Below are 144,179 nucleotides of genomic sequence, written 5' to 3'. Positions count from 1 at the left end.
AATCTGTTCCTTTAGATGTTATGTAAGGTGCAGCCTTATTCCTCTTAGGAATAGAGTTTTCATGTGTTACATTGCATAGTAGGCCCCCCAAAAAGATGCATATCTCTTGCCTGGGGTGAGCAGCTCCTGAGATTTCTGAAGTCAGGCTAGTACATTAACACCTTGGATTTAGGTAGTGCAGGGCTACGAGCAAATGTCTTTGGTTGACAGAAGTAAATCAGACACTGCTTTTGTATGTCACAAGGGATTATTCTGTTTTAGTGCTATGCCCTTTGGCTTTACAAATGCACCTGTAGTGCTCCTGTGGTTAGTGCAAAGGATCTTGGTAGAATTAATTTACTATAGTTGTTTTGTCTTTGTAAATAGCAAATGTTAGAACTGGCTATACACAAACAGCTTTTCAAACCTTGCATGTATTGTTTGCAGTAGTTCACAGACGGGGAAGTCTTTAATGCTAGCACTGAGTGCAGCAAAGCACTTTCCCATTCACAGAAGGTGATCTTTGTGAAGTAGGAGAAATTTATGGCTGTGTCTGGGCACAAGAATGATGTGAGGGAGATTCTAGGAAATCTAGGGCTGTACAACCAGATACATGTTTCAGCTGTGCCTTTGCTGAAAATTAAAAAAACTCATCTGACTTCATGTCATCTGCTGTGTTATTTTTATCTGACCATTATCTGACATTTTGGGAACAGAGATGCTGGTCTATGAAACTCTGTGGCAAATAGTGAGCACTTTGAATCTTCTGAAGATATGGAGGAGATAAATGTTTGTAGTATCAAGAAAGTTTCTACCAATATCCCCTACTTACCTTTTATTAGCTACAGAGAGGATTTAAAGTAAAAATATCTACAAATCTATTTCGAAGACAGTTTTGCAGTCGAGGTGTTTGGTTGGTTTTTATATGAAAACCAATGAAAAAATTTATCTTTTACATAAAGATGTTATCATGTGTCTTGTTATTAGGTGAAGTGTGCTGAGCACTTGCTGTGCTTTTTGTTGTCCAGCTCTGCTTCACAACAACAGCAGAAGACAAACGTGTAAAAGCAAAGAACAAGAAAGAGAGAGGCTATAACTAGAAAGACTAGGTGGCTTTCTAGTTATCTTGCTAATAAATTCAGCATATAAATTTGTTAGATGTTCTGAGACCTGGCCAATTTTAATTGGTATGAACTGCTGAAGTCATAGGTTTTTAGCTGCCTTTTTAATCTGAGTCTGCTAGGACAAGACAGCATAATGAAGCCTTACCGAGGACAGGCTGGTGAGCTGTGGGTTTTTTTGGTAAAGTAGGGTTGGAAAAAGTGGGGCAGAGAGAGAAAAGGAGATACAAGAAAGGCGTTAAGAGCAGGAAAATACTTGGAAATGTTGTGCTGTGAATGTTAGCATTCAGATGAAGGTGTAGTGCCCTAGGCTGAAGGCCTGATGTGGTTTGCTGTCATCTCTCAGGATGTGGTTAGGGGCTGCTGTGTGCCAAGGTGGGCACAGGAACATGGAGGTTATGTGACATTAGGCCAAGAGTCTGCCCTGAGCAGCACCTTGTCCCTAGAGCAGCTCATACAGTGTAAGAGTGAGACACATTATGGATTGATAGCTCTCCTGAGAGCTTCCAGCCACCAGCTTGAAGGATTTCCTGAGCTCTTTCTGGACTATCATGCTTAACACTTCCTTAATGTGGTTTAATCCTGATTCCTCATAGGAGCCCCTTAAATTCTGCAGCCTTACATTGCAATAATTTGGCTGCAGAATTCCCCACTGGAAATCTCAACCCATGTTGCTGAGATTTATTCCTTTCAAACCACTTCTGTTAATCATCAGTGCCAAATGAAAAGCAGTCTAAAAGCACAAGTGGGGTTTTCTTATGCTCTTACTCTTTTATTTACCAGGAATGGCCCCCTTTGTTTTTGATTTTAGGTATTATTTTAACCTTCCAAATTTTCCCACCCAAAAATTAATTTTTTTTTTTTTTTCCTTTTTTTTCTTTTTTTTTTTTTTTTTTTTTTTTTCCCAGAATAGCCTACATGTCCACCCAATGCTTGAGTCAAATCAGAACATAAATACAGTTCCATGTGACAGACTTCTCTTACTTTGTATCTAGAGCTACAAACATTGGGCACTTTGAGGAACTATGATAGGACATAAGTATTTCATCTTTTTGCTATTATTCATTATTATAAATGTTGCTGAATATATTAAGTGGTGAGCCTAAACTTTCCTGATTCTGACAGGTATCTTGTGTTAGTGGTAGGTTGATATTTTGGGGTATATCATGCTTATTACTTGTATCTGAATTAGTGTAAACTCTGAATGCTCTAGTCCTGAAGATAGAACATTTATTTGGAAGCATAAACAGGCCTGAGGACCATTCACTTGAATCTGCCATGAGTTCTTTTCAGATTGTCCCATGAATGAATGTCTAGGTTTCTGTTTGCCAGTATAATCTAAATATTCACATTAAAACAAGCCCAGAAGATTATTTTCTCCACAAGCATAAACTGGGATTTAAAATTATTTTTTAAAGAAGCTTTTGATATTTTCCCTGACTTCAAATCCCTGGGGATGTAGAACTGTAAAATTTTAGAAAAATTTAGAAAACTGTAGAACCAGAACTGTAAAATTTTATTCAAACTTGGAACTGAGAGAATCTCTGCAGGATATATTTTACCCCAGAGTGATACCCTGTACCTGTCTGTTCAAGGTGTACCAGTGCAGCGCCTGAGCACGCAGTGCTGCGGCTGCTGCCAGCCTGGGTGAGAGAAGACGGGGGCTCTTCTTCCCTCTCAGGGAAGAGTGGATTAAAGCCTGGATCTGCCCAGGTGAACAAGGTGCTGGGCTGAGGACCCGTGCCCTGATGTGTGTGGCTACAGTGCCCTCTTGTGCGAGAGAGCGCTGCTGAGCAGCGCCTGACTCCAGAGGTCTCTCCGCAACTCCTGGCTGCCGGAGAAGGAAGGAAACTGAGCACAAAATCCTCTTCTGGCTGTGACCTTTTGCAGCTGTGTTTTGACCAGCCATTTAATTCTTATGTGGTACAATGAGAATAATAGGGTCAGCCCTTGGGCTTTTATGGCTTAAAATGTGCTTTGTATATTCTGGCACCAGCTGGAAAATGAACATTTACTGTTTCTGCTGAGGTGATGCCCACAGGACCTGCTATGGAGAGGAGCTCCCAGATATGCTAGATGCTGTCTCCACATTCATGGGCTGGTCCTTCGAAGTGCTGTGGAACTTCAACCTTATAACCAAAAATAAGTGACTGAACCTGGTTTCCTCCTTTCTCTGCCTCAAACTTTTCAGCTGCTCTTCATCTGCCTCTGAAATTAGGGAGATTGAATTAGCATTTTATAATTGGAAAAAAGAAGAAAACTTTAAGGGAGCTTTTAAGGGAAGAAAGGGCACAGTGATCAGAACTAAGTGAGCAGGACAGACCCAGGAGGGTTTTGACACATTATAATTTGAAAATGGCAAAGCAAAAATCTGCTGCGACTGCAGTGTTTCAAGATTACAAGGCAAGAAAAATACCTGCCTATGCAAATAACTTCAACTCTGACACAGAAAATTTAGGGATGTGTCCCACTCATTTGATAAAATGCCTTTTGATCATTCTAAAAATACAGCTATCCTTTTGGGGGTATAATTCATGACAAAACTCTAGGGAGTGTAAGTGTCAGCTAAGGAAGAAAATTATCATTGTAGTACCAAGAGCTGAATGTGTAAGCAAGAATGTTAACAATAAAAAAAAAAAAAAAAAAAAAAAGAAAAAATTCCAGCCTAGTTCCTCTATAGAGGCCATAGGACTGCACAAATCTAGGAACACACACACACACAAAAAAAAGATTTGGCACAGGTTGAAATGCAAACAGAACTGAGAAAGCAACAAAGAAATGGGAAAGAGGGGAAGGATGTTATCCTGCCTAGAAAATAGAGTGCCACGGCATCTGTATGAAAAGAACTGGGAGCAGAATTCAGCTACTAAACTGCTGTCATCCTGTCTTCCAGTCCTACTGGTGTGTCCCATCATGCTCTCCAGTCTGCCCTCCCTGGGCACTGTGATTGCACCTGCAGGTACCACCACCAACCTTTAAGGTGGGTAATGTGAGCTTTGGCTGGAAATACCATGTCATAAAATTGCATTAAATTCCTGTAGGTTAGGACCCTGTTGCACAAAGGAAGTGAGTAAGCCATAAAACCAGTTAATTCACTCTGGTTTAATAAAGATAGGCTTTGTTTATTACTCAAATGCAAGGCATTAACTCAGTTAATAATTATCTTAAATATCACAAAATTGCATTCAACCTGAGATTCTATTAATTAAATGCCAGTGCTACTCAGCAACATGGAAATGTAAAAATGTATTTGTTATGTTCCATACTTACTGGATTGTGTTTTTCCACCTTAAGTACCCTGATTATATAGACACAAGATACTGGCAAAGCCTCTGCCTGCTGAGGGTTGTCCTGAAGACCAGACTTATTTGTGCAGGGCAAAGGTGTAAGGAGTGACTTGAGCTCTAATTCTCCTGGGATACTGCTTCTAGACTGAAATGCCTTCCTGCAGAGTGCCTAACCAAGAGATTTAACTCTGCAATACATACCTTTTTTTTTTTTTTTTTTTGGCAGGTGAATAAAGTATTTTCTCATATTTCCAGCTGCAGTCTTTTCTTCCAAGAATGTGGCTTACTTATAAGGGTTTTCCAGAAGTTTTAGCATGTCTGGGGTATTTGCTAACTGGCAGGTCAACTTTAGTATTGCTGACAGATTTTCAGATCAGGATCATCAGTGCCTACATGGACATGAGGATTTCTGGTTGAAATCAGAGCAGAGTTAAGTGCAGCAGCCTTTGCCTTTCACAGAAACCAAGTGATCGGCTAGGTTGTCCATTTTGTTCTTCGGGATGGATGCTGGCTATAGCTGGAACAGGAGAGAGCACAGCAGAATCCCAGAGCTCCTGTCCTAGACAGGAATAAAAACCCAGAATTTGTTATTCCCAGCCAGATAATAACTCCATACTTTACTTCTCTGCCAGGGATGCCATAGTCTAAGGTGTCTCTCTGAGCACTTTTCAGGTCTGTGTGAGTACAGCTCGTAGCCAGCTCTGGAGCAGCCCAGCCCTAGCAGTGAATGAGTGGACACCTTTTCCTGTGAAGGAGATTCCTGCCAGGTGATGTAAAAGCATGGCTGAATAATGGCACAGCAGTAGTTACTGCTCAGGGAGGTGAGCTTCAGTCCCCAGAAAGCTGCAGAATCTGAATACAGGCACACGGTGAAACTGTGGAAGTGGCTAAAAGTGTGTTTGATCACCTTAGATCCATGGATGTTTCAAGACCCACCTGCCCCATTGGAGTACTAAAATGGGGGAATCATATCTACAGGAAATCCATGTCATCTTCAGAAATGAATGAACAGTTTTGTAGGTCTTGGGTCATGTGCAGGGATAGTGGCTACAGTCTTTCAAGTAACCCAGTGTTTGTGCAGGAGCACCTGTGCACAGTTATTTACTGGCATAAAGTCCACAAAAAAAAAAAGCAGAGGCTCTAATGTGAGTGGTCCTGAAGTTCATCTCTTGGCACAAGTGTTTTTTTGAGTTCTGGCCATTAATAGTTTCCTTTTGGCAGTGTGCCCAGGTTGGATAAGCTGCAAAGGCAGGGGTAATGAACTGCAGGATTTAAGGGTGAAACACAAGATAGCTTTCAGCTGAGTGAGTGGCTGCTGCAAGAGATAGGGCTTTTCTTTTGCAATAATTGAATGGTACCTACAAACCCTGTATTTACAAGCATTCTACACCTGCAGCTTAGCAGGGAGGTAAGACTGGTCATTCTGATTCATTTGAGTTGGCTGGTTCTATATTTGCAAGGACGCTGAATTTTAACAGGGTTATTCTATTTCAATGAAAAGTGATGTGTTTGTATCAGGCCAAAGGGACTTAAGAGTATATTTAATATGCATTGATCTTTGTGTTTGGAAATGCAGAATGTATGCTGGAGCTGTTAAAGCAGGTTCTTGGCGTTTTTTAAGGCAAAAAATAAATGGTAATATACAGGAATGGGACAAGACAGCAAACGATAGATGTGATTTTCACAGTTTATGAAGAGTGACAATATTAGAAGAGGATTTAATATTCCCAGAGGTGAGATGCAGTTGTGCCTTTTATTGGTGAGTTTCACGAGGAAAGGAAGACATACATATTGTCATCATGTCAGTGCTTCCTCTTCGCTGTACCAGCATTTGCCTTCCTTCATAGACTTAGGTTTATGCAGGATTAGTAATGTTCTCTTGGCAGATGAAGTGTTGTTCTGTAGCATTTAATAAAGTGGATTATTCAGAGTTTGAAAAATCAGTTCATTTTCACTCCAAAAAGATAACATATAATGTGAAGAAGTGCTGTTTGTGTACAAAAAATATAAAAAGCCTCCTTTTGGAAATGTATTTCGATTCTCTTTTGTATTTCCCATTTTCTTGTACTTCCAGCAGAGGGCAGGTTTGTGCCACAAAACCTGTTTGCTCACTTGAGCGACTCCGGTGTGACGTTGGTCAGGTATGTCCAATCCAGGTCAGAAAAAAAAGAAAAAAAAAAAAGAAAAAAAAAAAGTCTTATTCTGTGGTAATTTTCCCTGAAAATTATGTCAGGTTTTTTCTGTTTGGTTTGGTGGATTTTTGTTTGTTTGTTTGTTTTTTAAGAACAAAATGAAAAAAAAAAACAAAAACTAGATGGAATCCTACTAGTAACCTTGCTAAAAATCTAGCCCCCAAATGCATTCCTCTTGTTTTCTAAAGCAGTTGTGAAATTGCCAGTGGTTCATTTCTCTCTGTGCAATTCTTCCCTGGTTCTATCACAGTAGGAATATTTAGGCTGTTTTCAGTATCAGCTTCGTGTGAGGAGAACAATGCAATTCACTTACTGTTGCACAGACATGACATCGTGGTGTTCTGTTACAGTTATACAGCACAAAATGCTGTTGTACCAGCAAAACACAAATATAATTAAGGCCTGGAGGCTAAAAATTGTAAGAAAAAAAAAATAAAAATTGTATAATCCTGGCATGCAAAACACCAAGGGAAAAAAATCAGGTGGTTACATCACAGCAACAAGCCTCAGCAGAGTGAACCACATGCCCATGTTTGTGTAATTCTTCTCAATGCCATTTTGGTTTCAAAGTGACATGTTGTGGCAGTGCCAGAACAGGGTGTTCTGAAACAAAGGAGGTGAATGGTTTTCTAATTTGTGTGTCATCCCTAGGAATCTTGTTCTTTCTGCTGCAACTACTTCAACTTATGTTGCTTGTGTGTGAATCAACAGGACAGTTTGAACTCATCAGTGGATGCACCAGCTTCTGCTCCCTAAGTGTCTCGTTGCTGCTTTTTTTGGCTTCCACGTGATTTTGAGCCTTGGATTTTGCCTTTTCTTTCCATTGTCACTTTGCATGTCCCTAAATGACATTTTGATGAAAATACACATATTTTGCAGGCATTTGTACCCATTACCCAGTGCTGCTGTTCACTTTTCTAATCTGCTATTTTCTAATCTGCTATACAAATTCACACAAAGTGCTCTTAAAACTTTTTTTTTCTTTCTTGCTATGCTTTTCATCTACTGTCCTAGATTTGTGTCATTTTGAAAAGTATGGACTAACATAATATGTTGTCATCATAATCTAATGTTTTGACAATCACAGCGCAAGTGTAGCCTGCTGCCAACAAGCTGTGCACTGCTGAGTTAGAAGCTTTTTTGTCAGTGTTCTCCACGATAATGCCTTCTTCTCACCTTCAAGCTCATTTTGTGGCTTCATGTTCGTTAGAGGGTGGCAGCATTTTCCTCTGTGTTTAGAAACTGGCTCTCACTCCCTCTGAAATTAACATTATTATCTGGATGATTCAGTAGTAGCTAAAGAGAGAGTGAACTTCACCAAGTCAGAAAGCACAGCCTTCAGTTCACTGGTGAAATGTTAGTGAGGACTCTTAGCCTCCAGTGTGTCACTGATGTGGCCAGTATTGAATCCAGGTCTCCGGAGGTGGAAAACTGGCCCAAGGGACAGATACCTCTTCTAACTCCCATCACATCCCTAATAGTTACTAGGGCAGAATAATGTTTCATGACCTTTGGGTTGTACCATTACCATAACATAATCTAGCTGTGCGAGCTCTGCAAAGGTCATTGTAGAAATAAAAATATTGCCTGCTGCGATCCGTACCCTCAGACACCAACGAAAAGAAAAATCTTAATAAATAAATGTAGTGATATTTGCACTATAGGGCACAGTGCAAGGGTCACAAACCATTATTCTGCGCTAGTAATAATGTCACTATTTTATTCTTGCCCAGTGGTTACTGTATGACATTTGTGCTTGCAGGGAAATTCCTGTGAATATCAGTAACTTAAGACACATTGCCTCGAGGGCCTATTGTTCTCCCATTGAAGTCAATGAAGTCAATTTGCCATTTGCTTACCAGTAGCAGCACACAGGACTGACCCAGCATTCCTCATGATCAAAACTGAAATAGTTTTAATGTGGGTTTGGCGTTTTGTTTCCTTTTTCCATTAAAAAGTATTGGTTCATGGGACCCCCGATGGAACATGTTTCTTAAAAGAATATAACAGTTAATTTTATCATATCCATGGGCATTGCCATTACTGTATGTGTACAAGCCAGATTATATGATGAGGGTTTTTATAAAAAAAAGTTCAAGTCCTACTACTCCTAGGTACTTGTGTGATGATTTATGACCTGGGAGAGAAATGTTACCCAATATTTCTTCACTACATTCTTATGTGATATGTAAATGACTGTTTCCTCTATTTCTCCAAAAAAGAAATATATTAATTCATTCATTTTCTGCATGATATGGCTGGAAGGATATAACTGAAATGACAGAATTCTTAATAACATGGCCTGAATTTTGCAGATGTGGAAGTTGCTGGCTTTGTCCGACAGATGTCTGTTCTTATGGTAATGGTACTGGCAACCCTAAAGCTGATTTTTTCTTTTTTAAGCTAAAGTATGTCAGCCTTGGTCCATCCCTATGAGATTATGAATTATGACTGAGCTGTCAAAGGAAGTTGTGGACAGTTTGTGTGCAACTGTGGCCCACAGTGGCATTGGCCTTTGTCTAGAAACACAAAATAGTGATAGCTTATTAAATAAGCTTAATGTACCTCTGCTATTAAGTCTGAAAAGAACTCCACTCCTCATGTGAAGAAGCCTATCTGACAGGAAGGAACTATCTGAGAGCTCAGTCTGTGGCAGGATCATTTAATTAATTGCTTTGGATAAGGTGGTGCCTGTCTGTTGTCTGGCTCCACCATGGACGAGGTGATAAATGTTTCCTTCCCCAGCCCCAGAACGTGTCTGTATCAGAGAAAAACACAACACCAGTTTTGAGAGAAGTGCATTGGCTGTTATTTTTCAAGAGCTTGTGGTAACTAAAACTGTTCCCAGCTGCAAGGGAAGGTTCATGTTTACAATCTGAGGAAGCAGGCAGCATTGTGTCATCCAGGGCGCCATGCCCTGATTGCTTCTCAAACCTGCTGCAGCCAGCCTTGTGACAGAGGATGGTGTTTGGTGCAGGTGAGGGTGAAAGAGGGGCCCTTGTAGATCAGGTGCATCCTTATGGTAGGACTTCGTTGAACATGGAAACGCAGTAAGTGGGGTCTAGCGGGAAAAGGCCCGTCACCTCTTTGTGATCCACTAAGCTCACCTCAGCTGTCACAGCAGCCTGTGAGCCACATGAACATGAACTTGAACATGCCTTGAACATGAAGTTTAACCCTGGCTCCAGACAAAGATGAAGTGGGAACCACTCATGTGAGCCATATCTAGTGTGTGAGACAGAGCAAAGTCAATATGCAGGGCTGACATTCAGGGTGTGCTCCACAGAGCTGCGGAATGACTGGGTCTGCTTCTCCAAGGCCTTGTCCCTGAACGGCACAGACTGGTCCTGTCCTTGTTTTCCTGCTCCTTTTCCAGGCCAGGAGAGCAGACAGATTTGCATAGTCTGTAGGCAGCTGTGTACAATTTTTCCTGTGGGTGGTAGTATTTAGAATGTCCCGCCTTGCCACTTTCAGATTGCTATCACCCTCCCCTGATGGGATTAGGAGCCCGGCTTCACAGGCATTGCCTGATCCAGCTGGCTTTCATAGGGATGAGGTGGGTAGTGGTGAGAAAACAGGATGGGTGATGACTGTGTGGCTGTGCTGGTAAACTTCGCTTGGGGGAGGGGACTGAGGGGAAGACATGGGGACAGAGGAAAAAGTTGTAATTCTCACCCATAGAAGGAATTCCTTTAACATTCGAAGGAAATCATCAGGGACCAGACACCAGTCATGTTTTTCTGACTCATTGTCCTGTTTTCAGACAGCATCCCCTTCCAGTCTCCTCCTGCCTGTTACACTGCTGTCCCGATTTATTTCTGTAAAAAGTTATCACAAGAATTTTCCTCTTTAAAAATATAATTAAAGGATTAATGTTGTAATACATGAAGTTTTGCAATGTGCTGAAATCACTGAGAAAATTAACTTTCCTTTTTTAAAAATAAAAAGCAGCAATACTCATGTAGTCTACAAACTGGATGATTTGAGATGCTCTCATCAGCTCTTCACTTCTTTAGGTAGAGTCTGCCCTTTGCTCCCAGATGATTCTAACACAGGATTCCTTCAGAGGGACATAAAGTAGAGTTTGATCTTACAATGAATGATTAACTGACTTGCTCTTCTCCCTAGCTTTGGAAGGAGGAAGATCTGCAGAAAAGAAATGTTTTCAATGACTGTAGAATCTTAAAAAAAAAAAAAAAAAAAAAAAAAAACCAGGAAGAGTGGTCTGTGAAGCACAAACCTGTATGTGTTTTCTTCTAAGTCTGCTTCCCAATTTTGTTACTAATATGCTATTTGGGAGTACTGAGGGACAGGCAAGTGCGACTTTCCAAGCCTCTTTTATGCAGTAGAGCCCAGAGGTGAAAGGCTGGTGTAACTTTGCAGTATCCTCATGAAAATTGCTGCGAAGACTGATTTGGCCACAGGTACTTTTGAAAACTTGACGTAGCATGTCTTTAGCAGCAGCCACAAACACTTTCACTTCTGGATCCAGAGTTTCAAGGATCAGCTTAGTCAGCAATAGAAACTCAGTCATCTCATTTGATACCCTTTAATTAGACATGCATGCATATAGAAATGCACAGATTATCTAAAACCTCCTACTGCAAGTTTCTCACTGAAATTAATGAGGTTATTCAAAGAGTAAACCGTGAGTAATAATGAATAATATTAGTACTCAGCATGACTAATAGTGGTAAGAGGGAGAGTCTTAATGACTTAGACAAGGAGGGTCTGCTGGAAGCCAGCATAACGATTTGCACAAACAATTCCTTTTCAGAGTGGTGGAGCTTAGCGCTTACTTGGAGCCAGTCATTAAACTACAGACCCCATTTTATCACAGGAGTCTTGGTCTCTGTCTCTGTGCCTTTCTCGAGGCACAGCTTACATGTGTGTCAGAAAATGAGTCATGCCCAGGCAGTTGATCTTCTGATCCCTTTTCTGTTTAGTGTAGTCCGCGTCTTTGCAGCAACTTTTATGGAGAGATCGTGTTTCAAAAACCCTTTGGCAAAGCTCTTCACAGGGTTTCATTTTTTATTTAACTGAGACAGAGAGCATGAGATGAGGAACTGGCTAAGCAGTAAGAAAAAAGCAGAATGAGATTATATTTTGTTACAGTTAGCAGTTCTTGGTACAGTTCCTGGTACAGGGAGTCTATCTGAGGTTAAGCCATATTGTAACATATTAGCGTCTAGGAAGGATCTAGAAGAGTGGAAAAAAATTATGCAAAATTAACAAAAAAACCCCCAACATCCATGAAAGTTTTTAAAATAATTAAACATGAGATTTATTTTCCCTGATACTGGATGCTAGATGGTCAGCTTTGAATAGATGTCAGTGAATATTTGAAGAGATTAGGACAAACTGGTGTGTGTATGTTACTGTAGAGTCATATGCAGTAAAATAAAGTCTGCTGTCATGCTATTCCTCCTTGCTGTAATTGCAAATTTTTGGGGAAAGGCCTGTAGTGTAAATTAGTTTGGGATGGGAAATGAGGAAATTATTATTCCTCCTCAAATACAAAGCAATTGGAATTTCTTCAGAATGAATACTGAAAGGGTGAATCTTTTTTACCAGTGTGAAAACTCCAGTTCCTTTCTAGGTCTTACTTCCAGTTCTTGCCACTACTTCCCCACCTGCGGTGCCTCTGCTTTTCTCATGATTTATTTTTCAGTCGTTTTATGCTACTAATACAAATATCTGTGAAATGTTAACAATTTCAAGAAATCCTTGGTAAGCCTGGATTTAGGAAAATAAGGTCAAGACGTCTGGAAAAAAGGCAAAGCTGTATAATTCCAGGGTTTGTCCTAATCTATCATTCAGATGCCTAATTTTAACAAGTTCCATGACTAGAATAATTAAACCAAATAGATGTATCAGATAATGAGCATTGAAAAAAAGGTGATTTCAGGCTGTCTTAATTGAAAATGTTTTCTTAGGGATTTATGATGCAGGTCTGGACCAGAGTAATATTTAACAGTTTAATCTATTAGATGTCTCCTGTTGTTGAGGAAAAATGTGAGTCAAGGCGTGAAAGGATTAGTTCTAACAGAGAATCTCTCTCAGATACTGTTTATGTATGATTAAAGCTCAGATCAGAGTAGTCTCTGTATTAGGGCCACATAGAGCCAACCTTCCCTCAGCAGTAGTTTTGCAATATAATTAAATCACCAAAGGCATATTCAAAGTTACTCAATTAATTTTAATTCTTCTTTTGTATCATACCCAACTCAAAGTTTTCTGATGCTGTAGGCTAATGAAAAATAAAATCTATTCTGCCTGTCCTAAAGGAGAATTTTACATCCCTTGGATGCTGCTTATGATACAGCTTTTCAAGAACTTACAGTAATTTTAAAATAAGTCTTGCTTATAGTCCTCTCATTACAACATTTGCCTAAAGATGATCAGGCACAGTCTGTTTAAATGCAGTTGTCAGCGGCCTGCTTATCTGATTACTCCAATATTGCCCCTGTTGAGTAGTGGAAGGTGAGAGCTGTAAGGTTCTATGGATCCTGGGGTTCAGCTAGGCACCACAGCATGCCTTTTCCATGATTTTGACCACAACAACTACTCCTCTTCTGTTTGATGGATGAGATGAATAGGCTTCTTCTTTACAGAAGAAGACTCAGCAGATTGCTTGCTGCATGAGGCAAATGAAGGTCAGGCAGAGGGACATTACAAAACTGATGAATGATTCTGATTGATGGAACTTTTATTCCTAGGCATGCAAGAATGGAAATCTCTTTTATGAGAGCTAACAGAAGGCATGCCAGAATAACAAGAATGTTCTTGTTGATTTATCTGCAGCTGGTATTGGGTCTGCGGTAGTGATTAAGTAAATAACAGCAGTTCTATCAAATGTTTGCAAATGTGAGCAAAATCAACAGCACAAAAAAACTGAATTCACATCTCTGGGATATAAGTTTTACATAGACTGTCCATTTTCATGTAGCACAGAGATTCACCATGAACACCCTCTGAATCTCACCATTGCTGTGGTGGATGCAGAGTGCTTTCAAGAGTGCAGTTTACTTGTGGCAAGTTCCAGTTTGCTGTTTCTTCTGGAATCTTCTCTGAGTTTTAAATCGAAGCCTAAAAGTGAGAAACGACTGTGTTACGGTTATTATATACCACCTGTTTGTCACTCAGCAGTAAACTAAGTTATCTTTTAAAGAGTGTTTAAACATTTGAATAAATTACAGGGGGAGATGTTTGAATTTTATCTCGCTTTGTTTACCTCGTTTTATCTTGATAAACTATTGAATGGATTCAGAAACCTCCATTGCAAAAGAATAATGTGCAATGAACTTTTATATGTGTCAGCTGTTAATTACATCCTTCCCCCTTGCAAAGAAGGTTGTTCTGTGTAGTACAGATTTGTTGATATCTCTTAAGTTAGCTCTTTGTCATATCCTCTAAATAACGCAGAAGAGAGCAATAGTGCAAATGGAAGAAACTCTTGATACCTTTGGAATTACTCATCCACTGCATTGGAAACTGTGAAGAAATCTTTCTTATTGTGTATCCTTCTTTGTCTGCTATTTTGAAAGAAAAAAGCTGCCACCAGCCAGCCAGAATCACCACTTAGATCTTCAATGAGCAGCTGCTAGGAGTTTGACTCAGAAATGAGAGAGACAAGAAGCAGAAAAAATCGGCTCCAAGTGGGTGGGAAGGAAAGACAGCTTTTACAAGGTAGAATGTCTGGATTTCCTTCCTTGCAAGAATATTACTAAAAGTTGCCTTTGTTTTTCAGGGGGGAAATACTGATAGTGAAGCAGTTAAGGGTGAACCATGGTGTCAAGGTAGCTTGCTAGGGCCTGGACATGTGTTTCAGATCACTCTCATGTTAGTGCTGATTCTTATGCCAGTGAGGTTTTGCTGTTGGCTTAATTGTGAACAGACAATGTTCTGTCTCCTTAATGGTTTATAAAGCTGCATATGATAGCTAAGATCTTACATTTGGTCTCCAGGGAATGTGCTTTTCATACAAGTCTGCCTGTCTGATCCTGAGGTGTTCAGCTTCATTTTTTTTCTATTTTGTCAATGGAATTAAATGAACATTTTGAAGATTTAGTATTCTGTGGTTCTAGCAGTCTACACAAGCATGGACTAAGTGAGCTTAATAACTGGATAAATACATTTTAGGGAAATGACCATGTTTATTGACAACAGTGTTCTCATCATTCTAGTGCTTGCACAATATTAACTGTTGTACAGCTTTCTTGCACTGACTGTCATCACATTCTTCAAACTAGAAAGAAAATCAAATCATTGCAAATAGGTTTGAACACTTGGCAGTGAAGAAGCTGGAATATGAAAAATAACTCAGGAGAAGACTGTTGAAGTGTTTGTTGACTGCCATTTGTTTGCTGACAATGGACAGATTGGTACAGGCAAAGACATCGTCCAGGATTAAAGCTAGACAAGACCTGGAAACTAACCCATTTTAATTTTGGACTCAAACGTATTTATTCTTTGTCCATTTTCTTTTTCCTTTTTGTTCTCATCTTTGCTTGCTGCCCACCTCTCTATGTGTTTTCAGCAGTTTCTGAGTTCTTGCTTGAGACAGAATAGGAAGTACCAAAAAAATCTGGCAAGATCAATTATTTCAAACATGAATTAGTCCCCCCAGCAAGTTAACGCACCTGGCATGGTACTGGGGATGGCTTTGTGTGCTTGAGAGAGAGACGATGTGAGGGTGGTTACTTAACCCTTACTCCAATGAGAGAACAATTTTCAAAATATGGTTAGTAAGCTTAGACTCGTGGATTTCTTGGAAAGAGGGATTAATGGAGGAGAAGGAGTAAGGCTCAGAATTCAGCAACTCAGACGTGTTAAGTCTTCAAGAATGGGCTTTAAACTAATTGCTTTACTAAGTTACTTATTTTGGCAATGAGGATAGCACGTGTACCTCCTGTTTTCAGGCATTTTCCTGTGTTTGTTCTTTTTTCCACCCTCCCCATGTGCCCCTAGAAGTGGTGCTGTTACAGCAACATGTGGGACAGAGTCGTGGGTAGGGTCAGAAGACTGATTTGTCTGAAAAACAAGCTGGCTGCAGATGGTTATGCATAACTTTTGTCAGGCCCCTGTGTGGTTCCTAGTGCAGCCCTGGTGCAGCTGGCCAGCGCTGGTAAGGGGTGGTGCAGGGTCAGCTGGGAGCAGACAAGGGGCCGTGTGGAAGCAGTGCCAAGTGCTGCTCCCCAGTACCTGTGTTCTTGGAGCCCCGAGGCCATGGCTCCAAGGCAGGTGTTTGGTAGAGGGCTTTGCAACAGCAGCTTGTGTGTGGTGTCAGGAAATGCTCATATCTGTTTGCTGGACAGTGATGGGCACGATGGGTGTCCTGTCTCCTCAGCTCTGATTTCACCTCACAGGAGGAGGAAGCTCTGGAAGTGCCTCATATTTCCAGCTGCTCAGCAAGAGCAAAGGTATTACACCGGAGTTTGTTTTTCTGATGTTCTTACCTTTGACTGTTTGGGGCAGGAAAGGCAACATTTGCCTTCTGAATTGGCATGCACTGAGGTAAATACATGCAGCACTGGAAACTGTGCAGCAGATCTCTGCAGCATCTGTTCTTCAGATGGCTACTGCATTCTTTTTAAGGTAAAATCTTCCTGGACACTTTGACTAGGAAAATTCAAACAGTCATGACTGGCTTGACAGAAATACCTGTCCGGAGGGTTCCTCAGAATCCCCTCATCCTTTACATTTTAATTATTAGTAGAACTCTAATTCCAGAGCACTTTCTTCACTAAGATTAGTCTATTTTCCATATTTTGTAGGATTTCTTTTGCTTCCCATAACTTACAAAAGGAAAACCAATACTTTTTGTTTTAATTTAGGCTTCCCCTCCCTCCTCTAATTAACCTCTTGAATTTCATGAACAGGAATAGTTTTAACAGAGAATTTTAAAAACGTGGATCTATTTTTCATGTATGGAACTTTCTTTGTCATCTTAGGAAACTGAGGAGATTACCTTCATTAACATGGAATGGTATTGATAAATCCAATTGTATATGTAAATTAATTACAAACACATAAATCCACATCTCATTTTGTGGAGAATCTAGATATCAATCTAGATGTGCTATGCATTAAATATGCGTAAGTATTGAACAGCTATTTCCATAGTGGTGAAGAGCTGACTGACATTTGACTTTCCAGAGTGAAATATATGTATTTAGTGATCCTTTATCTAATGTTCTTTGCTTACAGCAAAGTTGACAAGATATGACAAAACTCCCCAGCCCTCTGAAGATACACCACTTTGGCCAATAATATGAGGAAAGATCAAATACTAAGTGATGCCTGAGACATACTCTTAGGCACATTAGCTTTTAGGCAGCAGTGCTGATCTTCTTGGAGGGAGCATTGTTTTAGAAGACTGGCAGTCAGGTGACAGTCATCAGTCTGCTTTCTCCTTTTAGCTTTTGTGGAAACATGCTATTCAGAATCATTATCTGCATTGCAAATATATTTGTAGTAATTATGCTTCTTCAGGCTAGATGAGCCATTATGTTTTTATTGTGGCATAAAAATGGTTTTGAAATCTCTATACTAAAGTAATTAGCAAAGTGAAGGAGGAGATCACAGGGCTGAAATTTTTTATTTTGTTCAAGTAACATGGATTTGCTAAAGCATGTTGGAGAAGGCTGATGTTTCATTCTGACTTCATCGATACTGTAGGTGCAGGAACAGCCATGAATGCTGTGCAACTGACTAATGGATTTACTTGGGTGATTAATGCCTATTATCTACTTTACTTCGGAGTTTGATACTTGCTAAACCAATCTTAATACCTAGAAATATGCTGAAATCACCTCAATTTCTTGCAAAATTACTTCTTGTGAATAGGGTGCTGCTTTTAATGCAAGCTAGAACGTGCAGTTGGTGATACCATTAGGGAATAGGCCTGCAGGGAAGACAAAACCAGCTTTGAGAACTATTGTACGTTTAAGATGCAGCCTGAGTTTGGAGGTAGCAGCTCCCAGATGTGGTGATGGTTTTTTTTCCAACACCTAGCATCCTCTGGACAGAGACTGTCTCAATCAACATGTACTTCAGTGCAGGCTCATGGGGCACGCATGCAGGTGAAATGTTACCAAACCCTAGTCAGGTGCATAATTCCTATTAAAGCTAATGGGAATGACACGCCTACATATTAGTGTGTGCACATGGGCTGATGCTATCCTGTGATGCTATTTGTGATGGTGTAGGGGGTTTGCAATGCCAAATACATGTTATATTAAGTGTTATTATATACCAATGTCCACAGGTTTGTCTGTTATCATGATCTTTTTGAAATGCTGTACTCCTCCTTTCCTTATCTCACCTGCCATGTTTCTCTTCTCAACCATGACTTGTGTTATTTGCACAACCTCTGTTCTCCAAGGATGCCACACTCCTCTTTTTATTCACCCTCTCCTTAACTCCATATGGCAATGATTTTCTCTTTCTCTAGAGAAGTCTCAGAATAGAGTCGCTGTGTTTCCAGTGAGAGAAAGGAAGTTATATTTGCCAGAGGGATCATTCACCAAGAGATTCATGGAGCATTATATGCACCTTGTCCCTGTGCCAGGGACATTTACTTCTCTCAAGGGTCTTGAGATTAGTGGTAGAGAGAAAAAGGTGGCATCCTATAGGACAGACCCTGCATTTTATTGGGGCTAACTGACCTGCGGTACTGTTAATGTGACTGTCTTCCACTCTTAATCTCAAGAGCTAGTTCAGATACTTCAAAGTCCTTCTGGGTTTTACTGTGCATCACCAACCTCAGAGCCAAGCTCTGCAAATCAGTAAAAGGTGTCTTTGGGAGAAAGGCTGCACTGTTTTACTTTATACATCAGTTGTTGAGGCACAGATTGCCTTTCTCTGTCTTCATGTGGAAATTGATTGCTGAGTTGTGAATTGAATTGAATCAGAGTTGCAGTCTCTGCAAGAGTATCCCTCCCAATTGTTTGCAACAGGATAATTTTCATAGAAGTGGGACTTCTATGCTGCAGGTGTCTTCTGGCTCTTCTTTCAAGGTTTGACAGAGGTGGCTTAAGAAATTTAATTTATAAGGAAGGTGAGTGTAAGAACAGCTGGGAAGAGCCAACTATTGCGGGCAGCCTGTCCAGACAGTGCTGTGCAATCCCTTCTTGCCCTTGGGGCTACAGACTTGGATTTCACTCTTTTTCCCATGCCACTTTAGCCCCAGCAGTTTTCCAATATGTGCTCGGAAACCTGGAGAGCTACACTGAATGCTTTTTCTCTGAGCAGAGAAAGGCAAAACTGCAGGCTAGGCTGCTCTGCTCTGGAGGTTTATAGCCAGTGAGATGAATGATCTGAATGTAATAGCTGCTCCTTGTTAGGGGAAGGGGAAGCCCTGTATAGGGAAGAATGCACATGGCAAAGTGCCCTTGATGGCAGGGCCTCAGATGTGCACAGAATATAAGTGTGTGCACTCACATGCTTAACAATTCTCTGTATGAACATGGTGACCTTCAGCCTTGTGGTCTTTGCAAGGAGTCTGAGAGCCAAGTACAGTTCAAGCAACTTGAGGAATACGTCTCTGCAAATTCTGGCATGCCTTGGCCTTTTGTCTTGTGCCAAGCTGAGCCTCCAGTCATCTGCATTATGCTCCCAGCACAAATTCACCTTTTTAACCTCTTAACACACCTCGTATATGTGCGTGCACATCCTCACGCTCTAAGGTGAAAGGCAGCCAGAGATGGCAAACACTTTTGGGGAGGATAAGTAGGTACAAGTTAGATGGATCTCCAGGGCTGGTAGGTCTGTAGTTCATGCAGGCAAATTGAGTAATCAGAGAAAGAGGAATACTTTAATACTCTATGAGCAACCCATACAGGAAGCCTTCCATAACCTGTGAAACAGAAGGTAAAATCAGGTCACAAAACTTTGTCTTTAGCGGGTCTCAAAATTTGTAATCAAATAACTACTGATGTAGTTAAGCATGATATAGCATAGGCAATACTCCTGAAAGAGGGGAAATGGGGAGAACAAACCTTGGGATGGCCCCCAAAATCTCAGGTTTTACTCTGATGTTAACCTGTTATTGTTGTCAGCAAGTTTCTATCTCTTGGTGTTCCCCACCCCCTTCCACGGATTATATTTAGAATAACCCAAATTGCCTCTTGTATTTTTGATCATGGGTCTCGGTCTGATTCATGTGAATGCAATGTTGATGTGATATCTGCTACTGGCTATTTAAGCTTCTGGAACATGATGTTGTTGGGTATATAAGAATTCCACATCTTTAACTATCAATTGACTAAGGCATCTCCTCATATGATATAAAACACATTTATTTATTTATTTATTTGTTACATATCCACTGCAGTCTTGGGTCAGGCTAAAGCCTAGGATTTCTTGTCCTTCTTTCCACCGTCTACCCTGACCCACAGTTAATGTACTTGCTCTGACTGGTCAGTTCTTCATATCAAGATGAACTTGAAAGTTTGATTGGCATAGGCATGTTGCTTTTTTATCTTTTTATCTGCGTTACTCTCCTCACAAAAATACTACTTCAGGTGCAGTTATGCCAGAAAGCCCCCTGCTCTAGCTCTCACCTTCTGCTCTCCCAGCCATAGTTGTAGTTGCATGTGTTTGTAGTAGCACAGCAAAACAAGACCTGGTCTGGGTTTGAGTGGATCTGTGTATGGAGGGCTGCCGGAGCCACTCTCTAAGCCCAGCAGCAGGCTCTCAGCGTGCCCTAAGTTCAGGTCGTGTCACAGTCTGAAGCCTTCCCTGACGCAGAGCTCAGGAGAGTGTTACACTGATCATCACAGCCTTGTGCTGCAGGTTAGCTCTGTGACTTAGGTGCAGCTTACAGAATCTGCCTGGGCGTCTGGAACTGGCAGAATGCTGTTCTTTCGTGTACTCATGCAGGACTAAAAGCAATGAAGTTCTGTCACAAAAGTCTGTCTGCTGCTCCCTGTGATAATTGCTGCCCCTTGAGTAGCAAAGGAAGTGTAACAGGGCTGGGCACGAATAATTTTTAAAAAGCCCACTTAGAATTGGACAATTTCCTTAGAAAACTCTTATCTTTTGGCTTTAGGAGTTCTATAGAATGGGCTATACAATGAAGAGCTTCCTAAAGACTTCCACAAAGGGGGAATTAGCCAAGCGCTATTCATAGAATTCTATGTCTGTGCTGAAAAGGTAGCAAGCGTCCATTCTGCAGGGCGCTCCCCCACAATAGCCAGGAGTTACTAAGCCTTTCAAAGGCAATAATGCTTTCAGGCTTTGTGTGCCTCCAGTCCCCACAAACGACCTTATAGTTTGCTTAGGTACTTAGTAGAAAGTGTTTCAAATAGCCCATTTTCCTGAGCTGCCAGTGTGCTAACAGTTTCCCTGACAACTTGGCTATAGTAATTTCTCCTGCTTTTTTTCTACGCCCATTTCCCAAGAACTGGTAATTTCGGTTAATTCCCTCTTGGGAATGTGGGAGCGAGATATTATGTTTGTTTTCCTGTGATGAATTCTGCATGAATGGTTTCACCCTGCACACAGCATGCAGGGAAGGGAAATTTCAAAAAGCTTATCAAACAAAAGAAGAAGGAAATAAACCTTTTAAATGATGGAGAAGAAAGAAAAGGATATTATTCTTCCTTGCTATTAATAACTGCATTAATTATTATTTATTTCTTTTCTTGACCTTATTTACAATTGTGTGAATTATAACAGAAATAATTATTGAAATATTTGTAGAACTTTACAATCTTGTAGCAGGAAAAATATTAGTGTCTGTAGCCTATATATCAAGAATCTATAGTGCAGACCACACTTTAGAAGGGTTAGTATGACGTGAATTCTCCATTTTTAGTGAAATGGATCCTATTTTCAGTTTTTCTTCACTACAGGAGATCTATATGGGCAACTCTGATAGCAACTTAAAATAGAGAAGATTAACCTTAGAATGTGTTTATCTCAGCTTAATGCTATTTGGTATTGGAATCTATGAGAACTGTATGGGAATTTTACCTTACTAATCCTAGCTGTAGACTACTAGTTGTAGCCTAAAGGCTCTGCTAAAACTATTAGCTCTCCAGAGTGTAAGCATGTATTGAATGCACTGCTGGAAACAGAATGTGTGTGTAGGTGCTGTGTGGTAAGATTCTCCTCGCAGAGTATCCCTGCCATGCCTTTCCATCTGGAGTGTGCTCACAGGTGAGCCTTTCTGAGTATCAAGATAATTTTTGATCAGTTCTGTCAGCTATTAAGCAATTAAAGACAGCACAATACAAAAATGCTGTTAGTGTGGGGCATGCAATAGCACTGAGTTATGGTCTCAGAGGTCATCAGAGTGAAGAACTGAGATTTGGTAAAATATCCATATTTAATGGGCTCTGGGTTTTACTTAAGAGATTTAAGTTCACCATTAAGATCACAGTTTTCCAAACCATTTAATAATCAATATTGCTAAACCAGACATTTTTCAGAGTCCAAGATAAAAGCTTCTGTAAAGCTTCTGTAAAGCACCTTCTGTTGCAAAGACCCCTTTAGTCCTGAGTTCCCAAGAAACTCCTACTGGACTTGCTTAAGTCTGCTTGTCTTCAAAGTATTTCACTTTGGCATCTCACTTAGCATCAAGGCTTTGGGGTTTCAGCTGGACTGTGCCCCGTCCATCATCACCTGATCCATCATGCAAACCTCGTTTGCTTTAGGGTCACAGAGAGAAATTACAAGTGTGTAAAAACTAGAGGACGGGAGTTGACCTGATGAGGGGCTTCCCACCCCGAGTAAAACCTTCCTGCTTGGAAATGAAAGCGTTGCCACGGTTTTAGCCAGTAGAGGGAGATGCTAGACGTGAGTAAATCACACATCTGCATCAGGCAGCCTAGAGGGGAGCGCCAAGCCCAGCCTGGCACTCATGAGAAGGGCTTCCTATCTCCTTGCGTGCTGCGATTGTTTAAATACGCTTTTTAAAGCACCTTTCTTCTAGGAGAAGCTGAAAACAGAAAATTCAGTAAAAGTCAAGTTGTTCTAAGAACACATTGTAAGAAACAAGAGTTTATTACGTTTAATCAAGTAAATAAGTGCTCAGGCAAAGTAGGCGTCAATGAACACCACTTGCAATGGCACACAGATATTTTCAGGTGCCTGTTACATCGCTTTTAAGAGCTGTTCTGATAACACTGTAATTAATATTATGAAGTAATGATGAAAAATGGTAGCAGTGAGATACAGGAAGTATATGGAACAGCTACTAAGTGTTATATTAGTGCTGTATAATAACATCAGAGCTAGGTTGGGACAGTCGGCTTCCCTGCACAGGTGTACCACCTGGGTACATAGAAAAACAAATGCTTTAGTGTAGTTTATTATGGTTTTGTTTGTTTGCTTGCTTGCTTTTAATTATTATTGTATGTAATGTAACTGTACATCATTAGACATGGGAAAAGGAAAGTAATAGAACAGTGGAAAATCACTGCAGACTCAATAGTTCTTGTCTTTATAGTGGGATTGATCTGAAGCAATGTAGAAGGGGAGTTGACATTGATGACAGCTGCATATTTCTCAGATGTCTGTGTATACAGAAACACAAAAGCATTTAGCCTAAACTGTTTGGGGAAGAAGGAGATGCCCCCCATAATGACAATTCTGGGGAAATCTTGTTTCTCTCTGTGTGTTGAGCAACAGGATTCAAGGTCATAAGGGTGAGCTGGATTTTGAAGCTGATACAGTCACAGCCTACATTTCTCTTCTCTATACCAAGCAAGATCTCTTGGGAGGTAGGTGGACAGGGTTGCATCAGAGCATTATCTGTATTAGCTCACTTGTGACCACAAAATTAATTCAAGTTTGGAAGGCCATCTCCTTGAGAATGAGATCAAACCTCCATGAGAATTGCTGTGTTCACTTAAAGCATGACTGATGTAATGGTTGATTAATTAAACTCTCCTTGCTTTGTTTATAGCAAGATTAGCTTATTTTTTATACTATCAGACTATGGACCCAAGAATCTTTTGTATCTTTTACTGATACTCATAAGCTCCTTTGCGAAGGTATTTTGAAACATAGATAATACTCAGTTACAAATGTGTGCTTGAGTTTGGTGTGCCCTATAGTTCTGCTCTTGGGCAGCATCTCGCAACCATCTTATCCAAAGGAAAAAGAAAATTAAAAATTTGAAAAAGGTCAGATACTGCCTCAGGCTTTACTTTAAAAACACACTCCTATTGATGTGCCTGAAAAAAGGCTGCACAATATGACCTTGATATCCTCCACTTTAAATGCCTGTATTGAATATGTGAAGTGATCTTTGTGTATAATTTTTTTCCCTTCTCCCTGTTTTAGAGGCTTTCCTTTTGTTCTTTAGATTACTTTAGATGCTGACTTAGTACTGTAATGTTCTCGTGGCAGGAAATGTCTGTATATGGAAATCTTGCAGCTAGACTTCAGTAATTCCCACACAGACTGTCAGTCCTATGCAGTGACTATGTATACTCTGTCCTCATGTTGGCAAGAGAATTCAATTGTGTTCCTACAATGGGATAGGATTTAAAGCTTTTAGTTGCTTTTGTTTCTTGTGGAAACGATGGCTTCTGGCCATTGGAATGGAGAGTGACATGGCCTCTTACACAGACTTTTACCCATGTTAGGGAACTGATCAGACTTGATTTTAAACAAAAAATTTCAACCTGATACAGAAGAGACTTCAGGGATTGAATTTTTTTCCCTCCCTTCACTCTCAGCAGGTCAAATTTTAATGTCTAGTCACAGAAATTAAGGACTTGGTGAACACTGGGTAAAATGTCAGCACAGCCAGACGGATTTAATTGGTTTCTGACTACCTCCCTGGCAGACAGTGACCAAACACCCATGCAAGCCAACCTCTTGATATCATGATAACACAGTTTCAATAGGGATTATTGATTCTAGTATTTATGATAAAATTCCAGGTCAGTAAGTGGTTGTTCCAGTACTTGGAACAATTGGAGTTCAGACCTTTCTAAGAGGGTAAGTCAATAGTATTGCATATTCCCCCCAAAGTTTGATTTAGAAAAAGGACATAAAGTTAATGATCATCTTTTTGGCTGTGAAATATGAGAGACCCTCTCTGGAATCAGTTCAATACTTTATTTGTGAAAGTCCAGCCTTATCCTAAATTCATTATAATTCCAGCCCAATCTGCCCTTATACTTCATATCTTTTATCCAGTGCTTACATTTTTCAGCCCTTCTTGCTAACTGCCGTCTTTGGCCATATTTGTCCTGTGGTGACAATGGAAAAACTCTTATTAATATCAGTGAAACTGGACTAGACCCTTTCCATTTTTCTCATCTAATCTGTTTCCTTATGCAATATGTCTGTGAGGAACACTGATGGTTCTCATGCCCAAGAGGCACTTCTGTCTTTTTATCTGATTTCACTTGGAAATTTTTTTGGAAGTTTTAGGTTGTTTATTCAGAAAAGCTGCCTATAATTATCTCATCAGCTACAGATGTAAGCAGTGCTTTAAGAAATATTTTTCTGCTTTGGTTGTTTTTGATGGCTAGGTGTGGTTATTAGATTCCTGGAACGGTGACAATGTCTGTTCTTATGACCAATGTAAAACGTATGATAGTCTGGAAATAATGTATCTGAAAAAAAAAAAAACCCAACTCTGAAACCAGCAGAGCAGAAATTTTCTTTGATTACTGCTTGACTCCTAAGATAACAGCACTCAGTATGTGGAAGGACATAATTCTGCTAAATTGCTTAAAAACAAACCAAAACAATCTACCCTGTACTTTGACCATATTTTCGCCTTTAATCTTTCTTTGTTAGGGGGACTGCTTGCACAGATCCAGTTCTAGATAGGCTTGTCCTATTGGCCTTAACAATGCCGTCTAGATACAGATAAACCATTCTACATAGTCTTAAAATATTACAAAGGCATTGAGGAGACAGTTGTCTCTTTCCCAGAACTGTATTGTTTGGACTCTTGGCAACTAACAGAGCCTGGGTATGAATTAGCTAGAAAACAACCCCAATATATAGCATATATTTGCAAACAAAACAACTCTTTCAACCTCAATTCTGGAAGTTTCCAAAATGGTTTGATGCAAAATTATCCCATTTCTTGTGGCCATGTGTAAAGCTTGTTGCTTGTAGCTGTGGACTGTTTCATTGTCCCCTATTCTAAAACGGTAAACTCGAGGACAAGTGACCTCCCCTCTGCAGGTTATTAGGAGGAGCTGGAGCAGAATTTGGGTCTTTCTGCTTTTCCCACTCCATTTGGGAAGAGATAGAGATATTATTCATAAAAGTTGATGAATATTTATTTTTTGAGTGTAACTTGGGAAGCCGCATTTGAGTTGGTCATAGAAAAGCTATTTAGCAACTGGGAGTAATTAATTTCTTTTTTTTTTCTAAGTCATTACGGCATTGAGGGCACTAATGGCCATGCCCAGCTTCCCCAAGGGATTCCTCTCACCCTGTCAATGGCTCATTTCAGCCCAGCCCTGCCCTGGCAATGCTGCTGCAGTTAGTCTCTGGCTCCCTGAAGCCCCTCACTGCCTGGCCATGGACCTGTACAGTACCTTGAGACAAGCATAGGAGTTGATCCATTTGCAGATCTGCTTCAGCATGAAAGTTCCTCTTCACCAGTAGTATAGGATGCTCTAGGGGAAAGCATAGCATGCTTTTAAATTACTGTAAGTGAGGTTCTGGTCCTCAAAGGAGCCTCTTCCTTGTTGCAATGCGATCTCTAAATACTGAGCCTGGGAACATGTAATTAGTCGTCCTTGCCCTTTGAAAAAAATGGTTACCATAAGTCGGTTGTATAAATGTGTAAACCCTGGTAGAGTCTTACCTAACTTGTAGCTTCAGTGACACTGTCTGACTGTAAGGTTTGACTGGAATTCTTATATTACATATATACGTAAAACAACTTTCTTATCAGCTCTGAATTTATTGTCCTGCAGTTTGCTTCAGCATTTTCTTGGCTTTTTTGCTGTGAGGTAACAGAAATGTCTACCTATTTATTTTTCTTTAGATCAGCCAACATTTTACCTAGTTATATCATCTTGCCCAATTTATCTTCCTATAAAACCAACCCTAACAAGGGAGCCAAGATTCTGTCTAACTAAAATCTGGGAAACAAGACAGATGTGAAAGCCTAGATCTAGCAAGGCTAGTGCTCAGTTCTCTGTGGCAGTAGAATTACAGTCTGAAGTATCTATATGAAGCCTGGCTTTGAGCAGACCATTAAAGCTCTTTAGTCCTTACAGTCAGGCACAATACTTAGTTTTCCTGATCTTGTGGCACAGCTGGAAGCCTGTGGGCACCATCAGTCTGGGTTGCTTTGTCATCTGGGATCTCTTGACACAGAGTGGATGCTTTGCTGCAGTTGAAGTAATTGCCAGCTGTTTGTTGAGCTGCAATAACTGTGTCATGCATCTGTCCAAATTTCAAAGAAATCATGTTGGCTTAGACAAATGACTGAATAGATCTTAGCTGTCCAGTGCCCAATCCTTGCTTTTTGTAATAAGCATGTAAATACCCTACGGTTGACTTTTCTGGCCTTTGTTTTAGTGCATTTAAAAACAATGAGCTTGACTTTTCTTTCCACACACATTGTGGAGTCATGAATATACTGTCAAAGGATGTGAGAGGTGCCAAAAGCCATTCTACTGGCAAGCAAAGGGAACTCCAGAGGGTGGATAAGGAAAATTCTTCAAGTAAGAACTGAAGAACTAAGAAAGCTGAAACTCTTCACTGGTAGTTTCAGGTGTGCTGTTATTACTCCCTAACAGTAATATCGCCTTCTATTGAATTGCTCTGGATCCCCTCTATTAACGTATACAAAAGTAAATGGCCACACACTACACCTTTCTATTCTCACAGCTGGAACTATTCTTCTAATAGCTTTGAAGGTAGCTCACTGTTCTGTTCTTTAGATCTTTGTTTTTCAGTTTCCTTTTTCAGTCCTATCTGCTTGTTTGCTCCATTAGCTGCATTTTTTTTATGTCTGTTTCTTGGGCCAGTATTCTAAGAGATCAAGACAAACATTTGAGGGGATGTCTATCTGGGCAAGGCAAAACTTTTGTGGCCAGGAAAAACACTTCAGCTGTATGAAACTATTGTGGCTGAAACCATAGAACTAACAGGTGACACGGCAGTGAACAAAACATAGATATTCCACACAAACATTAAATACCAGGAAATGTAAATTGAATATCTTTGTTGCAAGGTTAACTCCAATTCTTGCTTATGTGGCAGCTCTGCTCTGCCTTGAGAGCAGAGAGACTTCTCAACAGCTCCAGAATTTTGGACAGCCTTCAGTGGGTATTCTGGGGTTCCTGTATGTTACCCTAGGCTTTGCTGGCATTGCAGTCTCTGCTATTTTGTACTTGGTGTCCTGTTCAAAGTCAACTCAGGGGTGTTTCACACCTGTCAAAACTCAGGAGCTGCCTTCCATGTATCGTATCTTGCTTAAATAGGCCCATCCCTATCTTTTCTCTGACAAACGTCCACCCATGAGATAGAAGTCCAAACTGCTGGAACACATTCTCTGTTCAAAAGAAGCCTGTGATACAAAGAGACCTGTTGTCATATGGCAGCATAATCTCTTGAAAGAGTGCACTTACAGGATATCATAAGGATGTGTACATGTCTGTTCACACAAGAACTTTTTTTACAATATTTTTTATTATGAAAGGAGTGTGATCAAATTTAAAACTGCTTTTTAATTCAGAATAGTTCTGATGAATGAGTATTTATTGATCATCCTTTCTCAAAAATACATTTTCAGGCAACTTTGAAATAAAAGACAAACAGTGAAGACTTTCTAATATTTTTATCTGAGTAAAAAATAAAAAATACTCTAAATTTGAAGGCATCAGGAATTATTACTGACAAAATCACTGGTGAGAATAATTCACGATGTCTGTGCTGACTAACAGCTCTGATTTTGTTCAGGTGGAGAAAGCAGAAGGAAGTGATAACCAAGTTGCCTGAGAACAGCCTCTGCACACAGTTTCTGTCTCTCTGGAGGAGGTGCTACTCAGTTTACTGTGCCATTAAAACTCACAACGGTTCCCCATTGTGGCCACAGTTTATGACAGCAAAGATGTGTTTCGTTTTGGACAGCTTATTCCAGCCCACCTCAGCAGACCTAGCTCTAGAGGCAACACTGAACTTCTGCCACTGGCGTCTGAACAGCATCTGGCTGTGCCAGGAGGGACTCACTGTAACTGCACAGACCAGTCTTGGGTCCTCCTCTGCTGCACCACTTCCTTGCAGTCTGTTCTGCATCGGTGCCCTGTGCCTTTCAAAGGAGGAGATGGGGCACTGCTGCCGTCTCAGTGTCCTGCTCTGGTGTCCTGCTGCCTTGCAGAGCAGGGTGGATAGTAAACCTCTATAAAAGCTCTTTGGCTCCTGCTTCGTGCTCTGCTGTGTGTCCACTTTAGAGGAACAAGTGTGATAGATGAGTACAGTGAGTGCTGTATGTACCACTTCCTTTAACACGAGGCAGAACTATCAACCTAAAAGAGGTTGTTGGTATTATTGTCCCATGCTGAAGTCAAAGGTAGTCTGCTGTAAAGCACTTTCCTTGTGGGGTTATTTTGGTTTTAATCCTGCCACAACTACAACAGCTTCAGGTTGACCTTACAGGGCCAAACATGGGTTTTGGGGCAAGCAGACATGAGAGAGAAAAATGTAAGATATAACACATTGTGTCCAGAACACTTTCCTGTCAGATGTTTTCATTAATTAATTAAGCCTTAGGATTTGAAATCCAATCCCAGTTGACAACCTGAGTGCTCTGATTTCTGAACTAATTTCTCCCACCTCACTATCACTTCTTTGAAAATGTCAGTTATGGGGTAGGCAGCATACGAGGCGTTGTAAGGGAAATCTAGATTTCCAGAATGAAGAGTGTAAGGTGTTGAAGTATCCAGCTCCAAGATTCTGGTCGTATGTGATGGATCACTGTTGGAAACTTAGCCAAAGGATTTGAATAATATGCTTAGAATCACAGAGGGTATTTCTAATAGTCAGTGGTAAAGCCCCTGTCTCTTAAGTGACAATCTTATGGCTTGACTGTGGCATCATCCCTTCTCCGTTCCAGTGACTAAATCCTAAAGCATTACAGAAAAGAGAGTATAGGTCTATTTTAAATCCTCCATAGAGAATTTATTTTTGTATTGCGACTTAAGTACCTTTTAGGATCCAGTTAATTGTCTTTACTCCCTAAATTAAAAAAAAAAAAAAAAAAAAAAAGCATTTAAAACTATTAAGCAAACCAAAGTCAAATCTAAATTGAAACAGAGATAGTAAAGAGGATATGCATTGCAGTATGAGTATGGAGCCTGGCCCTTCAAAGCCCAGGGACATGTGTATTCATTTGGCTGGGAGTTTGGAAAATACCAGTGTGGTGGGGTGAGGGCAGCACGTAAAAGCCTGTGTGGTCTTATTCTTGGCTTGTATTTCACTGTGAATGAACATACAGTATGTGATTCAGTTTCTCTGAACTGAGTGAAACAGCCACAGGTGCCAAATTTGAGAGTGCCTTTTATTGCCACCTTAGATCCAGAAGCACCACGGGTACTGTGAAGGTGTTTGGGTAGGTACTGCAGTGCCTCTGATACATGGGAACTCCACCCCACCTGCTTGCTTGGAAGACTCCACAGCAGGTGTTTACAGAAAGTTCCAGCCTTTCGGGACCGGGGTGTGAGCAGATCTGCTGGTCTGAAACTTTCCTGCAGCACAGGAGATATCTGGTTTCTTCCTTTTGTTTTTCTGATGCCCTGTGCTAATTCTCAAATCTGCAAGTGCTTATGCACAGACTTTACTACTGTAAGTAATTCCATTCAACTCAATAGGGTTATTCATAGTCAAGCTGAGCATGTGTGTTCAATGTTTGCAAGATCAGACACTGCAGAAGCTGGCTGCTGTGCCATTTAGGGCTGGCAATTCCATCCCTTTAGGCTCCGGTGTCCTTGTATGGAATGATTTCATTTTATAGAGACTTCACTTTGCTTTCCACATGTCAGCCCTCAGTACGTGCACTATTAGTACACACCAGAGCTGAATACTTCTTCCTTAGATATTGTATGAAAAAAAAGCAAATTAAAAGTGCATGCAAATTTAAATTCAGTTCCTGCCCAGTGTGCTGTCCTGTGCAAAACATTCAGAATACTTTAATGCTGAAAAAAACAATCATCACTTTTGACAAAGAAGAGGCCTTCTGGTTTATATTGGATTTTTTTTTCTTTTCTTTTAACTGATTTGTAAAATGTAAATTGCTAGAAACCGCAGCAAAGTTTCGGGATGTGCAAATACAGTGAAGAGCAGCTCTGCTCAACAGGAACTTGCAGTCAAGCATCAAGTTGTGACAAGCCTGAGAGGAGACACAAAATTGTCTGGATTTGGCCAAAAAGTAGTGAATGAAAGAACCAAATGGGTAAGGGGGAGCCTTAGGATGTGTCAAGCTAGGGGATTGAAGTTTGTCTTTTGCATAAGGTTTAGATACAAAGGAAAATACAATCAGAGAAAACAGGGCTAGAGACTCAGATACTCATTGCTGTCCCAGTTGCTTTCAGTTGTCATCTTCCAGAGTGCTCACAGCTCCCTCCATTTTGACATTGTTTGCAGATGTAGTCCCTACCAGCTTTCAGATCACAGATACATACATTGACTAGCTGAGGCTCTAGAGCAGTGTTCTGCAAAACGCAGCTTGATAAACTTTCCAGTTGGACACTTTCTCATTGAAAAGTCATCAATCTGAATATTTTGTCCATATTTTGTACCTCTATTAAGATGTTGATGTAGCTTGTCTATGAGACTGCTATGTGATAGAGCATGAAAGCCTTAACAAGCCAACAATCCAATAATTGCTCATATCTCCACTGGATTTTAGGCTTGCTATTTGCCTTAAAGAAAATTAACTTGGACTGAAGTGATTTGTACTGACAAATCCCTGCTGATGTGTCCTTCTTATCTATGAGGTGCTTACATAGGATCTGAATGGTTTGTTCTGATATCTGTCCAAGAACTTAAGTGTTAGGCTAAGTGCTCTGTCATTTCTAGGGTCTTCCTATCTCTCTATTTTTACAGATAAGCACTGTATTCATCCTTTATCAAAAGCCTCATCCTTCCTCCACAAGTTCTCAATGATAACTGCTGATGGCTCTGAAATAGCTTCAGGCAGTTCCTAAAAATATTTCAGGTCAAACTTCACCAGGCTCCAGTCAAACACGGCTCTGTTCTCTTTCCTTCCTTGCTCGAATTATGCCTGCTTTGTTAGTTATTTTCTGTCTAATCCCAAATGATTAAAAGTGTCTGCTAAACAGATTAGTGCCCTATAGTGTCACTGTGAAGGGTTTATGTTGTTTCTGAGTATAGATAGTAAGTCAACTTAGTGAACTAATAGAGAAGCCAAGAAATTTTGGTAATCTTAGAAGCCAGAGCAGAGTACTGGGCAGAAAAGTGCCAACTGGAAGAATTCAGAGGTTGGGGATGTCGTGAAGGAAGGGTTTTGCCAACGTTATTCTGACAGTGGAGTTTATCTACACCTGAGGACCACAGAAGGGAAAATTACAGAGTCTGCAGCAGTGCATGGTTAAACATCGATGTCTCTGAATGCAGTGGTGTCTTAGAGCTGGTCTTTTTGTTTGTTTGTTTTGTTTTTTTTAAAAAAAACCTGAAGACTTCAGTGTAGCTTGGATCCAAAGCTCCATAAAGAAGGCTGGGTCACTTATGCCTCTAGTGGGCTTGAGGTGCTGGGGCCTGTTCACAGAGCGGCCTCATCTGTGCTTCATGTGATGTAAGTTAGCTCTGACCAGCTCAGGTATTTTGAAAGCAGTTAAGCTCTGGCTATGCTGAAATTTTAATATATTTTTGTTGAAATGTACTGACTGTCACTCAGAGTGGAAATGGAAAGAAACAAACATAAAAGGGAATGCTACATGACAGTGTATAAAATTATGTTTGGAATTGTACTTGTTTCATTCTTCAACTTCTGCTTAGCATGGAGAGAAGCATAAAGATCAGTGCCATAGCTTTTCTTATGAATGTTTTTTACCTGAGAGTGAATCATTTAGAGACAAAGTATTGATGGATCAGGTCTCCAACTCAAGACCACTTGCTCTTGAACATTTTAGTTAGTTACAGAAACTGCTTAGTTACATGAAGCCTCGTTCTTTCTTTTCTTCTCTTTGTTAAGATAGTGCTTGAGTGTGGTGTTTTTCTCTTCCCTTTGCTCTTTGTTTCTAAAGACTTTTAGTTACAGCTGGATGAAAATGTCTATTTCTAACTCACTAAAAAGAAAATTTATCCTGTTTTCTGTTCTTGTGAAGGGGGCTTGGAAAGTTAACACCCTTCCACAAAAACATACTCAGACATCACACCCTGGTTTCAGTTAACTTGGATGAATTACACTATTAGCTTTCTAACAGTTAATTACAGTGCCTGATCTTGTTACCAAGGATGATGAAACTGATTCATCTGCTAAACAAAGAGCTTTGTGGTTTTTTTTTTTTCCACTTGCTTTGTTCCAGCATTGCTTTATACCGTCAGTGTATAATTTGTTCTGATTTATTTAGCTATTAATTGTCCATGCAGGCCACATTGTAGTGGTGATTTTTAAGTATGAACACCTGAAGTATTTCACACTTAACTTTTTATGAAAGGATACAAAAGTCTAAACATCACAGGTACCAAGTAATTTGCCAAGCAGACACACCTCCATTTTTTCTATTGAAAAGCCAGAAATTACTTTCTGGTTGGAGACAGTGATAATGATTGCAGTAATTTTCTTGTCTGTGCACACTTCCTGACCAGATGTGGTTTTCCATTTTGACTGTGGTAGTTTATCAGTTGTTGGTATGGAGAAAGCATATAGGTAAACTATCTAATAAAAAAAACCCTGATAAACACCAGATACTGGAAAATTGAATAATGTGTTTGTGAAAAGGGAGGGGAAATAATCTTCTATTTTTAAATTTTGCTACTAGTCAAATTATCTTGACTATGGCTGTTGTCAGCAGGTGAAAGGGTAGCTGACTAGGGGAGTAGCATATTCTTCTCATGTATTACAGAAAAAACTTACGGTATCCACTAGTTTGCTGTAGTCAGATGAGCTGCAGAATTAAATAAAAGTTCTGTGCGCTTACAAATAATTTATTTTCATGGCACAGCAAAATAATACAATTCAGTGGTAAATGAAATTAATGCATTTATCAGTGAAGAGACAAAATGTCTATTGGTATGTCATAACAACTTTTGAAATCCCAGACAATTAAATAGATTTTTAAAGATAAAGATCTTCAGGCACACAAATAAATTGTCACTATGGCAATCAATGAAATGTGGTGCTGTCCTCCTGCTGGCAACTTTTGCTAACAGTTAAGATCAACAAGACAAGACAGAAAAAGTGCCCTGGTCTAGGAAACAGTAGTCAGAAGAAAGATATCAAAGGCATCAAATATAGACTAGATAACTGCAAAATGGAAAGGAATGAATGATGCCCTGTGTTATCTGTGCATGGTGCTTGAGTTGCAGCAAGTGATGTTTAGACTGGATGCCGGCAGGGCCTCATTAATAGTTGAAGCAGTTATCCTTTCTGCAGCTTTTAGGAGGAAAAACTCCACCATCACTGTGTCTAGGTACTGCTGATTCAGTCTCAGGGCTGGGAGAGAGACTTCCATATGAGGTTTCTTCTGGTCCTGTATTGTGTGATTTCCTTTAAACGGGGCCCAAAGCAGAGCGCCTTCAGGCAATGAAAACAACAGGGGTTTGCTGAAAGGCAGCACCCTGCTGTGTCACTGAGCAAGGCTTACATGTCTAGGGAATCTCCTAGTTAGGTGGTTAAGACTCCTCTGGTCATCTTGAATACACATAATGAGGCTGTATCACGTACTTGTTCATGAGGATATAGACATTTTACAAGAATCTCCTTGAAACTTGGGGGGAAAACTCCCAAACAGCAACCAACAAACAAACAAAAAATTTTAATAGCTGTTTTACAGATTGGCATATTTTTAGGACTCCTGATGAAATGTGTTGGGGCACTTTGATTCTACTTCAAGGAAGGAGCTAAGAGGATGGGCTGGAATCAGCTAATCTTATGTATGTGGGTGTTGTGAAAGGTGATGCCTACATTCTTCCTCACTAACTGGTTTGAGTCTTTCTCCTCCGCTAACAAGTCTCTTTCAGGCAAGAAAATTGACAGTTGAACTTCATGATGTCTGAACTTGTTTCCTGAGGCCCGAGCTCACAACTTGAGTGCTTTTGTTTGTGAAATCCGTAAGGCGACGTATCTCATCTCCTTGTGTTTGGCTCCAGCAGATGGAGGTGTGGAACCTGAAAACAATCACAGAAAAAGAAATGTACATGCTAGACAACAGACCTATACATGTCCAAATATATATTTCTTACCTTTTAACATTTGAGATTCAAATGTATTAAAGAACAGTGACATTTACATCATAAAACCATTAAAGGCATTTTCTGGTGGCCAGTGGTGGTCTGCCTGATTTAGAGTATTCTCTGAAATCAGCATTTGTGACTTTGAAGAGAAATATTCTGTCTTCTCCCTGTGATAGATCTTGTACATTAGACTAATCTGTGAAGCTTTCAAATTGATTTCATTTAAACTAGGAGGAATAAAAGATTTAAATTATATCAATAGCAGCTGATACACAGTGCTCAGTGTGCAAGATGCTGCTTTGATGAGCTAGAGTAAGTCTAGTAATTCTTCTCATCTCTTCTACTTTGTAAGTTCTTTGGTTGCAGCTGGGCGTCTAAGGATCAATCTAAGGTTCTATCAATCTAACAATCATTTAATTTGGAAAAGACCCTTATGACCACCCAGTCCAACCATAAACCTAACAGCTAAGTCCACTGTGTCCCTTAGCACCACACCTACCATACCTGCAGGGATGGTGACTCAACCACCACCCCGGGCGGCCTGTTCCAGTGCTTGGTAGCACTTGCAGAAGGTGAAAGATTGTAATGGGCAAAACATTTCCTCCTCAGAGGAAAAACTTCACCCTTAGCGAAGTCCCAGACATTTCTTACCAGTTTGACTGCTCTCCAGTAAGGAGCCACTTCAGGTATGAATTACCACAGGCAATCAGAAGTGCCAGCTTTTTGGAAGTGTGAGCATTTTAGTTATTTGCTGCAGGGAATTGTGTGATGTGGATGGCAGAGAGCAAAGCGAATAATCCAAATCTAGAGTAGGGATTTGGGTAAGGATACGTTCCCAATAGGGTAGGTTTTTTTAAAATACATAATTAATGATTCAGGTTGAATTATTTGAAGTTTGGATTTGGATTCTCAAAGACACACAAGTGCCCAGATTAGGAATTATGCACCTGAAAATAGAGAGGGGTAAAATATTACTGACAAGTACTGTTAAGTGATTTTCTGTGCTGCTCTAGTGGCTGATAGGCATGCTGGTGAAAGTTCACTGGGAGGCTGGAATAGGAGTGAATGTATTTTTTGCATGTCTTTGAATGAGCTGTTCTTGGCACAGCTCTAAGCAGAGCATGTTTGTACCTGCTCTCATTTTAAAGGTGTAACTGGACTTGCCACTTTTTTTTTTCTTTTCTTTTCTTCTTTTTCTTTAGTTTTATTTTCCACTAGGATCATAAATACATGACACAGTGAAATTATGATAATTTATCATAATTTCTGGCATGTCTGCTCTGAATGCAGCCATCTCCAGAGAGATACAGTTTAAGTTATGCCCATCTGAGGTAGTTCTGTTTATGGCAAAAATTACACTTTGTGCTACAGTTTTAATCCAGAATTGCATCTTTTTTTTCCTTCTTAGACCAAAGAAGACATTTTAAGTGGGATGTAACATTGTGACAGCCCCTCTGTGTGTGTTGTAGGAAAGAAGGGGTTTTTTAAGGCTTATCAAATATGTTTGAAAGGAAAGACCAAATAATTCTTTTTGCAAGTACGACTCACTGTGAGAAAATTTTGCTGAGTGTGGTTCCAAGTTCTGATTTTGCTTATTTGTGCTTATTTAAATGTAACATATTTGCATTGGAGTCATTGGAGCTGCATGGAATTAAACAATTGCAGAATTTACATCAAATGGTCCCCAGAGCTGTTTGTGCTGCTGTAAGCAGTTACCATTCATAACAGTAAATGAGCTAATATGTGTATGGGAGATTCTTTTTGGATAGTGTGAGATACAGAGACTGACAATCCAATCCTCATGAACGGAATTTTCTACAGTAACACTGAAAAAAAAATCACATTTCCTCTTAGTGGAACTCAGAAAACATAGAGATACAGGATATTCACTTGAATCTTAAAAAATAATATCCTTCATTGGTATTTGGGTGATATTCTGTGATCTTTTTACAGTCCTCAATAGAGGCATAAAGCTGACAATATTTCAAGTAATTTCTGTTAGACAAAATAGGCCTAATGTAAGGAGTGCCTGTTACTGCAAAACTAGCATTTTCTGTTTCTGGTCCAAGGAGCAGAAACAATGTTTTATTTGGATTGTCCTATCTGTAGGGAAATAATAACTTGTGCACACAACCTTTGAACTAGTTAGGGATTTGATGCATCGTTTTGGTAAACTAACAGCATTCCACGCAAAGAATTAGATTAGCTCTGTCTGACATTAGATGTGATGTGTTCGATCACAGAGTTTTCCTTAGGCAACAGCAAAACACAAAGCTAAAGGAAATCAAAGCAAGAATCGAAACATTTTATGGAAAGCCATCAGTCTCTTTTCTGCCTTGCAGCCTCTCCCCCTTTCTCTGATTAATAGATTTTATTCATTTTTTATTGTGAATATTTAGTTACCTTCACCTGAAAAGAGCATCATCACACTGCCAAATACACATTTCTAGGAAAAAATATACTTCTTGAATCCAAGTCTGCTCTCTTTCTCCTTCGTTAGAATCTAATACAAGGTTCTTCAAGAGTATTGAGCTTATTATAAAGACTGTTGTAGTCACTTGCACTTATGAGATTCAAAATATATACCTAGCATACCCAACATGTATAGCATTTAGTGTGTGAAGATGCCACATAAATCATACATTGCATGAAAAACAATGAACTGATATTTAACCATGAGATAGGATGCATATCCATGTACAAACATATCTACTGGCCAAGTTAGAAAATAGTTAAACTTGTCTGACTACACATAGGAAAAGAAATAAAGTATAAGTGCTTTCATGGGCATAGAAACAAACAGAAAGAAGTCCACGTCAGTCAGATTACTTTTCACAAACAATATCTTTTGCAAGAGGAGCAGAAAGATAAAACCCAGCTTGAAGCTTGGATAAGGAGTTATTAAATGACTTCTGTTTCTGCGAACCCGTTCCAATAAGATAACATAAGAAGCAAACATTATAGGCACAATAGTCAATATACAGAAGGTTGGTTTCAACCTAGCAGCAGTGGTTTGTGTGGCACATGCTCAGTCTGCCAGAGTGAAGCCATGTCCTTTGGTACAGTGTAGAACACTGGATGCAGATCAATCCCTGCTCTCAGAGGTAAAGAGAGAGGCTATAGTGCAAATTCCATATAGATGAACTCAGGCCAACTGTTCAATTTCTTTATGCCTGTCACTAGTCTTGGCCCACGTGACTAAAGCCAGATCTGACACTAAAAGCTAGAGTGGATAATGGCCTTTGGCTGCTTGGCAGTTATGCTTGTGCTCAGGATCTTTATCACTATGAGTGGCTACAGACACTAAATCCACAGGCACTGTGAACAGCATCCTGCCAGCATCAAAGTCCTGTTCTGTTGGACCTTTGCTGTGCTCCATGCCCAAGGAAAATCTAATCTTCCAGTCTGCAAGATGCATGAATGCCATCCCGTGAGTACCTTGTCAAAATTCCTTGACCGACAAACAGATTTGGATGTGGGCATTTGCAATGCTGTGTTAGTATGTACTCATCAGCTGCACTGCAGGACCTGGCCTTGGGCATGGCCTTTGCTTGCTGCAGCCATGGGGCAAAGAGAGTAATTTTAAACTGCTCACTCTGATGCTGCAGTGGGGATGCACATAGCTGCATAACAGAGGGCAAATGGGCTGTCACGTGCTACCTTCCAGAGTCAGGCCACCAGGACCACTTTCAGTGCTCTCCTGGCCTCCTGGTGCGCTCCTCAGTGGAAATTCTCAGTCCTTTCCTTCAGTCTGCTTCCTTAGGACACATACCTTCAATAAGTTAGTCTTAAAAAAGTGAAATTTTTTTATTCTCTAGCTACCTGCATTCATCTCATATGTTGCAAAGGAGGGGAAATGTAGATTACAGACTTCCTGTGTGAGAAAAATATGTGCCAGAGTAGTTTGACCTGGCTCCCATTGCTCTTACTGTGTCTCTTTCATAGATTTAACCTGACTTGGGACAGAGCTATTCCTTCTGTAAATGAAGTCCCTTCCCCAGTGTATATCTGCCATCAGGGATAGATAATACCTCAAATCCATTCTCAGTGGGCACTGCCAACTATTCTCCTTCTGGGTCTTAGGAGATATGAGTGACAAGTGACAACATGAGTGACAACACTGGAGTGGCATCATTGCCAGGTTTATCAAGAACCTGTCTATTCTGGAGGAGAGCAGCCTGGATTATATGTCTTCTTCACTTTCTCAGTAAGGCTTTTGCTGTGCCTTTATCTAATATGCTTTTTGCTTTCCAGGCTTCAGCAACCATGTATATGTGTCCTGCAGTGGGATCCAAGAGGCACTACAAACCTAAGGGATCCAAGAATCCTTTCCCAGGCAGCAGTACAGTTTTGAGATGGAGATTTTGTCCGGCAAGGTGGGCTAGGAAATGAGCTTCTCAGAAAAGAGTGATGGTGTCTGGGTTCCTGGGAGGAGGAGTGATAAAAAGCCACTGCAGTTTCTACTGCCTGAAGAACAAAGTCACTGTGGGATAGTTGCTGGAGGATTGCTCTTATCAGGACCAGTCATATCGAACCTGTGCTGGCAATCTATCGGCAAAGTAAGTCCAAAGAGTATTCTAGTTTTTACTGTCGTACTTCAGTAACACAGTCTGGACTTTGTTACCAAGAATCACATTTGGGGCTCTTAATAAAGGTACTTTGAAGTGCCCCAGATTTATGGTGTGCAGCTTGCTTTAGGACTTTAGCAAGGACAGAGGGAATGGCCTTTTATTTGTCCCTACCTTTTTGCCTGATAAAAACATGCTACTAGTGCTGAGTGACATTTTCATCCCACAAACCTGGTGTTTGTGAGGAATCTCTACCTTCAAAGAAGCACGTGAAGCAGTGAGGCATCCTGTGGCAGCAGCGTGCATGTGACATTCAGGGCTCTTTCACCAAAGCCAAATAACTTTGCTACAATTGGGCTGAAAATGTGCTCAGGGTTCACACGTGTCTGAGGAGAGGGTGAAAGAGCCGCTGTCTGTGGGGTTTAGTCAGTATGATGATAGGTTAAACACAATCCTTCCTCTCTTTTGTAGTAAGTCCTGCTGGTTTGGGTCACTCTGCTGCTCCTGAGGGTAGCTGCAGCTGGGGGCGGTTTTCATCACAGACCCCTATTTCTCTCTGCTGAACCTCACAAGCACAGGCACAGCAAGCATGCATAATAGGCAGCTTATTTTGTAATGTGCAGCCGAAGTAACACAAATGCACCTTACCTCACAACTCTTTTTTTCAAATTTAGTTTATTTTTTTTCTGTGTATGGGTGATAGTAATGGCAATAGCAACAGGTACCAGCACTGGAAGTACTGGTACTAAAACATGCATCATATGTTCCTTGAGCAACTGCTCTACTGGATGTAGGACATGGAACTTTTATTGCCTTGTGTCTCCAGCTGAAATTTTTGTTCTGTATTTGAGCAGTATATAGCACAGACGTAGCCAGTACTTCAAAGACTGTCTCATAAACAAGTCTCGCAGATAGGCAGGGTAAGTAAACAAGGGGGATATTTTTGATCTCTGTTAATAACAAGTTGTCACTGCATGTCAGCATTTTCACTGATGTCAAGTGCAAGGGATTGGAAGTGGAAGAGTAAGGTAGCTCAGGGGGTGCTTATGAAGAGCTTCAGCTAACTGAGAATCTGCAAGAAGAAAGCGCAGGGCTCCAGTTAGAAAATCTGGTGGAGGAGATGGAAGAGTCTGATGTTATGGGCAAGCTGGAAATGCAAATAAAGAGGCAGTGTTGCAGCAATTGTAGCTGAATTACTGGGGGCTGCCATGGTCCTCTCTCCTTTGAGGGCTGAGCCAGACAAAAATGAATCCTTTTTCTTTAGGATTGGTCTTCAGCTGGCTCACCTCACCAAAGAATTGCAGAAGAAGCAGTGCTAGCGCAGGAGAGGTGAATGGTAACATGCAGAGGAGAGCAAGACTGCAGCAGCCCAGGTGCAGATCAAACCACATAGCGATGGGATCACACACCAGCCTTCTGACTCTGAGTCAGAAATAATAGGTGCAAGGGAAGCAGTCTCACAAGTTAGGAGTTGATTTTTGTTCATTGCCATGAGCTCTGCGAAGAAATAATATGGTCTTGCTCTCAGGGACTAGATTTAAAGAGAGAATTTCAGTGGTAGAAATAGACAGTGGTATAAAACCCTTTGCATGGAACAATGTGCATAGCTTGAAACTTGGTAGTAGCAATAAGCCCTAGAATTGTAACTTGTCTCTGGCTTAGACATCTTGAGAGAACAGTGATATACTTGAGTTATTTGGGGTGTAGCCTCTCACAGGGGAAAGTTCTTTAAATTTTCCCCTCACAGGGGAAAATTCTCTCTGTAGCCAGAGAGAACATAAAGTAGCCAAAAATATCTGATTACTGCTTCTGCTCTGAAACATAATGGAATTTATCATCTCTGTTGAAAACTGTCCTAATTTAATGGAACTATTTTTCCCGGTCTGGGTCTTCTCCAAAAAGACTAGTGTCAAAAGGATTTTATATTAACTAAAAACTAAGAAGAAGGAAAGCCAGCTATGCTCTTGAAAGCAAATCATTCTGTCTGTGGAAGAAACTGTTTTCTAAATAATACAAGTCCTTGCAATCTCCTAGTGCCAGAGTTCTTTGGGGAATTATTCTAAACTCTAGTCCTCAGCAAAGTAAGCTTTCCTGCAGCCAAGTATTAAACTCCAAGCTTTATTTTTATCTACAGTTTTCTTGGCAAATTGTGAAGCTTATGTTTGGCATTTTATTTCCCTTTACAATCTTCTATCTTTGGTTTGTATTACACTTTGCAGAGCTTAGGGTTTAGGCAGGGTTTTGGGTGGGTGATATAAATTCTAATACGCTTTTATATAATGTAATTTAGAAGCTTAAACAAAGAAAGCCATATTCTGTACTGGAAGATTTGTGCAGAGCTTTGCTGAACTTATGCTAATGTTGAATTAACGACTATTTTCAGTAGTGTTTTGTTTCTCTTTAAAATGGAACTGTAATGGAGAAGAAGGTGGAGAGCAAATTTCTTACTGAAATGCAATACAGCAGTAACACTTCAATATCTTGGCTGATCTGAGAATAGAGACCAAAGTTGGGGCCCTAGCATTGTCATTATTACATATATTTACTTTAAGAAACCAAATCCTAGAAACTTTTTTTTTTTTTTCAGACAATTTTGGTGTGCTGATTTTCTGGGATATATTTCTCTGTAGCTGTCATAGTAATTTTTATTAAATAGAAAATAAAATAAATGTGTATAATGATTGCAAGACTTCATGTTCTTATTCTACCTTGCAATTAGGGATCAAAAAGTGTGTTACAATTATTGGTTGTACTAAGTTAGAACTGAATGTGTAAACATGATTTCTGTATCTCCTGATGTAAATGAATGTTTTACTCACAGCTTAAGCAGGTCTGATTATAAATGACATTGCCAAAATCACTCCAAACCACACCACAGAGCTGAAAATAAAAGGATTGTCTCTGTATGTTTTCACTTGTGACAGAACAATATAAATAAAAGCTTAAGACAAATGCTGATGGGAAGATAAGATGGAAAGCCAAACCACAGTGTGTATCACCTTCAAACTTCAGCAGGCTGGTGGTGGCAGAGTTAAACTGGGAAGTCTCACGTGGGTTTGTTGAGCAGACTTCTAGTACTGGTTTAGATCCAGAAACTGGGAAGGAATAAAATAAGAACCATCTCTTGGCTATAAATGGCAACTCCCATAAAGGGCAAAGGAGGGTCATAAAATGTCAGCAATTATCTGGGGGTACATCTCTATGGACGCTTTCTCACCAGAGGGATCAGCACCAGCAGAGTTCCATGTTGATGTGTCAGCTTGGTTCTCAGTTCAGAATAGTCTCATGCCTGGTCAGCTTCTTCCCTTCCATCTCTCCCTGCACTCTCCTGACATGATATACTGCTATTGCTTAGGCTGTACGTGGACGGCTTGACATAGATGCAGTCAAGCCAGGGTAGCCAAGATGATTTACACAAGCTGCAAATCTTTAGTAAGGGTCTTGCTCAGAGTATGTTCAGGAAAGAATGAAACAACAGAGACTGTATTTAGCTTTTTCTACCCCTTCTACATCTAGGCCAAGATGATTTTCTGCTAGATCTAGTTAGTATAGGTCTTTATAATCAAATGTTTTTGGAATATTAGAACTACAAATATGGAAGAAAAATAATTTCTAAGCTGAAATAAAACAGGCTTCAGGAGAGCTATGTGCTGTAAATGGGATCTTGAAAGTGAGTATATAATAATTTTAAGTGCAAATATGCCTTTAGGTCACTTGCAGCCATCATCAAAGTTGGCATCTTAAAAATCAGCTTAGTCTAGGTTGCTTTAAGTAATATTGCTGTTGTCCTATGATATTTTGTACTTGTGGCAGCACGCTTCCTTTGCTGTCATAGGAACTTCCACTGTCCTGGAGGTGATGATAACATTAGTTTCCAAAAATTCTCTTATATACATTGACAAAAATCCTTAAATCAAGATTGTTGGAGAAGATGAAAATTTACACAAGCTAGTGAACATTATGTGTTGCTGGGTTGTGTGGGGTTTTTTTGTTTGGTTGGTTGGTTGGTTTTTTGTTTTTGTTTGCTTTTTTAATACGAGAGAATCTGAAAATCTGTATCAAAATTAGAGATGAATAGAAATTCTCTGCAACCCTGTACAAAGCACTACTGAATCTGCTGATGTGACTCAGAGCCACTGCTTTCAGTTAATATTCCTACCATGGAATTAATACTCATGTCACTTTCAAGAATCACAGAGTCATAGAACTGGACAGGACTCTGAGCTACTCCATGGGCTGATGTCGCTGCCAATTGCAGAGGTGTGGAGAACCTTTAAAGGTTCCCTCCAACCCAAACTGCTCTATGATTCTGTGATGCCACACTTAAAGAAGTAACAGAGTGATAATTGTTTTGCTTTTACTTTAGACTGAGACTACTTCAGCAACTGTCACCAAAGTAAGCAAGGGTTTTGTAACTGGGAGCTGACTTGAAATGAGAGTTATGAGTTAGGTTCAAAATTTATGCCTATTTTCTTGGGCTTTTGTTCCAGGTTTGGCTATTTGAAATTTCAATTGCTACAAACACACTAAGTAAAGAACCTAGATTTTCTCAAATTTTGGAGTATCTGCTGTAACCCATTTGGGGCATGGTGGCAATCTCGTCACTAATAAAGACATCTGGTTACAGACATAAAGCATTTAATATTAAGTAGCCCAGTTTAAAGATGCAAATAATCGTGTCTTGTAAAATTTTTTCCTCAAAATTGACTTCCATATCCTGTTTCCCACAATTTTCTCTTTCCTTGTTATTTAATTTAAATTAATTTATTTAGATATTCCTTCCTCTTTAATATATTTCATGTATGATCTAATATCTGATTTTACTAAAGTCCTATGGATGAATTTCTGAGCAAATATTGTGTATGAAACCTTCTGCTATGCTAGGTGACCTGCTTGATCACAAAAAGGAAAGTTTTTCCTTCCAAGAGATTTGACTTAAATTTGAGAATTTGAGATTGTTCAACTATGTTGCACCTTTAAAACAGGTCATACTAAAGAAGTGGTATTGTGAAGAGTATAAAGGACACTTTAACAGCATGAAGAAAGTAGTGCTGCCACAAGTACAAAATATCATAGGACAACAGCAGTATTACATAAAACAAGCAGTTCTACTTGTCCACCTGTAGAGAAAACCCTTTTTGCAATACGAAATACACAAGACATGAACTCATAATACAAAGGAATTTTGAAGGCACCTGAGTGGAAGCTGAATGTGTCAGTATAGCCAGATGATTTTTGAAGACAGGATAAAATTTTAATGTTGCAAATTCAAAGGAACAAAATCCAAGAAGCTCTTTTCTGTCTAAATTTTGGTATCGACTCCAACTTGCTTTCTCACCTCATCCCCCATAATACCAATCAGTTGAAAAAAAGCCAATTTGAGATAAAATAATTGTGTTTTACCTCAAACTGGAGATCCATGTGCCCTGGCTATTGGCATTTTAATCCTTTCTAGACAAATGCAAGTGCACTAGCAAACTTTTTCTGAACTTCTAGGGCTTTTTTTTTGCCCAGATTGGCCTGCAACTTCACAGGCGAATTGTTTTTGCAATAGCTGTGGAATTAAGGTGAAGTCCATATTTCAGATCTGAAACTATTAAGTGCAACTTCCTCCATAATGGAAATTCAGTGACTAGATGTCTGACAGGGCCACAGCTATTTGTATCTTGCCAAAACAACTTGGTGGTTCGCAATCACAAGGGAAAACTAAGCTTCCCAGCTGGCTGATGGGATGTAATCTGACTCCTACTCAGTTACCAGAGTGCTGCAGAAACATGTGTTCCATTTGTTGACTGAACAATTGTCCTGGGTAGCATTTACTTACAATTCAGTGCTTCCATAAATATTCTAAAAACTTACGTGGGACAGCACAGAGAGTGCAGGTAGCAGTTTCCATTTGCACTGTGATGGCCTAGAGCCATCACTTCTAAGCTCACTGCCAGCTCACTCAGCAAACCCTCTAGACTGGAGTATAGGCTATTTAGGAATTGAGACAGGTCGTGCTGTACCTGGCTTTCCTTAGCTGGTCATTCTCAGTTTTGGCTGCTTTCTTCTAGCTTTAAGCCTCACAGCTTCTTTGCCCAAAATTGTCTAATGGCCGGGATTTGCCCATGGTGATTTCCAAACTGGAAGCAAAGTCCTTAGAATTGAAATCAGGCATGTGGAAGAGTCCTGAATGACAAGAATCAGAGTGCACTTTGATAATGGCTCAGGAAAATTTTCAACTCTGATCTGTTTTTTTTCTAGACTTTCTTGTGGACATCCTACCTCTTAATACAATCTGGTGAACACCTCTTCATTAAGAAAAAGATACAAGGATAGATTAGATTACAAGGACTTGGAAAGCATTATTTTGTTTCACATTACCCATTGGTGATGAATTGCTTTTGCTAAGAAGAATATTCTGAGGGACAGTAATCTCTGAATTTATGCTGTAATGACTTTCTCTCCTGAATAATGCACCTACATTTGCCATTGATGATTCTTCCTTTCAGTTGAGACTCTCTAATGTGATATGTTGAAATGGTAATTGCTCTCTAGAAGTCCCAGATAGGAGATCTGAACTTTCTAGAAGTCACATTTACACAAGTGGTTTGGACAACATATCCCTCCCATGGGAGGTTATAATCTCCGTAATTCCTAATCTGATTTGCATTAGGGAATACATTCAGCTCATTAGCAGCACTGTCATCTTAATTACCACATAACTAAATGTGAGACATGCATTTGACTTGTAAATAAATGTTCTGTATATCCATGGTCCTCTAAGAGTGCCAGAAAACTGGAAATAGTGAGGATGATGATCTACGCAGTATTTCTCTTTAAGTGAGGGGTAAGCAAAGTAGGCCACCACTTCCTCCCCCAAAAATATCACAAAGCTGTGCCTAGTGGGACGTGTAACCTCATTTGCATCAGCCGTGTCCTTCATCCACAAACACATTTTTCACTGTACTGACCATGCTCTGGTAGGAACAATATTCAAATCTGTTCTCTCCCAGGAGGCCAGGAGTGAAAGAATTACCTTCCTGTTTTACTGGTACCTTCTTGCTTAATTCCTCTTTTAAAGTAAATATTTCCTATCTCTTGTGGAGAAAATAGAAATATATAGTGTCATGCTTTAATGTAAGAGAAAAAAGGCAATGTTTAATAAATTTGATAATATTCAGTAAAACACATTGCAATCTATAATTAAATAATATTGTATTTTGATTAATTATAACTGTTTATTTAAATATTATAAGACTATGAATTTGTTATGCCATTGTTTTCTGCCTCTAAGTATCTTACTTCTCAAGAGCTGCTGAAACTTCTTAAATACGGAAGAAAAGCATCTGAATTTAGGCATGCTTTTTGGCTATGTTCTTGGCCAGAAAACAAAGACCACAACAGCAACTTGAAAACTTTTATGTCATAAAGATCCTTCATTTGAAAGAAATTTATTGTCTATGTTTTTTTTTTTTTTTCCCCAACTGATTATTGGAAAAAAAGGAAAATCATGTTAATGCAGATGATCTTACAGCTGTTTGTAAAGGTATAGTCACCAGATCCTGGGTGAAGACCTTGTGATATGTCATTTTGAAACAGAAATGCCAACTCTGAAGGCATTTCATATGTAGATAATTAGCATGTGGTGTATTGGGCGTTTTGGAACTGAGTCTAGAGGGTGTCCAAACTCATTTAGAACTTGGCTTTTCATCACAACAGGTATGATTAAACTCCCTGGAGTGATGGAAGAGAAATTGTGTGGGAAGAATAAGATCATCTGGAGAGCCTTATGGGAAAAGAGATTTGGTGTCCCATATTGCACAATTTACCTCATCTGCCTGGAACCCTGGATATATGAATATCTTTGGTGTTTGTTTACTGTCTTCCTTCTGTGCATGTGAAAAATTTTTATAGAAGTTGACTAATATTCTTCCTTGGCTGAGGAACAGGTTAAAGGTTAAACTCATGACTTTAGGCTAAGTAGGGCTGTAATAAAGGGTACTGATTGTTTTGGTGATGTGAAGACCTGCTTGGGTGAGGTTAAAATATTACACTGTATAGAAAACAAGGAACAAGTGCAGCTGTGAAATGTGTGAGACCACATGATTGGAAAGAACTTCTTGGAATCCTTTTCTTGGAAGAGTCTTGTCCTACTGCAGGCATTTACATGCTGAAGTCCTTAATTACTACTTCAAGGTCTATCTTAAACTGAGTAGTTTCTAGCTTTCTCAAGGTTGCCCTAAACTTGTCCTAAAAGGGTTCCCTAGATTTCATTCTTCTGATATCTAGAAACCTTTTCCAGCCTAAATTGTGCCAATGTAGTCTTTTATTAGTTAAAATAGTTAAACAACTATTCTTTTCTTTGTCCTGGGAAAAAAGTAAATAATATGGCTACCATAGGGCTAAATCATGTGAAGGTGGAATGTCAGAGATTTGTCTCCTTCTCCTAAGCTGGCCATGGTGATGCTAAGTTAGCACTGAAGTGCAGTGAGTATTAAACATATGGTCAAGTCTGAGGATGGATTTCATTGCTTTCCTACACAATGGTACATTTTAGATACTGCACATGAGCTGGCTGGGGTAAGAAATACAAATTGGTGTTAAAAATGAGCTGCATATAATTGTGACTTCTGTGGAAATTAAAATGAATTTTTTTGGTGTCTCCTACTGCTACTGTTGATGATCAAATATATTATTTGTGTTAGTGTATTTGGACAAGGTAAGTATCATGTATGATTAAGGATAGTACTAACGAGAGATAAATAGCAATAGATGGCCACACAGTCAAGACACTTGGTAGTGTGGAGACCTTTCATACTATCTGACCATGCCTTCTAAAATGGCCAGTTCTTCTAACTGAAGTTAATAAATATTTTCTTTCTGTCAGAGATCTGTACCAGAAAACCATTCAGCAGCAAATGTTTCTTTCTTTTTTTTAAAGACAGGTGAAATAAATTTCCCTAGACTAAAAGTTCTATTTGAACTATGTAACAGCTCAAACACGTCTGATTTAAAATGTGCATTCTTTCCTCTTTGCATGAAGAAAAAAAGAAACGATAGGACAATTGATCTTTTAAAAAGGAGAATTAAGGAGAGAAAATGAAGTGGAAGTGATTTTCTTCATTAAGTAGCCTGTCTTGACTTGCTATATACCTTTCAAATCTACTTGACTCATCTGAACCTATACTCATTGAAGCTAGTGACTGTAATGATGGTGACATCATAATTTTGTTTATACTGAAATCTCTTTTGAGTGCAATCACAAAAGAGATAGTTTTAGGAGATTCATTACTCCTCAGCTTTGGAATTTGGTAATTTTGGTATACCTCAAATATGCTGCACTTGTCCTCAAGTCTGCTTTTCTTAGCTTTAGATTATGAACCCATCAGGCCTGTGATTATTTCTTCATATGCATTTAGAAACCACATAGTACACTACATCTCCTGGAAAGAAACAAGAATAACTTTGATCCTTGACCATATGAATTTACAATAAATATTTAGTCACAATTTTGCATTTTATATTACACCCACAAGCTGTGCAGAGATGAGCACTCAACATTTGTAAATCTTAGTTAAGGATCTGCTAGAATGTGCAGTTTGTTCTTAGTTTTGATTTGACCCTGTTGTTCGTGTGCCTTATGAGATGGTTTTCATTTACACAATTGCTTCAGGTTTTTTGGGTTTTATTATTTTTTTTCCCACAAGATCACTCATACTGTATTCGTGACAGAAAATATGACAGCATTTGCTTAATGAACAACTTCTAGGTGTTTTATTTTCATTGTGCAGACTTAGGACATATTTATTTATTATTCACTGCACTGGAGTGATATTATTGTTTTCTTTTTTGCTTTTTACTAATATTCAAGTTTATTTATTACTAATATTCAAGTTTATTCAAGCCTATCTTTCATAGCATTGACTTTCATGATAGCTTTCACAAGCATGGGAAGGGAGATTTATTTTTTTGCAGATAGCTAACCAAACAACATCAAGTTTCCAATGATCTTCAGTATCCAATTTTAGATACCTCAACTGTAATTTTTTATGTGCTAAATATTCTATGACACTTGTCCTCAAATGCAACATCATCTGGCTTTCTTTGTAAATGTCTTTGGCTTTTTCAGTCTGAACCTGGCAACAGGCACTCAGAGCGTAAAGAATGCACTATTAAGTTGAGCACCTAGGAAGAAGTTTCATTTTAAAAATGTGATCTAGAAATTACATTGGCAGGGATCCTGAGACTCTTCAGTTGTCTCCTATACTCCTCCTAGCAGAGAATTTTCCTTCCCTAGACCCTTTTCTTAGGAGCATTCAGTCAGACATCTCTTTCTCCTCTTACAGCTCTAATTTGTGTGGTTGTTTCTTCACCTCTTCTTTCCCTTATATCCCTTACCTTTCTGATCCCAAGAATCAGTTTTACTTTCTCCCCCAGGTTTACTCCACTTCTTTGCTTGGAGCCAGTCTTCTCAACCTGCCCAGGTGCTTCTCTTGCCTTTCTCCTTCTGTACATGCGATTGTTTGCACTAGTATTTGTCTCTTTTCGCCTTTACTCCTTTGTTTGACTTTTGTTCTTCCTATTTGTCCTAGTGTAGCTATAGGAACTGGTTGTTTGCATACTACTTCCCTCTCCCCCTCACACTACTTCTTTAATTTTGTTTGCTTCTGCCAGCATCAGATGCTCTAATAAGAAAGAGAGGGCAGGTCCCTTATCTTCTTCTCCCCTCAGCTCTTCCTTTTATTTTTGTATTGATGGCTTCCTCAGTACAAAACTCTGTCCTAGCCATGGAAATGATGTCTGCTTTGTCTTGAAAGAAAAGGTAACAAGGACCATGGAATCTGACCTCTGGCATTTCCCCCCTTGCCATTCTTAGGGGTGCTACTGCTGCTACAATAACCTCCTCTTGTGATTACCTGTACTAGGTACTCAGCTCCACTAAAGTTGACAATGTTTTCGTTAGTAATATTGTGTCGGCCTGTAGAACAGCCAGTATTAATAGATAAAAGCCTGGAGAAAGAATCTACTTTGGTAGAAGTAATGGCTGTTCCAGTTATCCCATAAAACATCATCTTTTCATCCTGTTTGTGAAGTCTGTGGTAACTTCCTATCAGAGGTCCTACTTGCCAGAGCAGCTGATGACTGGAGTGGATCTGATGCTGGTGTCAAGCTGGGTGGAAGGTGCTCTTATCAGCCTCTAACTTCCTTTCTTTGAGCCCTTTTAAGCGCCTGGTAGTTGGCAAGAAATTAGACAGCAGGAGAATAAAGTGCAAAGCCGACTCTAATGGCACTGCCCTAAGGACACAGGATACAGGCAATTTCCTAATCAGAGATCTAGCTTATCCAACAGTTTCTGCCACTTCCATCTATGTCAAGAACGTGTTGGTGGCAAGGGGGTGTAGGGAGTTGGGAAGGAAACGGAGGAGAGGAGTGGAGGAGAAGCACCATCAGGCCACTCTTAGTGGAACAGGTACAGTATCTTATTAAGATACTGATGGTCCATCTCCTCAGCGCCACACAAGCCCTACCCATCTCCTTCCATTTGTCACCTAGTGTGTCAGTGACAGTTGCATTCATATTCATATGCACAAAGTTGGCCTGCTTCTATTTTGATAATGACTTCTGGGAGGTTTGGTAAGTTTCAAATGTTTTGAAGTTCTGGTCAACTTCTTGTGAACAGTGGCATCACTTCCTTTTCACTCAGGCAGCATGGCATGGGGAAGCTAGGTTGGCCTTTTCTGCTATAGTTATACATATGGTGACCAGACGGAATGCAATGAACAAACAAATTTTTCAGCTCAGCAAATGACCGTGTGTTCACCCAGAGATGTTGTTCTCAGCAGAGAACCAAATGAAGTAGGATGAATCAATGCTGGACCCTACTGCCCTACTGAACCTTGTTTGGTGCATTGGGCATTCTCTGATGGCAGTGAAAAAAAGTGCTAGAGCATCTTGTCAGAGATCCCTTCTCAGAGATCAAGGAGAAAGGAACATCCTTTTATGCCAAAACCTAACTGCATTCATGTCAGTAGGCTCCTTTTTGATGGACCAAACATTTTTCTCACTCTAACCCTTCATTTGCTGTCCCCTGAGAAAACTCACTAAATACTGTACTTCACATTATGGGAAGTCCTGTTTTAGATATTACTGTTCTCTGGGCTGAATCCCCAGAGAATGGAGAAGTTCAGTGCTTGTGAAGATGGGTTGTGTTCATCCCAATATCGATGGAAGACTGCTGCAATCGGCCTCCCAAGACATATTAGGCACCAATTTATTGGGACCTGAAGTCACAATACATCCTTATTACACTCATGCTCTTTGTACAAGACCATTTTCAATGGTTATCTGGGCTGAAACTCTGCCAGTACTGTTCTTGGAAGAGGAAATGATGGAATAAGTCACAGGTAAAATCAAGTTTATACAGTTATACTGCGGTAAATCAAGGCCCTTTATATCAAGGTTAGTATTTTTGTAGTGGTTGTGCACAGTGCTTTATTATCCGTTCAAAACTCATCTGAGACCTGACCAGGTCATAATCTTGATTGAAAAATGGTGTAAGACTGCTAACACAGTTCCACAGTTCAATCAGTTCCACACAGCTTGCCTGACGTCATCTCCTCAGCACAACCAGAAGGTGTAGTTTACACTAATGATGCATTCTTCAAAGTGCAGATTTTAGTGACCTGGTGTAGGCCTATGCCAAATCTTCCATTTAAAAGCTCCCTCCAGGTTGTACGGGTCAGGAGCTCTGGCGAGACTGCAAGGATTGCATCTGTGCCCAGTGCCATCCAATGGTTGTGCACCTGCTATTCCTCCAGAGCATTTGCTCTGTTCAGAGAAATGGTGAACTAGTTTTGTTTGTAGACTGCTCTGGCTCTGCCAGCACCATTCCTGAAAAGCATAGAGAGGGTTACTGGTCACCAGTTGGCTCTTCCTTCCCAGGCTCAGGCGAATGTCGGGAGCCTTTCGCTCTCCTGTGGCCAGCCTCCAAAGCAAGCCAGTGTTTGAGGGCTGTGCTAAGCCTCCTGCTGGTAGGCAGTGCCAGAGGCCTGCTTTGCCTCCACAGCCAGGTTTATATTTTTGTCCGCAGGCTCTGCGGAGCCTCCTTTTATAGTGTTCTTAGTTCAGCACGGTATTTGTTGATGCACGCATTCCTTTCACTTGCTGCTTCCAAAACTGCTGATAAGACCAGAAGCTCTTCTGTCTCCATTTGAGGAGGGCTTGTTTGAGACCCAGTCCAACTGAGATGCCCTTGCCTTGCTTTGTCTTGACCGCACTGTATCTGCATCAGTCAGCCTGCCTTCACTTTTACACTGCATCTCCTGTCATCCCGCCTGATCCTGAAACCTCTGTGCCTCTCATCAAGTGACTTCAGACTTTTTGCTTCCTTCAGAAGTCAAGCTGGGACTGGCCCTGTTGCAGTGAAGTCACTGCTATTTTCTTCCTGACACTTCCCAGCCATTCAGAGTTCTGACACTGTATGTAACAAACGCTAAGCCCAAAGCATCCCGAAAGTGATCCAGGAACTGGCTGTATTGCACGTTGTGGAGCTTTGTGGCCTCTCTGCTCTGCTGGTGCCCATCAAATCCCCGTGTTTGTGTTAGAGCTCCAGTGACAGCTCAGTCCAGAAGCCATGGGCAAATAAAGGCCTCCTCAGGCCAGGCAGAGTGTCAGGATGGAAAAAGGAGCCACAGTATGCAATCTGTATATAAAGTGTACTGGGAGTAGGTGGAAGGAGGAGCCCCCACGGCAACGTGAGCATGCAGCCAAGAACCAGAAGCACGAAGAAATGGTTCACCTGCTGCATGTGGATGATCAGCCCCATCAGCTCAAGGTGTTTCACAACTGAATGAGCCTAAGGAGGTTGTAATTTTTACGGAGGCAGACAAGGCAAAGTTATCTCTACTAGACAAGTGTTAACAAGCTGTTTCTAAAAAACTTTCACTGGAGCCAAGCTTTACAGGGGCAGCCAGAAGTACAACACTGACACTGCTCCCTCCCACCCCCCAGCCCTTTGAATCAAGGATTGTTGGACTATTTATGCAAGGGCAAACAACAGTATTTTGGAAACGACTGAATTATTTTCGTTACTTTTTTCCGAAAGAAAAAAAAAAAAAAATCAGCCCGAGGCAGGCACCTGGCATGGAAAATTTCAGCTTGCGTGGTAAAAGTCTGGCAGAAGTTACCGGCAAGTGCGAAGGGTGTAAAAAAAAAGAAAAAAAAATAATAAAGGAAAGGAAAGGAAGGAAAGGAAAGGAAAGGAAAGGAAAGGAAAGGAAAGGAAAGGAAAGGAAAGGAAAGGAAAGGAAAGGAAAGGAAAGGAAAGGAAAGAAAAGAAAGGAAGGAAAGGAAAGGAAAGGAAAGGAAAGGAAAGGAAAGGAAAGGAAAGGAAAGGAAAGGAAAGGAAAGAAGGAAAGGAAAGGAAAGGAAAGGAAAGGAAAGGAAGGAAAGGAAAGGAAAGGAAAGGAAAGGAAGGAAAGGAAGGAAGGAAAGGAAGGAAAGGAAAGGAAAGGAAAGGAAAGGAAAAAGGAAAGGAAAGGAAAGGAAAGGAAAGAAAGGAAGGAAAGGAAAGAAAAGGAAGAAAGAAAGAAGGAAAGGAAAAAAAAAAAAAAAAAAAAAAGAAGAAAGAAAGGAAAAGAAAGAAAGAAGGAAAGAAGGAAGGAAAGGCAGGCAAGCATCAAGCAGCCGTAGTTACGGGCAGCCGGGAGCTGATCCCTTGTGTCCGGCGGCGCTCCCGGCGGCGCGCGGAGCCGGGCCCGCCACGCGGCTCCGCGTGGGACCGAGCGCGCCGCCCCCGCGCCCCGCGCCGCCGGCAGCCCGGCTGCGGGCGGGGCGGGGCCGTGCCGCGCTGCGCCGCCTGCCATTGGCCCGGCGGGCGGCGCGAGGCGGGGGCAGCGGGCGCGCCGCCGAGGCGGTCCGGGCTCAGCCCCCGGCGCGGCGGAGCAGTCGCGGCCGCCCCGTCCCGAGGGCACCGGCGCCGCCCGCCTCCGCCAGGCAGCGCAGCCCACCGCGTCCGCTTCCAGCTCGCCGTTCGTCCGCCGCTCCGCGTCCTTTCTCTCGCTCTGTCCTCCCGGGCGATCTCGGCGGCCGCCGCGATGGAAGAGGAGCGGGCGGGCGAGCAGATGAGACCGTTGCTCACCACGGTAACGGGGGGTGCGGTGCGGTGGGGGGGGGTCGCACAAAGGGGCCGGCACGGGGCAGCGCCGCCCCGCGTCCTGCCCGGGGGTCGTCCCGCTGCCCTCCCGCCGGGGCACGGGGGACGCGGCGGGGCCCTGCCGCGGCTCCCCGGCCGTCGGCGGCGGGACCCCTCGGCACCGGGGGTCCCTCGGCACCGGGGGCCCCGGCCCCTCCCGCCCGGTGTGCCCGCGTGCCGGCCGCGTGCCCGAGGCCGTGTCCCCCCGCCCCGCCCATCCCCGGGGGCGGCGGCGGGGCCGGAGCCTTTTGTTCGGCCGCGGGCTCCGTGCGCTCGGCGGCCGCGGCTGCCCCGTCCACCCCCCCGTTCCTTTGTGAGAGCCCCGCGGGGCTTGTGCCGGCGGCGGTGGGCGGCGCGGCCGCCCCTGGCCTCGCCTTTCTCCCTGCCCCGCTGGCTGACGAGTTCCTGGGCGAGGGAGAAGTGCGCACACATGCAAGCGGCGAGCTTCCCCTTGTCCTCGTGTTGCGCGGCGGCGGGGTCGGCTCGGGTGGTGGGCACGCTTCCCCGGCCGGTGTCTGGTCCCGGGGAGTGGAAGTGTTGGTGAGGGGGAGATGGGTAAAAACTACGGAACTTGGGTTCATTTCCCTCTCGGGCCGGGTGGCTCAGTGAAGCAGGCATGTGTTGCCTTCCTGTGCGCTGAAAAATACATGTGGTCCACGCTTGTAATTTCCCCTCCCTTCAGATGACTCAAGGTCTGGATTTTGTTAATGAGCCTCTGAGCTCTTACTCTGATGTTCTCCTTCAGGGCCTTTCCAAAAAGGTGTCGCACAGGGTTTGGTCTTCAGTGCCCGAGGAGGAGGGATGTGTAGTTTGTAACACAAAGACTGCTGTGACAGACAGAGAAATAACACTGAAAACACATGAGTTTTCAATCATCTTCCGTTACTCTTCAAGGAGAGACTTGAGTCACGTTTGATAAAATTGGCAGTCTAATGAAGTGCTCGCTTCCTGTGACATCAGTCTGTTCAGTATGTTTTTTCCTTTGTTATAACAGGACCGTGATAACTTAGTGGGTCAAAGGGCAGGATTTTGCAAATGTTACAGTCTTGTTGACATTCACAAGTTAATGCTTGTGCTCACATCAAAAGGTTTTGCAGATGTGTTTTAGACTGTTTCTCCATCTTGTCACTGCTGTAGAAAAGGTGTAGTCTCAATTCATGTTTACTTGTTCACGTTAGGTTCTGTGTAAGAGTAGACGGCTTCATAGGTTTAATACCTGTTCTAGCTGTCTTCCTCCTCTGTATGAGGTATCTCTTAGCTGGCAGGACAAATAGTAAAGAGATGCTAAGCTGTGTGGAGGGAGTTGAAAAACTTCGAGCTCCAAGTATGGGGTTGCAGTGGAAGATGCAACCTAAGGTAATGGTTACCTTAGGTAACCAAATGAAAAGAGTCTTACAGATGTCATAAAAGTCAGTGTGCCCTGAGCACATTTTTTGGCCTGGCAGCAGTAATTTAGGTTCTGTTGTAACAGAAATCAACTTTTTTGAGACAACTCTGCTGTGTTATGGCAATGGTCATTTTGATGCAGGTGTTTTCGAACAGAGGTGTTCATTGGAGTGGTCCAGATTGGCTTACTTTCAACAGCAATACCTGACCTTGGTGCCAAAGTGTATTTGGGACGTAATTCCAGTGGAATTGAAATGGTTAGAAAAGTGAGAGGCCAGAAGAGTTGGTAAGAACTGAAAAAAAACCAATTTCTAGGGAAAACACGTGAAGTAAATGCCTTACAGAAAGACAGGATGTGCTGGGTTTTGGGCGATTGCATAGTATAGCAGTATTGGATTTGTTGTGGGTTTCATGTGCAAGAGGTGTAATTTTATAGGCAGGGGAGCTACTTAATCCAAAAAGATTGAGTATTTTTGACTACGCTTGACTTAATTTTTCTGATTCTGTGTTTCTTGACAATACAGGCTACCTTCCTGCTAGCAAAGCTTACTGGAGCTGCTTACATGTATGTAACTTTTTCAGAAATAAGCATCTCAATAAGATGAAGCACTTTGTAAAAAAGTCTCAGATCAAGTCTAAGAGCTTCATTGCTGTGGCTTAAAAGTACAGAAGTTTAATCAAAGAGAGGAGTCTCTAAAAATTCCTTTCTTCCTTTCTCCAGTGTTGTTTCTGTGTTTATAGAGTATTAGATATGTAATGAGTTAAGGTCTGATGGCTCTTATGGGGGAGCACTTCTGTCAGTCACATGCTGCCCCCTCCCCCTCGCATTTAGTTAATCAAAAATACAAAAAAAATCCTGAGAATGAATAAATGTTTAGAACTTTGGGTTTTGAGGAACCTGAGTAGTGGTAATATGCACTTGAAAGTTGGAAGGCAAGGTGAAACAAATGCCTGCGAGTTAAAACAACCAGAGAGCAACTGATGATCAGAGCATCTGGGATGACTAGAAAATGCAATAGGAAAAAGATACATAGCTGCATAACTCCATGGTTCTTTCATAGCTTACACACTCTAAGATGTTCTGCCCCTCATCTTAGAAAGGATGCATTATTATTGGAAACATTCACTGGATAACAAGAAGGCGTTAATTAGTTCAAAGATGCTAAAGGATTTCAACCGTAGGACTTGCCAGCCTAGCAGAAATGATGGAACAGTGATAGGTCAAGCTCTATAAAACTCCTATGGAGAAAGTAGGTGAACATGGAAGAGGAGGCACACTGTCAAATCAGACTTAGGTGCTAAGTTCAGAACAAACAAAGAAACTCAGTGCAGGGATTCACAGGTGTATTTGCTATACTATGTATACATGTGAACTGAAGGGGAGGTTGGACAAGGGTTGGAAGACAGATACATTGAGGTTAGTAAGTGGATGAGCAACAGCCGCAGGAAATCTGATTTGGAAACAGCTGGAGGCTGTGAGTGTAAGGAGGAGTTGTATGCTTGTCTTGTTTTCCTCTTCCCTCAACAGCTATTTACGGTAATTCTTGTTGGGTTTGTAAAATAGGGGTGGGACGTGGTAGGTTGTTTTCTATACAGAGTGGTGAGTTTGGACAGTTACAGTTATGATATTGAAAATGCTTGATACTGCATATGAGTGATGTTAGTTGTAGCTTCTAGTTTTTTTGTCATTATGGTGTTCATTACCACTTAGTTTCGTGGGCTTCTTTCAAGGATCGTGCAGTGCAGGTCTGCCTTTAGATGTTTGCAGGTAATATTTTCAAAATACTTTGTATCTTAAAGTAGATGGAAACTTTTTTTCTGTTAGTATTTGATACTACTTCATGTATTTCAAAGTGTTCACAAGGTTGTAGACCGTGCAGTATAGTTAAGTGAAGGGTTTGTTTGTGTCTTCTTTCAATGAAACACATCTGTTTTTATCATTAATTCTACTGTAGATGATGACAGAACTGCAATGACTCTGTTGGAGAAGGGCATGTTTCCAGGGATCTCCTTCTGGCTTTCCTAATCAAACCAGTGAGTACTGTGGTCTGCCTTATCTCACTGAAGAGGGCATTAGTGTCACAGTGCTTTTTCTCAAGTGGTGGTTGGACTACACCTTTTCAAATTTTCTTTAACAGCTGTGCATGCACATTATCAGGTGGGTTACAGGTCACGTCCTCTGCTGTCTTATTTAACGTGGGCTTCTGTGATGTTAAGCCAAGCACAGGTCTCTGAAGAGTATTATGCTGGTGCATACAAATTTCTTTCCCTGCTAGCATAGTAAGCTGAAACTGATGTTTTCCCCTTTATGGCTGGACAAGGGTAACCGAGGGTATGTTTGTACTGCATAATTGAGGACTGTTCAGGAACTCTCCTCCCCCACAAGTTTGTGGCATCTGGCTGAACAAATGCTCTGCACAAGTTAAAGCCATACAGTTACAGCTGTGTGGCAGTGCCCTAGCTAAATAGCCCTGATCAGAGAGGGCTGTGTGGCTTGCCAGCCTTGCAGACTTGAAGCTATAACTTTGGAGAGACAAGCTGCTTTTCTGGGTTGTGCTGTTTGGGTACAGAGCGTACCTCGTACAGCTTGCACTGTGTTGTGGGCCTCTGTAAGCTTTTAAGTGTATGTCTGGCAGTCTTCTGAGTTCTTGAAAAGTACCCATGGCTGTCAGAACTTGTTGTGTTAATTGAGAGCTTTCATTATGCTTCATTGTAGTAGGTCTATTTTTCTGTCAAGAATAAGCGGGGGTGTAACCATGTTGAGTAATTTTTGGTTTATATCCATATCATTTATCTGCTTCTGCAGGTGACTTTTGACATGTCACCAAATTCATTGTGCTTGGAATGGTGATGCCCCTCATGCAAGGGTATCTGTTGCACAGGACCTTTTAGTGGCCCTGAAGCAGTAGTAATACTTAGTAAATAGAACTGCTCTATAACTAGTGTTAGATAAAAAAACCAGAGTTTGACTTTGAGCATACTCAAACTTAGCTAGAGAAGATCTCCCACGAATATTGTCTTGTTTTTGGTAGCACATTCAGAAATGATGAAGTTTAGGGACACATCAGAATTTTTGCAAAACATGAAGATAGATGTCCATCTAATGTTTTGAAATAGTGATTATGAAATAATAAAGTTCAACTGAGTGTTTTGTAAATACGGACACAGAGATGAGCACCAAGTACCACTTAATTGCGGTTAAATGGTAAAAATGAGAATTTTGATTCTTTACAGGATCTTACAGTATTCTTAAATTTTTGCATTTCTAAATTTATATTTGCAAAATTACCAGTAGAGGAAAATATTACATTATTTTAAAAAAGACCATCATGTGTTTGAAATGTCCCAAATCTCAAAATCTACCTTGCTGGCAATGTCTCAACAGTTATTAGAAGGGATTATTGTGTCTAAGAGTCTGTGTTTGTATGTGGCACCCTCAGAGTTCCTTGTTTCAGGGAATTAAATTCTCTGCACTGGACAGTGTGTAAAACAACTTACAAACTTATAAAATGTACATTTTAACCACTAGATGGAGCCATTTCAGTTATGTATCTGTGTGTCTCATTACCTAAGTTTGGAAACTTTGTTTCTTAAAGTGTTTTCAGTCATTTTTGTCTTTGGAGGATGGCGTACAATTTTTTATCATTTCTTACCTACAGAGAAGACTTTAATGTTTTATTCTTCCAATAACAGTGCCAGGACTGTACAGCAGGAAGGGTGTTCTGTTTTAAATAAATGTGGAGAAAAAAAACAAAACTGTAATTTCCACAAAAGAAAGCAGTCTCTGTAAATGGTCCTGTGTCACATAAGTAGAGCTGTGTAGCCTTTGTGAAGAGGTGAAGCCTTGTGTTGCCTGAAGTAGCTTTTTGAATGGAAAGTTATGGAATATTGATCCATAGTGGTGTATCTGAGTCTGGATGCTCTTGTGACTTCTGCCCAGGGAAGGCTGTTAGCTCAAAGTTTTTTGATCTTTTGAGATAGTTTAAGGGACTGGAGGAGGAAAACCCAAGATGATTCAAAGCTGTGCAATGGAATGGTTGTCTTTTTGGATATACTGGCATCAGTTGTCTTATTTCAGTAATGCTGGAGTGCTTCATGACCTTGAAATACCACTGGCTTATTAATTCTAGCAAGTCCCATTTTAGCAGAAGCATTCCCAGTGCTGTACTCATATTACCTTGTATCTTCTTCCTTCAGTATCCTCTTTTCTAAAAGTTTGAGTTTGACTCTGCCTCTGCGTTATATCCTTAGTAATGTACCACCTAGACCTTCCCTTTCCCCCACTCTTCTGTCTTGTGCTTTGAAGATGATTTTGGATTAACACAATGCCAGCTTGAAGAGTAGAACCTTATTCAAATCTTCATTTGAACTCTGAATATATATTTATACTTTGTGAGGTATAGGTCATCTTTCCCAGAATCCTAGTGTGAGAGATTTTGAGATGTCTTGTGGCTCAGAGTTGTTGTTGTTGTTGGTTGGACTTTTGTTATTCAAACTAATTGGAATTTTAAATTTTCTACGATTTATACAGAATGAGTACTGATATTTTCATAAGATATAGTTGTGCTGTAAGGCATCTAGACTTACTTTCTTGGCAATAGTGCTAAGATAGTATCCTGAAATACCAGAATATTTTAAAACTGAAAACAGATTGAAGGAGTTTTTTTTTTAACTTAAGTAGATGCTTCTGGGTTGGGCACCTGTTGTCAAACTGTTGCCCCAGTTTAACAGAATGTCTGGAGTCTGCCTCCAAACAAACTGGAGCTTCCTGTGAATGAGACATGTGGGTGGAAACTGTGGAGAGGAAGTGGGAATTACAGAGAAGCATCCCTTGTATGTTGGAATTGTGCTGTTTGACCTACTCTGCCCTCTGCTACTGTTGCTTTTACAGTGCAGCTATAGTGCTGAGATCTGCTTGCATGTGGGGTGAACTGAGGACTTGTATGAAAACCTGGCTGGTTTTTTCAGTTAATATGTTTTTACTATGGGGGCATGGATTTAGAGTGTGTATGTGGAAATACTGTCTTAAAAAACTATGCTTCCCTCAAATATAAAGTGAAGATTTATTTTTTCCCTTACTCATTTTTGCACTATGCTGATTCCTTTTCATTTTCCATGAGTAATGTCTACTAAATATATGCTGGCTGTGGCTTGACTGGGATCTATTTTGGGATGAAGAAAAAGGCAGCTAAGTTATTGTGAATACCTATTTTATGGCTGGGGTAATGACACCAGTAATTCCTTGCTAGAAAAAGTTAAGAATTTGCTTTCATAAAAAGTGCTGCTCTGAACATCTGTGAACACACTGATTGTGTCACTAACATATTATAATCAGAAGAGTAGAGAATCTCTAATCAGCCTGCTTTGCGTGTATGTCTTTGTTACTAAAGAACAGAAAGAGGTTGAAGCAAATCTGTTCACTGAGCTGTTGTAATAGAATCTTGGTTTGTGTCCATTTCTCAACTGTGACTGCTTCTCTGTGCAAAAACTGTGTTGCTATGTCAGGAGATTCTATGCTGAGATGCTGTGTTGTGGATCTCAAAAATCAAGCTAAGTGGAAACATGTGTGATTCTTTCTTTTAGATAGGGTTGTAAGCTAATACAGCTAGTAAATCACATTTATTGCTAACTGATCAGATTTCCAGTTTGCATTTAGAAGCCCTAATCTTCAGATCTTCTCTTACATTTTTAAGTAAAGGATGGCTAGATTTTTAAGTACAGGATAGCTAGCAGATGCTGTGTGAATAACACCTTATGTACAACGATTTATTTTCTCTTTCCGCTGTATAACTTCACTTTTAATGAAAAAAAAAAGTGTGTTTTCTTCCCTTCATAGTGCCCTTTGCATCCATTTTTACTTTCAACCACCACAGAACTCTGTCTTATCTAACTCCACCCCTGCACAGTTAGATAATGATATATTCCTCCCACTCCTGCTTCCACCTTTCATGTATTTTGTTTGCATTTGAGCTCAGTCACAGGTTCCCTTTCTTTCACACTGGTCCATTGTCAGGCCTGCTTGAACTCTTGTGCTTTGAGGATGTTATCCGTAAAGGTCAGCCAGTACTCACCGGCTTTGCCTTCACCCTCTATTGTGGTCTTCTGGAGATTCTGCCAAGCAGATCCCTGGACAAGATGAAATCTGCTCTCTTGAAGTGCCATGTTATAACAATGTGCTGGATTGTGCACTGTATGCTCTAATATTTGTTTTCTCCCTCACTCAGGACTTTAAACTCCATTATTTCATCTCTGTCTGCTTCTTCCTTGCTTGTGAACAAGTCCAGCAGAGCATATTCACTAGTTGAGTCATTGATGACTTGGACCAAGAAGTAATTTTCAACAAATTCAAGAAAATGCCTGGAGTGCTTGCGTTTGGTTCTACCCTACCAGCAGATACTAGTCATTTTAGGTCCTGGAGCGTCTGCAATCATGAAGTTTCCTTCAGCTTTCAAATGAAGGCTTTTTCTATGGCCCCTTCTTAATCAGGAGGTCTGTACAGGCACCTAGTACAAAGTTGCCCATGTTGGACTGTTCTCTGACCCTTGCCTATAGGGTCTTCAGTGTCTTGTTGCTTATTCCAAGCAGAGTGTGTTGCAGCCATCCCTTTGCATAGATTGAAATCCATGTTCCTTACCTTTTCAGGCTGTTTTTCCTAAAGAGCCTCTGACCTTCCATTGTAGCACCTCAGCCATGTGAGCTGTCCCACCATCATTTTAACCCCTGTGAGGTTGTAGCTCAGCAGTGGTGCATGGACTAAGTCCTGTTACTTCCCGTGCTGTGTAGATGGACTTGCAGACAGGCCACTTCCACAAGGGAAGTGTGTGAGCCTCCTGGCTCTGCATCTTCACTTCTCCTCAGTGTGACAACCTTTCTCCACTCCATCTGGTTTAAAGCCATACTCACAGACTTATTGTGCCTGGTGACAAATATACTCTCACCACACTTTGTCAGATGGATCTTCTTCCAGGAAGAGGTTTCTGTGGTCATAGCATAAAAGCTCTGCTAACAACCATATACTGAGCCTCTGGGTGCATCTAATCTGCCCTAAGCCTTTTGCTTCTCACTGGAGAGACTGAAAAACAGCAGATGGGCTTCCTTGCCCACAGTGCTCAGTAGTCATCCTTGATTTGGTCGTTAGCTCTATTTTGGAAGTGTCACTGGTGTCCGTATAGATAAGCAGGGAAGTCCAGTATTTTGAAGATTGGATGAGCCTCAGTTATTCCAAAGTGTTGTTTGGCAAACAGCAGACTCCCAGGACCTCCTACTTATCTTATCTTCTTTATTGTGCCATGTGTTTATCTCCTCCTGCAGCTCTTTCACCTGGGCTGCTCAGCATCTCGAAGATAGCACACCTCCCATGGGGTGAGGGAGGCCGCTGCAGTTGACAGCAGTGAGCCAGGGAGGAGCAGCAGGGACTTCCTGCAGGACAGCATTTGGATGGTGGCATCCTCCGTGTGCAGTTCTTGGAACTGGGGTGTCCGATGTACCTGTTCCTTTGGCTGGTGCTGGAGACTTTGCCTTGTAGCGTTGCACAAACTTGAAAGGTATTTCAGGGCCCTTTGTAGCTTTGGCTGTGAACTGCCGTGACATCTGTTGGCTGAGCCCTGACAGATCTATTGCTGCGCCCAGGTTTTTGTTGTGAAACTATATTACCATCCAGTTCTGTTCACAATATGGATTTAAAACACATCTGTTCGTGTGAATGCTTTGGTCTACCTGCAGCTGGTTTTTGGTGGGCATGTCATGTCAGTATTAATTTAACAACTTCAGTTCTGTAAACTTGTAATGACTGCTATTTCTTCAAGGCAAATACTCAGTAACAATAATCATTAACGTTTTCAGTTGGCTGGTGCTGTTGTATTGGCCGATGTTGCATTACTTCTTGGTTTCTCGGCTTGGAGGGACCAAACACAACAGATTTGCATGTCCGTGTTTTGCCAGATCATGTGCCTGTAATAATAGGTATCTCTTTCCCTTACCTGGAAATATTAACAGCATTTAATAAATACCTCATTATGTAGAGCAGAGACAATTATACCATACTGTAGATGCTTCAGTTTTTGAAAAACCTAATTTTTTTTTCTTTTGTTTGTGATATCTGTACATTTAGTTTGTTATGGGTGGAAATGCTGTGGCTTCAGTCTTTGTTCTAGGACTTTGTTCATCTCTGTCTCTTTTATAGAGGGATTTTGACTGAATAATGCTACTGGTGTAGCAAGGGTGAGTACAAAACTAGACAGTCATCTTTTCTGGTTGCTCACCAGAAAGAATGTTTAAAAGAAGGGATGCTGTTAGATTCTCTAGCTAAATCGTGAAGTCAAAGGACTGATTGCAAACTCTTTATTTAGCATTCTAAGCAGCAAGGTAGGATTATTTAGACCACTACCAGATTTATAGCTTCTTTGTTTCTATTAAAAAAAAAAAAAAAAAAAAAAAAGCTATTGGAAAGATTGTGTTTAAACTTACTTCTTGTTTTAGGCTACTGATTTTTGGAATTTTTTTCCTTTGGCTTGTATAGCACTATTATGAGGATATACTATTATGTAAGCACATGCATTTCTTTAACGTGTCAAACATATTTCCAGACAGACTTTGTGTACGAAAAAGGAAATGAGAAACTTCTTACTGAATAGCCACAGTTGGTGTTCCTGTTAGTGGTAAAGTCTTCATTTTGTTTGTCAATGACTACACCCTACCAGCCATGAATTTTAAAACTGTTTATATAAAAACAAACAGATAGCATCTGATGATGTTATGACTCATTTAAGGAAGTGATAAAACCCAAGAGTAGCAGGGATCCTTTCCTTTTTCAGCTTGTTTACTTTTTATTAACTTTGCTGTGTTTGCATGCAATTGAGAGATATCAAAAAGGAAATTAATAAAGCAGATACACTGATAAATAATATTTGGTTGAATTGCAGATAGATAATGATTCAGCTTATAAATTAAGTTTACAAAACCATCCTTAATTTGGATTGCAATTACAAGCTATTTGATTAAAGCTATGCTAACTGATTTTTGTGGAAATCCTTGAGTTTTTCAAACTGCTGATACATGGCAGTTAGAAAAAGAATAACCTTTTCTTTTGCTTACTGGCATCAGTGTTGCCATCCTTTACCTGCCTTAACTGCTGTTCCTATATGAAATGCTTGCAATTGCTTTACATGATTTTAGAAGCATAATGAGAGGGCTTTTTTAGGCATACTGTGTAGTGTATTTTGCTAGATCAACTTTGACTGCTTTTACTGAAGTATGTAAATGTACGTGGTTCTGTGTGTTGTAAGAATCAATATTTTTGGGCCTTGTTTTTATACACGTGCTTTAGGTAGAGCAATAGCTGAAGAAGATCAGTTTATTGAGAAGTTGAGAGTATTTTTCCTGAAAGTCAATGGAATGAAGATTTACTTTTAATCTAAGTAAAATTATAGATTTAAGCCTTTAGAGCAGGTCACACAAAAAAAGGTTAAAAGGTTAAAAATCACCAAGAAAGAGAAAAAAATTAAATAGAGGTAGTATGCTAACTTTTTTTTAATGGAACACCTGTCCACCAATCGACATGATAGAAATGTATTTGCCAAACTGTGTTTTGTTTGATGTGATTAAATGTACTTAAGTTTATGGACACTATAATATAATAAATTCCAATAATTTAATAAATAATAAAATAAATTCCAGTTCTTTGTAATTTTTGCGTACTGCAGATGGCCTTGGTAGGTAGTGTGTTGGCTTATCGTTCAGGAAGAAGATGGCCATATTCTGTTGAGTGAAGCCAAATAATATTAGTCTGAGGCTTTAATTCTTGAGCATGGTAAGTTGCCTTTCTATAAAGACCTAAATGAAGGGCAAAAATAAATAGGGATCTGAGGAAATTTGATATGCTCAGGTCAAAGAATATACCTACTGCTTCTGAGCTTTGCATTGACAGAAGGCTTTGAAAAGCCAGACAAACAAGAAAGTTCAGTGTGCTTTTCTCATTGGCGACGGATCCAACTTACTGTGAGCTGTTTGGTATATGTGATTTTAGCTAGTCCTAATACAGAAATAGCTTGAAATGTGCTGCTTTGTTAAATAAGATAATGAATTTTTCTCTGTCACACTCAGTGACTTTATGGTAGCCCAGGCTTTGTGCCTGATGATAAACATCCGGATCCTGGGGCAATGCAAAGGTGAGCATTTGCATGTGAAAACAGTAGTCTTCAAACATGGCCTGCTTCCTAGTCCACATGTATCATCACTATAGCTGGGTTTCTCTGGGGGAGAGGTGAAAGAGTAGGTCTCACTTTGAAAACTATTGGGGGTTGATGTATTAACAAATAATGAACTTCACCTTTCTGAAAAAAAGACGCATTTTGTCTTGGCTGTTCTTGGAAGAAATGTGTAATGCTTGATGACCATTGTTTAGATGATAACTCTTCAAACAGCTTTTTTTTTTTTTTTCGAAGTTGTAGTCTTGTTACCCAAAGAGATTGCTGCAGAACACTCTTGAATTGAAATTCCCACTGGTGCATATTCTGAGTAAAGTCACACTTCCAGGTGCTGGAGGAGGTTGTAGCCAGAAGACGAATATGGTGGCACTGAAAGTTGCAGGAACCCAGGAAAATGTGTATCTGTTTTCAGAAATGGCTTCTAGGAATGGTGTCAGTATTTCCAAACAGAGGTTTAAGTTTTAGAGGCTGCAGAGGGGGCAGGAGCAGGGGATAGGCATGGGCAGTGGCAGTGGCAGTACAGGTGTCAGGTGCTATAGAAGCTGTTGAGAGCCCAAGGGGGTTGCTGGGGAGCTGAGTACTTTTGGAAAAAGGGACAGATAGGGAATCTGTATTTGCATGCATACATGTTTCTGAAAATAAAAGTGTACATACAACATGCTTGAATTTCTAGTGAAAAGTAAAGAAATACCTCCAAGATGCCATGTTCACTTCTGTCTTGTGGCTTGTGTTACTGCTATAGTCAAGCTCAAAGAATCAATTTAAGTAAGGCTGTAGAGAGTTTTATGCATTATGGTCACTTTATGATATGGAGAACCTGTTTCCAGCTTCAGTTGTACTGTGGTATAAAACAGGCTCTTGGGTGAAGACAGAAAAAAATTCCTTCCGGTCTTGAGGGTTGCTAAAAAAATCCAAGTACCATGAATGTATACAATATACTGTACATTTAATGAAAGCTGAACAATAGCTCTTTGGTGGTGAACAGATTTTTTATGTGTATATGTATTTATCTTAAAGCTGTACTAAATTTAAGTGGAAGAAGTATGTATTGTTATAGAAAAGAATGGACATGACCTTCATTTGGAGAACTTGTCTCCTGTAGAGCTCTACAACAAAACGCTTTTGTACAAATCTAACAAATCACTAACAGATCCTTAATAAACATTTTTAAGTCCAGTAGTATTCCTGAAGTCAAGTACCAGATGGAAAAGAGAATAATCTGGGAACTGCTTTCAATGTCTTCTTGCTTACATAGGAATCATTAAGATAAGGTAATGATCAAGAAAGTGGCTTATTGTGAGAGGTGAAATGGGGCAAAGCAGAGCTTGGTTGTGTCCTTCTGTAGGTTCTGTGGTCAAGGTAATTTTTGAGAATTCAGTGGAAAATTAATGTGTAACAGCAAGCAGGAGAGACAAATTCTAAGTGTTTTGACAAGGCTGTATTTCTTTCCTCCTTTTTTGTGGTTTATTATTTGATATCCAGTGCTTTTCATTATCAGAGTGAGGTTTGCCTGGCTTCTATCATTAACCTCATGTATATGGTTGGTCAAAGGTTGGTCTCTATAATGTTGGAAGCTTTTTCCAACTTAATTGATACTGTGTGGACAGATGGCCTCCAAGGAGCTGGATTGTCACTGAGTGCCCTGTTCTGTGTGAGCAATGAGTCTGTGATGTCAAAGGATTCCTACAGGATGTTTTCTATTAAAGAATGTGCTTTGTGACTGAAAAATTGATATGCTTACTCCACATACCTGCAAGATTGACAGTGACTTACACTGCAGCATGGAGAGAAGTTTTGTTGGTGGCTGTAGACCAGTGCTTCTTGCTTAAAGTGAGAAGGAGGCATTTGCAAGCAGTATTTCTTTCATATACTGCTTCACATGTAACTGAAACCTGACTTTCTTTTAAGTAGTATAACATTGCCCTTCCTCATATTACTGTGCTACTATCTCTCAACTATGGCATGAGTTGCTAAGCTCCAAGTGAAGTGTGTTCTAGGCAGAGACCCACAGCAGCTTTCCAGTGTATTAATTCTAGGCAGATAGTAATAAAAGCTGAAATGTAAATACACCCTGTATGTGGCTATATTCTTTTGTTGGTTCTCTCTGCCATGTGCTGTTCATATTACTGAGGAAAGTGCTTCTAAACCCTCTAGGCTCTGAGGAGGGAGCTTTGTTAGAAGTACCAGAAATTGAACAACCTATAAATATAATCCTTTTTTCCTTTGGTATACACAGTGATCATGCGCTGGGACAGTCATGAGCAATGATCTCCTAATTTTATACCACCGGTGGGGCCAGAAAGTTTCAAAACAAGTTGTGTTTTATATTCTGTATGATAAAAGATCAGTAATCCTATATCAATCCAAATCATAGAAAATCCAAACCTGAAAACTATTGGTTAGCAGTGAAGCAACAAGAGCCCAAATGAGCCCATGTAAAAGAAGCAAAGCTCTTGGTACAATTGATCAGTGATGAGGAAGCTGATCTTTGTTAAGTGAATTCTACTAATATGTAAGCTAATGTGTTAAACTTACTTGTAGCAGGTAGTTTGACAGAAGTCTCATTAATGAGAACAGTGGTTTATAGCAAAGTTATTCAGAGACTAGATGTAATTAAACAGCTGGAATTACTTGGTTTAAATTGGATAATTGGATGTGGTCCTATCATGGTATTCTTAGACCCTCACCTGAGAGCAATCAAGTCGTCTTTTCATCCTAGAAAGTGCTATAGCATACACCTACAGCACAACAAAGAAGCTGAGGATTGAGCAATTTGTCTTCCTTGGCAGCTGAGGGCTAAGTGAGGTTTCTGGTTTTCAATACTTACTGGTGACTTTAACTGTGTGTCTCTGTTGTTGTAATAGGAAATGCCTGTAATTCAAGGCCTGCTCTCTTTACAAAGAAGTGGTGCCTGATTGTTAAGGCAGTGCAGTGTGGGTGAGTTATGTTCGGCTCTTAGATGATACATTAGTAATATTCTTTTTTGAATGGCCCTTTCAGTGGCGTCCTAATTTACATAGTTAAAATTTTCCTCTGTGGTTTTGCAAATTTCCAATAAAAGCAACTTAAGCAGAGGATTTTTTTGTGTGTTGTGACTTTATTGCTGTTTGTTCAGAAAACCTTGTTGAAGAGGTTAGTGATAGAAAGATGGTGTTTCAGTTGATGCTCCAGAATTAATACAAAATATTAAGGATGTTCCACTTCAGTAGTGTAAGCACTGATGTCTCTCCTTTAGCATATAAGTCATAGACTCATTTAGGTTGGAAAACACCTTTAAGATCTTCAAGTCCAAGTGTAAATGTTTGTGCTTTCTTAATACGCATTGACAGTTCAATTGGTAACATCAGTAAAAAAGAGTCAAGTTAGTTTGCAACACCTGGAAGATACATGAATGACTGAAAGAATATGGAGTTTTTAGGAAAGCTTGTTATGGAATGTAATACTGCTTTAAAGTATTAATAAAATACATTGAAGTAAGAAAATCATTATTTAAAGAAAAGTAAAATAGATAATCTGAAGAAATCCTTAGTGAATGCTCTTCCATCACCCTTTTCCTCCATCCTCTTTATAAAGTGTTAGGCTGTGAATGTGGCTGATGACATCTCTCAAAACTTCGTGCTTATCTTTATCTCCTAATGCTTCTAAAAGGACTTACAGAAATGTGGGACTATCTTGCATATTCAAATTAATACCCAGAGTAGAAGTGAAACCTGCTGACACAGTGGTTCCAAAAGTGAATTGTGCTGTAGTTTCCTGTTGTGCAATGTGCCCAGGGTGATTCTGTTTAGGAGAGCAGGCATGTTTATGAATGTAAGTTGCTAATAACATTTTGCCATGTGTTACCAAAAATCAAAAGTTACATCCATTATGGAATGAGTCAAAAGTGGAAACAAGCTTCAAATACATAGAGCAAACCTTTCTTCAGGCTGCTTTGTTTCGTTTCTTAAACAGTAAGGGTAAAGAAGCATTGCAGCTTTTTCAACTGCTTTTCGTTTAACATAATTTTCTTGGTATTTATGCAGCTTCATAATTTTCTTCAATAAAGAAGTCTAGAAGAACTGTAAGAAAGGAGAGAATGATGGATGTTCTCTGTACTACTGTACAATAGCTTCCTGTCTGAGGCTGTCAGAATGCCGTGTGTTTTCCCAATGTATGACTACATTCAAATATTTAGGTATTAAGACCTCAGTTGTTGGCAAAAAGTTCTCTTCCCTTGTATATCTAAATCACTTGTTCATGAATGAAAATTCAGAGTTAATGGCAGGATTAAAGTGCAAGAGATTTTTGAAGCACACTACTTTCAGGTTCCCCCTAGTTTCCTGGGTGGATGTTGTAATTCTAGAGTGGACTACAGGTCAGTTTTCCTTTAATGGGAGAGCTTCCTTTTGGAACAGTTGTTCTGTCCCAGAGAGAAAAGGGCATCTTACCCTTTCTTTGAGTTCCTGTCAATGCTCAGGGACCTCAGACATAAAAGCATAAAAAGCTTTTAGTAGACAGTTGGCCTGGCTACAAATATTTTAAAATAGCCATTTATTTGTCTCATTGTGCTTGCATGATTTACTTTACATGCTTTAAAAAACCCACCAAAACCCCACAAAACAATGCGTCTGCTATGTTGATTTTGATAACCAACATGAAAGTGTTTTAAATTGAAAAGACGGGTCCTTTTGGAAACTGCAGGTTTTTAAGTCTGTAAAAGTTTGTTAAAATCAGATCTGAAATTGTTACTTCTATTTAAATGAAGTACATCTAGATAGGAGATTCGAAATTTACGTTAAGATAACCAAAAGCTATGATGTTGTGCTGCCCCAAATATCAAAGTGTATTCAAATGTCAATTGAAAGGTACCATTTTCTGTCCAAGTTAAATGTCTTATTGTCGTTCAGATACAATCTCATTTGATTAAGGTTAGAGTGTAGTAGAAGCCAGTTTGATTATGTTTGTTTTGTACAGGGAAAATTTTAACAACTTGCTGTTGGTGATACTTTTCCAACCTGGTTTACAGGTGGTTGATTTTCTTCTGTAGAGTCAGTCCTGTGAAGAAATGTGAGGAGAAATTCAAATGATTGGTGGATAGGTTGATTTCTTTGTGTATGCCTAGACTTAGGTGAAGTAACACTGTAAAAAGGAACTTTATCATTAGAAACATTGGCAGTTCCTAGAGGACATGTTCAAAATTTTCAATATTTTATTTAAATATTACTTTACATGTTACTTTTGGGAGGAGGTGAGAACGTTTCAGTAAAGCTGCTCAACTGTTGTTCTCTTGTATCTCATTCATTTTTTTAAATTCTCTTCTGTTTGAGGTGAAACAGTCTTTTGGAATAATGAAAGCTGTGTGCTTTTGATTGCCAAAAGCCACCATGTAAAGATGTTCTTCCCTCCCAGAAAAACCCAGCTGAACATTTAAAGTTGTCTAAATACATATGCAATTAAGATATCTGATTGCAGAAATTTATTTGATATCATAACACATCCCCAGGGCTGTAAGCTCTGTTGTTCATATTTTATATTCCACAGTAAAAGGAAGTATTGGATCCTGTGTAGGTGGCTTCTCTACTAATTTCAGAGTATTGGAAAGAAATACTTGTTCTGGAGGCTTGGTTTCTAAATAATGAGAAAAATAATGCAATTTTCTTTACTTTCTCTTTTTCTTCTTATCTGATATGTGTAGAAAATTCTGGTTTCCAGATACAATTGCCATTGACTAGAATAACTCTTGCATTCTTTTCAACGTTTAAAAATTCCCTACTAGCTGTGAAAACCTAAATTAAAAATGTTAAGATGAAGTTCTTTTAGCCAGGGTGTAGTGTATTGATTCATATTACTGGAAGCTCTTTTGCTTAGATCTCCAGTCTGGATGATGTATTTTATGTATTTGTCTTAATGTTGGGTTTACTGTGGATTTGGCATGGTATTTTTTTTTATCTGTTAATGGTATCAATTATGTTTGTAAGGACATTTTAAGGCTGTTTCAAGTTCAGGCAGAGAGTGCAAGAGGAGCCTTTGTGTCTAGGGCAATGGTTTTGATTTATTGATGCCAGCTTTAGAGTTCTAGGCTGGTCAGAATTGCTATGATTGCATTGCAAGGAGCATGGCTGGTGTAAGTCTACTCTGCATGTTCAAATTTGCCTGACAAGAAAAAGATTTTATGGGTAGACTTTATGCAAGGCTAGGTAATTGTCTGTCTTCCAGAAGTCAGTGTGAAATCCAAATGCCTAAGTTATTTGTTGTACATGCTCCAATTTCACTTAAAATTATTGTCTCAAATGGTCTTTCCTTGAACATGCATTTGTGCTGCTGGATGGTAGTGTACAGATTAAGGTGCATGAAAATGGTCTATGGCTTTATTAGAAAGAAGGTAACTTCTGTTGTTCATTTTAAAATAATGAAAAATGCCTTTTCAGTGAGCACCCTTTTTGATAGTTCTTGGCTAGTTAGAACTCCCATGCAAACCATGCTAATGCTCTCTGAAGTAGGAATTCTGAAGTGTTAAGCAAATGAAGAGCAGCTGATGCCTGCCGTGTGTTGGATGCTGTCAACTTTTCTTACTAAGTAGCCCCTCAAGTCATAAATTTACAGTAAGAGTCGTACAGCATTATTTTTCTCTTTGCAAGAGTAATGTGTGTCTTCTTGAAAGTACTGTCTTGTAGATTATCTTTTACATGGTCATTCACAGAACAAAAACTAACGAAATACTAAAACCAGTATCAGTAGTTGTCCTCTAGACAAAGAATGAAACGGCTACAAAAGAGGTAGGCTTTTTTTTTTTTTTTTTTTTTTGGTGGGTTGGTTGGTTTTTTTGTGGTGTGGGTTTTTTGGTTTTGTTTTTGTTTTTTTTTTTGGCTAATTTTAGATCTCTATCTTGGTTTCCCTTTGCGTTTCGTCAGCTGATCTTTCTCGTAAATTAAGCACCATGTACAGTGTCATGCATGAGTCAGTTGTGTCAAAATCAACACCTTACTTTTAAACTGATTTCTCTCGAAACCTGCTAGTTGGACATACATCAGAAAATCAGCTGCTTGCTTTTTTTAAAACAGAAACTAAAAGAGCTCGTTTATATAGCTTTACATGATATTAGGCAAGAAAAATAAGAAGCAGAAGTGGATCTCCTTTTAAATGTCCCTTCAGTGGCCCTTTTGAAGGACCTTGGAATGACTCCTAGAAATTTCAGGTTTGACAGTTTTTGTCTAGCAATGTCTTTATTTTAGGCTTTTCAGACTGCTAAGACTGTTGTGCTTTAGAAATGCAAGGGGAAAATGGAGGAATTTTGGCAAGAAAGTATTTGTCTTAAAATATGGCTTCATGGTTAGAGTGAGCTGGACTAACTAGTTCCTGATTTCTGAAAGAGAAAAATGTCAGATGTCGTCCATAAGCTGATTTAACTTCTGAAGCCACTGAAAAACTCAAAACCTTAACCCGCCCCCCTACAAGCTCAAAAATGACTTGTCAGTTTTAGTTTCCTGAAATGAATGTTAATTGAGTTACATGTTCATTTGTAATCAGAATGATTGAATCAAAAAATTATCTGGGTTGCAAGGCACAGTCTTCTAGTTCCAGCACCCCTAGCATGGAAAGGGGGACACCTTCCACTAGACCAGGTTGCTCAGAACTCCATCCAACCTGGCCTTAAACACTCTTGGGTGGGCAGCCATGACTTCTCTGGCGACTTGTTCCAGTGCCTCACCACCCAACAGTAAAGAATTTCTTCCTGATATCCAATGTGAGTCTATTTTCTTTCCATTTGAAGTGCAAGAGACTTTTCTCTCAGCCTTTTCTCAGGGAAAAGTGCCTCCATCCCTGTAATTATCTTGGTGGCTCTCCTCTGGACTGTCTCCAGCAAGTCCATGTCCTTCCTGTGCTGGGGTCCACTGTAAAACCAGACCAGGTGGGGTCTTCGCTGGAGTGGAGTCATGGAATCACCTCCCTAAAAGTACTGACTGCATTGTCTGGGAATCAAACCCTGGCCTCCTGCATGGCAGGTGAGAATTCTACCACTGAACCAGCAATGCTGGTGATTTTTTTCTTGGCTCATTTTACACATTGTCTTTATTAGAAAAAATTGAATAAACTAAAAACTTCTATTCCAAACACATAGGCACCACCAACTTCTTTGATCTTTTTACCGCTCTACACTTCTACTGAAGAACTTTACTTTCACATTTGAGAGTTGCTTGGGCAGCTTTCCCTTGCTCAGCACTTTGTAGGAGCCTGAGTGCATAATATCAGCGACTGTGGCCAGTCTGACCTCATTTTTCATGTAATGGAACCTTTTCTATTCACCTATAGGTGTGTCTACAGTTTCCAAATTGACAGTAGCACAGAATTTTTGCTTTCTTTCTTTTCAAGTGACAGTGTGTCATGCCTGCCTTTCAGAGGTAACCAGAACAATGCTTGTCAAAGTTCATCCTGTGATATTGCATACCACCAACGTGGCCATGTCCACTGGGATGTTTCCAGTGTGTGTGCATGTGGCTGTGGCTGTGGCTGATGTGCCCCCTCAGCTTCTGGGTGTCCCTTAGTCCGGAAAGCATCTTGTCAGTGTCTGCAAGGGCAGGAAAAGAGCCTGGTGCTTGTGAGAGTGAGGGAAGGCAAAGGGGTCAGAAGTGGGAAAGCAGCAGATCCAAGGTAAGGCAAAGATGTTGCATTGTCAGAATATTATGAGAAGGGTGTAAGGTGATGTGACTGGTACCTCACCATTTCTCTAAGCTAAGCTGTGAAGCTACAGCAGTGGTGGAAGTGTGTGGCTCCACTACAGTCCGAGTCAGACTTTGCTAGACATGCCCATTTGCATAGACATAGCCCTGTGGTCCTATGCTCTACCTCCCCTGGGCTCAGCAGTCTCCCCAGCCTGTGCCTCAGTGGTACTGAGTGGCATCCAAATTGAATGGCAAATATCAGTGGTGCAGTTCACTGCTGGATCAGTTCCCTGATCTGGTATGTTGCGGGTCGTGTTGGGCCAGCAGTAGCCAAAAACAGGAATTGTAGCTTTCTGGTACTGTCTGTCTTATTAATAAAAATATATGGATTGCTAAACCTTTTTTTTTTTTTTTTTTTTTTTTTTTTTTTTTTTTTTTTTTTTTTTTGTAGCTGTGAGTTTGTTGTAGTAGAGGCTTGCTAGTAGACTGATGGCGGTTAATATTCAGAATGTGTAGAAGTGGTAATAATCTGACTGGCATTCATGCTGCAAGGATTTCAAATACTTTAAAGTTCTTCAGCAAATCTTTGGAGATGTGACTTGTGGACTTTTTATTTTGTTTGGTTTTGTCTTGTCTTTGGGTTTTTTTGCATTTTTAAAAAAATAATTTATTAAAATATTGGCAGGACAGCCCCTGAATCCTGTACATTACGGCACTTAGCTAAAAATTTATGGTGAAATGCTGCTGTAGCTCAGATTGCATGAGCGGACCTGTATTTCCATTCTGCCTGCCTTCTTATTAAAAAGAAACGTCTGGGCCAGTGGAGTGCTGATTCTTCCTCCTGTGTCAGTTACCTATAGATATTGGAAACATTGCCTTACCCTCCTGCTGTAACTTAGTGAGTTTGATTTGTAGGTAGTAATTTTTGTTCGCTGTAAATATATGTTGTCAGTAAGTTATACAGATACTCGATTTGACTGGGATGCAGTTATATGAACATAGAATTTGAGACACAGAGAAAGCTGAAGGTGGAGAATTAAGCCTTGAATTCATGGTGAATTGGTGAGATTCAGTCTTTCGCTTTTCTGTGGGATATAGGTGAATAATTATTAAAAATTGCATCATTCATGGAAGAATTCTTTTATTTATTAGCTGCTGATGGTTGATTGTCTTGTCAAGGAACTGTTCTGTTTGGGTGTAGTTCGGTTGCTTGTACTTGAGCAATTTGTCCTAACTCAATAATTGGATGATTTGACTTCTTAAATTTATTTTTTTTGTTTTTTTTTTCTCTTGCTATTCCCTTCTGAGGATCTGCTGTCAGGGAAAGACCTTCTTGTGCAAGCATTTTAAATAATGTCAACAAAACCAAGATAAAATTATTTAATGTCAATAAAAGTAATATAAATTATCTGTCTCTTACATGCTGCTTTGTATCTGGAATCATCAACTGTTCACAACAGTGCCATCTATTGTGGGGAATTAATCTAGGGATAAGTGTTTAATACTTGGACACTGACCTGTTGGAGTGAATCCAGAGGAGAACCACCAAGCTGATCAGAGGGATGGAGCACATCTATGAGGAAAGGCTAAGAGACTTGGGATTGTTCAGCCCAGAAAAAGGAAGACTTTGGGAGTGATCTTACTGTGCCCTTCCAGTACCTGAAAGGAGCCTACAGGAAAGATGAGACAAGACTATTTATGAGAGGATGTAGTGACAGGGCAAGGGGGAATAGGATCAAATGCAAAGAGAGTAAGTTTAAATGGATGTGCAGGAAGACTCTTTACTGTGAGAGTGGTGAGGCACCGGAACAGGGTTCCCGGAGAAGTTGTGGATGCCCCATTCCTTGAAGTGTTCAAGGCCAGGTGGAGCTCTGAGCAACTCTGAGAAAGGTGTTCCTGCCCACAGCAAGGAGATTGAACTTGATGTCTCCAAGGTCCCCTTCCAGTGCAAACCACTGCATAATTTAGAATAGTTGTACAAGTGGTTGTAGAGCAATTAAACATATGGCTTTGCTTAGGTGGTTCTTAACAGTGTTGAAACAGCCCTGATCATCTACAGTTCTTGTGAACTCGCACAGTGATCTAAGACTATTTTAGGATAAAGAAAAACTAGAATATCTCTCAAAAACTGCTGCCAAAATGCCTGGAGATTAATTTAGCTAAGGGCAGTATGTACAGTTGTAAAGTGAGCAACTTTGACTTCCTCTGTGTCTCCCTCAATCCACTCCTCAACACCTCACCACCCCCCGCAACAACAAAAACCAAACCAACAAACCCGGAAAATCTCCCAGAAAAGTTTAAAACTCAACACCTGAAAACCCCCAACAAATCAAGTCACCCAACCCTCCCGAGCCTAGCACAGGGACATTTGCATGCTGCCACATGCTCATACATGCTGCTGCAAGATCTTGGTGGAGGTTTCCATTGGAACATGGTGAATTTCACCATCTACTACTTTGAGACGGTTTTGAGTCCATGGAACATGTCCTGGAAAATATTACACACATCTTTTGTTTTTCTACATCATCATTGTATTCAGATCAGAATGTGGTGTGATTAATCAAGTAGTATGTAGTACACTAGAGAACATAGTAATCTTGCTGTTAATGAGGATTCAAGTATAAATTTCAGTGGGATCTCTAGAGATAATACTCAGCTGTCCAAATCATGTGCAATTGTGTGATGTCAGGCGGGCTTAAACTAGGGATCTGCCTCATGTTTGCTCTCAGCATCCTAGTGGCTTCTGACAGCTGTCCTACAATGTGCTGAGAAACTCAAGAATCCACTACTGGGGCAACACACTAGAGATATCTGTACAGAATGCATCTATCTTTTTTTTTTCCTTTCTTTTTTTGGAAAAACTCGGTTCCATGTGTACGTGCCGAGGCAAGTTGAAGCATGCTGTGCAGATGTATGTCTTGGGAACTAGCTGTTATATAGAAATTGTTTTCTGAAAAATACTTGTAAACAGTAAGACTTTTGGATTTGATTTTTAATCATTAAATAAAGAGCACTGCTGGCAAAGGTTTCTGGTTCCCTTGCTAAGGCAGTAATGTTCTTTAGAGGAATACCCTGTATGTAATTTCTTTGTAATAAGAAACCCCTAGGAAGTTTTATTAATATGAGTTAGTAGGTTCCCGTTTCATAAGAAGCTGAACAAAACCATCTGTAGGGGTGTTTGATATATGAACTTTACACTACATCATACAATTTGCCCCTTCATCATCTTAATCCCCTAGCACCTTGCTTCTCTTCCTGACTCCCCCCCCCCCCCCCCCCCCGCATGGCACAGCACCCTCAACCCCTCCAAAATAAAGCCTCATTACAGTATTGTCATGCTGGCTCTTAATTATTTCTTGCTTTTAAAAAATCTTTCCTAAAAGAGAGTTCTTTGAGCTTGTTAGATTGCTGTCCTTCCACGCTGCATGCAGAAGGGTGTCCCGTGGACGGGGTGGTTTTTTGGGGCTGCAGTGTTAGAAAGATAGTCACAAGTATCATAGACTAATTTGAGTTGGAAGGAGAATAGGGATCATCAACTTCAACTCCTTGAAGTAATTTGCTCCTCTAAGGAAGGGTTGATTTTGGACTGTGGATGCAACTTTAGCGCCTCCCTACCCTCTGACCCAGGATTTTAAGTATCAATAGATTCGGAGTTTACAGGGCTGCATGTGTGGGTATGTCAGTATGGTCTCTCTGCAAGCACTCAGTTTCCTTGTGCTCATATCTGTGTCCGATGGCAGCTGGGCTGGGCTCATGTGGTAAATCCTGCTGAGAGCTCAGTCTGCTTACTGCAGGCTACTTTAAATGTCCTGCCATTTCGGAATGACAGACTAAGCACAGCTCTGCCTGCTAGACACTCTGCAGACCCTGCAGTAAGGCAGTTCACTGCCACTTCATAATGGACTGGGATCAGAATTGCATATCACTTGGGAAAGATGAAAAGTTCTCAAAGACGTTAGAACTCACATAAAATACTTTTTTTTTTTTTTTTTGTCTAGATAAAGTGTACACCCTCTTTTGGACCCATCTTTCAAAAATGTGGCTTTTATAGAGTGAGATAAGCTCAAAGAAGTGGAACTTAAAGGGGTATAAAAGTGAAAATTAAGAAGGAAAAAGTATGTTTCATGAACGTTTCTTTATTTAAAAAATGCCCTTATATAGTTCATAGAGATTTTTTTGCAACATGAAACATACAGTTAAAATATTGCTCCAGCACGAATAGTTCTGCTCTGAGTTCTCACAGTGTTGTTCATTGAACATGTTCAAGGATGTGATAATTTTGAATATATTTGCCTACAGTTTGTTTTAGAATACTTCTGTAGTTAAACATGTTGAGACAATTGCTGTTCCATTTGATGGGAAGCTTTTTCCTCGTATTTACTCTAAGGGAAGAGCAGACGTTTATCCACAAAGTGTTTGGTATTGGACTTAAAAGACAAAGCTTCATCTGTTTGAAAAAAAAGTGCTTGTGTGCTTCTGAGTGTGGGTTTTTTTGTTGTTTTGTCGAAAGACTGAGTGTCTGTTAACAAGGAATTGTTGACTACAGACTAAAGAAATTTCAATAAGCTGCTTCAGAGAGGTCTTTTTCTTTTTTTTTTTTAAGTTTCAAACCAAGCAAGTGCTTTTCCACCAAACTTACAAAAACTTTAAAAAAAAAAAATCAAATTGTGTCATTCCCACCCCTCTTATTCTATCCCTAAGGAATAGACAGCCTCTTTTTTTCCCTTCACACATTCGCTCCTAACCTGAACAAACATCTTTTTTCCTTGTAGCGATTGAATTACTTCTAGTATGGATTTATGCTAGGAGCAGTTAATTGAAGTATGGGAGAGCCACCAGGACACAGTCCAGCATAAGCTGTTTCAGTATTCATCTGAGCAGCTGAAGAACTGCATGAATCTGTACTCTGTGTTAGGGAACAGAATAGGTGTGATATAGGATGTCCAGTTTAGAAGAGATCACTAAGAGTTCGGGTATCTGTAATTTATGTTTAACTTTTGTGCTTCTGTGTGAATCATTTAGTTTATAGCCATTATGTATGGCAGCAGGGAGTCTTCAATAGCTTGGAAGTTGAAAGATGCATATGTGTGTCAGAGTGAACTTCTATTTACAGAGTGGAAACAAACCACTTTTAAACTCTCTTGTCAGCATTATCTGAGAATACTTTCATTAGCCTATGGTTAGAGAATTTTCTGTACCGAGGCAGAGGAACTGAGATGAGAGGAACTGAATGTGGCCTTTTGATTTCTCTACAGCTAGGTGATAAATACCATCTTCATAGTTGCACAATGTATTTGCACCAAGTTCATGGACAGTATGTTACTTGTTCTATTTTGTCCAAGTTGGGTTGAGGTGGCACCAGTCCAGCTTCATTGCTAGAGTTCTCATCAAACAAGACATAGGAATAAAAGAAAAAAAAAGGACAAGCAAGGCAGTGGCATGTCTTAAAGGTTAAGTTATAGATAACTCCTTAAAGAGACAGTTTTCCCATGCATTTTGTGATGGGACAAGGAGATTAGGGCATGTCAGTGATGAAGAGGGAAAGAGTAAAATGAAGCTCTGAATTTGATCTGCTGGAGTAGAGGTTGCATTTTTCCAAGGCTGGCTTAAGGAGGTCAAAAATACAACTACTCATGTAGTACCTGATACAGAGACACCTAACTCTGGGAGGACACGCGAGATTAATTGCAGCTAACATCAGTGCTTTTTACCTTTTCAACAGGAGGGGAAGAAAAAAAAAAAAAGAGGATTTTTCTTTTAGGAGCTTTGTTGAACAAGAATATATAGCTTAGTAAAAAAAAAAAAAACCAACAAACACCTGCATTGGAATGAGTATTCGGTGAGAGGTTGATAATACAGCTATAAATACACTTAGCAGATGTTTGACTTCTGGGTTGTTCTGTTCTGGGACCCGAGGTACAAATGCGTTTTGTAGTGCTAATGAAGTCTTGAATCAGAGCAAAAAAATTACCTTGGAGCTGTTCTTAGCAGCTGTTGATGCAGAAAATTGGAAGTGTGGAACTCTTGTTTCAGTTCCTTTTTTGGTATTCCCTGAGCTGGAATCGAAGGCATGCCGTCTTGCCCATTCTGCTGCTGTGTGACCCTGCGGTAGCCGTAATCAGTGGCCTGGGAGATGAGCGGCTGGAGCGGGAGCGATTGGCTGGGGAGCAATTTCCCGGAGTACATCTGTGTCAGGCACAGCGAGCTAAGCAGTCATGTGTGCGCAGGCTCTGATCTCTGGGGAGGTTCATTACAGGGTCTCCTACAAGGGCATTCTCTGCTTCTGCACATCAGCATGGAAGAAGCTCGTCAAGGGAAGAAAATGCAACGTGTATGTAAATAGCAGCTGTGTAATGTAGTAGTGGCTCGAATGTGATTTGGTGCAAGTGATATTTAGCAGCTGTAGCTCAGAATGTGTGCTACCTTAGACTCAGTAGTTGTGGAAGAAATTTATGAAAGATCTGGTGATAGACATAGTAGTTTGAGATTTCTGTGTTAGGGAAGATATTTGCTGTGTTGTTAGAATTGCTTAATCATAGTACCCAGCTTAATTCGAACAGAAAATGTGCTCTTACAATTGTGACAGTATACTACCAGACTTTGAGAGTGTTTTGGATTGGGTTATTTTTCTTATGCACTATTTTGAGTCAGCCTTTTTTAATTTGAAAGTTATCAACTGTGGCTTGACTTGATTCTGTGCAATACAGCGAGGATGTTTTTGGTAGAGAACCTTGAAATAGCCCATTAATTGTTCCTTTTTGAAAAAAAAAGGAAGGTGAACTTAATGAGCTGTGTAACGTGGTAAAGTGTTCATGGAGATAACATTCTCTTCAGACCTCAGTGGCACAGCTAAAAAATCTCCATTTGTGGGGATTTGTACAATGAATTCTAGTATTAGTGTTCTAGTATTAGTATCGTACAGTGAATTCTAGTATTGCTTAGCCTCTATATGGATTGTCACTACCACTGCCATGTAACTGCAATGCAGTGTGTAACGGGGATTACTACTTTAAAAGTTTCCTGGAAACTAAAATCTATGGGGTGGAGTTTCCTAAGGTGTAAAACTCTATAGGTTCCTGAATTATTTTATATATGACAACTAAATTTTCTGTTCCCCTGCATAAGCAGGAGAAAGAGTTTGATTTAGATGTGTTAGAGTGCATCAGATTGCAGTTGGCCTTTTGTTTTGTCAAGGTCTCTGTAGTACAGTGCTCAATTTTTGGTTTTCATTGTGGTGCTGCTTTCAGCCCTGGGCACAAAACTCTATCAAGCATGCATATGCCTAGAAGACTAGGCAAAGGTGTGAGGTGACTAGTTGTAAACTTCTGCTTTTTTTGTCTGTAATTTCAGGAATTCACTGAATTACATTTAAGTGAATGGAGATGCAGATTTTTTTTTGAATGAATTAGTACTGTGAGGCAGTGATAAAATGCAACTTTGTAAAATAGCTACTATAATAATAGATATGCAATTTGATATCTTGTGTTGGATTGGTGACAGTGTTTGCTAAGTTTATGTATGGTGGTGAATTTTCTGGCTTGCAGAATACTCAGGCTGAATTCAAATGGGATTCTAATTTTAACCAAATACTCACCTGTACCTTAGTCATACTTCGCTTGGAAGGAATCAAGCTTGGAAGGAACAAGACATCCCCCTTGTTTTTTTGGGCTTATTCTAACTCAGTTTTTTTGATGAATTGCTGTGGTGTGCCGTGGTTGATAGCCATTCACAATTGTGACCAGTCTCTTGTTGGCATTATGTTTCCTTTTCTTTCTGACTTTTCTCACAATTGAATTTTCTATTGTGATTAACATGAACACTTGGTTCACTGTCCAAAGACCTGTTTAGTTTTTCTGGGATGGGACACGGCTTCTCTTGCATGTTGTGGTGCTCAGTGTAACCCTGTCATGGAGTAAGGCCTGCTAGAACTGAGATAAAACTACTTATAAACATTAGATATCAATAGTGCAAGAATCAAAACATTAGCGTGTTTTGCAACTGCTTTTTTTTTTTTTCCTGAAAGGGCTTGGGTTTTGTGGTGTTTAAGCACACATACACATCTTTAGTGCTCTTCACATACATTTCTGGAAAATCTAAAAGTACAATGAAACTTCTGCAGAGTCTGGCTGAAGTCTGTTGATATCTTTTGGACATACTTGTCCAAACAAGGTTTGTAGAGCTGCTATGTTTATTGTAAGTCTTCTAGAAGCAGATTGGTCAGATGTATTTAGTAAGGTAAGCTGAGCAGTTAATTAGAGGATTAGTAGGCTAGAAAAACGTCTAAGTATCCCACAGTATCTCTTCCGTTATAGTTATGGTCTTACTGAAATAAATCTAAGTGTCACACCTTCCTGCAAGGCTCTGAGTGTAGCTTTAATTAGGAGGGGCAGTCATTTACCTGTGAGGATTGTTGTGTAAAATAGGAATTGTATAAGCACAGGTAAAATTCACAGGAAAACGGGGGTGTGTGATGACACCAAAGCCATTGAGCTGAACTGGAGTCATTCCTGTAGTGCTTGAGCAATACCCTCTGCTAAGATAGTAGGGAAAAAACTCTGGAAAGCAGCTATTCCTGTGCAAAGGAGAGCATAGAAAATGCTAAGGGGGGACCCATCAACAGTATGCTTCCTTTTTTAAACCTGGCAAGTGTTCTGTTTGTGAATTATTATTAATTGTGCTCTCATCTGTATATATTTAGAGAGAAAGGCCAGCTAAAAAATTGTACGATGACAAAATGAGACAGGGCTCGTTTATACTTGGTGCATTTTTCCTAGGCTGTTAGGTTGACGTGCTTGATTTAGGACTGGTAGTGTTTCATCACTCTGGCAGCTTCTCATGATACAGTATTGCTGCATAGAGACTCTGCCCAAAGAACTTAGCTCAAATGCATCTATACGACCACTTGTACAGTTCAACTAAAGTTGAACAGTTGGATAGCTTGCCTAATACCTTCAGTTACTGTTATTTAGAAATAACTTTGATTATTTTGTATCCTGGTTGTCCTTGAAGAAGGCAACAACTGCCCTCCTGCCCACTGTGGGCTCATCTTACTTCTGGTTTAAAAGCAGAATCAGTCTGAAAGAGAAGTAAAACAATATATTTAGAATTTATCAAGTGCTGCTGTTAGTTGTTCCTGCAGGTAAACCACATCAACAAGCCCTTCCTATTTACTCACTTTTTACTAAGGCTGCTTGGTGTTGTGTATGTAGCAGTGGGGTATGGGGTAGACCTGATGTTTACCTGGTGTAGAGTGATTGTCATTCAACTCTGCATACAGTGTACAGAGATGGCCTAAAAAAAATACTGGTTTTCTGGTTTCTTAAACCGTCCAGGGTTGCTGTCCCTGGTAGACTTAATCTCCTGATTTGGGAGTCTACGACATCGGCCTTATCTTTTTTTCACTCCCCAAAGTATTAGTTTCTTATTAACTTGCAGCTCTGGAGGCTGAATGGATAGAGGGGGTTGTATGTGCATTCTGTAAATTGATATTTCCTGACTGCATGGAGTATTATGTCTGCTTAGAACAGAAATGCAGACTTCTAGACCACTTGGGAAATGTGGCTATGAAAACGCATAATGAATTCTGCAGGTTCTAAATTACCCTGAACAATGTATTTCAATACCTATGTAACAAAAAAAGTGAATTTGTTTATCTATTTTGAAAAAGGTCAGTTTAAAATACTTGTCGGTGTACACATACCTGGGTACATTTGCAAAGTGAGGTTTTGTAGTTCCCTCTTTGGTTATCTTTGAAATATATGGTCAAAATGAAGGTTTTCATTCCTTTTATAGCTAAACCATAATTTTTGAAGTAGAGCAATATCAACAATCTTACGTTAATTAATTTTTTGTTTGTTTTTGTCACTGGAGCTTTTTTTTTGATGGATGTCATACCTGTCTCCTGAATGCAGATCCCACAAAGGAGGGCTGAGTCCTGCTTTGGCTTTGGTGCCTAAGGTCAAGCCACCACTGACAACTGATTCAATTTGCACTGTTGCTGTGGGCCTCTGCTGTTGTGTTCTCTTGCAGACAGCACATGGATGGGTGGTTTGATCCAGCTGAACTGCTCCTGTGTGTTACTGGTGGTGGAAGAAGGGAGAACAAAGCATGAAAGGCAAAATGCACTGCGCACAAGTTCTCATATGCTGTTGATCTTGGTAAATCTACAGCAGTGTGCTACAAAAGTTTGCCAGCTGAGTCTGTAAGCAGGGTGTGCTCCTGTTTTGAGAGGAATGATTTCTTGGTGCCACATTCCAGCCTTAAGACCTAAATCCTGTCTGCCAGATCTCTTGTGCCTACAAAAGTGGAGATGTATCCATGGATACTTGTGGGAAGGAGGGGGGAACTGCTTGCTTTCTCTTCAAGCTGGTGAGATTGGAATACAGTTACACTCACAAAGCAATATGTAGGACCACTGGGATGGTGTAGGCAGTTGTATTAGAATATTATAAAATGAGAAGTGTTAAACCATTGGACAGGGACAGATGTATAAAGGAAAGAAGCTGATATGAGTATCAGCTCTCCATTCTGAGCCGGGGTTATTTATTTATTTGTTTGTCTGTTTATTTGTTTCCCCCCTTTTTTTGCACCTACTTCAACAAATGCTGCAGTGAAGCTTCTTTGTAGCATGAAAGTTGTAATGTAATTTTTGGGGGGCACAGTAATGGTTTCTGTGGAGGTTTATTCTTCGTTTGTGCCCTCTCTTAAGCCCTACTTACATCCATGAGCACTAATACAGTCCCTTCTGGTGCTGCAAGTCATTTCCTGGTTCTGCTGGGGCAGAACTTTGGTCTGAGGAAATGTAAATGGAGCACATAAACATTGACTTAGCTAAGTAATGGTCTTAAATGTTGAGCTCAAATTATTCTTACTATGGTTACTGTATTGCTCATAGATTTCAAAGGTTTAGTTAGTGATATCAGCCATTTATGTCACTGTCTATCACCAGAATGATTTGATTGAACTGTATTTCAAGTACCTTAAAAATGTGCTTCTAGTAAGTTGTCTGTCTTGGAAGTGGCTGTTCAGTAACGCACTTTGGCAGCGTGCCCGTCCAAAATCTGTCGTGTGTGTGACTGCACAAGGTTAAGTGAGTCGCATGGTGAGAAGTGCTTGCAGGGATGACAGTGGAAACTTGCCTTTGGATTTACTACTCTGTGCGTCATATTCATGCTAGTCCTTGAGACTGGCTACCATATACTGCTGCAGGTTGTCAGTTCTTCCAAACTCAGTGCTTTCTTAAAAATTCATGCAATTTAGGATTGATTCTTCTTTCAGTACTGGTTTTAAAAAACACATAGTATTAATATGGTGGATACCAAAAGTGTACTGGACTAAATGATTACAAACACTTAAGAAGGTAAATAAGTGGTGTTAACAATTTCTGATGCTTGTTTTTCTGCAAGGGGGAATTACTCTCTTCTCATGGGCTGAAAAAAGATATTTGGAAACCAGAGGTGGCGGGAAGAATCCTACTGGGAGTCTGCTGGAGCACTGAGTATTTGAAAGTCTTGTCTGATCTATAGCAGTTAAAAAAGAATTTCTTTTTCATGCTGAGGAGAGTTTAGAAGGCTGAGAAGACACATTCTAGTGTATGCAGGCAGCTCTGGCTGAATATGAAGGTTTTACTGGAGGTTGTTTCTGCAGTATGTTTATGAGTATCCAGAAATCTTAGGATACTCATAGGTGTTAGGAAAAAGTATACTTAGTGTATCTTAATACAATGTGCTAGGCTTGCTTTTTTTTCCCCTCCCTTGAAGTACTCTGGTTTTGTTCTGTTTTTATAAATTACCTTCTTGTTTAAAAAAAGTGAAAACCAAAGGTGAAAGCTTAATCTCTCCCTAGGGCACCTTGGTTGCTGCTTATGTTGGGTTTTTTTCTCCTTCTCAATTGTTCTGTCTTTTGACTGAAAATGAAAGTTATGTACATTTTAAATTAATCTTGAATTTTATTTTGGCTTGTCTACATCAGCTGTATTTGAGCATCTGTGGGATTGGCTTATGTAAAGTTTCACATGCAGTGAATAATAAACTGCCCAGGAATACTTGCTTTAAGCTCCAATCATTCTCTGCCTAAAAAGGGGAAGTGGACAAGTTTTCCACAATCCCACTGTTCTTTGTTTACATAAAAAGTTCAGAAAGTAGATGAGAGAACTAAAATGGCAACTGTAAAAATTTCCCTCCCTTCAGTGCCTTCAACTGACATAATAGATCATCTATAATTACTGGAAATGCATGCCCTACAGACTTTATTTTTAACCAGGAAATGTTGCAGTTTGGAATTACTTTATAATGTATTTGAATATTTTTGATTTTTTTGCCTGACCTAAGGCAAAAGTATCTCATACTGGGATTTGCTCTTGGCATGACAAAACAGATATGTTAAAATGATATGCTTTGTGTTTTTCTGAACAAAGGCTGTAAATGATATGCTTCCTTCATGTATGATATCTGTGGTTGTTAATGGTTTATTCTTGGAAGAGTCTTTGCATATGTTGAGTACTTTGAGATAGTGATAGAATGGTTTGCAAGGGCACGCATGCCTTCCTGTAATCTAATCTTAAAAGACATGTTACTTTCACATGATGTGGTCTTTGAAGGCTGCTTCTATATGTATGAGTTTGGGAGACAATCTCTTTTGCTAAAGCAAAGGGTGATAAAAATTAATAACCTGATATGGGGCGCACAGCAAATCCAGTTTCAAAACGTTATTGAGAGATAAGAATCTTTTCTTATATGTATATTTTTCAGTGTGTATGGAGTTTTCTACTGGTATGCAGTTGTTTGTATCATCTGGAGAAAAACTTTCTTCCTTTGTTGCTCAAAACCCGTGTTTGGCAAGCTTCCAAGTGTCCTAAAAGGACTGCTGGGGATGGATGTGTTTAGGTACAGGATTTTTCAGCAGTCTGGGGCTGTAACCATGAAGCTAATTGTGGATCAGGTTTTGATAGCAGTTTTCCCATTACTATATTTTTTTCTATTCACATTTAAAAAACACTTAAGGTAGTTTAGAGGATTTGTGATTCTTTCGTCTGTTTCCATCTCTCCTTGGAGTTTTATGGTAACGTGCATACTGTATGTGTGTGTTTCTGTGAACAGGAGTGTGTATTACACTACACTCAATTTTGGTGTGTAGGAGACAGGAATATACTCTTTCCCCCTATATTCCCCTCCCATCTTATTACCATGACACTTGAAAAATTTCTACCACTTCTTTATTAACAGGTCCTTGTAACATTTTCACAGTCTTGCCCAGCAGATATCACCTCAAAATTTTTAATTGTAGCTCTGTGGAGTGTACAGAGTTTTCATTTTTCAAACCTGTATGCAAAACTGTACTGTCACTACAGTGCAGTGGTAGTGACAAAGTTAGGTTACTGTGTAATGCCTTTCTTCAGCAATGCCTATGAAAATGCCTATTTTCAGGGACACAGCTGAGAATTGACTTGTATTCAGTTTTCAGAGGTTTATTCTGCCATGTGCTACTCTCTTTTCTTATGTTTTTTACTTTTTGTTTACACAGTGCCAGCTGTTCGTGGTTTCTTGTGGTCTAGCTGCATCTAACCTTTTTTTAAACCTCATCAGAATTTTTTCCCAGCATGTTGTGCTTGTCTTCTTCATATTCTTTAATCTTCTTTCCTCAGTAGTTACATATTGAGATTTATTTTAATGTATATGCACACAATATACCAGAAAAATAGATATTTTTTAAGATCAAGGAGTTCTGTGTTAAAAAATATTTTGGGAGTTGATGCAGTATGTTTTAGCTTGTACCTGTTACACACAGGTATGTTGTTTTTCATCCTTGCCACTTTCCTGTGAGGTGACAAACTTGTTCTATATATAAAGCAATTGCATAATTCTGAGGCCAAAGTTTAGTTGAATGTCAACACTGGTAGGGTTCTCAGTTCCTGTAAGACTCCTGATTTAGGCTTCTGTTTTTCCCTCATGAAACCATTATCACAGATCCTCTGTAGATTGATGTAGATGCATCAGATCAATGTAAATGCTGCTAGAAGTAGTGATCAAAAAGTTGAACTTGTGAATCTAGTTCAACTTATGGCCACAAGAGAAGTCACTTTGATCAGCTAATCCAATGGAAAATCAATCAAGTTGATATAAAAAAACTAACACCCACCGCAAACAAACAAAAAAACCCCACCTCATGTCTTAAGTGCTTTCTATCTGATTTTGTGATGGTTAGGTCTGACTTAAGGAAAAAGGTGTGTGCCCAAGGGAGCTGAAAGATCAGGGGACAGTAATCTTTAGCAGTTAGCCTTGCCCTTATATTTAGATGTAAAAACATTACCCTTAGCCAGTTGTTCTTTTGGAGAAGCTCCATCAGGAGGCAGTAATTTGTGAGCTGTGAAAAGTGGACTTGATTCTAAAGAATGCAAACACGTGGAGAAAGGCAACTTCTAATGTTGTTTTGTTGTCAAGTTTGAGATGAGCTTGAGATGTCTACAAGTCAGTTACTTCATTTTTGTCAAGACTGAGCAAATGGCAGTTTTAAGTTCTGCTTTAGTGATGTGCTAACTATGATTAGAGGACATGTTCAGAGATAAGCCTGTATCTATTTCAAATATTGGACGTTACGCATGAGTGGTGTGGTTTCAGTAGTAATGGAAGCTGAAAAGATCTGCTGGAAACTGCTGCTTTTTAACTCTGTGGGTATTAAAAAAAGTGAATTTGGTTAACAGACTGGCTGCTGAAACCTGAATGAAGTACTTATTTTGATATTTCCAGAGCTGTTGGAAAGACCTTAGGCTGGATAACCTAACCTTTTTGCTCACCCTTTGTTCAAGAAAGCTTCTTTCTTGTACAGGAAAATCTCACACAAGAGTTGCCCCCTAAAGAGAAGAGCTTGAGATCTCTCAGTATTAACTAATGTATCTTTTTATAAATTTACCAGATATTTTACTGAAGTAGATTGATTGCTGTTGAATAAAAAACTAAAATAATACTACCCTTTTGAAATGTGTTTCCTGATTGCTGGTATGATGAAGTCAAGAGCATTGCAGGAGGAAATTTTATGGTATTTAGCCTATCTGTTGATTTACTCTTTTCCTTCAATACAGGGTAATGTTTTCTTGAAAAATTGGATGGATAGGTTTTCAGTGATGACATACTACTTCAGAACGTATTTAGGAATTTAGGGGGAAAAAAGTTCTATTTAGTTTTAACTTAAACTTGTGTCTTGTTTCTTCAGGGTCATGATGAAGAAGCTGTTGTGGATATGGGCAAAATCAGCTCTACTATCAATACAAATTTTGAGAAAGAAGAACTAGAGAGTAAGTTTGTGGTGATTTTCTGTTTGCTTAACATGCATTTTTTCCCTGGGGATAAAAGATGAATTTTCTTTGCTGAAAGGAATCAAAATTTTATGGCTATCATGAAATTCTTAGAGTAAAACTGGTGAGAAGTAGAGGTGACCCGCTCTGTTTTTTGTCTCTGCATGCTGGTAAATATCCACTGTTCTAATCTGTCACCAAAAGAAAAAAAAAAAAAAAAAAAAACTATTGAAGCTTTCCAAGGAAAGCTTGCTTCTAGACTTAGGTTTGAAAAAATTATTCCTGTTGGTAAGTAATTTTCCAGCATAAATGATGTCATGTTCTACAGAATTAAAAGTCGGGAAACAGGGGTCATGAGGGAGATGTTTGTTTTCTTTTCTGAAAGTTAAGTACCCTTGTGATTGTGGTCATGCACTTCAAATACTGAGAGTCTGAACAGACGTTACTGTCCTGGTTCCCTAGTAAACTGTATGTTCCACAATCTGTTGTCAGTAAAGCATTATGGTAGTCTTCATTATTTGACTCGGGATCTCACATTTAGCAATAAAAATGGCAGTGATTTAGTTTCATGTAAAAGAATGTAAAATTAGATGTTTAATCTAAGACATTACTTTTGTTCTTCATAACAAATTAGTTTGGGATGAGGATTAATGGATACCGTTTAATGAATGAGAGCAAGACTAGAGAATCCAGTGTTAAAATCTTCTTTATTTGCCTTTTACATGGAATGCTCTCAAGCTTAATTGACATTTACAGAATTCTAGAAAGCAGTAGATTCACTGAGTTGTACTGACTCTTACTGCTTCAGCACACTGGAAAACCATAACGGCAGCAGTTTCTGGCTGAGAAAACTTGTTTTAGGTTGCTGTCACATTTTTCTGTCACGTTTTTTACACTGTATTATAAAAGGAGACAGTTTAACATGACTGAAGTTGTTTGCTGCTGTTGCAGTCATACTCCTCTTGCTCTGTTCCCTTCATTCTGTCTGTTTTCTGTCTTGTGCTGACACTCCCATTGGCCTGACCAGACCAGAAGCCCAGCTAAGCGTGTTAAGCCATTGGAAAATTTAACATTCTGACAAAGGAAGATGGTCGAGATCTCAGCTGTTGGGCACCTGAAATGCCACACAGAGGGATGTGTGCCAGAGGAAGGAAGCATGGATGTGAGGCTGAGAGATGCAGCTGTGGAGGCAGTGACAATGCTGGTTTGGATGGGATTCTGCTGTAGGGAAACCACTGCTTTGGCTGTTCCTGCAGTTGAATCTTCAGTGTAGATTTAAGCTGTCTCCTCCTTAATTTCTTTCTCTTGCTTTTCTCGGGAGATGAGCCTGAAAAAGCATGTGCATGTTTTGCAGAGAGACAAAGGGGTTAAGGGGAAGCAGCATCCAGCTGGAGTAGTGTTCGAGGCAGCAGCCTTAGCAGCTGTAATACCTCGACCACAAAGAATGACATGAGAATGTGTAGCCAGGTCACTTCCCGAGTCTCTTTCAGGGCACATTCTTGTAGGAATGCTTCAACTGGTACAGCGAAGCAGTTAATCAAGATACTGGGTAGGAAGGCAGGGGGCTCAGGCCACTTGAGGTAATTTAAGCACTTGGATGACTGCTATGGAAAATACTCTTGTCTTAACCCGTAGCCAAACAGTAAATTAAGGTGATGTGTAGACTGCTGTCCAGTGAACAATTGAGTCAATATAAGTACTTTTAAAAGGAGGAGTTGAGATCTCACTGTCCTCACCTTGCTCTTAGCCATGCAGCCTTATCTTTTCTTTCCCTCTCTCACTCATTTTGGAGTGGTCCAGTGTTTGTGTCTCAGGGCAGGGAGGGGCTGGCAGAGGGGCCAGAGGGGCAGAGGTTTAACAAATAACTAATAAGAAGTATCTGACAAGAAACATGTTTTCCAGTAGGATTATCACATATGTGAAGCTGTATATAGGCACACATTTTCTCACATATATGGGAATTATTCTTGGTGCTCACATACATTTTTTAGTATCTTGTGTATTTGCAATAATTAAATTCTTTATAGGTAGAATGGGGCAAGGGAGGGGCAGTGTATCGTTTGCCTTTTATCGAAGGGAAAACTGTTCCAAAGTAAGAACAAAACATTTTTTCTTTTCTTTACGAAAAGTGAGTGTGATTGTTCAACTCATATAGTTACCTTCTCAGAGATTCTTCAGATTTGGAGTGTTTTAGAGGATAAATTTATGCAAGTTTACAGCTCTGTTTAAGAGTTCATTATTTATAAGCCATTTTGATAAGAGTAGGTATGCGGGATTTTTAAGTTTTGGTTTTAATTCTGGTGTTAAAATCCTACAAGGGGAGAAATGATATTGTTGACTACAAGCAATATAACAATTAAAAAAATTGCAACTAGTATTATTTTTCTTTTCTGACACGAACATTTTCTTGTAGGCTTGGGAACCCCTGTACTAAAGCATTGGACATTGGAAGTGTTTTAAGACTTTAAACTATTTCAGTCTAGTCTTTCAGTATGTGTTTCTGGTGACTTGAAAAGGAGTTCTAGGAAATTTAAGCCTTTACAGAAGTTGTGCATTGATGTATTTGCAAGGAGAGTCAGCAAGCAGTGAATTGAGTTCAGTCTGGTGGGAAGAAGCACCGCACCTTTTAAAGCCCACATGGACAGGTGATACTTAACCCCTTTAAAGCATGTGCAAACCCATATTGATAGTTTTGATACAGTAGAAGGCATAATTTTGCTATTAGTACTAAAGGGAAGGTTTCTTGATGTTGTCAGTATTGGATACTTGTGTTTTCTGGAAACTTTGTGATGAAATATTAATGGAAAGAGAAACAAATGGTGCAGGGGGAAACGGATCTTGGACTTGGAGCATCTCAAGCTCTGCATTCTATTTATGGTTGCTGCTGAGTGTGGTACCTGTCTGGAGTGACAGTGTTTAGGTTAGAAAGGTTAGACACAGGCTGCTTATTTTGTAACACTCTTCCCATAAAAGAGGAATGGTTAGAGATGGTAAACTGCAATTGTGGGCAGACTGTGTGTGTACTAAATAAAGGTACTGCACTTTACTGAAGCTGTTAGACCTTATTTTGAATTAACAAATGTCAGTTTACAGAAGAGCTAGAAAGGGGAATAACATCTTAAAATAACCCTTTTAAGAGCACCTAATGTTCTTAACTTGATGCCAAGGTCTTTGAGCTGCAGTGAATGAGAGTAATAACAAAGTAAGCCAGGAGTTGCAAGTAAGGCAGGAGTATTAATGGCAGAGGTATTTCATGTGATCTTGTAAAAGGTATTTTCTATTAAATGATGGTTAAGGAAAACTTTCTTAAACTTGTATTAAGATGTCTGGCTGGATACTACCAGGATGCATATTTTAAAATGTGTTGGTATTTTTCAACCTTGATTTTAGGAAACATTTACTAGATACAGTTTAAGGGAAGATAGATACATACTGTTACTCTTAGCAGGCATAGCAAAGATTAGGAGTTTACACATAACAGAGGTTTCATTCCAGAAACAATCTTGAGGTCGGGAATGTGTGGCTAGGTAGACTAGTTTTCTGTGGCATAAATCCAAGGACCAGCTTTCAAGAGTTAAGATGGCTTAATAGCTATCTACTCTCACATTATCCCGTGGCAGGTGTAAGTCATGTTTACATTTTAAGTGACCCTATTATCTCGTATACCTTGATGAGCCTTAATTTTTATTTAAGAATTGTGATTTTTCACTTAATCTCAGTTGAGAAGGACAGATAATCAAATAATCCTGGTTTTTTTCTCCCCTTAGGTGAATATTGTGTATCTAAGTAGAAAATTTGCTATACAAATGTTTTGTGATTTGAAGCCTTTTAATAGTGTTTGGCATAAAACTGTGTCCTAATTTTTTCCCCCCAAACTTCTTTTATTTGAAAGAACAATATATAATGTTTTTGTTCCAACTGCATCAGAAATTTTATAAAAAGATAGCTACTGCTAACTATAATAGTTTCATAATCTGAAACATATAAAATTATTATTAAAGTAATATTGTCATAAAACTGAAGTTCTGCCAAACAGCATGAACCAAAACTTAAAACTTGAAGTAAACTTGATGGTTCCAGATCACTCAAATATAAAATTTTTGAGATAAGGCAGAAGACACTATTTGATTCTACAGCCTATTACTTCTCAGTGACTTTTCATAACCTTTACCTTTTTTAGTCCCTTAAAAATTAGTTTTTCCAAAAATTGACTGAACTTGTGGCTTGTTGGATATTAGAACAATGAATGAATGATTTCTCTATTTGCATTTCAGTGAAAGCTAGTGTTTCATAGCAGTTAAAGCTTTTAAAGTGTGAGATTTACCCTTTTTTAATTTATTTATAAAATAAGAAAAAAGGAAAGAGTTTCAGTTTTTCTCAGGAATAGGTAACTCTTCTATGAAGCAAGATTCTTTCTGTAATGTTTTACATATCTTAAAATATCAATAGGTGCATTTGGCAAACCAATCTATTTAAACACTTGTACAACAGAGGGGTGTGATCAAATTTGTGATGACTGTGTTTGTGACACATTGTTGAAGTCAGAATTTTTTTATTTCAGAAGTTTCTTAGGAAACACTTTACAAGAACAATGTTATGAATGTGGAAGGGACACCAGGGAGATGGTGTCTTTACCAGGGAGATGGGAACTGATAATCTTTAAATTCTGTTGCAACCCACACCATTCTGTGGGTCTGTGTTGTGTTTAGTGGACAAAGGGCTGGTCTTGAATGTTGGTGGGACTTCCACTTGAATTGCTTGCTTCTAGGTTTTCTCTCCTCCAACAGAAACAACTGTTTGAAATTACCTTGTATGTCTATCTTTTTTTCTGAGCTCTGCTGCAGAGAGGCTGGAGCAAGGATGCTCAGCTCAGATAAAGCGTGGGGCCCAGCTCTGGTCTGGCTTGGCTGTGCAGTGCAGGCACAGCTCATCCCCCTGCCATGGGTACCAAGGGCTGGCTCCTGTCCCAGGCGAGGAAGGTTGGTGCTGGCAGTGAGCCACAGGGGGAAGTCTGTGCCAGAATCCCTGTGTGACACTGCCACCCAGCACTAAGCTTTTCCTGTTACTATTCCTACCTGAACATCTAATGTAATTGCTGATAATGCCTTCTTGAATATTGTCGTGTCTAATAAGAAGTATTCAGTGCATTTTTCTCTATGACTACCCCTATGAACTCATTTGGTTTGAAGTCACAAAAAAGAATCACTTCTTTGTGTAATGAGAAATCTGGCATTTACTGTTTTTGTCAGCATAATATGCCAATTTTTGTTATGTAGTGAGAAAACACTCTTCCTGAACTGCTTTACCCTATGCTATGCTAACTACAGTTCATGATTGTTCTTCTCAGTTTTATCAGTTCAAGTATAAAGAGTGTATTCTCAGATAGACCTAGTTGCTAGGAGCAGCAGCAGATTTCAGAGTACAGCCCAAGATATGTAATGGATTCTAAAATAAGCTGTACTGTGGAGAACCTTTGGGTTCCAGTCATGGCATGCAGCTAGCCTGAGAAAGAATTTTCCTTATTTCTTTCTACAAGTTTGGTTAGAAGATTTTATCTCATATGTTTAATTCTGAGAGCAAGAGATAGGTTTTGTTAAAGGAATTCCTTTAACGAGAAGAATACTTGGTAATTAAAGGACTTCTTAGTAGTCAATTCATGCATTAAGACCAAGATTATATTAAATTATTTTATATTCACTTCTGATACATAAATTCTGTAGAAAATAATTTTACTCTTTCTTGGGAATGTGCATGAGAAGTTAATAAAATAGGTGAAAAATGCTGTTTGTTCTGAAATACTTTGTTTCTTTCTTATGCCAGGAACTTCACTATGAATACTAATTAATGCATTTAGTTGCATCCTTCAGAAATAGGGCATTATTTTAAATTAGAAATTAGCATAGCAGAAGTATTTTTTGTGAATTAGTGACTTGAGTGATTTTTCATTATAGATAAACAATGGGGTGGGAGGGATGTGTATGTAGAGGCATTGTTCTTGTTCCTTAAGTTTTACCAGAACCAAGAATATTTGGAGAAGTCCTGTGGGCTTGTGAAATTTTTAAGGGCAAGAAAAGATACTTCTGTTCTCACTCTTACTTCTTCCATCCACCTACTTTTCCCCATTTGTGTGCTTCTGCCTTCAGAGCAGCTTTGTGGAAAGGTCACAAGAAGTTGTGCTCGTAGATTGTGTTGAGCTTATTTTCGTGCATACAAGTCCTCTCTGTGATGTAAGGGAAATTAATACCAAGGAATGAGATGCTGTGTTCCAGATCTTTCCTACTAGGGTAATGCACTTGGAGATGTGAGTTAAGACATCAAACAGCTGGATTTCTTCCCCGTTTTATGATCTTAAGGAATGGCTTAGGATCTCTTCTGCAGATACTCCAGTTTTTCCATAGTGGAACGCTCCATGCTAGGATGAGATAGATTGTGACATTATTCACTTAAAAAAGGCTTCTGTATAAAATTATTTGAAGATTTTCATTCAAAATAGTAATTCTTGTCACAAAGTTTTAGTCTTCAGCAGACTTGAGAGCTTATTGAGAAGATGGGGTCACACTGATGCGTTGTGAAAGGGTGAGGAGGATCACACATAAGATGCTATATTTGAAGTAACAGTTGGATATTAGGATTGTTTTTTTTCAGGTAGTGTGTTGCTGTAGGTTGGTAAAGGTTGCCTGGATAGGCTGTAGAGCATATGTCCTTAATACTGGAAGGATGACTGTCATCCTTACTAAACTGATCAAAACTATGGCTTCAGCCAATGAAGCAAGATTGGACCAGGTGGCTCACCTCCAGATTGTCCTTACACCCATCACTAGTATATAGATTGCTCTTAGTTCAAATTTCTAAGTAAGAGGATTTATGTGAGAATCCACATAGATATAAACTTGATTTTCTTTGCTTTACTTTGTTAAGATGGAAAACAGTGTCCTTCTTTCTATGAAGGTTAAAAGGCATCTAGCCAAAGAAAAGAGGTTTGGTGTGGAATTATATTTAAAGCCTAGTGACATCAGGGCATTTTTGTTGATCTCTCTCAGACTTCAGAAGTCTTCTATTACCATTTTCTCGGGAGCTCTGGGGAGAAATCAAGAAACACAGAGCATTTTCTTTACCCAAACTGAGTTTTGGAGTGAGAGCAACCATGTGATTGGAGATCAACCATGTGATGGACACACGTTTTAAGTTCCTAACATTTAAGTTTGTTTCATATCGATAAAGGCCTTAAGTAGTAAATACTCTCAGTGGATTTGAAGAGCTAAGCTTGGATAAAGTCATGTTGGATTAAAATGAGCAATCATCTCTTGAGCTTTGTATTACTAAATTTAGTATTGGGCAGTCTATTGATTATTGGTTTATAGTAATTCTGTAAGAAGCTTTCTTTGAAAGTGGTACTGTGCTACAGACATTTACGTGAATAAAGCTTTGAAGGTCGTATAATGTACCTTTTGAACTTTCAAACACAATATTCAAGTAAAGGTTGTACCCTTTTAAAAATAACATGTGATGCTAGAAACTTGAATCCCAGCCTTTTTAGAGTTAAATTTCTTTCAGTTCTTTCTGCTGATGATATATTAATTTTATATTAATTGCCTTTCTTGAAGGTCAGTTTTATAATTTTGTTTAGGTTAGTTTTTTTGGCTGAAGGATATCATAAGTTGTTTCACCCAATTCATTGGGAATGAAGGAAAAAATGGCTATACTTTTGTTTCATTTTGCTTTTCCTCGTAAATTGTATTTATAAGTAAATCTTTATCTGTCCATCTGCAAACGTTATTACTCTTATCTGAATAATGAAACTTAAGGAAACACAGACCTACTCAGTGCAGTGATCTTATTTTTAGAAGGCTTCTCAATGCTTTGCTTTGTTGAGTTAGAATCCAAATTAAGCTTGTCCAATATTTATTATGTAGCTTTGTCCCACATTTGGAGTTGAATAGGCCTGTAACATGTTTTTGGGTAATCATGGCAGTATACTCAACATCAGTAGTTTCAGATTTTCTAGACAGTAGTTGAAATGTCTTTATTTATGACTGTTTGTGATACCAGAATGAAGGTCCCTTTTCCTAAGGAGCAGTCAGGTGCACTCATAAGCTTCTGTTTGCTGTAGGTAAATTTTTCTTGTTTAATCTATTGTACTGCCACCCCCTACTGCTTGCTCTGAAAAATATTTCAGAGGCTCTTTGTCAACATCAGTTTTTTTTCTTAAAGTTATTCTGATAGGATTACATTGGATTGTGATCCGTTTTACTTTATAAATGTTGAACATCATTTGCTCATTGACATTTCGTGTTGGTCCCAAAATACCATTGCAGATGTCTGAACACTTTGCCTATACAGATGTGTTTGGGGAAGGTGTTCTTGGTGTACATTAGCCTGCAAGACTGTGTCTACTTGTGGAAATAGTCTCACAGTAGTCACTTCTGGGCAGTGTGTGCTGAAGGGCAGGATAATAACTCATGGCTAGACTGTTCCCTGTCTCTGTGAGACCCTCGTTTGTTCAGGTAGCAAGAAGGGGCTTCCTTTAAATCTTCCTTTTGGAGTTGAACAGCAATGTCAAATGTAGCTTGTGGACTGACCATCAGGGTTATTACTAACTTAGCAGAGCTTACTTGGTGTGCTTGAGGCAGCTGTGAGGCACCTGGACACAATTCTGTGGTTCTGTGATAGTAAAAGCCATTTGCTATGGACACAGGTTGTTTAAAAACACCTGTTTGTTGCTTATTTCAGCTCAGTTTTCCATAGCTTTTACCTGTATCTTTGCAGCATGTCTGCTCTCCTCCAAACTTTCCTACTGGAAAAAAATATTCTATCTCAGTGCAATTAGGTAAAAGGAGATAGTTTGCTTCTTCCATCTCTCCTCCATGCAGCAACATGGTCATTGACTGTGGAAATGTGGTCACACTTTTACAAATACCAGTTTTTGCAATAGCAAGGTACGTAGTTTAACATCCTTGGAAAATCTGTGAGGGATTTTTGTCACTTATTTGTGAGAACAGCAAAGGCCAAAGTGTTGAAGTCCTCATTTCACGGGGAGTAAAATCCTGAGCAGTTTCATATTCCTTCAAGGTTGTTTCTTGGGTTTTGGGTTTTTGGTTTGTTTAATTTTAGTGCAGTGATCGAAACACATGCTTAAAACAGTGTTATCAACAAAATGAAAACAAGCAATTATATAAAATGCTTCTGTTACTAGAAGTATGCTAGAGTTTCTCTTAGGAAGAAATAGTTCTTGCAAAAAATCCAACACTTTGTCAACAAGTAGAACTGTTCAAGTGTATATATAAACTGTAGTTTGATACTTGCTAATTGAATATATGAAATAGAACAGAAACCCTAACAGGCATGGTAACAGCACTTGCAGTGAGCAGTGGATCAAATCAAAGTTGCGGCTTTGAGTGGGATGTGGTGAGTAATGCAGTTATTTTTGAACCTCGTACTTTTGCTTTCCCTATGCATAAGATTATTGTATCATGATGGCATCAGGAACACGACCATTATTAATGATGCCCCCTGACCGTATTATATACCAAGCACAGTGATTTATAGGTGTCACATTGGCGTTGATTTCTCTGGGAGTTGCATTGTGCATAGCAGTCATGGAGGGCAGAGGTCAGGTTGCTGGGCAGGGGCTGGGTATTGTTGGAAGAAACTCACAAAAGACAAGTCTCTCTCTATAAATAGGACTGGTGAGTGCTTCAAGAAATTAATCTCTTTTCCACTCTAACATGGAAACAAATAGCTTTTAATATGCTTAATTTCAGATTTGGTCATAGTGCCAGCAGTCAACTCTAATTAAACTACTGTTGGAAGTGTGTCAAGAATTGGATCTTGTTATGTGAAAAGGAATCTTTGATCAAATTAATTAAATGTTGAACTTACTTGTGTTAATAATGATTTTTGCTTGTGTTTTTAGTCATGTAGCACTGTAAAGATACATGAAACTTCTATAAAACAGTATCTTTTTGGGGCTTAGGGATTCTTTTTTTGGGAAATACGCTTGACATCTTACCACGATTTTTCTTTAAAGCTCTATAATCACCAGTAGTTTTCAATATCTTTAATCTAGCCTATGTGTGCTAGGCACACACATATATATGCATGTATATGTAGTCACAATTTCTAGGGCTTGCCTGCATAATGTAAATTTGCTGAATTTACATCTGTCTAAGAGCTGGAAGACCACTTCCTTTTCCCTTGGTTAATGTCAGTCTTCCGTAATAACACTTCAACGCCATGAAACAGAGTATTTAGTGTTATAGTTAATTTTTCTCTTCCTGTGATTGTTTGTTTAAATAGGAATTGAAAAGCCTATTGTACATGCTATCTTCACTTCAGGAGACGTGGTAGTAACATGTTCATAACAGTCAGGTGATTGATATCTTTTGCTAAGATGTTAATGTTAGTATTGTCTTGATGTGAAAAATCAAAGGAAAAGCAAAATGTTGAAAGTACATGTCTTAAAGAGCAGTATGCATTAATTGGAGGATGTGCTCCTAAATTTATTAAAACATTCTAGAATAGGAAAAAGCCCCACCCCAACATCTCTGGAAATTATTTGACATACACTTCAAAATAGAAGTTCCTCTTATGTTCCTGGTACTGGATTAATGGTGTAGTTGAAGATCAGTTTCACCTTCATGTGTTATGTGCTACTTGGGGAAATATTGGCAGCTGTTTCAAGGTACAGAAAACTACTTTCAGACTCTAAATGAAGGGTAATTTCTCGATGAAGTTAATAAGCTGAACCAGGAGATTATTTTCCCATTCTTACAACTGTCCTGATGTGAATCCCTGCAAAAAAAAGAGGACTATCATGTAATTTCTCTGCCTTGGCCTCATGTTTATCTAGTAGCTTCTTTCAGTGTTACAGGTCAAGCTTGTACTTCTGTATTATTTGTTTCACATCTGAATTCTTAAACTGAATAAGAATATGACCTATTTATCAGAGAAATGAGTCTAGCACTAGTTCTTTAATACCTTGTAAGGACAGAAAGGAAATGGTCATGTTAGTTCACCAAAGGTAATTTTGTCAAGTGCCTTTGGGTTTCTATTTCTTAAACCCCTTGTCTATGGATACTAAATTTGGGCAGTAGGTCATTTTTTGTTTACTTGTGTCCTTTTAAACTTTCTTGAAAAGGCCACAGAGCTGTGTATATTGGAGTTCACGTCCCACTTGGAAAGCCAGGCCGTCGACGGCATAGACATCGTGGGCACAGGCACCACAGAAGAAAAAAAGAAAAAGACAATGATAGAGAGGATGGCCGAGAATCCCCATCATATGGTAAGAATTTGTTGTGCGTGTTCTTCATGTCTCCTGAAAATAAAAGTTAGTAGCTACTTGGTCCTTAAATGTTGTTTGTTTTATGCTATTTCTTTTATTCTCACTGTAATTAATGTCTTTTTGTGTACAATCAGACAAGGATTTTGTGGTTGTGTTTTATCTAAGTCAGAAGCTGTTGGACTTGGTCCAGCTGTCTGCATGAATGTTCAGCAGTCTGCACTGAATAGGTTAGACTAGAGCTTTGTAATGCTCTCCTGTAGCATGAAAATCTGTGTTATTTAAATTAGACACCTTTTTTCAGATTGTGTAGTCGTGTATGCTTCTTCCTCTAATTTTTGAAACTAAGCATGTAGCTGTGAAAAGCAGCATTTGCCATGGTAATTTAATCAATGATCTTGTTTTATTTAAATATTTACTTCAGCCTTCTTGCTGTCTGTTAGTAAAACAATTGTATTGCTTTGTAAGTTTTTGGTTTGGATCACGAACTGTACCCCTCTGGCCTGTTATCCTCAAGAGATGACAGTTTTGTCATATCATTCTCTGAAATGAAATTATTTGGCAGTTTTTCTTTTAAGACCCTAGGTCCACTTTTATTCCTAGACTGCCATAAATGGACAAATGATGGTGCAATGTTTGAATTGAAGTGTGAACACCATGCTGTTCACTATCACCTTTCAAAGACTAGCAGCATGTTCTACATGGGGCCAGTACCTGAAACAAAGGAGTTTTCAAATGGAAATGCTGCAACAAATCTGCTTTTACCATTCTCCTGTGGTTCTTGGTTTCAACCATCTTCAAGGCTTCCCCTCTGAAATACAAATTATTATGATTGATGTTACCTTTGTAGAGTCTTGCTGTATATTTTTTGAAGAAACAAATGATATTAAGTTGATAGAAGTTCATTTCTCTGTTCTGGTTGCTTCTGTATACTGTATGCACAGGGTTTGGCGGGGTTCTGGGGTGTGTTGGTTTTGGGATGGAACAATCTTAACTGATAATGAAAGTTGTTTACATTCAAGAGCACATTTCAGAATTATGCTGCTGAATGATGGCATATTCCAGAACTAAACTGTTAAATCAAAACTCAATTTGGAATGAACTTTGTTAGTAATTCAGATCTTATGTTTAAATCTAAAAGGCTATTTTCTACAGTAGAAGCCTACGGTTGTATATTCATATCTAACAGCTGTGAGAGTGATGTTTCAATGAACAAAGTTAATATTTGTAAAATTTAGAAAATTAAAAAAATTAAATTGAGATTTACCTGGATTTTCTGTCTCTGACCTTCCTTGAGATAACATTGCAAATAGTACATTACTGAGACCTTGTAATATGAAAATTCACTTGAGGTGAAAAAAAAAAAAAATTTTGTAAGTATTGAAAGAATCTCTAAAATCATGTGGTTTAATGTTTTTTTTTTAAAGTTTTGCTCATATTAATTGAAATCCAGTACCTACTTGATCAATAAGGATAGTTTAATTTTCTAGCAATTTATTGAACCTATTCCACTAGACATTATAGTTTGAGAAGTTAAAATATTTTCTGGACACTTCAGCTACATAGTTTTCTACTATGCTAATTTATACAGAGTATTCCAATCATGCAATGAAAAATTTCTTTTCCTACGTAAATAGCAACAGACCACAGAAAAATCTGCTGCTCTAACAGTGAGTGCCTGGCTACTCACTGATGACTGTCTTGAACTATTACTTGGGCATTTGATTTGTAAGTAATTTCCATCAGCCTGTTTTGTTTTAACTTTTTTCTTCTTTATTGTGTTTCGTCATGATTGTATTTATTGTTTTGTTCTCAAAATGAAAACAAGGTTTCTAGTGTTTTGGTGTATTAATTTCTACTTTTTTAAAAATGAAATTTGTTAATTTTCATATTGGCAATCTTTAGACGAGCCAAAAGTAGTTGATTAATTTTCATTAACATGGATTTCGAGATGTTTTGTTTTCAGAAACAGTGCAAAATTTTCAGAGAGCCTTCTTTAAAAGACAAATAAATGTTTCTTTTGTTCCTCTTCACTCTTCAAGTGGATGTTGTCCTGCATATTTCTAGCTGAGATGATTTTACTGTCATGTAGTGCTCCATGTTTCACAGAAGTATGAATTCTTCTAATTATTTAGTTTCTCATTTTCTTCAAGATACACCATCCCAAAGAGTGCAATTTATCTTGGGTACTGAAGATGATGATGAACACATTCCTCACGATCTCTTCACTGAAATGGATGAACTTTGCTTCAGGGATGGAGAGGAATATGAATGGAGAGAAACTGCTAGGTATGTTTGGAGTAGATTGTTTCAAGATAGAGTAATTTTATTTCAAAGAATTGCAAAGGTTTAGCTTAGAATCTTCACCGTCTATAGGAGCTATTTACTCAATTCATGCTCACCAAACCAAAACTTCAGTTCTTCTCGACCCTTGCCTGTTTAGTTGCTTCCTTCTACGTATGCATTGTGATGAATATTCCTCTGCATTCATTACTTCCAGCAACCTTGTTGCATGTTAACTTTTGTAGAAACTCTATTTACATAATGCCTATGAGTGGGAATTAAGGTCAATATATAATTTCATGTGTTACTATTGCCTAGTTCTTAAATGTCTGCCTTAGGAGTCTTGAACATGCTGTATGGTATGTTTGAGACAGCTTTCTGATCCTAAAATACTAATGAAATGCAAATTAGGTAATAAGGCAGACTGCCATATTCTTCACAAGAACATGTGAATAGACAGACGTTGGTCAAGCCAAAAGAACCAAACCTGGTAAAAACTAAAACAGCTGAGTGTGGTTATTAAGGCCTGAAAAAATGTTAATCAGTTGGGCTGTCTTCTGAGAAAATGAAAGCTGGTACAATTTTACGGGATTTTCTGTTCTGTGTCATGCCTAAGCCACATGGAAGAGTGGGACTGCTTGCCAAATTTTCATTCCACGAGAAATATAAATGTGTATATGTGGATGCATTTCAGGTGGCTGAAGTTTGAAGAGGATGTTGAAGATGGCGGTGACCGATGGAGCAAGCCTTATGTAGCAACTCTGTCCCTGCACAGTCTCTTTGAGCTGCGGAGCTGTATTCTTAACGGGACCGTCATGTTGGACATGAGAGCGAACACGCTTGATGAGATAGCAGGTTGCAGCAACATTTTAAAAAAATATTTTATCCCTAATTTTTGATCTATAACTTGAGGTGCTTTTGATGGTGCCTATGTTCTTGAAAATACTTTGTTGAAGAAACAGGTATGTGCGTGCTTGCTGCACTTCTCTTGGCCTGGTTGAGAAGAACTAGTCCTACAAACTTCGCTTACAAAAAGCAACGCTTGATGAGTAGGAGCTCCTTAGTATGTATTTTAGGATGAGGCCTAGAACTTGCCTTTATATTCTAATCCCTTAATGTGTTCTCTGTCTTTGTTTCTACAGATGAATTATAAATATCTGCCAGAACATTGTAGGAGTTATTTGTGCACTTTAGTACCATAATTATTAATCATATTTTGGCTGATGTTAACTTGATGCCATTAGTGCAGTTGATTGTTGCCCATCTGGTATTTTTTTACCTTTATAAGAAGTGAGCAGAAATAAATTTTGTGCATGTTGAGTGTCCTCACTAATCACATGGTCATTTTGGATATTATACAGGCAGCTTTGCAGGCTTTCATATATATATATATATATATATATATATATATATATATGAAACATATAGTTACAAGCACATATACATTATGTGTCTGCTTGCTCTAAATGCCTTTGAATTAGTTCTACATAATTTTCCTGGTATCTCTTGCTACAGGTACCACACAGTGGAATGCCTTCTCAGGAATCATATTAGACTTAGGGTTGACCAACATATGCATGAGGGACAAGGTGTTTTGGCCTTAAATACTTTGGCAGTATTTGAAATTCACTCAGGAAATTGGTAATCCCTTCCTATTTTTGTGACTTACTGAGCAAGAGTGCTCAATACATTGTTTGTAAATGTAATGTTTTGGTTTATAATTTTAGTAATTCAATTTAGCCATAATTTTAAGACATAATGAAAGTAGTTGCTTAATTCCATGTAACCAGCACTCTGAGTAGTGGGTATTTTAGTTGGAAATGGGATGCCTTAAGAGATTGTGTGAATTCGTTTCAAGTTAATTTTAGGTGCCATTGTGAAGCATGTGGGTTAGCAGTGCTTGGTATACAAATGTGTTGTCTTGTTTCCAGGAGCCAGGAATACCTAGCAGGTAATATTGTCTCTTAGTCATAGCAGGAGAGAGAGGGTGGCAAGTTTCCTTTTGAGAACCTGTAACAAGTGGCTGTGTGTTACCAGTGATCTAAGAAATAAGTTCCACTGTACTGACAGACACTTTACTGTATGTTGTTCTGTTAGTAAGGACAGAGCCCTACCCTGGAGCCCTTACATTTTTCATTGTGAGAAGTTCTATGCAATGTCAACTTAACAATGCATTTAAGTCTCAACACATTAATTAAAACTGGGGAAATATATTTAAAAATTTGTCACATAAGTTTGTATTGCTTTGTGCAGGTTGAGATCTTTTATGAATTTAGGTTTGGTTTTTTTTTTAATTTTTTTAAAAAATGGTTTTCCCTAAGAAACCACAGTAGATATTTTCCCTGATATGTAGGCTTTCTTTCCTGGTGTGAGCATACTGGTGAGATGCAGTTTTAAAACTTGATGTTGTTTGACAGATGAGTAGTTTTAGATTATATACCTAGATTTTGTTAAATACTTCCTCTTCTAGAATGTGTGAATCACATGGAGTTTGGTAGAGAGTCTCAGGAGTTTAGAGTATCTGAAGATGACAAGAGTTGTATAATTCATCTCATTCTATAGCAACTTTCACTTTTATACAGTTGTATATACTTTTAAAAGTAGGGAACACCAGTTTAAGACTGTCATGTCTGTTTTCCATTGTGTTTGTATTTATGTACTCACTCCTAGTGTAGGTTTGTTGAATACAATAAATACTTTTTTGAAAGTGAGTTTCTATTGAAAGCTGAAGTAAATGGCTATAAATTATAAGGTACTGCATAATTAATTTCTTGAAATGATGCTAGTAATAAGTACTCTCTCTTGGATCTGCATGTTGTGCTTTTCTTACCACATTTGCTTGTTTAGTGATGTCTTTGAAAATTTCCTGTGGGTTCTTGAAGATGGTTTTGCTAAAAAGAGGACTTTTCTTTTACATAGATTTTGATTTTCTTTTATTATTTGATGCAGCTACAGTGCTTGCGTGAGATGAAAGAGATTTGATAGCTATCTGTATAATCTTTCTTCATTCTTCTTTTGTTATTATTATGTAGATATGGTTTTGGACAACATGATTGCTTCTGGCCAGCTGGATGAATCCATAAGAGAGAATGTGAGAGAGGCTCTTCTGAAGAGGCACCATCATCAGAATGAGAAAAAATTCAGCAGTCGGATTCCTCTAGTTCGGTCTTTCGCAGATATAGGCAAGAAACATTCTGACCCTCACTTGCTTGAACGAAATGGTGAGATAAGTTGTAGCATCCAGTCTGTACTAACCTGGTAAATGGTGTTCTCACTGGGAGATGAAGGAAAGGTCAGCTGGTAATAACAGATAAGTGTTTCCTTCTTGATGAGCAAAGAACTAACAATAAGAGTGTGTGTGATGTGTAGCTGTGGATGATATTTTTTAATTTACTCAAATATTCTAGTCCTGCCTGTATACCATAGCATGCATTATTATTTTGAAGTATAGCAGTAGACCTACATTGATCCTAATGTTTTTTTAGTATATGCTTAAATAAAATGTGCAATGTTCAAGGAGTTTCAGCATTGTGGCATAACTTATACATGTGTCAGATGGATCCTACTTGCTTTTAAAATCTTTGCACAAGAGATTTAGTGATCATGAGTTCAGTGATGCAGACAATTACCGTGTTTAACCCAGCGTTATTATGTTCATTTGACAAGAAGTTTACTATGCCAATGGTAAACGTAGTACTGTTAGCTAAGACACTTTTTAAATTTTTATCTTGTTTCGTAGAGAAGGGTCTAATGGAAACAAAAATCCCAAACACAAGAAAGGTATTAGCAATATTGTTAGAAGCTGCACCATATCTTTTTTGAAGCATTTCCTGAAAATTTATTCTAGACATCCAGTCTCAAATCCCAAACAGCAATATATGCTACAGAGCAGCTTACTTGTGTTCTTGTGTTGTTATGGGGCCTCTGTTTTCATCTCTGATCTTTGTTTTCTTTTGCCTTGCATCAGATAAGACACAAAGAATTTCAAGTGCAATTTTTTGCTGTGGTTAAAACTTAATTCTGATTTCATTCATGGATCAGTCCTTGACATGAACTTCCTTTTCTGTCTCAAAAGATGCCTCATTGCTTAGAATATGTTTCACTTAGTTAAGTGCTTGTTTGGAGCTGCATACACTGGAGTATTCTCCAGTGAATGCCTGAGCTTGCTGATAGTTTCTGTTAGCCAGTGAATAGATGATATATGCTTAAATATTTCTCTAATAGTTTCAGATTTATTTTTTCAAGAATGAAAATGCAGCTAATTTATCTAAGAGCATAATGCCTGCTATAAGTCCTGATTTTTATGTTTTGTTCAGCAAACATGAAAATTTAACACACACAGACTTGGTTTTGCCCATCCTTAAGCACCATTATCCCCAGGTGTAATTCTGTGAATTTGAGACCTCTTTCTTGTCAGTTACCTTTCTTGTATCACTTCCATTTTTAGGGCATTTTATACTTCATACTCTTTCTACAAGAGATTATGGGATATATGCTGGAACGAGAAACCAGTGTAATATGATGAACTCCTTGTCAGCTTACACTGATTTACTTTTCTGTTTATTATCCTTTGGTAACCCTCTAATAAGCTGGTAAACCACACATGCATATGTGCATATTAGTTCTTAGGCTCCTTGGGGGGGTATGTGTGTTTTAGGACATCTCATGTTCATAATTTCTCACAGGTACAGTCATGGAAGTTAGTTATTACTGTAGTGATTAATATAGGCAAAATCAACCAAGTCTGCTCTCTTGGTCCTATTTTCTTTACTGCTCTGCAGTTTTGATGTTTTTCTAGATGAATTTTGAGGCTTTTGTTCTTACATCAGGTTTGTATCTGTAGGATCCACTTGTTCATTGTTTGAAGGGAGGGGAATATATGTGACCTTTACCTGGGCATGCTTTCTGCACCTCTTTCTTGTCAGTTATTCTGGGGTTGTTCAACTTACTTGTCTCTGTAGTGCTTGCTATAAATATGAGAGTAGATGTGTCTAGTTTGCTGTTTCCTTGCTTGATGGCATGGTACATGAAACTGGCATGTTTTGGGTTTCAGGGATTATAGGAGAAGTCATGTTTTCAAGGAGACTGGTCGTCCCAGGAAAAGTGTTTGTGGCAAATGGGAGAAATGGTATCACTAAACCTTTTAATGGAAGCACTGATATGAGCGTAAACAGTCTCTCTTCCTGCTTAAGAGAGAACTGAAGTCCATTACAAACTCCCGTCTGAAGGAACCATCACAAGACTGTGTTCTCTTCATATGAAATTAGTGGGACATGGAAACTAGAGCAACAAAAGTAACAAGGGATTTTGGAGAAATGTTTGGTTTTAGGCATATGGGGCTACTGGTAAGTCACAGCAAGAGGGCATGGAGAAGGGGCTGTGTATCTCATTTTTGTGCCCTCTTCAAAAATATACGTTAGACTACAGCTGCCTGAGAAAATTCTCAGTAAAACAAGACTTTTATTGGAAGACAGTCGCATTTAACACATTTAGATATGTTTGGTCGTGATCACTTTTTAAAAATTAATAATTCTTTGTCTGTAATGGATAGAGTTAACTGAAATCTTATAATGTTTTGGTTGGTAATGATGTTTTAATTTATTTTTTGGATAGATTAACAGTAGCAGCTGTACAATTTGGAATAAGGAATTCTAGAAAAATCGAAGAGTCAGTTTCAAGGGATAAAGTTTTGTTAACAAATCTTACTCTGACATAAGATAATATCTTCTCCCTCAGATCTTCACCATTCTAATTAGTGCTCCTTAGTAATTTCTGACTTTCCTAATGTCTGATACCAGATTTGCTCTTACCCTTTATCCTACTTGCATGAATATGACACTTTGGCCCGTAAAGCTTGCGATTTACTGTGTGAATTGTTAATGCGTATTTGTATCTGTGTGGGTTTGTTTTGTTTTAATTTAATATAATATATCCCTTTTGTAAGCCTCATGGTGTTCCATTTGTTTTATCTCAGGGGAAGGCCTTTCAGCCTCCCGCCACTCTTTGCGAACAGGTCTCTCTGCCTCAAATCTTTCCCTGAGAGGAGACAGCCGTTTGTCGGTTCTTCTCAGTTACCTTCTTCCTTCTTCAAGAGCTGGGACCCCGGCAGCCTCAAGGTGTACAACCCCCGTAACCACCCCTCAAAACACACCACCCTCCAGCCCTATCTGCAGGCTCCCGCCAACCACAAGTGCCCAGCCAAGCCCACTTCAGGGCAAGGAATTGCTGGTGTCACCTGCCAGTGATGATATTCCTTCAGTAGTAATCCACCCACCCGAGGAGGACTTAGAAGTGCAGGAAAGCCAGGAAAAGAAGACAGAGGAAAATATTGCCAAAACACCAGGCAACTATTGAAATTTAAGCTGTCCATGTGTGATGCTCTTTGCATCTGGATCACTTGCATTGCAATGTTTTTTGCACAAAGAAATACGATAACTATTACCTCTGCCTGCATGTTTCTTCTCAGTTGTGACTGTCTTCTTGTTTGGCATTTTTAACTTTTTAGCTTTTAACTAAAGCAAGCAAAAAAATTCTTTAATTAACATTCATTTGTGTAATTTAAAAGGAATATGGTTTAAAAATCTAATATATAAGCAAAATGTCAAAAATGGTGGCCTTTTCCTTTCACTCACCTACAGTCCATAGCAGATTTTGCTTTGGTTTTGTCAATGGTTGAGTTAATGTTTCAAACCAGTGTTTGTTATCCTGAGATAGGTACAGCTGAAATCATGGTGAAGTATTAGAGGAGAATATGAAAAGAATTAGGAAGGATACAATTAGCAGTGGCATTCATAGTTTAGTTGTACCATGAAGCCTTCAAGCAGTTTTATTTTTGCTTTTGTGTTTTTTAAAACCAGGACTGTTAAAACCAGGAGTAGTTAATTGTTGAAATTGTCAGGTTTAGTTCATCTGCAGCTGTTTCCGAATAGTTATCCATTAATACACTGCTTTAGCATCAGACACTCCATTAGTGTTTTGTTGTGTTTGGTGTGCAAAATTAAAGACAGTAGTTAGGAGCTTGTAATTGTAGGCCACAGCTCAGCAATTTATTGTTTTGTTATCTGCAAAGCTATTCTTCTTTATATGTAAAAAGGTACGTAGGCATATAGATAGGTTGAAAGAAACTGTTAGAACTTTTCATCCTTTCTTGAAATGTTTTTAGTAAAAATTTCTTATCTGCAAAGTTTCATTCTGCATACATACTATTATACTTGCTTTACTTTTGCAAAATTATCACCTATTTAGAAACTTCACAATTCTTCATGGCAGATTGTGCTTTTAGTCGAGAATTGTCTTTCTTTTTGGTCTTCAGGCTCTTCCTCCTCTTCCTAGAAATTTGTTTTGCCAAAACTAGCTTGAAGGTTTGACCACATTGTGCCTATGTGTGTTGGGAGTGGGGTTACTGATCTCCCTCGGTTCTTCCATCAGTTGAGGCTTTGCTCGGTTTCTTCCTCACTTGTTTGATAAATAAGAGCACACTGTTTCATACAGCAGTGAAAATATGCTGACAGAAAAGAGGCTGTGGTTATCTGCCTTTTCACATTGGCTGCCAAGTCACTGAAAAGGAAAGAAACTATGTCATAGTTTCTTATCTTCAGTTGAAGTATAGAGGCCTCATCATTATTTGAACGCGGAAAAGCAAACACAAATCTCTTTTTTCTGACTTCCACATGGGAAATCAAGAGAATTCACATGACGATAATTCTGTCACAGGTCATATTCCAAATGTGCTTAGAAATCAGAAGTAAAATAATAGCTGTAATTGTTTTTCCAGTTCTCATTTTTCTGACAGGAATGACAGCATGCCAGACACAAGATCTTTAGAATCCAGGAGAAGGCAAATGAATGAAGTTCAAATACACAATGCTGTTACTGTTATCACTAATAAGACTTTCTACTAGAATCTCCAAGTCATGTTGATATCACTTTTGTTCCTCATGCGGATGTTTCTCATAAAGAAAAAAATCTGAAAGGGGTGATTTCCCAGTTAATCCATAAGTCTTTCCAGAGAATGATAAACACTAACAAGGAAGATATTTTTTGTTTTCTGCAGTTACCCCTCTTTTTTAGTTCAAGGAATCATCTGACCACAGAAAGACACATTTTTTCCTTAGAGTTGCTTTTGAAGACATTCTCAGACTATGACTTCAGGGCAGCAACTGGACCAATCTGTGTCTTGGGAGACAAGAGTCAAAAGAAAACCTGGACATGGAAGTCAACTTCCTGGTATTAATTAAGGGGAAAAAAAAAATCTTCCTGGTCCATTCCACTATAGTTTATGGTCTGTATTACCTCTCTGGTAATTCAGAATGTTGCAGTCTGAATACATTTTACACATCTGTATGATTGCGTTTTGTTTGCCTCCTGTGAGCGTGAGGAACTGTGCTAATTTTTTAATAGGTGGCTTTTTTTTCTGTTTACATTCCTCTGTCATTTGCCTTGTGTTATTCAGACTTTTATTTTTTAGTTTTCATAAATAGCTGGAAGGTTATTGAACTTAATGTGAGTTACTGTAAAAGGAGGGAAAAGAGACACACCTTTGGTCTACCACTTTATTTTAATCAGCCAGTCATCAGTTCATAGTAAGTCAACCAGACAAAGGCATCTCTTAATAATGTTTTTTAATTTTGTCATCAGTTGAAGAGCAGTGTTTGTTTTCCCATCTTTGAACTGTTGAATAATGAATTCCATAGGAAGGGCTGGGAAGTGAGCTGTGTCACAGCTAAAAATTAACACTGTTAATTTACCAGCATTGCTGAAGTTTCATAATGTCTGTGAAAACCAGAAAACAAGTCTGTTTTAAGAGGTATTTTGGTCCACTGATAAATGTATTTTAAAACTGAGCAAAACAACATTTACAACAGTTTTCCTCTTACAGTGAATGCTTCATGGAAGTAGTAATTCAGAAAAATGTGCATATTTGCTCTCCAGTAGTATTTTTTTTTTTAATTAGAACTGAATTGGAATCTAGTTTTAAAAATTGTTTTAAATTTCCTTAAATACAAATATGGTGAACTTCATATTTAGGTTTGTATTACATAATTTTTGCCTTTCTAAATACAATTATATTGGAATAGTCATGCTTAGGTGTTGAGCTCATCTATTAATCATCTTTTATATGAAACAGATGTGAGACAAATGTATGTATTCTTCTTGCTTTTTTTTTCTGTGGATAATGTTGGTTAGATTTTTGTGATCACAGTGTTAAGTGTAGTTGGCTAGAAAAAGCACATGATCTTTAGTGAAGGTGTAGTTATAAGAACCTTGAGTTATGAGGTTTTGCTCCAAATTACCCAAGACTCACTCCACTGTAGTCTTTCAGAGGAGACAAGTGGTCCAGCTGCCTAACTGACATCAGGAAGAGTGCTGTGTTTTTAAGGATCCCCTCGGTAGCTTGGTTTCTCTGTTCAACGAGTTTCAACGAGTTTCTCTGTCTTACAATCTGAAAAGTACTACTGGGTAGTTGTCCTCGAGTTTGTATCTATTGAACTGGAGAAGAGAGGGAAATAAGTTCTTCTATTGGAGATTGGAATAGAAGCATTTCATTATTAAAGAAGATAATTCTTTTGTTCAGTTTCTCTTTAAATATCAGATTGATGAATGAAGTGCAGTCTCATATGGAAATACTTGCTCAGGTCTGAAAACCTGTGAGCAGTTTTGTCTTGTGAGGGCAGCAGTCTGTCCAACTGCAAGGCCAACAGAAAGGAAAACTATTTGCACATGGTTTAGGATCAGACAAATGTTCCTTTGTCAGTGCCAAAACTTGTGAGTCTTAACTGTGACTGAAAGGAGGAATTTTTGTAAGGCAAACATTTTAGAAGAATCAGTATCACTTTAGTACTGAAATAATAAATATTTCTGCTAATATGTAGAATCTTTGTTCTCTGTCATTCCCCTTGATTGTCTCTGCTCTTACAGTGCTTTTCCAGAAAGTGCAAAATGATGCATTATGGCTCATCTTTCATCAGTTAAAAACATTTTAAGTTACCTGTATTGCTGCAGAGAAGGGGAAAAAGTGAGGAAGCTTGTATGTCTAAACTTTTATATTATGCTGCTCTTCTGCAACAACTGTTTAATATTTCTTTCTAGTTCTACAAACATCAACTCCTATGCAGTTAAATACTTTGATCAGCTGATTTTGTAAGTGGTTGATGGTGTGATTCTTGTGAATAACACATAAGTCTTGGAGCAGAAGAGTAGAATGTATTTTTTGTTGTTGGGGGGTTTTTTGTTGCTATTGTTGTGGTAGCTCATTACTCGTGCATGTTAGGATTTATGAAGGAAATCACAGCCTATTAAATTGATTTGATTTTTGCTTCAGGAGAAACTACCCACACCACTTACATCCCTTATGAATTGTCATGATTAAAATTAGTGGTAAAGGCTTGGGCCTGCATGTTTTTATTGATATGATGACTTTTTGACAGAGTTTTTTGGAAATAAATATGGGGATGACATAAACTGAATTCAGTCATCATTTGAAATGCTAAAAATGTCAAAATTGATAAGTTACAAACAAGGGGGTACGCAACTAGTTATGTAGCAGTAGTTCTGATAGAACAGTAGCCCAAAGATAGCCAGAGAGGATTTCCTTTATATCTTGACTAGAGAGATGCTTGGCCTAAATACAAACCTTCCCCATGTAATAAAGTGTTGAGGCTTCAGTCTTTATCTAGATGTATTTTTGAAGGCATGTGAAATCATGTTCTGTCATCATAGCTGAAAGGTCTAGTGTAGACAGGCAAAAAGGCCAAATGTACTTCTAGTGCACCTTAAACTGAACATGTAAAAGCTCTGTAATTCAAAAGTGGGATTTGGGCTTGGTTATGCATGCCTAGACCAGCTTGTAAATGTTAATTGGTTAGAGAGAAACATGATGCAACATGGAATTCTGTGTGTGTAAACGCTTGGGTTACTTGCCTTTTGCACCCTTTACTGAACCTGCTATTCAGTGCTGCTGGCAGTGTAGCCAGATACGTAACACAGTTTTGTTTTGGTGCAAGTGTTAGATGGAAGCTGTATGTTGTGAAAAACTTTGTGTGTGCCTCTTCAGCTCAAGCCTATATTCCATATAGTAACATGTGGCTGGATGAGTAGTGGGAGCTTTGGTCTATTGATTGAAAGCATGGTTTGCAAGCTGTCCTTCACGTAGTACACCACTTACTTTTACAGCTTAGTTAACTTGGTTGACTACACTCCTCATAGTTGTAGGCTTGCTGATGCTTTTTACAATTGTAGTAACTGCTACACAGCAGACTAGAAGTGTTTGCATTTGGGTTTCTTAGTATGGTGAAGATGCTATATACTAACTACTGAATCAGTTAGGATTAAAATGCTAGCAGTTACTATTTCTGTGATTAAAGCAGCTGATGTTTTCTGGTGACTGTTCTGCAAATGGCCATCATTTGGGGCAATACCTAATTTTTAAAATTATGTCATTTTTTTTGACAACTCAGTGACTTGTTAATGTTGCATTTATGATACTAATGTAGGGCACTTACTGAATAACGTGCACTTCTGTGTTAAGCAAGTTGCCACATTGAGTCTTGATAGTGTTGCACACTCACTTCATTTCCTGCACCTTTTTGAACTTATCTCTTTTGTTTTAATTTAGGGCTGTTGGCATCTCCACAGTCAGCACCTGGAAATTTAGACACTGGGAAAAGTGGAGATGTTAAAGCTACTGGGTCAGGAGGAAGTAGAGAAAACAGCACTGTTGATTTTAGTAAGGTAAGTAACATTAAATACCTTAGTGTTTAGCCTCAATTAACTATGTAACAACAACTGTGCTGGTTGTAACTTCCCCCTTAGTTACAACTAAGAGTGGTACCAGTGTACACATGAAATGGGTACTGAGAGATAACTTGTGTCACAATATCATCTAGGCTAAATGTGTCACAGGGTTTGAAATTCTTGGGAAATGTTTGATGATCTTCTCAGTATTTTGGTAACATAGGAGTGCAGCTGCTGTACTTTCTCATGCAGATGGAGATACTTTCACATCTGCTATTAAGGCTCTTATGAAAGCAGTTTTGTACATCGTGTTGTAACTTCTTTTTCTAGAACTTTTTGTTGGTTCGTTTTATTTTTTTTGTTAAGAGAGCTTTTAAGAAGGATTTGCTTTATATGTATAATGAGTTTCCTCTACAAAAGTTGTTGTACATCTTAATAATTAGAAATATGTACTACCGTTTTCTGAAAGAAACCTTGTAAAAAAATCTACTGTAAATCTCTTGCATTTCTTTCATAATCTAAATTTGCTGGGCAAGTTATACTGTGGCTGTTACTGTAAAGTTCAGTCAGAAGCATCATCTGTACTGTGAAACACTGTAAGAAAACTGTTTTGCCATTTAAATAATTTTGTTTACAGAAAGCTAAATTACACTAGTTCTGATCTAAGCATGGCAGGTGCCATATATTGCTGCTTCTCTGTCACATTTTTTATATTTTTGCTTGGCCTGTCCTTGTGTACACCTGCCTTGTCTCCTGTTGGGCAGGAGTCAGCCTCCTGGCACTGTAGTTGTGGCACACTTGGTGTGGGACTCAAGAGGCCATCTGTAAGTTCTCTAGCTAGCTATGTCACTGGTGCTTTTGTGTGTGTGTGTATGTGAACACAGAGTTCATGTGCTGTACCATTTTCTAATGCACTGCTGTAATTATCTACAGAAAAGAAGGTGAAGATTTTCAGCCATCATATTCTTTTTGAATGAAAAGATAAATATACAAATTATTTTCAAAATTATGGCATACTTGAAATACACAGCTGTGAAATGACTTACTGCATTCTAGAAACCATGTGTAATTACATGAACTCTCTTTACTTAATTGTGCGTAGATTTTGTTAATTTATGTCCTATCATGGAATGTTTGTCATGATAATATTAGAAAGGTGATCATGCAGTTTGGAGTCTTCTAGAATATACTAGGTGTTAGTGATTCTAACTTATAGAAAATAATTTATTATTATTTGGCTGGCTGGCTGACATTTTCTAAATGTGTTTGTCTTTTCTGTAGTGTGGGATATTTAATTTGCTTTTTAATTTTTCTTTGTAGCATAAATGTCTAGTGAATTCTGATAAACATGATTATGTTATGGAATTTCTGCTAAGAATTGTAAGGGAATAAACACTTGTTTCATCTTTGTATGAATAGGTTGATATGAACTTCATGAGGAAAATTCCTTCAGGAGCAGAAGCATCAAATGTGTTAGTGGGAGAAGTAGATTTTTTAGAAAGACCTATTATTGCTTTTGTGAGGCTCTCCCCTGCTGTGCTTCTCTCGGGTCTCACAGAGGTTCCAGTTCCTACACGGTAAATAAATGCCTGGAAAGTCTGGCTTTACTTGTGCAATAAGATAATATATTTAAGATCTCAAATAGCTGTAAATTTTTATATATACTGTATTAAGCTCAGAAAATGTAGATTTTGTTTAACATTATGTCAGTCATTTGCTGCAAAATTTGAAGGAATGAGATCTGTCACAAAATTCTCTGAATGCCTTATAAACATATCTGTATACACACACATATATACATCCATATACACATAAAGCTGCTATCTTAAGTAAGTGGAGGAGTTGAAACTGATAGCTGATTTGGAGTAAAAGCAATGATTCTTCCAAGTTTGCATTGTCATTTTAAAGATGAGCATGAAGATAGTTATAGTTCTCTTAGGTGTGACACAACTTGTCAGTGGGGGAGAGCACACTAAGTCTGAAAGTCTGTGTGATCTGAACATCTGCTCTTTCTATACAAATTCTCTGCATATGAATCACTTATTTGGTGGAAAAACAATTTTTTTATTGTATGCCTAAATTTACATGATTGACATTGAAGTAGGCAATCTGCAGCTAATACATGGAAGCTGTTTTCAGTCTGCATTATGCTATCCAACCTGGTGCAGTCACCCCTGCTCCCCCAAACCCAAGGATCTTGTCAATATACAGTGGGTATGTTTGCCACAGACATTCAAAATATCAAAATACGGGTCTCATGACGAAGGTAGACGATAATTTCATGAATCATCATGGATGACACTTCATTTTCTGTGTACATTGGTGTATTGGGCTGTTCTGTGGTGTTTAACATACATTTGTACATTTACGTTTTGGTGGGTTTTTAATGTTTTAAAATGATCAAAGTGTTTGTTTATGTTCGTGATTTTCAGCTTAGGCACTCTTTTGAAGGGCAAAAATACATATATGTGAGAATTTTCAGAGAGTAATTGAAAAGAGTTCTCATAATGTTTGTTGGGAAATTCCAAAATTTCTGCATACAGATTACTGTAGCTAAAATTATTCTGTCCTAAGTTTTTCAGAATGGTGTAGACTTGCAGATCTGGAATAGCATACTTGGATTCTGAAGATGTGCTCTCAATTTCAGTTAGGGTAGTAAACTTGCAAAGGAGACAGAAGTGAGCTTTTTGTACTATGAGTTGAAAGAAGGCGCTACTTTTTTCAGATGTGTTGTGCTTGGGGGCATCATTTTCGTGGAATATAGGAAGAAGGTTGTGAAACAAATTTCTGAGGTTCACTCTTTCGTTTGTATCCTTTTGAATTTGTAAAATGCTATTCCTGGTCAAGGTTTTGGTGAGTTTTATGTTAGGTGTTGTTACTGCACAAGTGTCTGCTAATATATGCTACGACCCATATTCCAATCCACCCCCCAGACTGGATCAGCTTCCCAGAATGTCACTTTTTTAGGTGATTAAATATCCAAGTTTCCTTCCTTTCCACTGACACAAGACCAGGATATGACTATATGAGTATGCCCAGTGTATTGCAAGAAGTACAATAGGTGCATCCTCTGTGTGCCATGCCCAGTCACAGCAGGTGAGGGGGTTTAACTCCCATGAACAGGTGATCAGCAGGGAGCCTAGGACAGGTAATAGAGCTCCTAGGCTGCCACTTAAGGGGTCTCTGCTACTGGGAATGTCAGAAAGGCTTAGAATCCAGAGGAAATAGTCATTGAGCTCTAGTCTGTGGATTTATACAGTGTTTAAGGCATTATAAGAAGCTGAAAAATTAGGCTTAATTAAGAAGATATCTGAGTAATTTTAGCTCAGGATTTGAGTTCCTTCCGGTAATGACTTTAAGATGAATCTTTTCAGTGTTGCAGCAGTCTTTTAAGATCTGAAGTGGTGAAAATGGTATTTGTACTTCACCACTAAATTTTCTTTAAGCATTAATTTGAAAGACCCCCTCTGAGTATATGCAGATGAGTCAGCCATACTTATTTGTATTACTTTCTCCACAGGTTTTTATTTTTGTTGCTGGGACCAGCAGGAAAAGCTCCACAGTACCATGAAATTGGACGGTCAATAGCAACACTTATGACAGATGATGTGAGTGATCTATTTTAAATGTGTGTAGTTAAAGTCTAGAATGATATATTTACCAACTGATTTCACCAAATGATTTAGAGTAGGTTAAAGAAAAAACCCACAAACTGGTTAAATGAGGAACTGTAAACTTACTTATTTTTTTGTGTTAGTGAAGTATATAACAATAAATTAACTTTCCTCCTTGTCTGTCTCGAAGAAATCCTAAATGTATTTCTGAAAAAAAACCCAGGCTTTGATGTATAGATTTCATATTTGTGTTAAATTGGTTAACAGAACTGTTAAATAGAAATGCATTTGATACGAGTCTGTATGTCAGAACGGACAAGTGCGGTGCAAGTGCTCAGGACTCAAAGTTTTAAAACTGCACGCAACTGAGTCATCATAGTTTGGTTTTTTTTTAATCTAAGCAAGTCAAATAAATAAAATTAGAATTTTAATAGCCTTTTGAAGTCCTAAGCTTAGTGCCCTATTGGTTTTAAAGACCACGGGAAGCAACTAGGACTTTAAGAGTGTTGTTATCTTACTGAGTAAAATTAGGATGCTTTAATTTTGTCTTCATATTGAGCGCCACCTACTGAATTGCTGATAGTTTTTAAGGTTATCTAGCAGAAATGGAAGTACTTTTTACTTTAGAACAATTTCGTTTGGTAATGTAAACTAGAAATTTGTCATTATATGTTTGGTAGTGTGTCTGTGAATACAGTTTTTGTTCAGTGTGAGAATTGTATATTAAAAGCTTTAGTTGGAGCTTCTGATCTTTTTTAGATAGGCTGATCTGATTTTTAGGAATACCCTATATCACTGAAATTAAAAAAATATCAATCATTTGATGGTCTAAAAAGGCCTGAGTAGACTTCAGAGATCTGATTTAAAATTAGAAGATTTAACGATCAGATTCAATGGTATTTGGAGAAAAATAGTTTGGGTTTCAAATGTACAGAACAATTTAGGATCATCTTCTGCAAGCAGTTTTTTTATAGTAAAATAGCATTTTTTTTTTCTCTGCATGTCTCAAATGCATCTTGGAGTTCATGTTGTTGTAGTCTGTACAACAGTATAGGGATTTTAGTCCAATTGCTTTCATGTGCTTTCTAAGTAGTCTTCTAAAGGTAGATGTATAAAAATGCATTCCTATTCTTAATAAAATGTTGTGGTTTGGCTTGAAGCTTATTTGAAGGTTTTTTTGTCATGATTTAGCACAGCATAGTGGTCCAGTGGCTGTGGGGCAGAATTATTCAGACAATTGTACATGGACGTGATGTCCTGAATGCTGAAGATTAACTTCTCATTTAATTTTAGAAATGAACTCAATATTCACTCTGAGTTTAAAGATAAAACTTCCATGTTTTATGGTCCATAGGAATGTGCATACCTGTAGTTTTAATTTAAAAGTATGTAAGTAAAATAAAAGCCAAACTTTTGACCAACAAAATATTTTCCATGACTTTTTAAAAATAAAGTGTAATTATTATATAGTGATCATCAGTTCCACTTTCAGAAAAATATAACATAAATGAATGTTGAGTACTTTCTTCTTGTAGGTTTTCCATGATGTTGCCTATAAAGCAAAAGACCGAAATGATTTGTTATCAGGAATTGATGAGTTTTTAGACCAAGTGACAGTCCTGCCTCCAGGAGAGTGGGATCCATCTATACGAATTGAGCCACCAAAAAGTGTTCCTTCCCAGGTAAAAGAAAAATAAAGAAGGTCCAGTCTGTCTTGTAGTGAGACGGCCTAAACTGGACATAGGATTTGAGCTGTTGAGTACAGTGGGACAATCACTGCCCTTGTCCTGCTGGCCACACTCTTCTTGACCTACACCGAGATTTCATTGGCCTTTCTGGCCACCTGGCCACATGCTGGCTCCTATCCAGGTAGCTGTAAATCCAGATGGCTGAAAGTCCACACATCCACTTTGTAAGAAAAAGTGGATTGGTGGATTGTCCATTTAAGTTAGAAAAAGATTAAAAAAAAAAAAAAAGAGAAGAAGGAGGAAAGGTGTTAATCAGTTTTCTGCTATGCTGTTAAGTTAATTTTGTTTACAGTATTTCCTTATTAAATACTGAAATGAATTCATGTGAGAACTGGAAGAATTGGTGAGAAATTGTACTTGAGTTCATGTTACCAAATTGTACTACTAGTCTAGCAATGATCAGCAAGAATATTTTAATTATTATAATAACTTCTGTTTGTATGCAGCATTGATTGCAGTGTTTAATGTATTTTGTGTAGCAGATACTATTCACAGAATGCTTATGCAATAGATAAAAATCAATTATATTGCTCAATTGTGATGATCTAGGCTTAGAATGAGAGCTAAGAAAAGTGGGTCCTTAGAGAGACTTTCTTCCCCTCCTCCCTCTTTACAACTAACAGGAATTTGGGCCTCCAGGATCAAAAGCAGGGGAGAGACCAGTGCATTTGGTTCAGAAGGTTGGCAGTGGTGTTGAGTCCAGTGGTGGTTTGGCAGAGTGGGTGGAATAGAATGGGGTAACAGCAGTACAGGTTATTCATGAGTAGCCTGAGGTTACCATGTAACTTGTTTCCAAAATAAGCAAGGGCTCAGGGTTTTTTGGAAGGCAAGCTTAGCTGAAAAATTTGAGGAGCTGGTAAGCAGCTTGCTCAGCAGGGGAATTACTTCTCATTTATATTTCAACTAAATACTGTGTGTATCATTTTAAAAGGTCAGTTTCTGATACATGTTAAACAGTTCTGCTCTAGAAATGGTTGAAGAAAAAAGTCTCTAAAGATTTCTGTCTCATGCTTGACTCTCTGCTGTGTGCTGAAAATCTTGGCTTTGTTTCATTGTGTTTCAGGAATCTATTTCTTGTAGATACAGGGAAGATGAATACCATTGTGCAAGGTACTAATAGGGCCTTCCAGGCAGTTGTACAGTTTTAGTCATCTGTACTCAACAAAAGATCAGTTTGGAAAATGGAGGACTGCTAATGAGCTGGGAATATGAAGAAGGGTGTGGAAGGCATAGAATTTCTGCACCCTCTCTTTTAATTATACTTTTTAGTGTAAAGGCAATTTCAAAAAAATTTTTTTTCCTTTCTCCTTCCTCCCCCCCACCCCGGCCATGTAGGAGAAAAGGAAGGCACCTAAATTTCCAAATGGATCTACTCCTCCTACAGGAGAGGGTCTTAAAGAAGAAGGCCATCATGCTGGACCTGAACTTCAGAGAACTGGAAGGTGTGTTTACTTCCCTAAATGCTAGCTTCTACAAAGAAATAGAAATGATAATCTTCATCCTAATGATTGTCATTTAAACCTTAAAAAAATCACAGTACAAGTGTCAGAGTGCATCCTTTGTCCTTTTCAAGTGTTGGATTCTTGCCTGTAAGTGCCAGTCTGCTTAAAGTATTTTCAAGCCTCTGGCAATGTTTCTCAACACACTTGCGAAGGATTTCACATAAGATGCTGCCTAATTTAACTAACTGACTTTTAAGAGTTGGGGTTTAAATTGTAATCTTAAGGAGCATGCAATTATCATAATTACAGCAGGAATATGCAGTTTTCGGTGTTGGGCTAGGTACTGAAAAAGTCCCATTAATGCAAATATGTTTTATTAAGCGTATTTGAAATGGAACAGTAAAAAAACAGAGTGGCAATAAGTAGTTTGACTTTGGTTAACTTTGGGTTTTGTTCAACCTTCTTACAGAAATAAAGTAAAATTGAAGGAATTTCTTTCAGTTATTGGTGTTCTCTGTTAATTCCAAAATATTTGCTAAAGAAGTCTCCTACACTGGAAATACCTGGTTATGATTAAACTTTAATATCTGAAATGAGAGTAGAGATTAAATCAGCTAAAAAGTTTTGAAGTGTATGTACAGTGTTATCATCCCCAGAATAATAAACTTCCAAACCAAATGCATTTTTTTCATACGTTTGTGAGAAAGACTTTACAACATTTGTGTTCATTTTTACCATTGTGGCTTTGTTATAATTATTTTTAACTGTTTTTGTAGACAGCATGTGGAGCTGAAAAGTTCATCTCTGCTCACAGAATGATCTGTAGATAAGGCTTTTCTTTTTCTTAGGAGTATTTGGGGTTTTTTTTAATAATTAAAAATAAATGTAGATTAATATCTGGTATTCTGAAATAATTAAGATTTTTTTTTAAATTGCTTCTTATATTCTTGGTAATAGCTTTCCCAGTTGAACTTAGTTATATTTGGTTTTATACTTACATTTATAGAATATCTGTGTACTCCAGATAAGAACACTGCTAAAAATGATTGACCCAAATTAATTTATTGATATAATCATATGTATGTAGAGAATTCAAATAAAAAGCTATAACTGTATGTTGAAGTAGTAGTACTGAAATGTCTCAATGCAGTGATCTTGGTTGAGGTTTAGCATATTCCTCTGTTCCATTGCTTTGAATATCATGAGACAGATTTGACCTAAAGCATCGTTAAGGTAAAATTGTTTGCAAAGTTATTTTTTTCAGTATCTAGCCCATATTTAAAAAAATCTTAGCTTTAAAAAATGTGAGTAACCTGCTTGATTATATTTGGAATACTGCTGAATTGGAATAAATAAGATTCTGATTTACATTTTTAATTGTTATGCTTTAATCTGGATAATGAAATAGCTAATTTGTGCCGGCAATAGGCACTGGCAGTCATGTGTAGCCCATAGTTTTAAACTAGCTAGAATCCTTTAGTGTACAGTTTGACGAGTTTCATCTCACCTATTTAGGCTTTTTGGTGGTTTGATACTTGACATCCAAAGGAAAGCACCTTTTTTCTTGAGTGACTTCAAGGATGCATTAAGCCTGCAGTGCCTGGCCTCGATTCTTTTCCTATACTGTGCCTGTATGTCTCCTGTAATCACTTTTGGAGGGCTCCTGGGAGAAGCTACACAAGGCAGAATAGTGAGTACAAAGAATGGTAGTGGCCAGGCTTTTAGACCTTCAGAGGCAAGTCACTGTGTGCATTTGTCTCATTTACTTATACTTGTATTTGAAGAATTTACCCACAGCACTTGATTAGCCTGCCCCAGAGCAGATCTTCCCCAAAAGGTAATTGCTATGGAAAATGTGGGGAACCTATGTGAACAGGAGAAGATGCACAGGGGAGGTAAAAAATGTTAATCCTGCCTTATTGGATGAATGGCTTCCTGAATTGAGTAAAGGTTTGCATTGCCTTCTTTTTGGCTGCTTGAGAGTAACGAGTAGCAGTAAAGGTGCACCATCCCACTAGGCCTGCTTTAGGCAAAGTCAGAGGCTCAAAGTGGATAGCCGAGAACATGCGCTGGCCTTGAGTAGTAAGCCTGTGAGGATGATAATGCCTGCAGTGTGTGGCCAGAAGTCCATTTATGAAACTGACAGGATATGTTTATGCTTGCACTGATACGTATGTTGCTTACAATAAAATAGGTCTGAGGTTTATCAGCAGAAAATACTCTTCATTGTCAATGACTCAAATGTAAACCATACAAAGGTTTGGTAGTGTTATGTCGGGCAGTAGATAAAACCAGCACCTTTTGCACCAGAAGGTCATTGCACTTAGTTTTTGAAGCAGGGAAAAATTACTTAATATCAGCAGTGTTAGTAACTTAGCGTCAATTGGCTTATGAGTAAACTAGTTTGAAGTGTATTTTCTGTTTTTAAATCTATCACAAAGAAACAGGATTCTGTCATTTTGTGGGAGGAAAGGATGTATTCAGACATGACCTTTACAATTGCTAAGATTCCATTGAAACTTGTAATGTTAAAAAAATCTTGTTGATACTTAATGAAATTTTTAAGCTTGTACGATATTAAAATTTAGTTAACTGTTTTACCTCTTGCTTTTTATTGCTGTTGACTCAGATATTTGTTTACTGATGTAGCACTTCAAGCTGATAGAAAATACTGAAATCAATTATGTCTTTTCTGCTTGCTGGTTTTGCCACTGTAAATGTAGGAATGATTAAATTTTGAATGTACAGCATGTATAATAATGAAAGTGCCCTCCTTTCAAAGCTTGATTCTCAAACACCTTCTTTCTTTTAGCTATCTGGAATTGTTTGCGGGTTTGTTCCTGCCTTCAGATACTTGGTGTGCATCATTGAATAAAACATTTAGTTACTGCACACACATGTTCAAGCACAGTAGCTGACATTGTAAGGTACACAGTTTGTCTTTGAAACCTTCCCTCGCATTCTCAGAGGCCATCACCTCCACAGTGCTCCTGTCCCTGCCACCCTGACTGAGAACCCCAAGGTTAATGCATTGACTAACCAAAAACACTAGTTCAAAGGTAATAGAACAAGAGACTGGAACTATATTTTTTTCCTAATGTTATGAACAAAGGACTCATTTTCATTTTTAGTAGCCCCAGTTCAGCAAATCATTTTGACAATTTTCAGATGCTTTCCTGAATTGGAGCTCAAGTTTGCACAATTCTGTTTTCTTAGGCTTGCATAATTTCAAAATAGCAAATGCTTAAAAGTTCCACAAGGAACACTATAATTCCATTACAGGAATCTGTAATCCATGACTTCTTGTAGTAGCAGGTGGTGTAATTAACTATTTTCAAATAAATTTAATATAATTTTAGTATTTAAAATTCTGGCCTCTCTCTTTTGAGATGCATTGTAACTGGGTATTTTTGGCAGAAAATATTATAGGGAAACATTTAAATCAACAACTGAAGTAGATACCTTAATTCCTTGAAAAGAAATGCATTACCAGGTGGGACATTGGTTTACTGCTCATCAATTTTTGGTGTCATGTATACATAAACCAATATTCTTCAGTAACTTCCCCTGCACCTTTGCCTGTCTGTTTTTTTTTTTTTTTTTTGTAATGCTTGGTTGACTGATGCAGGTTTGATATGGCACACTGTAGGTATGCTGCAATATAAATATCTATTTTCTTTACAGAGACCATTAATTCTTTCTGTAAACAACATATTGAGTAACTGTTTTCTTTTTTGCTTGTTTGTTTTTTGATTTTTTTTTTTAATTTGTATAATTGTTGATATACTTTTCCTCCAGAGCTAGCAGGACTAGTAACTTGTTCTTATGGTTTTGAATGTCTTTATGTTCCTCAGGGGTGAAGTTTTCAAAATCTTGTTCATGGTATTGTTATTGCAAAGCTGTGTTAAGTTATTCTTGTCTCAAACGTGGATATTAATTGCAATGTGTTTACATCTTGTCTTATTTCTAAGTTAATGCATCTTAAACCTGTTTTTATGAAGATATGATGCTAAATGCTAACCTGAAAGGCAGCAAAGTTACAGCAGGTTTTTTTCCCCCAAACAGAGTGCAATAGAGTCTCTCTTTGGAGCCTCATTAACTGGGATTGCCTATTCTCTCTTTGCTGGGCAACCTCTTACTATCTTGGGAAGCACCGGACCAGTTCTAGTATTTGAAAAAATATTATTTAAATTTTGCAGGTAAGTGATGTTTATACTGGCATTACACACTTTTTAACATTCTAGCCTGTTAAAATAGCTGTAATTGAAAACAGATGTGCAGTAAATGTGTATGCCCATGAAGATAAATACGGTAGCAAGAGACTGAGAAATTGATATGATTTGGTAAAGCTTTGAGGCACTGGCAAACCTGAATGAAAAAAACAGTGATAAGAAGTGGCAAGGACTTAAATTTAAGTTATATTCTGACTGTGTGAAGTTGTTGGCTTTGCTTCCACAGGGGTAAGCAGAGATCGATCTGCCCTCTAGGAGAAACCAGCTGGGTAGTTCTGGAGAGATCCATCCCCATGATGCTTCCCAAGCTAGGTAGTTGCAATGTCAATCCTAGAAACACCTTGCAGTGTTGCTTTGCTTTGGTGGGAGATGAGACAAAAAAAAAAAAATCTGCTTCTTTCAGAGCTAATACCAAGCATGAGAAAAGTGCTGAATACCTGTAAAGCTTGGCCTCAGTATCTTTTCAAATAGAATGAAAAATGGTAGTACAGGTGAGTTTTGGCTCAGTTAATGTTTTTTGTTTCTTTCTTCATGCAGGGATTATGGTCTTTCCTACCTCTCCCTGCGAAGTAGCATTGGTCTGTGGACTGCATTTCTATGCATCGTGCTTGTAGCCACAGATGCCAGCAGCCTCGTGTGCTACATCACTCGGTTTACTGAGGAAGCTTTTGCAGCTCTCATATGCATCATATTTATTTATGAGGCATTGGAAAAGCTTGTTCATCTGGGAGAAGTGTATGCCTTCAATATGCATAATGATTTGAATAAACTGACTTCATATTCGTAAGTACCAAGTTTCTATAAAATAAATAGGAACATATAGAGAGACATATTGTTTACTAAATGGCAGTGGGTGCAACTTCAGGAAGGGTAGGAGGAATGCGAGGGGTGGTATGGGCTTGAGAAAGCTCAAAATATTCTATTCAGGATGCTGTGGAATTGAATTTTCTGTGTTAGCTATGGATAGTTGGAAGGGATAAGGGGCTGTGACAAAGCCTGCTTTAATTAAGCTTTACTAAATGTCAGAACAGGACTTCTGCCTTCCTACTTCTAGGAAGTATAGTTTAATGAAAATAGGATGAGTTGGGTTACCAGCTCGCATCTGCCAGATGGGTATCCTGCTCACTGTTGCTCAGAGAAAACTGCTCATTTCTCATAGTTTAAATGAAATATTTTAAATGCTAGTGCTCCTCTTCTGTTAGAGGTGTGCATCTTCCAGTTTTAGTTGTACCTGTGTGGTCACAGGGTAAGGGACCCCAACAAGGTCATGTCAGTGCACCCAGGGATAGCTAGGGCAGTCATTCCCTAGCTGGAGAGCAGAATACTCACTGTCCTGCTGGGCAGCTGCTCTGCCTGGTCAAGACAGTGATCATCTTGCACACAGGGTGACTTCTAACATTGTCAGATCAGGTTTGGACTACTGTGTTTCCCCTCCAAGATCTCTGCTCAGTTTTACAATCCTTCAGTGCTTCTTCAGTACTTTGTTTCAGGGGTAAAGGACAACCACCCTGTCAGATTGCTTCTTGTATTCTGTTCACAGTTGACATTTACACTCACTTTCCTGTCTTAACAGCAGCTAAGACTAGGCCACATTGCCAGGAGTGGGCTGTGAAAGGACACTTAATTTCCTTATTTTTACATTTGTACTGGCTGCTCATCCTTCTGTTTCAGTGGCTCTGGTCCTCACTGGACTTCTGTGTGGGGCATGTTAAATCCACTGATATGGCAGAAACTGTACTGTAGGTCTTCTGGCACTTGCCACCTGACTGTGTTTTGCCACAGGCAGGCTATGAGGGTGGAGATGGGAAGGTGGGATTTTAATTTGGTTTAGCTCTGTGCTTTTCGATGTGCCACAATGTGTTCAGCTTGGGTTTGTCTTGCCTTTTTTTTTTTTTTTTTTTTTTTTCCTCTCACAAAACTGTAGGAGACCCAGCTGTTCACAATTGCTTTCTTCTTTCATTTTCCTTTTCTCCCCACTCTACAACCCCCAGTGGGGAAAAGGGTGCAGAATAAGCATGTTCAGTTAATTGAGCCACAAAACAATCTCAAATACTCTTACATTTTCTCTGGATGTGGTTTTTTTCTTTCTTTTTCTGGACTTCTGCTTATCTACTTGGTGGCATACTTTATCCTCATTGCCTTTGTTGAGAAATTTGTCAAGTCTTTCTTCAGCATGCTTGTTCAGGTTGGTGCCTTGACCAACAACTAATGATGATTTATCTCATCATGCTGATTGTTGCAATTCCTTTCTCTTCCAATGACTCTGTGTTGGCAGCTACTTTATAGGAGTTACTGCTTTCCACTCCTTCCCAATTTCCTTTTGCTGTTACTTTAGAATTCAGTGAACAAAAGAAAATTTTTTTGCTTGGTACTTTTTAGATTCTACAAACATTGTGCTTTGCAAACCTAGGTTCTCTTTGCTCACGCACATTTAATGTTTTTTCCTTCTTTAACTTCACACCACTAGGATGTAGATTTGCCCTTCCATGGTTCATTGGGGTTTTTTTCAGTGTCTTTAGTGAATCTTGTAGAAAAACAAGACTTACTTCTTTCTTATTACCTCTTTCTCCTCTTCTGCATAAATGTTTACACCTTAAGCTCACCAGTTGGTGTACTTGAATAGGTTTATTTGAAAACATCCCATTAAATCAATATTCAGTCTGTTGGGTTTTGGGGTTTTTTTAATCTGATGCATACTTCTGTCAGCCTGTCTGACAGAAAGGATTCTGCAGTGCAAGTTTGTAAAATGCTGCAATAGGGAGGGGCATTTTTACTTAAATTTTACTACAAAAATATTGCTAAGAAGTATGAATACAGTTGCTTTGAAGCTGAGCACTGTAAGCATTTATAGCTTCAGTTAGCTCACGGCGTATTCAAATGTGGTGTCTTACTTGAGGGTGATCTGATTCTTCATTTCCCTCAACCTCTCAATAGTCCTAGGTCACACGATGTAAGGAAAAGCCTTGTACTCTGCTTCTTCCATAGCAGTTTGAGATAAACTCTGGTTTAAACTCTTTGGGATTTTTGAATTTACTTCAAATTGCTGCAATTCAGGACATACAGCTTAAAAGCATGTGGACTTTTCTTCTTCCCTTCAGATGTGTGTGTTCTGAGCCTGAGAAGCCAAGCAATGAAACATTGCGTGTGTGGAGGAGTATGAATAAGTCTAGGGAAGATATAGCATGGAGTAACCTTACAGTTTCTGTGAGTATCTGAAAGCTATGTGTATGTGTCTGTGTGTGTATGTGCATATCCTGAAATAATCAGTGGTGGCTACTGTGGCTTTTCTGGAACAGACAGCACGCATGTCTGGCTTTTTCAGGGTGAGGTAGTGGTAAAGGAAAGAAATTTTGGAATTATGAACATTCTCAAGTGTGTTTTATACAGAAAAGTTGGCAGATTGGTTGAATATAGTGAATGAATAAAACCTAGACATATGAAGAGTTTTTCTCATTGCAGGAGTGTTTAGAACATCATGGTGTGTTTCGTGGATCAGCTTGTGGCCATCATGGACCATATATTCCAGATGTTCTCTTTTGGTCTGTCATACTATTTTTTGCAACATTTTTCCTCTCCTCTTTCCTTAAGAAATTCAAGACCAAACGCTATTTCCCAACTAAGGTAATTCTGATTAGAGACCAGACTATTTTTACCTTGTAATAGATACCTTGGTATAATTTAATGCAGTTGAATTCTATCTTGAGAGGTTTCTTTTAAAACAGGGAAGGAAATTAAAACTCAAAAGTCAGCTAATAATTACAAAATTTTGGACATTTGAGGAAAGAAATCATCTGCAGAAAATTCAGTGCTTATTCTGTATTGTTTAAGAGTTACAACAAGACATTCTAAAGTTTCAAAGACCTAAGCAGTCCATCTCCCAACATTAATCAGTATTGCCAGTTACCATTAGTAGAGACAGTATTGCTGATCTTTTCCTCACCTACCCATACAAAACAATTATTTGCTTTCCCCAGGTTACTGATGTTTTGGGTTTTAAGTAGTTCCTCAGGGGATTACCATTTCTAATAGATCTTAATTTGATGATTCTTCTCAGACTGATTTATGTAACTTCTGCTAGGCAAAATGAAGTGGTTAGATCTGCTATAAACCTCAGCTCATCCCTGCAATGTCTTCCTATTGTTTAATAAAGTTATTTTTGGTAATATGAATGTATTGCAAATTATCTGCGTCCTATCGATTAAAACTTGAAATGTATGAATATTACTGACCTGAGGTACCAAGGACAGCTGTGATGGCTAAGCCTCCTAATGGGATTGAGGGGAGAGAAAGATGATGGAGTTGTTTGCAGTAATTTTTCCTCTGGCAGTAGACCACTTTTAAATGAGAGAACGGTGGTATGAAATAATTGTCTTCTGCAACTTCATACTATGCTGGTAGGCAGCTTAAATTTTAAAGTAACAAGAAAAAATGGATAATGTTCAGTGGTGTAGTATAATATAAATAAATTCCACTTTTTATGGGAGAGAAAATCATCTTTCTACAAATTCAAATTATAATAGTGAAAAAACAAGACTTAACACAAGTCTTTTCTTTATAGGTGCGTTCCACCATCAGTGACTTCGCAGTATTTCTGACCATAGTAATCATGGTTGTGATTGACTATCTTGTAGGAATACCTTCTCCTAAGCTGAATGTTCCAGAGAAGTTTGAAGTAAGAAACAAAACCTTTTGAAAAACTTAACTCTTAAAATGCTTGCAGTTTTATAAACAATAGAACAACTGAGTTGTATAGAAATAGAATTTTCTCTCTTTTGATAACCGTCTAGTTGATCAAGTAGTTTCTGTTTTCTGTTTTGGATGACTCATCTGACAGAAGAAATTATGTTTTGTATTATTACTGTGAAAGGGAAGCATTCTTTTGTGCAAATGTACAAAATGAAGGAATTGAATGGATTTGTTTTAATTTTTTCCATATAAATGTCATGTTCACCAGTGACAGCTAAATCAGTCTGTTGTTCAAAGCCATTGGAAAACAACCTAAATATATACTTAAGAGAGACTGATCCGTTGTTCATTGAAGCTGTTTGTAGTGAAAAGGTCTGCATTCTATTTTAGTAATTTAATTCTCATTGTTGATGGGTTGTTTTTTTTTTTTTTTTTCCAGCCCACCCGAAAAGACCGAGGATGGTTCATAGATCCTCTTGGAGGCAATCCTTGGTGGACACTCCTGATTGCTGCTCTTCCTGCTTTACTCTGTACCATTCTCATTTTCATGGATCAACAAATAACAGCTGTTATTATAAATAGGAAAGAGCATAAACTGAAGGTAAAAGTGATTTTTACAGAAGTCTAATGTTGTGTAAGTCGGATTTACTTAAAATCAAATTCATTTTGCAAATTTTGAAATGACCCATCAGCTGCTAAATATAAATTGACTAATGAAGAAAAAATTTTGCAGACACTCTCAAAGTATCTGACTTTTGTAGTTGTAGGTTATTCACCTGCTGAGTTAGAAATATGATATCATATAAATAGAAATATCAAGTTATTTGTTTGCTTAATTTTACAGAAAGGCTGTGGTTATCATCTTGATCTGCTCATGGTTGGTATTATGTTGGGAATATGTTCTCTCATGGGCTTACCGTGGTTTGTTGCTGCAACTGTCCTGTCTATAAGTCATGTTAACAGCCTGAAAGTTGAATCTCAATGCTCAGCACCAGGAGAGCAACCAAAGTTTTTGGGAATTCGGGAGCAGCGAGTGACAGGATTGATGATTTTTGTGCTGATGGGGATGTCAGTGTCCATGACCTCTGTGTTAAAGGTAAAAGAGAGTTTTCCCAAAATACTTTCTTTATGATTTTGATGTTGTGATTTAGCATTTCATAATGGGAGAAAGTTGTGTTAAGTAAGATATACCTGGACTCATTCTCAAATTGCTTTTTTAGCAACAGATGTTAGTTGAATAGACACAATATGGAAGGATACAAGAAAATGAAATCTGAGAAAGCTGGGAATGTAGTGAGTAGTGAAGAAAGCAACCTTTTCCTGTGTTACCTGATTTTCTTGCCAGCTCTTTTTTAGTTTCTTGAGTTCATGTTACCTAAAACGCGCAGTTTTTATGTGAGTGGGTAAATGGAGAGAGAAAAGGAGTGTGATAAAGAAGTAAAGTTACTTGAGCAGAAGTAATATAGTGTAGCAGAAGGAACAGAAACATTGCTTTAAAAGGGAGAAATTACATTTTTCACTTCTTGTTCTTCAGCATATGAAAAATTTCATTTGGCTTTTTGGGTGTCAAGATTATTTTATGCATCATCACAGTGTAATGGTGATTTTGCAGGTTGTGTCACAGCATCAGATTACAATTGATCTCTTAATTTATATCCCTAGTGACCTTTCAGAGACTCTGTTGGAAGAAAATAACTCAGTTCAGATTTTATTAAAATCTGTTCAACTTTTGCTTTGTTGTTTCAAATCCAGTAGTTAAAAAGAGAAATGAAAGAACTATCTTTTTGCTGCCAGAAATGCAGATATTGCATAACTGCTGATATTTCTAAAGAACTTTGTAAAAGTTTGTTTAAACAAAGATCTCAAGTAATTCCATAAGAAATGCAGCTTCTCAAATTTAGATAATGGGAAAGGGTAATCCAGTAAACATACAGCTATACTTTAATAAGTAGTTATGTATTATAAATTTTAAATAATTGACCACTTGTATGCCTATTAAAGAATGTAAAGGTCTGAAAAGAATAAGGCCATAGCAGTTACTAAATATAAGTATTCAGATTTTACAATCTCTCATTAAAAATTTACCAAGAGCTCAGCTGTATAATGCGAATAATCAGAATCGAAAGCAGAAATACTGAAATAGATTTATTGTTGCTCAAAAGCAAAAACCAGAAGTTCTAGTTGCTGAAGCAAAGTGTTTTAAACCCCATATTTTAACTTTTTATTCTTAGAAATTAATACTTTATTTTTTATGGACCCAAGGTAATAGGAATGGAATTATTACTCTTTGCTCTTTAAGAAATGTTTTTCTTTTTCAGTGTGAATGACTGATATTGTTCAAAAGAAGTAAGGAGAACAAAGCCTTACATCTGTCAGTTGCTATGCTTTTGTTCCATGTGTGGATTTATACTGATTTAATGCAGTAGAAGATACTATATCAAATTACAGAACTTACAGTGAAGACACTAGTCACACATACACACACACACATGCAATAATGAATCCCTAAGGCATAGTTTTATCTCACATTGTTTAAATAAAGGTTTTTGTTCAGTCTTGATAGCAGTGGTTTTTATTAAGATCTCACATTGTATCTTGGCTGTCCTTCACTTGGAAGCTTAATGAATTCAGGAGCAAAGAAGGCATCACTGCAGAGGTTTGATGCAATTGCCACTGAGATCAGTGGACAACTTTGTTATCTTAGTAAGCTTTAATTTATATAAAAAAAAGTAAAATCACACTGTACAAAATTATATAAACTATTATATATTACAATTTGATTTATTATAAGTATTATCTTTAAAATGCTTTAAATTGGTCTTCTTACTGGAGCAAAACTTAGCTGTGAACTATTAGCAGATGTTCATAGCTCAGTTGGTATGCTGAAGTTTTTGTATTGTCTGCTCCAGATATGCAAGTGTTCAAAGGTAAAACTTAATGTGGCAACTTCATGAAGTTGTACAGAATACAGTAATCTTGACCCAGTTCCTATCAAATAGCAATGTAAAGCAGTATACTTACCATGAATAGAAATTTTGGTTGAAACCTAAAAAATTGAGTGAATTTGCACTCAAGGCAGAACTACTTCTTTATCCTAATGATAGCCTTGTTAGTTCTAGATGTTTTTGCTGCTCAATGATAAATATATATTCTTTTAAATAAATATTCTTTTTTGCTGCTATTGACTGTTCTCTTATGTCATGTTGATTCAACTTTTAACTGTGGGTGTCTTTTCCTCCCTAGTTTATTCCAATGCCAGTTCTGTATGGTGTCTTTCTTTACATGGGAGTATCTTCATTAAAAGGCATTCAGGTAAAGTCTGATTATAATGAGCTTTTGTTTAACGCTGAATGAAATGGAAACTCTAACACCTCACACTGTGAGCCACATTTTAGTTGTTGAATAAAGTTGTTCCATATTGTCTCAGCAGCATGTAGGGTAATTTCCTGAGTGTGATGTTCAGACATTTGTTCTTACAATATTGTGTCTTCACTTGTCAGTTCTTTTTTATTTATTCTTTCAGTAGTGAAGCTAAGAAACAAATTTTCTGAAATATTCTGGAATTTTTTCTGTTGGTGAGGGTGGGGGACAGTTGCAAAACATCCCCCAGTTCCACCCCCTTGAATGTTCATTGTCTTTAATTAGTATTTCATGGGGGGATTATCTAACATTTCTGTAGTCGCCTAAAAATGTTTATTTTCTTCTGGAGAGGCAAGAAATAATTAACTGAAGTATAATTTTATTTTCCATGCAGTTTTTTGACCGTATAAAACTGTTTGGAATGCCTGCCAAACATCAGCCTGACTTGATTTATCTACGTTATGTGCCACTCTGGAAGGTCCATATCTTTACAGTTGTTCAGCTCACTTGTCTAGTTCTGTTGTGGGTGATTAAAGCCTCTGCAGCTGCTGTTGTTTTCCCTATGATGGTAAGTTTTCTGTTTTGCCAGAATAATAGTTTTTGTACAAGACTACTCATACTATTCAGGGTGTCTTCAGATGATGTTTGCTGCCTTTAAGAAAGAAGGGAGTGGGAAAGAAACAAAAATCCCCTGTAGTACAAGCTCTTCACTTTTGAAACACAAAGATTTCTCATTTCCTTAAAACAAGCAATTCAGTTGTGAATAGCTATTGAGAATGGAAATGATTTAGCTTTGGGGTAAGATAAAGTCTAGTACTAGAAAAAAGGGCTTCAGTTACAGATTCTCAGTGTACTGAAAATGTGTGTGCATTTCTGTTCATTTGAATAGTTTAATACTAAGTATTTTGTCTGTGGTTCCCTTTAGGTTCTAGCATTAGTGTTCATTCGCAAGCTCATGGATTTATGTTTCACCAAAAAAGAGCTTAGCTGGCTTGATGATCTTATGCCAGAAAGTAAAAAGAAGACAGAAGATGATAAAAAGATAAAAGAAAAAGAAGTAAGTGTGAAAACAATCAAACTGAGCATATTGTAAATTTCTAGGAAACACTTAGTGCAATTTAAAAGAATTTTATGTGAACATATGACTTTATGTACCAGATACACATTTTGAAAATGTTCCCTAATTAGGTGAAATTCTTTACTAGAGGAACTGTTGCTGGTGGTTAAGGAATTAAGTCACTGTTTCAATTATGCTTTATGAACTATGATTCTTATTTGTGATCAAAATTTTTCTTATTGTGATCAAAAGCAAAGTCGAAAGAAGCAGCTTTTAGCACAAAAATGTTGGGTTTTTTGTGTTTCATCAGATTAGAAGGAAAGAAAACAGAGAGCAAGAAAGAAAGAGGGAGAGGGAAGTGGTGGAATAGGATTTCTTTATTCTGCTTAAATTCGTCACAAAAGTGTTCATAATATCAGGACATTTTGCTTATGTATGTTTGTGGAGCTGTCATAAAGCACAAATGCTAGTTAACAATAATACAGTAAGATAGCTTCTGTAACTTCTCCATATAAGTCCTGCCTTGCTGTACACCACCTAGATGAATTCCTTGCCAAGCTTTTAACAACATCCTCCTTCCCCAGTCTCCCATGTCCCCTGCCTTAATAAAACACTTCCAAGAGGAAAGTTCATAAGCTCTGCATTCAGCTGTGGTACCTACATGGAAGTGCCTCTTACCCCTCTGGAGCACCTGTCATATAACTTGAGATAATAACTGAATTACTTGAGATACTACTGTGGTTTCTGCTTTGTGAGTAATTTTACAGACTTCTTACTTGGAATTTACAGGAAGCAGAGAGAATGTTTTCAGACAATGACAGTGTACACCTTGCATATGGAGAAGCAAATCTGGATTTTCCTGTAAAATCCCTGAAATACAGGTATAAAACAATGTGTCTGTTTAAAAGTTCTTTTATGAGAGGCTGTAATTTGCTTTACAGTAAGTTGGTTGTGTATGAGTTGAAATAATTTTTTGCCCCAAACTGGGAACTTAGCCATGATTAGGAAATACGAAGATATATCTCATGGTGCTACACATCAGTATTTTTATATTGCATTGTTCTTTAAAACTGTATCTTAATTATAAATTTACATGACCATCTTGAACAGATCAGATGACTCAGTTTCGACCAGCTGTACTAAAGGCGAAGAAGCGTTCTTGGTCAGTTTCTATGGAATATTTGTGTGCTACTGTGCATGAAATACTGAGCATTAAGCAACTAATAGCATCAGTTGAGCCATGTGTTTGCCAGCCACTTGGGATTTTCAGAAGAAATCTAAGTGTGCAATTACTGGTTTACCTAAGCAAAGGCTAAAGTCGTCATTTCTGTGGTACAATAAAACCCTTTTACAGGAAATCATTTTTACTTTAAAGGGCTATTTTCTGCACATAAATGTAATAGGTCCTTTTCCAGAAAAGGAAGTACTGGAATTTCAGTCATGGAAATTCTTTCAGCTTTGGTAGGCATTTTGTCTCAGTTGGTGTTTGCCTTAGTGGGGCTGTATTTAGCTGAGTTAGTTGTCAGGTGTTCTCCACTGTTCCAACACAACCTGAATATGTGACAGATAAATAGCTTACAGGTTTTCTTTTCTTCTCTAATACTAAGGGTTCCTAGGTTAAAAGTTGGCCTTCCTATCGATCTAGAGTAGTACCAGGTATGCCCTCATGAGAGTTTGGAACAGTCAGAAATTTGGATTAGACAGATATTCCTGTGGAGTGCTGTTGTCTATTCTGAGAGCAGGCTTAATCAGATGTAAGCAACTCAAATGAAAATGCTAAAGCTTTTTAAAAAAAACATTTGAGTTGCTAATTGCTCTCACAGTAGAGCTGTGATTTCATCAACTGTGTGCATGTGTTTCCTATGTGTTCTGCTACCTAATATGTCTTGTGGGGATCCCTGAGGAAAAATGGCTTTGAAAGTTTCTTCTGCCATTTGAAAAACTAACAGATGACCTGCGGTACATTCTGAAGTTAAATATGTAGCAGAACAGAAAACAGGCAAACACCTAAGTCTGCTGTAACTGTAACATGTAACTCTGTGGAGGACAAAAGTGGAAATAGGCTTTAAAAACTTAACATCTGTGAGGGTAAACTTACCTTCTGCAGCACTTGGGAGAGGGGTGGTCTGGCAAAAGAACCTTGAAAAACATCTGATAAGGCTTTCAAGGAAAAAAACTGTACCTGTCAAGAAAACTGGAATTTCTAGATTTTTAATAGTTTCAAATCTCACCTGAACTTTTGAAATTTTATTAACATTTTCTCTTTTGCCCTTGATTATTTCCTAGAAGCCACTTAAAGTAACTGATTCATGAAAGCCTTAGCTCAACAGTGTGATTCAGTTCATTATTTCTGGGCATGCAAAATAATTTTCTGAAGTTAGGTATGGGTTTCATCTCAAGTATTCTCAATATCTTACTCTTACCTATGTGAAAACCTGTTTTGAGATGCTATGTAATTGTGGTAGTGCTAGTGAGTTAAATTTTCAGGTTTTTGTTGAAGTATACTTTTAAGAGAGATGGAAGTCAACTTGTGGCTGTATAAATATTGAAAGAAGGCACAACTGATGTAAATGATGTGTGACAGTAAGTATAATAGTGTTGCAAGGAATTGAATACTAACCAGAAAGTATGTTTGTTCTTTAGCACTGATCCCTCAATTGTAAACATATCAGACGAAATGGCCAAAACTGCACAGTGGAAGGCTCTTGCCATGAATACTGAGAATGCCAAAGTAACCAAAGCTAACCTGAGGTAGCTATAATTAATCATGCCTTTTCTAACTGTTATCTTGTGTTTAGCATCTGTACTTGTATTTATTGAAACATATCTTAAAAAAATGAGTACGTGTGGTTTCTAAATCTGAGTTACTGACTTCTTACTTAAGAAGAACTTGAATTTGAGCTTGATTTTTCCTCTTTACTCTGAAGTTTATCAGTTTCTATAAGGAATTATTTTATTACTCTTTTAATAAATGTATTATTTTAAATAGTAATTTTGAAATTACTATTTATTTACTTAATACAAGTGTTTATAACTCTGATGAGTTTAGGGTTTCTAAACACTAGAGTGCACATGAGCATGGAGTGGTTTGATCCTCAATAATACAAATTCCACTGAGAATAAAAGGTGAGTCCAGCACTTTCATTGTTGCTTTTTACTGCCCTAGGATCTCCCCTGTTTTTGTGGGTGAGTGTGTTGCTTGGATTGCTTTTCCTCAACTCATTTTTAATATCTAAAAATTAAACCTGTCTCAAATACTGTCTTCACTGAATATGAAATGGACAGATCAGGAGTCCTCAGGGCTGTGAACATTGCCTGTAAGCTGATATGCATCTTCAGCGCTGGCCAGTAGCCTTTCTTTTCTGTGAGCTTCCCATCAAAGAACAAAGTCTGAGTGTGATGAATCATTCTGCTGTTCTGTCCTAATTTCTTCCCTGTCTGGCTGCATCTATCTAGGGAAACAAGCCAAAACATGAATTTTTATGCAGAATATCCCCAACTTCCAGAAAGGCTTGTAGTTTATAGGGACTGGCACCTGTGGACTGCTCCACATCCATGCAGCTTAGTAGTTTTTATGTAGGAAAGGCATAGTTTGCCTCAGAATAGGCATATTTGCCTCAGGAAACTAAACCTAAGCAGTCCCATTGTCTATTGCGTGCATCTTCTGTTGGTTGATCCCTTCCAGCCACTTCTGTCAGAGGAAGACATACTTCGGAGATACAGAATTGTCAGGTTTTGTATAAAATTGCATTTCAGTGAAAGTATTCATGGTGAGGAGGGAACGTTCATGTTCTGTACAAGGCTGGAGTGTTCCTACTCTGTTTATGGCTCTGTCCAGGCCATCTTCAGGTACTGTTGGGAACACCAGCAATGACTTAGCACTTGTATACCATCTGTCTGTTCACCACATGCATTGCTCCAAACTAGGCATGGAAATATACTTTGTTTTGGCCAGACAGCAGGTCAGTCACAAGGGTAAAGGAGACAGAGGAAGAGTTTTAAGGTGTATTGTAGGAGGAAAAGCTTAAGAGACTCATCAGTACAGGCACCATTTCCAGCAAATGTCTAGGCTGTATTGTTTAAACATTTTTAAAATGTTAAACACGTTTAATTAAAATATTTCAAAAACTTGAGTACCACACAAGCAAGACCATCAAGATGACAAATAATAGAGGTATTAAAGAGATAAGAGAGATGTGTGTCAGTATACCCTCCTTACTTAATAGGTTTTTTCTCTCTTGCTAAATTCTCAGAAGCCCATTACAGAATTTGTGGATGATTCTATTGCATTATATGATAGCCATTGGGTGTATAAGGCTTGAAGATATACAGGCCTGTAATTCTTTTTCCAGAAGAATTAAAATGTTTAGATTTGGTGTTCAGGCAGTTATAAGTTAGTACAATTTCATCTCTCACTTTGCTATTTCCTGACTAGGTTAAGTTAGTATGAAGATATATGCAATACTAGCAAATCAGGCTTCTGACCAGTTTGCAGTAGTTTTTATTGTGCTTAGCCTTGTATTCATTATTCGATCTATTTGTTATGTTTCGCTATAAGACGTTTCCCTTTGATTCCATAACCTACCCTGCTTGAGCTTAGTACAGTGAAAAAATCCATGTTGCTAGGACACTTGCTAAAACTACGAATTGAATAAAAACCACTGGTGTCAGAAACCAGCTTTTTAAAAGGCAGTCTGATATTGCATTAATCTGTAAAGTGTTGAAAGGCAGACTTCTTGAGCCTTAACTCAATTGCTTGCTGTTTTGAGGTATTTGCTGCACTTTCTGTTGGTGTTCAGAAGTGTCACTATTGGTCATTCAAAAGTAATTTCCAGTTAATTACTCATTTCAGTTCTACTAAGGTTTTTCTGCATAACTGTCTTCATCTGGTGGTACAGACAGACATTAAGTGTTGTGGTAAAAATGGTTCTGTAGGCACTGCTATTTTCAGATTTATATTCAAATACTAATGCAGTTTGAAGGAAGCATGTCTTTTATAATTCCAGATGCCATGTTTTGTGGGTTGGCATGATTTATTAAAAATAATTTATTTTAAAAAAGATAAATTTCTAGGGGTTTTTTGCCTTTTCTGAATTGATCCATATGGCCTTTTTTTTCTACCTCAACCATCTGTCATATTTTACAGACTCTCTGGAGTCCCAAGACACACTTATTTTCTAAGGAGACACAGAATTTTTCTCTTTGTATTAATTTCTATTATATTTTTTTTCCTAAAAGAGCAACGCTACAGATTTGTCAGCTCTTCTGAAACTCATCCTCCTTCTTATGCTGTTCCATTTCATCTTCTAGTAACTTCAGACTACCTTGGGACATTCCTTGTTGTCTTTCAGTTAGGGACTGTTTGGTGCCTGTGTCCCTAACAGTGTCACTTTTTCAGGTGTCATTTATCATTAGGGTCTTCTGCTTCACTTAAGTAGACACTTACACAGGTCTCTTACTGTCCTCTGCTATTACTGGAAGTGTGGCTTCCCCTTTTGAACAGACTGAAATGTCCTCCCATTCTTGTGAACAGATGACTTCTTTGCCCAAGAATAAAGAAGTGTTAGTAATATTGCTTGTTATGTATTTTTGAGTATTTTTACCTAGACAGCTTTTCAGGCTATGCTGAAGGATTATTTTAAAAAATGTTCTGCATGAACAGTTTCAATAAAAGCAGCACAATTGGATATGGTATTTATGAACAAGATATTGGTGTTTTCTCTCTTTTAAGTTTGTACTGTTCCAGTGAATAGTTTTTAACAATTACTAAAATATAATAGAAATGCCTCATCATAAAAGCATCCTTATGTAAATACTTTCAGTGTTCATTGTGAAGTATAAAATGCTTGAAATTTAACCTTTCCTAAAGTGTGCCAGACCTTACATTTTCTTCTTTGTTTTTAAACAGCCCTGAAAAACCAGAAAGTGTGAAAGTAGAAGTGGAAAATTCACATGTGGTGAGATACGTGGATGCTGAAACATCTTTATAGAATGGAACCAATGGGAATTGCGTGTATTTGTGTGTGTATATATATCACTGTAGGATATTATACCATGGAAGTGTGATTTCCAGTTTAAGGAGCAACATATATTTAATTTCTGCCATTGTTTAGGACACTGTAGATATGTTTGCATAATACGAAGATTTTCCCAGCAAATAAGATGAGTGGCAATCACACTTCAGCTATTTATTTTATTGGAATTTTTATTTTCATTTTTAAATAGGAAGACTGTAATGAATGCTTATTATTTTCAATAATCATATGTGCATAAAAGTTTCATCAGCTTTTGCTGATGATTACTGGTCCACATTGCTTAAAGTTTTGCAATACCTCTGTTTATAATGTGTGCTGCAAAAGTTTTGTTTTCCATGCAGGCGATTAGTGCTTGTTTTTGCAGGGTATACTTTTTTTGTGGTTTCATAGAACAAATGTTAATGTGCTGTTGACAAGAACTACTGTGTTTTATGTCTCCACTCCATGCTAGTGTTTTCTGGATTCTGTCTCTCCTACTCTGCAGGAGTGGCCTAGAGCCCTAAGTCAGGTGGTTAGTTAAGCCTTAAAATGTATCTAAATACCCTGGTGTGCTGCTTTCTTTGTGGTGTGGGTTTTTTTTTTTTGTTTTTTTTTTTTTTTTTTTTTTTTTTTTTTTTTTAATTCTCTTGAGTTTTCATTATTGTCCAGTAGCAGTATGAGTGCTGTAATGGTAGTTACAGTTCCAAGTCAGTATTTGCCATTCTGGACACTCCATGTTTACACTATAAATTGGATTACAGGCAGCAATTGGTCTATAGGAAATAACAAGTCCTTACCACGTCAGTACTCTTGAATTCTTTCCTTCCTGTTTTTGCTTACACTTTTTTCCGTAGATTTTCAGCGTCTGATTTATTCAGCTCTGAGATTTTAGAGTATTTCATATCTTCATCAAATATATTTCTTTTTTAATAAATTTTTAAATTTACTGTGTATTTGATTAAATTAGTTGTAGCTCAGTTCTGGAGTAGGTTTGTGATCAGTATTATTTTATGGATTACTAATTGCTTGTGGTATTTGTATGTACAGTTCTGATCCTCTGCGTTGTAAAGGGCATATATGATAGCACACCAACTTATTTTTAAACACTTTATTTATTTAATTAGTATAAATTTCTATCATGTAAGATGAATTGAAAAAATAAATATTCATTTATTAAAGTAAATGGGATTTTTGGGGGACTCCACTGATAAAGATGCAGTCAGTGCATTTATTGTACTTCTGTTTTTAAGATCTAGTTTTAGCATTATAATATTTGAAATAATGAGAATTTTATATATAAATGAAAATCTTGATCACTTACTGCGCAGTTTCCATTTTTATTATTTTTTTGCCTTATGTCTTAGTTTTTTTGGCTTTAGTTTCCAACATTATCTCTTTGCATTTTGAATTGCCTCTAGCCCTTTCTAGATGCATTGCAATGGCTTTAATTAGAATCTGTGCTCATTTAATACTAAAAGATGCTGTTTGCTTAATTCTGCTTTTGGCAGAGTTGGGAGTTTTACCACGGACCAAGTGATAAAATTCTCAACAATTGCAAAAGGAACTGATTCTGGAGGAGGGCAGACTTTATCTGAAAATACCACTTGAGGTGGAATTTTGCTCTTCAGCCAAATGTCACCTATAGAGAGGGTAATTGTATATTACAAAAATAAAGCAATCAGTGGGAATAAATAGAAACATTTAAGATAGTATTTATGTTACATGGACTGTTACTGTTCCCTTTAAATGTAATGCAATTATTTAACTTTTTTTTTCTTTCCTTTTTTTCAACTGAATTTCAAGAAGACAGTTTAAAGCAAGCAAATTGTAGTGTACAGCTACATGAATAATGGTATCCAAACTGTCATAACGGGCTCAGGTCAGTGGCAAAGCAAGAGAGATCTGCATTACCAGTTTAACCAATACTGCGTAATGACCTGCATTCTTACATGATAGTGTAGCTTGTGCCTTAGTTTGACTTAGTGCTCTTTCAGAAAATAATAGCCCATGGTTTCCCTCTGATCAAACTGAGTTAACAATGAAACTACAACAGATGGTTTCTCAAAACTTCCTACATTATTTAAAAAAATCCTAAACAACATCATCTGCATGTCAGTAGTTGACTACTAAGTACCTCTTGCTCTGAATCAAGGAGGGAAGAGATAGTTTGAGCATTTCATGTAGCATCATCCACAATACAGTACTTCGGTCCTCTCAGTAGTATTTTATGCTTTGTGTTCACAGTCCTGCAACAGTTTCCAAAGACCCAAAAAATTACAAGAAACCTCTTGGATTTCTAACTCTTTAATGCTGGAAATCAGGGTTCCATGGTGCTGCATACCTTGAATTTGGCTTCTACTTCAGAAGGGTTAAGTTTTGGTCAATATTACAGGAAGTGGGTATATTTTGAGTAAAGTTGAAAGGAAACAAAACCAAAGCCCCACAAGTCTAATCACAGTATTTATTTAATTGTGTAGGTATCTTAATCAGTGCCAGAAATACCATGACTTGGCAAACTAAAGATTACAGTGA

General features: G+C 38.5%; 1 protein-coding gene and 1 pseudogene across 4 annotated transcripts; one reads left to right on the top strand and one right to left on the bottom strand.

Annotated features, from left to right (window-relative positions):
- The first annotated feature begins 54,583 nt into the window (after positions 1–54,583).
- Positions 54,584–142,228, top strand: SLC4A7 (solute carrier family 4 member 7). Of its 4 annotated transcripts, XM_066320119.1 has the most exons (26): positions 54,584–54,631; positions 90,119–90,200; positions 101,338–101,481; positions 103,632–103,767; positions 104,456–104,616; positions 106,794–106,982; positions 109,736–110,104; positions 115,376–115,491; positions 116,914–117,071; positions 119,015–119,102; positions 120,644–120,790; positions 122,192–122,298; positions 123,814–123,988; positions 126,364–126,497; positions 127,068–127,313; positions 129,629–129,734; positions 129,990–130,151; positions 131,089–131,202; positions 131,656–131,817; positions 132,061–132,312; positions 134,460–134,528; positions 134,971–135,144; positions 135,502–135,633; positions 136,423–136,514; positions 138,277–138,384; positions 141,542–142,228. In XM_066320119.1, exons 1-26 carry the CDS (start codon positions 54,584–54,586, stop codon positions 141,621–141,623), a joined length of 3,753 nt encoding a protein of 1,250 aa, XP_066176216.1. In that variant the 3' UTR covers positions 141,624–142,228. The 4 variants fall into 4 exon arrangements, with proteins under 4 accessions (XP_066176216.1, XP_066176191.1, XP_066176209.1 ...); XM_066320094.1 differs by lacking the exon at positions 109,736–110,104; XM_066320112.1 differs by lacking the exons at positions 109,736–110,104; positions 138,277–138,384 and adding an exon at positions 136,744–136,795 and having other exon boundaries at positions 141,542–141,613.
- LOC136375444 (large ribosomal subunit protein uL15 pseudogene) lies at positions 74,325–74,806 on the bottom strand (annotated as a pseudogene).
- Positions 142,229–144,179: the final 1,951 nt, after the last annotated feature.

This window comes from Sylvia atricapilla, chromosome 1 (genome assembly GCF_009819655.1).
Source record: "Sylvia atricapilla isolate bSylAtr1 chromosome 1, bSylAtr1.pri, whole genome shotgun sequence".
NCBI lineage: Eukaryota > Metazoa > Chordata > Aves > Passeriformes > Sylviidae > Sylvia > Sylvia atricapilla.
Note: the sequence above shows the minus strand (reverse complement) of the source record. Positions and strands in the feature narration are given on the sequence as shown.

What these genes read in the sequence shown, in the direction of transcription:
- SLC4A7 (XM_066320119.1), top strand. Translation starts at nt 54,584, where the DNA reads ATGGAAGAGGAGCGGGCGGGCGAGCAGATGAGACCGTTGCTCACCACG. An exon ending in AATAAACTGACTTCATATTC is followed by an intron (nt 127,314 to 129,628) that starts GTAAGTACCAAG and finishes TCTTCCCTTCAG; the next exon opens with ATGTGTGTGTTCTGAGCCTG. An exon ending in CTTCATTAAAAGGCATTCAG is followed by an intron (nt 134,529 to 134,970) that starts GTAAAGTCTGAT and finishes TTTTCCATGCAG; the next exon opens with TTTTTTGACCGTATAAAACT.